We start from the raw sequence: 121,896 nt of genomic DNA on the forward strand, positions 1-121,896 counted from the left end.
GACCACCTCCTTGTTTCTATGCTCATTGTCCATTTTATCAGCTCCACTTACTATAAAAGTCCACTTTGTAGTTCTACACTTACAGACTGTAGTCTATCTGTTTCTCTGCATACTTTTTTAGCCCCCTTTTACCCTGTTCTTCAGTGGTCAGCTCATCTGCTGCTGCACAGTTTGTGTTGGTCATCCTCTAGTCCTTCATCAGTGGTCAGAGGATGCTGCAAACAGGACGCTGTTGGCTGGATATTTTTGGTTGGTGGACTATTCTCAGTCCAGCAGTGACACTGAGGTGTTTAAAAACTCCAGCAGCACTGCTGTGTCTGATCCACTCAGACCAGCGCAACACACACTAACACACCACCACCACATCAGTGTTACTGCAGTGCTGAGAATGATCCACCACCCAAATAGTACCTGCTCTGTTAGGGTCCATGGGGGTCCTGACCACTGATGAAATGGACAATGAGCATAGAAACAAGGTCATAATGTTATGCCTGATCTGTGTATTATTTGTAGTCATCACCAAGTTTCTGATTTGGCTCAGTTAGTGCTTCATAAACTGAATCACGTGCGCTGCTGATTAAATTTGGCAAATCTATGTGGCTGGTGGAGCTGAGGAAAAATCTGGAACCAAACTTGTGTTCTTCCTACCAACTCATAATACATCAGCTGGTAAAATGATAGAATTGTTGTTTGTTTGCATGTGTTATAATGTTACACTGTGTTTTTACGAGCAAAAACACAGTTGTTGTCCAGATACTGTTTTAAACAATTTGCTTCAGTGCTTCAGAGTTTTGTACAATGCTGTATATTTATAACACTATGATCATATTATTATTGCATATAGGTGCTTACATATGTATAATTTATGTAGGACATAATAATATTACACATGGGTACCATATATGATACATATTAATCATTTACATTTGACACCACATCCTGATATTGTATACAAACAAACCTGTGTGTGTGTGTGTGTGTGTGTGTGTGTGTGGTGGAGAGAGGTTGTGTGTGTGTGTTTGGAAGGTACAACATGGCTCTATCTATGCTGTGTCTTCATCTGCCTCATCTCCAGTATGTCTTAAAGAGAATTTTACAAGTATCATATAATGCTACAAAAACACTATAATAATTTGTCGCATTTTATTTAATACATTTAATCTACTTTAATCTGCTTTTTTAGTCTTGCCATTTAGCTAAATAAATAAGTGAAAAAAAACTTTCTGTAAAAACAGCATTGCTGCATGCATGTGCATCCCGGTGTGTGTGTGTGTGTGTGAGCTGTGGGTGACGTGGCCGTGTATTAACCGAAAGGCATCTCGTGTGTGTATGTGTGTGTGTGTGTGTGTGTGTGTGTGGCTGAGTGGCTCTGGCCTGGTCGAGCACAGAGAGTTGTTGCTTTTTTTCGCTGAAGCGTTCTCTGACATTTATCTCTCCTCACCTGCTCTGTGATGAAGATTCAGAGTGACATCTACTCTCTCTCTCTCTCTCTCTCTCTCTCTCTTTCTTTCTGTCTGCCTATCTCTCTGTCTCTCTGTTTCTCTCTCCCTCTCTCTCTCTCTCTCTCTCTGTCTGTCTGTCTGTCTGTCTGTCTGTCTCTCCAGCTTTTAACTTGGTGTGCCAAATAGGGCAGTGGCAATGTGTTTGTGGGTGTGTAAGTGTATGCTTGTGTGTGTATGTGTGTGTGCCCACATAGGGGGTTGTGTAGCAAACAGAAAGCGTGCACACACACACACACACACACCCACCCTCCTGTCTGCTCAGTGTGTAATAAGATAAATTAAACTAGAGTATATGAGTTGGGTTAAGGATCTTTAAAAAGGGAAAGCTGTCAGTCAGAGTGGCCCTGCACTGAGAGAAGCGTGGGGGGTGTATGGTATGTGCAGGATGTGGGATGGCTTTTCCTTCAGTAACTTAAATGAACAAGATGGGAGAGGCAACCTGCGCTGAAAAATTTCATTGTATTATGAAATCTCACATTTCACAACCATTCAACTTGATTACAATTCATTCAAAAAATATTCTATGCCACATAAAACTTCAGTTGACACCAAGATTCAAGTGCATTTGATTCTTTAGGAAATGATTCGATGAATCTTGAATTCTCAACTTTCACAGCAATTCAATTTGTTAATGATTCGTTAGACAATGATTCTAATCTCATATTTCGATTCATTTCATTTAGGTTCTGTAATGCATTATGAAATCTCAAATTACATCATGAACAATGCAGTGCATCCTGAAATCTCACATTACACATCAATTAAATTCATTACCATTCTTTAGAAAAGTGCAACATGAAATCTCAGACATCAGTGAGATTCAAGTTTATTTGACTTTTGGAAATGATTCAGTTCATCGTGATTTTTGAAATTCTTTTGGAAATAATTTAATGAATCATGAGATTTCACAATTATTCATTTTGTTTGATTGCAATAGGCATCAATTCAATACAGTCTGTTATCTCAATTTAACCATGACTTAAATTATTTAGGAAATGATGCAGTACATCCTGAAATCCCACAATGATTCAATTTGATGATGATTTGTTTGAATTCAATGCCACGTGAACCCTCAGATTTCACCATGATTCAGTTCCATTTAATTCTTTAGGAAATAATTCAATGCATAATGACATTTCAGCTTTCACTGTGATTCAATTAGATTTTGATTCTCTAGAAAGTGATTTAACAATCAATTTCACCATCATTTGCTTCATATGGTTTCTTTAGTTAACAATTTAATGCAATATGGAATCTCAAATTTCACCTTAATTTGATTCAGTTATTTAGGAAATGATGCAGTGCATCCTGAAACCTCACTTTTCACATCAGTTAGATTCATTAGCATTCCTTAGGAAATTACTCAGTGCAACATGAAATCTAAGATATCACCAAGGGGTAAGTGTATTTGATTCTTTAGAAATTGATTCAGTGCATCATGAAATTTAACCTCTTAACAGCAACTCAATTTGTGTACAATTCTCTTGATAATGATTCAGTGAATCATGAAATTTCACATTTCATCATTTCATTTTGATTTAGAAAACAATTTAAGGCATTAGAAGTTTCACCATGAAAATTATTTAATGCATCCTGAAATCTTGAATTTCACCATAGTTTAATCAATATCTCCACTTTTGGCACAATTTGGCAGAATTTTTTTTTAAATACAGTGAATGCAGTTCACTGAATGCAAAGACATGTAGTTAGGCCGCCTGGAGACGCTAAATTGCCCTGTGAGTGAGTGTGTGTGAATGTATATATCTGTGTGTCCCAGGTGTTTAATGCCTTCCACCCAGTGACTGCTAGGACAGGCTCCAGCACTCCCTGTGACCCAGTAGGATAAGTGCCTTAGAAAATGTGTGTGTGTAATTGATTCAAAGCTTCCTAATCTGACACAGTCGAATCACCACCTTCTGATTAATTAATTGATGCATTTTTACCCCCTTAATCGCACAGGGCTAATTGCTTTTATTCTGCGAAAAAGATTGTGGCTGTGTATTAGTAAGAGAGTTATAAGGCCAGACATTTAGAGCTCTCTTCCTGTCAATAGCACAAAACCGTCAACCGCCTCATATACCGCAGCACGTCTAAATCAATAGAGCTTCTCTCTCTGAGGAATACTTCTGCTGTGTATTCTCTCCACCATGCACTGTTTTCACAGCTCAACATCATTTATCAGCTAATACTGTAGCAAGCTCAAAAAAAGAAAAAAAAAACAGCAAGCTACAACAATTTATTTTGATTCTGTGTAAATGGAAAAGTGATGCTGAGCAGTAATGTTTCTCCTGTGTCTTTACACAGGCCAGTTTACAAAGAAGGTGGAGTAAGTTGTTTTTTTAGGGGAGTGAATAACCTTTATCCTTTTTCAGTTTATTCCCTTGGAGTCTCTTTCTTTTCACCTCATTCGCTCCCTTTGAACCTCCTTTTAGGTGAAACACCACAAAAACAAATTTTCAGCAATCTGCGCGAGCTTTAGACATCTAAAATTCCGCATCACGGTCCAAGGGGAATTTCACTCATTCACTTTGTACCTTCACTCACTCACTAATTCTTTCATTCCACACTTCTGAGTGAGGTTGGCATAATTGTAAAGCCTTGGCCTTCTCTATCAGTTCATTAACCCTGCATTAGCAGACCCCTCCCACTTTTCCCATGAGCCAACTCTACACCCAGCATAGCCGTTTCAAAGCCATTTTCATTTACCCCCTCTACATCACCCTGAGAAGTGACCAATTTCCTCCTCTGCCCCGCCTTCCTCATCAATCGCCTTCATAACTTTAAAAGCCTTTTTTTATGTTGTTGTTTTTCTCTCATATACTAAATGGAACCATAATTTAATATTTTAATGCATGTTAATGTGGTGTTTAACCTTCTCACAACAATCAGTCCCCCCTAAAAGGTTAAACCTTGAAAGCGAGCCAGCGCGGCCACTTCACAATGACACATCTCTCTTCAGAAAACATCTAGCCTAATGGATTGGTGCTTGATTACTCTCGCCCATCGTGGACTGGACACCGTATATATCGGACAGGCATTAAAACAAGGCGTTACGCAATTCCTCCCTCAAACATCCCTTCAGAGTCAGTGGGTCACCATGGGGATAAAGTGCTGAGTCAACTCACCCCCCCTAATATGTTTTTCAGACTCTGTTTATTGTTTTTTTACATGCACAAACAAAAGCAAATGTCGGGCCAAAGAATGTAAGACTAGGGCTGTCGAGGTTAACATGTTAAAGGTGCAATAAGCAATGTTTATGACCAAAAAAAAAACAAAATGCTATGTTTAAAAGTGATTTGTCATTATCTTTAAGTTTCTTTAGAGGAACTCCTTAGAGCAGGCCTAATGATTTCTAGGAACAACTTCAAGAAGAGATGTTCTAATGCTTAACTATCAGCATAATTACGAAGTGACAGAGGAATCAACCAATCATGTTTTGATTTCCAATGGGTGGGACCAATTTCATGAGAAAAAACATCACTCTAGGCCTTCTGAGTGATCTAGATACGACACTGACTTTGAATACGAATGGCAGTCTAATTAATGACTTGTTAGAAATATGAAACAGTGGTGGCAGCTCTGTATTACACCTCTCTACTGAAAGAGTCACTGTGAAACTGCTACAAGGTAAACTATATGTCAACATGTCTGCCACAATCTTCATGTAAAACATAGAATGTCTTTTATATACTTCAAATGTCTGTTAATCATGCACTGCCTTTTTGCAAATTGTCTGTCCTACTTTAAACACTGCAGCAGTTACACTTTGGTGCCTGAAAGTGCAGGAATGTAACTGCTGCACTGTTTAAGGTGGGATGGAAATTAGTGTAGGATGCTAACTTCAGCCTCTTCAGAAAGTGTTCATGCGAATCACTGTTAGCTTAGCATGAATAAATGACTAGAATCCAATAGAGATATTAGCAGACATTAGAATTATCTTTGAGATGGGTTTTTCTTTATTTTTTCCAAGATTTTACATTTATGGCCTACCTAATATAGCCGCGGTTAATCACTGCTGACAGTTGAGTTGCATGTTGCTATATGTTATTATTTTGAAGGATAATCGCTGCTCTTTACAAACAATAATGATGGGGAGTGACTAGCAAGTAAAGGCCATGTAAAAAAAAAAAACAAGGAAAGTAAGAGACCAACATCAGGCGAAGAACCAGGGTAAACATTGATATTGTGTTTTCCATATGGAAAGCCTTCATGATAGATGAAGAACTTCAGACTTTGCAGAAGTTGCTTGTTTTCTCCTGGAAGAGTATGATAAACAACTGAATGTACAATTTTGTTTTTCCTTATAGTCATATGAAGAGGTAAGTGCACTGTATGAAAAGTTTAGACTTTTTCAGCATATTTGGACATACAGATATCCAGTATACACTTTCATGTTGATAGGTGAGGTGATATAATTCAACAAGTAAAACCTAAAATTAACATTTTTGTCATCCTTTTTATAATTGAAATTTCCTTATGTGGAAAAAATAAGTGCACCCCTATAAATCACTTCTTCAAATGCTAATTGTTTAGAACATCATTAGTGAATGTCTTGGAGAAACCTATTTTATTTAAACCTCAGTTATTGCGTCTGGTTTGCTCTTTGTTATTGGAGTTAGGGGTATCATCATGCCTAGATGAAAAGAGCTCTCTGAGACCTTCAGAAAGAAGGTTGTAGATGCCTATGAAGTATTTTATATATAAGAAGTATTTTCCAAATATTAGAAATCAATCCTTCCAACTGTCAAGAATATCATCTACAAGTATAGAATATTTAAAACCACTGCCAACATGTCCTTAAAATGCTAGAAAAGTCTTTAAGAACCCCCAAATTTCATTACAGGATCTGTAAGTAGCTTTTGCCATTGTGGATGTCAAAGTGCATGCATCTATCATTAGAACAAGGAGGAAGCCTAGTCAAAGCCCATAGCTGAATCCCATTGAAATGATGTGGGGGGATTTAAAATGGGCTGTACATGCAAGAAGCCCCTCAAAACTTGCACAGTTGAAATAATTCTGCCTGAAGGAGTGGGCAAAAAGTTGTCCTTTTAACAGAGACAACTGTGTGTAGGTGTTTCCTGTCACTGGTAGACAGTTATAGGAAACACCTACATACAGTTATTTTTGTCAAAAGGGGCAGTACCAAGTTACTGAAGCCAGGAGTGTCCTTACATTTTCAGTAGAAAAAAGACATCTCAGTTCATTTGTTTTTAAATACATGAATGCAGAGTAAAATTGTTTTTGTTTTGTTTTTTTTTTGTTCTATTGTGTAACATTTATCTATTCATATTGTTTAACTGATGATCAAATACTGATATGCCCACAGATGTCAAAAAAAGCTTCATAGGGTGCACTTACTTCTTTACCTGACTGTATGTATCTTTGATGGGTTAAATACTTTTTTGTCAGGCATTATCAACATAACCAAATTATTTTAACAAGTAGAAATAGTATAATATAGAATGGTATAATGTATTTAGTGTTTGTAATAGTATAAGGAAGCATAGTGGTAGTTTGTCGATACTATTCCTGCTAACAGCATTTCTGCTACATACCAAGCAAACACTTCCATCGGTCTAAAAACTGAAGTCATCCATATGACTCTAGTTTTCATTCTGCAGCCTTTAGTATTGATGCAGTAGTGCTTCTATTCCTCATAAGGAAGAGTATCTTATGTTGTCTTTAGAAAAAAACAGTAAATAATTCGCTAAGCTGTGTTGCTGTCAGGTTGTCACTTTCTCAGGAACATCTGCTTTAACTGCAAATGAGAGCAAAGATAGGGAATGATTTACATTTGAAGTCAAATAGCTTGATAAATAAGCACTATGTAACACTGCTCTGTGCGTTAGTTGTCATGTGTTACTTGGACCAATAACTGTTACTGTCTAAACTCGTTATGGCAACAGCCATGTCAGTTATTGACTACACAGAATCCAAAAACAAACACATTTAGCTAGAACAAAATGCACAGTTATTTAAATGGAAAAATCTTCATGTCAAATTGTGATTAATTGAGATTAATTACACAAAATACGATGTTTAATTGCAATTTATTGTAAATTATGTAAAACATACTGCTTCATCAATATGTCTATCAGAAAAAGCTGATTCAAGTGCATAGTTTTTTAATATAATATTTTTATCATAAATGTTATAATTGATTACAATGGATTATAACATTATAATATAATACAGTTTTTGCTGAAATTAAATTCTCAGCAATTTTAAAAACCCAACAAAACTTTGTATATTTCTTATGGTCTCTGTTCTAGTAATCAGTTCTAATCAAACCATGATCAAGTCTGAGACATCTTCTAAAGAATCACAGTTGAATCAAATTATTGGGAGGTCAGTGATTTACACCCATAATGGTTGCTGCTTTTAAAGATACAACAGTTGTAAGGGTCGTCCTCTTGGCTCTGTTGATTACGACTGAGCTCAGCACCATATCATAAACACACTGAATATTTCATCAAAGCGTCCGTTGCCAGTTGCAGGCTGGAGGAAAATGAGTAGTTTTCTCAGTCTCTCCATATCAGCCATGACCAGCCAAGATAAACAGAGAATCGTTCTCTCTGTACTCTTCATGCTCCAGAGGGGCATTTATCACAAAATTGTTTTTGGTTCAGATGCTTTTTAAATCCCCACTTAGTGCTTTTGTGCAGGCTGTGTAGACCATTCAAGCATCTACAGCTAATAAGTTCAAGTCTGCACTTGTTTTTTAGGATGTTGTTTGAAAAGTACGAAGACATGGCAAAAATGTACAAAATCAGACTGCACAAAACATATCATCAAATTCAGATTATAAGAAAATACACTACATGTCTGAAGGTTTGCAGACATCTGCTCATCCATTACTGTGCGTGAATAGTGTTTCTGTAAGAGACATGTGAAGGTCAACAAGCTGTAGTGCACAGACCATCTAAGTGGTTGTACCACTTCCCTGATCATTCAACATATAATGGGGTTTCTTTGATCATTGCCAACCAAGAGTTAATTATCTCACTGGTCACTATTAGAAACAACTACTTCGTAGCTCTACCTTGCTGGTGCACAGTTAGAGAAGGTTCTTCTAGCCATTCATCTATCTTCTAGCCATTCATTAATAGTCAGTTTCTGAACACTAGGCCATTTTATGATTGGATATTTTTGGGTGGCGGACCACTTTCAACCTAGCAGATGGTATCCTTTGAAGAGTTGCAAGGCGAAAACCACTGCTGACCAAGGGGAAGACACCTTAATGACCCTTAAGCCTTTTAGAATAATGTTCAGTGAAGGAGCAGTAGAAGGCAAAGGTCCTGTTACATCTGGTGAAGCTAACCCAGCCTTCCACTAGAAACACATCAAATTAAGAGTCAGACATGGTGGTGGTAGTGTGATAGTGTGGGGATGCTTTGCTGCTTCAGGCTCTGCTTGACTCATAGTTGAAGAAACCATCAATTCTGCTCTCTACCAGAAAATCCTTCAGGAGAATGACTGGTCATCTGTAACCTGAAGATCAAGTGCAATTGAATTCAACAGCAAGACAACAATTTGAAGTTAAAGTGCAAGTCCACTTCTGAATGGCGCAAAAGAAACAAAATTTAGGTTTTGCAGTGGTCTAGTCCTGACTTGAACCCCATTGTGATCCTATGTCAGGAACGTAAATAGGCAGTACATGCTCAAAAGCCCTCCAATGCAGCTGAAATAAAGTAATTATTTCTACAAAGAAGAGTGGGCCAGAATCAATGTGAAAAGCTCATTTCTGGCTATAGGAAGCATTTGGTTTCAGTTGTTGCTACTAAAGGTGGCACAGTCAGTTAGTCACAGAATGTGTTTTTTTCAATAAATTACTTTTATATGAATTGTTATATTATTTTTCATTCATTTCAATCTGTGTTTTGTGTTTCCTTGTTACATTTTACATTTTGTGTGTAGAAACCATTTAGTGTGACAAATATGCAAAAATAGAGGAAATCAAGGAGGGAGCACTGTAAAAATATAAGCTGTATTCTATGGTCAGAAACTGATCAATTATAAATATTTTGGAGGGTGGCTAATAAGTTGCGCAGCAACAGATGGGCTACAGTCTATAATTGTACACCTATGTAGGTGACCTATAATGTATGTGAGTAAGACTCACGAAATGGACAGGAGTAGAAGTACAAGAGAGACAGTTAGTACATAAAGGCAGGGCGCTATGTGCATGAATGTAGATAGTGTTACATTTCATTCAGGTTGTGTTTTTCAATGTTTACAGTGTGCTATTCAGATAAGAACTGTCTCACCATTTCATCTGTACCCATGTGATGTGTATGCAGCTAAAAAGGTCTCTTTCATGAGTTTAAGAGGTCATAACAGGGTCAGTGGATCACAGCCAGGTTGTATTTCAGGAAGCATTTATAGTGAGGTGATGCATTGCTGCTTTTAACCCTTAGAAGTCGAGAGTTATTTTTGTTGTTCTACTTTACTATTTAAATGTAGATCCATAATTACATAATTTTACAGTTAAGATTTTGCATTCTGTATCAACAAACTTGATTCTGCACTTCTGACTTTTTTACATTTGTTTTGACATCAACAACTGCAGAAATGTTTATCTCTCTACAAAACCTGACTGTGTACACAATCAAATGCAAATCATAGAGGTGAAATTTCTAGAGCAGTATTAGTTTTCTAGAAGTGGAATTAACCAAGTCAAGTTTTAAATCAAGTTTTGATCTACAATGGGTGGGAAAATTTTTATGAGAAAACACAAGTGTTACTTTAGGCCTTCTGGCAGGCCTAGAAACGTCAACGTGACTGATGTGAAAACGAGCAGTAGCCTCACCAATGGGCTTCAGTTGGCTGGGCTCTTTATTGAAATAGTCTCTGTAAAAAATACAAAGCAAAATATATACTACTGTCTGTCACAAGCTTCAAATTGTCATATTGTCTTCTATAAACTTCAAATGTCCATAAAATGGCTGAAAAAGTGTTCATGTGCATAATAGTAGTATGTTAGCTCAAAGGAAATCCACTAAAGGTGCTAGCAGAAATTAGCCTTATTATAGAGGCATTATCAAGAGAGAGTTTTGACTTTTATGGCCTGAACTGAAGACCTAGCTCTAATAGTTGGTGGCACAACACCTCCAGAAGCGGAACAAAAAAATTAGTTTGGTCAATTTGAATGTAACCAGTCAGGTCAATTATACTTGGCCAATAATCAAAAATCAAAAGCATCTCTTTGTTATTTTTTATTGCATTGTTAACAGCAGCTTGTGCTTCAGGAATGAAGGTGTTTGTAAAGAGTGAAATGTTAAAACAGACAGATCATGCAGACAATACAGCACTGATATGCACTGGACTATCATAAAGATGCATTCCCACTAACAGTGAATTTATTTATTTTTTTTAATTTCTACCCCGATTTTTCTCCCCAATTTAGTCGTCTCCAATTCCACCCGCTAGTTAGGACTCCCCCAATCACACGATGCTATCAACGCTAGGAGGGTGAAGGCTAACACAGGCTTCCTCCGAGACCTGTGAACTGCCGCTCACGCAACGTCACCGGACAGCCGAACGCGCTCGGAGGAAAGCGCCAACCGCCAGATCTGTTACGTCAGCTAACAGACGTCTGCGCTGACTAGCATCGCGCTGAGTGATAGGGGGAGAAGGAGGGGCCATCCTACCCATCCAGAAAGAGCGAGGCCAATTGTGCTCTCTCGGACTCCCGGCTACGGATGGCTGTAGCATCACCAGGGATCGAACTCGCGATCTCCTGATGATAGGGCCAACGCTTAGACGGTTGCGCCACTCGGGAGCAACAGTAATTTTGGATTTTTGATGGATGGGTAAGTTCTTTGGTGTAGACCTGAATATGCATGTAGTGTTCACATGTCAAAACAGACTGAACTAAAGAAGTTTGATAGGTCCACACCAAATAAGGTTAGTGTGAAAGAGCCCTTAGTTTAGCAATATTTAAACAGAAAAATATTAAAACCGTTGACCCAGTACTCTGAAAAGTGGTGGGCTACATGCCTGCTCGCCCCCATGGTTCCAATGGCCCTGTTCTCCACTACTGTATACACAATAATAACTTTATCTAAAATTCAAATAATTTATTTGTCCACTTTTTCAATGATCTATCATTGAGAAATAATTAATGTAAAACTACAGCATGCTTTTGTTATCACCAATAGTAACTCTGACCTCTAAGGTTTAAAAGCCTGGAAATGTCTGTAAATATCTTTGTTTAAATCCTTGTGTTTTTCTTGCTGAAAAATCTGTCATGCTGCCCTAGTCTAGCTGCAGCAGAACAGTGACTCTCAGATCCAGCACTGGGGACCCCACACATTTCATATTTTTGTGCCTTCCCTGCTTTAACACACCTGATTTAACACACCAGATAATTATCAACCCCTTTAGGAGTGTGTTAGAGCAAAGAAAACACAGAAATGTGCAGCACATGTGGGTGGGGAAGAAGAAGCACATTAGAATTTTTCTTTTAGAAGCTATTCTTATCCAGGGAAGGGCCTTTCAGAAGACTTCTGTCTTTTTCACGGCTGGTGTGATTAATTTGAACAGTGGGATGGGAATAAGGGAGACGTGCTTCTGCACTGCTGAAGCAACATGGCTTTCTTAGTGGCACAACAGTCACGTTAGATCCTACAGCCATCCAGAAGAAGACCAGGAGCCAGATTCACAAAAATGTGTGAAGGATCTTACAACAAACACAGAAGGTCATAAGAATGTTCTTTACTGCCATTTTCTATTGTATTGTCGCCGTCCAAAAAAAATGTTTCTCCATATTTATTTTTATCTATCATTTGAATGCAGAAGATGAGCTTTATATTGTGTGAAACTTTCATGATAATGAACCAATAGAAATGAATAAAAATTTTTTACATTAACTTACTTTAGAAGTAAAGAATGTTTTTGCCTTTGTCTTGTAAAGTTACTATACTCCGACTGGCCACTTCATTAAGTATACCCTGCTTTGTATCTGCACTCATTGTCCATTTCATCGGCACCATATAGGTGCACTTTATAGATCAACAAGTACAGACTGCAGTCCATTTGTTTGTCTGCATACTTTGTTAGCCCTCTTTAACCCTGTTCTTCAATGGTCAGGACCACCACAGAGCAGGTATTATTTAGGTGGTGGATCATTCTCAGCATTACAGTGTCAATGACATGGTGTAGGTGTGTTAGTGTGTGTTGTGCTGGTACAAGTAAAGCAGAGACAGCAGTGCTGCTGGAGTTTTTAACTCAGTAGTAGCAGTAGCCTGACCAGTGGGTTTTAGTCAGTCGTTAGAAGTGGAAAACATATCTTACAGTCTGTCACAAGCTTAAAATAAAACATAGGAATTATCTTCAAATGTCCATAGAGCAACTAAAGAAGTGTTCATGTGTAGAGGTGTTTTTTATTTCTTATTTTTTGGCCCAAACTGAAGGCCTAGCTCTAAGACTCATGGTCCATCATTGCTGCACATACAATTTCCACAGCATTTCTTGTTTTAATGAGATACGAGAGAAATAATTAAACAAAATGTTTCAAGTAAAGTATTCACCATAGGGGATCTAGGAGGGTTAATTATGAAGTCAAATCAGTTGTGTTGGATCAGAGTAAACACCAAAGTGCTGTGGCCTTTTTGAATGAGCAGGATCTGCTGAATGTTGTTTTCCTGCTGTGGGCCTGGTGCGGGCCAAGGGAGAAGAAGAGGACGGATGGGGGGGGGTAGTGGAGAGAGAGAAGGAGAGGGAGGGCAGATGCCAAGCTAACATAATGAGGCTTGCAAATAAACAAGCGAGTGATTGATGTGACAGGAGGCTGGCGGAGCGCGGCTGGACTGTGATTACAGAAGGACAGAACAAACACGCTCCACACACAGTGGACCAGAACCACCTGAATGAGTCCGAGACGCATGAGCTCACTGGCGATAGCCAAACCTGCGGCCTTATGGCAGGGCTGCTGACGGGACGCTGCTGATAACTCTTGATCGATTAAAATACTGAATTGCAATTAATTACATTGTTTTGTGTAGATTATTGCAAGTAATCGCCTTTGTCTAATTTACTCAAGAAAGAAAGCAGTGTATTTCTGTTATAGCTATATGAGTAGACAAAATATGTTTCATCAGAATGTATTTATTACCACCAATGATTTCATTTTCAACAGGTTCACATGAACCTGAACATGAATATTTTTTGTCAGGTTAAATCAGTTTCCAAGTTTTAGAACCAACACTGGCTGCATGGATTTTATATAGGTTTACAAGTTTAAATTAACATTTTTTATGTGATTCTATTGGAAATATAAAAAAATTTCAAAGAGCGGAGGCACCTCGGACCCCCTGTCTATGATTGAGCTGAGGAATTTGTTGGAGCCAGTTATTTGCATTGTCGCTTTATTGCATCATACTTAATTTGCAAAAAGTTGAGAAAATCTCAACAATATATGTCATTTGGTACCCTGTTGCTATGACGCTTGTTGCTTGTTGCTACATGTTAGCTACAGATCACCTACTACCATAAGAAATGATTGGTGGCCTGTCGCTCTGACGCCTGCTAATGTGAACGCAGGTCAGGGGTCTATACAAGGGTCCAAATTTCAACTACACATTCTCATACAGAGCTTACAGATTAGTTTTATGTGTGACTGTGAAGAACTTTTTAAAGGAGCTTTATATTTGTACAGGACCTTTAAATTGTGTAGAGGTTTTAAAACACATTCACACATCTTTAGGGAACAAATAGTGGTTCTTCTATGTCATCGTTCAAAGAACTCTCTGTGGCACCATTATTCTCTCTATATTTCTTTCCATATCCTGATTTATACGTATGAATAATAAATGTTTGGCAAAGCAGTTAACATAAATATAAGTAGAGTCCCCCCCTCTCTCTGTCTCTTTATTTTCTCTCTCTGTCCTCTGCTTTCCTTTGTTTTCCACTTTTTCCAGTCTTTTACAATTCTTGGCTTACCAGCATTATTGACAGGGTCACGCTATGGACCAAATAGCTGGTGTATGGATGTGCAGTTTCTAACATGTATTTATATACATTTTTCTAGTATTTATTTTTGTTTTTAAATAATTAGATTGTATTAAGAAAATGGTCACTTTAATTTGTACATTTTAACAAAACAATAGTAGTATTAACAATAGTGTTTGTGTATCTGTGTGTATATGTGTGCACAAACTAAGCAGAAAAGAGCCCCACTCGTTGCCACCCGTGCACTATGGGAATGTGTTAATGAACAAGTCAAAATATTCAGCTGAAAATTAGCACTCAGCTTTCAGCACTGTGGAGAAAAGTACATTTTCAGTGCTAATTAAAAACACTGTGTTTTGATATGTGCATATATGTGTTCGTTTTTCTATATATTCAGGCCAATAGATGCCCAGACTTTAAAGGACAAAAAACATATTTCAGTACGTTTACTGAAAGGACAAGAGCTTTTTTATGTTATTAGATTTATTAGATTAGTTTTTAGATTAGATTGTAAGAACAGGGGTAGGTTTAGGTTATGGAAAAATTTGGGTGCCCCTAGTCATATTGCATGTTTTGTTGATTTGAAAATAGGTGAAAATAAGTAAACATCCTCTACAGAGCACACCTCTGCACATTTTAATGCAGAATTTCTGTTTACTTGCTGAATTTAATATATGGGGAAAAAATAAAACCTGAAATGTTGCCTGTGCAAAAGTAATAAATAAATTCAGCAAATACATAGAAGATTTTGCACTAAATCAGAAAAAAATTAAGTCATGGTCATATTTAATGTGTAAACCTATTTTCACTTAGAAAAGCAAAATAAAATAATGATTATATTAGCTGATTAGTTGCTTCTTTGCTAGCAAAAGTTAATAGCTCCCAACTGACGACAAACACAGTTCGAGCTCAAATACGAACATTACTTGCTATTGCCCTCTATAGTTAAAATTTTTGTTGTTGGGAGGAAATATGACATCCCAATAAATGTGGTTTATGGTTTCATTTGTTTACAGGTATTTCTTCTGTTGTCCTTCTATTTGTTGCAGTGTAAGCACATGTGAAGGCCAACAACTGTTGAAAACAACTGTGGTCAGATTAAATTAATGCTATTAGGCAATTATGTAATAATTGTGACCAGCCTAGTAACTACCTACTTCTAGTAATTATAGTTGTTCAAAAAAAAAACAGACAAAAAAAACTTAACTTAGAGCTGTAGTTCACATTGATTCTAGGAACATGCCTGAAGCAAAAGGCTGTGTGTGTGGAGCTTCTTCTTCAGAATGAGGGGTTTCTGTCTGCCGCAGCAGAAAATCAACTGATCCACTACTGCCTGCACTACTGTCAGCTCACATTCACTCACACAGGACTACAACAGACACACATACACACACAGTGCATTAGCGTGCACACACACTCACACACCACAGAGAGTGAGGTTTTAAGTGATTACAGTAAGCTTTTTCATAGATGAGAAATGTGATATACGATTTGGCATTAATTCACCTCTCTGTTTATACGCAGCTGCACAACTTTTCAATTCTATCTCCCGCAATATGTCAATAGGCGCTGTCACTGTTTTGCTGTTTTTGCAATACTAAAATAACAAAAATTATGATCCCTTGATGTTAAAAAAATATTTACAGCTTAAAAACCTTAGTTGAATTAATCATATATGTACTGAGAATTCATACATAAGAGAAATTGCATTTTATTAATACATCATGCATGTGAAATTAATGCTTTCAATCTTTTTATTTAAATCTAGATAACAATAGAACATGGAAAGGAGCATCAAGGAGTGTCATCAGAACATTGAGTGTTCTGTTCATTTTATGCAACAGAAACTGCAAGGCAGAAAGAGAAGAACCCATAGTGATTGCTTCAAATACACGTTTTAAATACTGGCAATTTGTTCCACTAAGAAAGTATTTTCCTGCAGCTTAGAGTAATGCCACTATTGATGTTACTTAGTACCCAGAGGTGAGTGAAATGATACAGGTATGGTGAAAAAACATGCTGATATAATTCCACAGGGCAAACTTACAATTCAGCTTAATAATCCTTGGGGCCCACGTGCTACGTGTTTCCTATATTTTATTTTTTTCACTGAGGTCCACTTATAAAGTTTGTGTGGATTTTTAGCAAAAAAAGTCAGCTTCTCTTTATTCCCTAGAATGTAACAGGCTGTTTTTGTTGCTGCACCTTTAAGACTGGTGTATTTAAAAAGCTCTGTTATAATTGACTGCCTAATTCAAAAGGCAAAAAAAGACCAGGCTGAACACTCCTTATGACTTCAGTGTGAATACAAAAACAATGAATTCAAAATGAGCTGATTTTGCAGCATATGTATGTGTTTACATATAAACATTTACATTGGAACATAGAACATAGAAAACCACCAATATTTAAATTCATCACTTTCACTATCAGAATCTTTGTGTACATCATGGGTATTGGCATCACATTTATATATAAGTAAGATTCACCTCTATGTTGCTGTCTGAATGAAAATATATATATATATATATATATATATATATATATATATATATATTTTCATTCAGACAGCAACATAGAGGTGAATCTTACTACCAGCAATTTAGTTGTTGCCAAACAACTGGACTGCTGGTTTGGGTACAGATAAACTATTAATTCAGAACCTTCAATCGGAGTAACAAACATTTCTGTATGTTCATGTAGCCACAGGTACAGCACTCAAAATACAATTGTGTTGTCGGAACTAACTGTTTTTTGATCATTACGGTAACACTTTAGCAAGAGGTAAGATTCGCTTCCATGTCGCTGACTGAATGCTGATCTATAGGGAAGCTGCTAGACGGAGGCAGTGTCTTCCTACACACTGGTGTTGCATTTGACAGGCCTATCCGAAATAACCATTGTTACTTTTAATAATTATCACAATAATACACTATAATACAATAATAACATCAAGATGGCAATATCAGGGCTTATTAAATACTCAAATGACCAAATAGCCTGCAGTGGACAGAGGTCACCAATCCAAAATTCAACAAATCAAGCAGTGCTACATAAAGTGAGTAATCTTCCTGTACGACTTATTGTGGATACTCACAGCTACAAGTTACAGCACTTTTGGAATGTTACAAATTTAAAATGTACCTAAACATTTTACAAATGTAATAAATGTTTAAGTGTTGAATTTTTACCTGCTGGTAATACATATCATGTTTCAAATGAAATGAATAATTGTAAGTAACTATAAGTAATTACAGGGATGCACTGATACCACTTTTCCTTTTAAAAACCTCAGATTGCAAGTTTGGACCGTGCCTTCAATACGTGGTGATAGTATGAGGGAAGACTTAGTGAGGGAGGGGAGAGAACTTTGAGAACTTAAGGTGGAGCTGTGAATGGCTTCTGTCTGTAACTAAAAGGCCAGACCCACCTTGTATTTCTCATAGGACTGAGGAACAGGGAGGAGATGGGGTGGTGGGGATTAAGATGGGATGGTGGTGGAGATTGCAAGAACTTCGTCATGGGAAGTGGAAGGTAAGGACATGAATTAATAGGGCATTAGACTGGATGGAGAAGGGGTTTTAGGCATGTTACTCCCCTCAAACTTCAGTTGTTCCACATCTCCACTATATATGTATATGTGCACAACCCCGTTTGCAAAAAAGTAGGGACACTGTGCAAAATGTAAATAAAAACAGAATGCAAAGACATGCAAATCGTTTAAACTCTATATTTAATTAAAAATAATACAAAGACCACATTTTTTTTAAATACTTGCCCATGTTTCAAAAAGGTTGTGAGAGGGGCATGTTTGCCACTGTGTTGCATCACCTCTTCTTTTAACAACACTCTGTAAGTATTAGGGAACTGAGGAGAACAGTTGCTGTACTTTTCTAAGTTGATTGCTTGATGTAGAATTTCAGCTGCTCAACAGTTTGGAGTCTTCTTTGTCGTATTTCTTATTTCATAACGCACCAAAAGTTTTCAAAGGCAGACCAGTTTAGTATATGAACTCTTTTACTGCAGAGCCATGCTGTTGTAATATGTGCAGAATGTGGTTTGGCATTGTCTTGCTGAAATGGTTCCCCTCCTCTTTAGCTTGGAGTATGAGGCGTTCGTGATTTCAAAAAAGAATTTCACATTTTGAATCATTTATATATGGTTTCTTCTTTGCATGGTAGAGTTTTAACTTGCATTTGTGGATGCAGAGACGAACTGTATTCACATACAGTGGTTTTCAGAAGTGTTCCTGGGCCCACGTAGTGATTTCTACTACAGAATCATGTCTGTTTTTAGTGCAGTGCTGTCCAAGGGCCCAAAGATCACAGTCCACTGATATTGGTTTTTGCCCTTGTCTCTTGCACACAGAGATTTCTTTGGATTCTCTGATCTTTTAATGATATTATGTACCGTAGATGATGAAATCCCCAAGTTCTTTACTATTCTTGTTTGCCTGTGCTGTGCTAAACCCCTCCCAATCTTTAATTCTATAAGCCTCTCTGAGATGCTCTTTTTATACCCAGTCATGTTACTGACCTATTGCCAATTAGTTTTGAGACGTTCCACCAGGTGTTTTTTTTACCATTACACAACTTTAACAGTCTTTTGTTGCCCTGTCTCAATTTTTTTAAATGTCTTGTTGGCAACAATTCAAATGGGGCATATATTTAAAAAAATAAATAAATAAATTTGCAAAGCAACAAGCCTTGATCCATTCTTGTATATAAAGAACTAGGCCTTTACTGGATATTTCCCTTTTTGTCCAAGCATGATTGCATCACCTGTTTATGATGAACATTTCACAAATTTCTAGTGTTGAAGTACCCTGTTGCAACTTTTAAAAATAAGAATATATTTACAAGAAACAATGAAGTTATACTGTTTCCATTTAAATACAGATCAAAGTGGATTTACAAATCATTGCTTTCTGTTTTTATTTACATTTTACCTACTGTCCCAACTTTTTGGAATTGTACCTACTACTGTCAAGTAGATCTACAATCAACATTTTTTAGTATTTGAGTACTTTGCATATTTGGCAGATGCTACTATCACTGAGAGATAGGAACAGCAGTTTTTCTGTTCACAAACTTTGTGAAGGCAGGGAATGAAACCCTATTGTGTGGGCAATAGTGTTATCCAGTATGCTAGCCAATAGCTGTATACTTTTTGTGCATGCTTCTACAGCAGCAGGTGACAAAAAAGAAAGCGAGGCTAAATCTCTGCCTCTGTTTGCCACACATGCCTGATATAAACGCTACATCTATTAATATACAAGGGTTTGGCTGCATCACTCCTTATTAGCTGCATTACAATACTGTAATGCTGTTGCTGTGGAAATTCCAAAAAAGGCAGACAATTGGTGATTTGCTGTAAATGTGGCTCTTGTGTTGGTTTTCACCTTAGATTTTTTCGCTTTTGTTGTTAGTGGTGTGTGGCAAGGTGCAAATATGATGTATTTGCATAGTGCATGCATTCTGTAGTGACAGAACAACAATGAACGAAAGAATGAAAACAATATAAAAAATACTGTACAATGCAAGAATTAGGGCTGGGAGTTGATCCCAAAAAGAATTGCTTTCCAGTCATTCAGGAATCGAGAGTCCAAAGCTTTGCAAATTCCACACAGACGTTCAAGTTTGCCCACACCTGCATGCACACAGAGTGTAGGATATTCTGCTGATGCTGTCTCCTACTGCTGTGTCTGATCCACTCAGACCAGCACAACACACACTAACACACCTCCACCACATCAGTGTTACTGTAGTGCTGAGAATGATCCACCACCCAAATAGTACCTGCTCTGTGAGGGTCCATGGGGGTCCTGACCACTGAAGAACAGGGTAAAAGGGGGCTAATAAAAAAAAAAGTATACAGAGAAACAGATGGACTACAGTCTGTAATTGTAGAACTACAAAGTGCACCTTTATAGTAAGTGGAGCTGATAAAATGGATAATGAGCATAGAAACAAGGAGGTGGTCATAATGTTATGCCTGATCAGTGTATATTTGCTCTGCAAATTATTGAATATAACGCTGATAAATGCCGTAGTGTCGTATCTTTACTATTAAAACAAAATGTTAAACATTTGAAACCATGTTGACAGGGGCTTAAGTAATTACATGGAAAGAGTATTCCTAAGTAATAGAAGAGAGGAATGGAAGCCTTGGTCTGCCAGCAGCTCCCGGCCATTTACAGGGTTAATCTATATCACAGTACTATCTCTGTCTTAGATCATTTGTGATGAACGTTGAAGAGTGTGTGGTTGCGTGTGTGGCTCTTCAGCTGAGTGACTGTATGTTGGCTGGAGCTGGACTGGGCAGATGTTTGGCCAGTGTGTGGATGTCTGCTGCTCCCTCAGGTATTCTCATTAGACCAACACTTAGCAGATGGCACAGCCGGTCCCACAAAGCTGTGGCTTTTCAGCAAACACACTGCTGCTACATACTGCCAGGTACAGACACACATTGCACTACCACAGTGGCAGGACAGTCTGCTCCAGGACATGACTACAGATACACCTCCGGTCAAAAGTCTAGAATCACTTTTGTTCAAGATAATTCTTTATTGTCTGTTTTCAGAGAAATGTATCTTGCACTGACCCGCTCAGTTATCAAAAGTACACAGAAGTTTCAAAAATACATCAATACATTAACAACAAACACACAACACTGGAAAACAGCTAGTCATACCCTTATTTGTCCACATAATAATATTGAATAAGGAATTAAAGAGATCTTATTCCTCTTGCAACTTGGAGCCCATTTAACCAGTCCACATTTAACCACAAATGTGTGAAATGATTTTAACATGAAGCTGAGACTCTTTAACTGACATAAACCTACATAAACATGTATAAAGGCTTATTCCAACAAGTGTCAGTTGTCATAAAAGCTGCTTTTATCAATTTCAATGTCAGTTTATGACAACTGACACTTGTTGGAATAAGCCTATGGGTAGATATGGGTAAAAATTGGAACCTCCTTTCCTTTCAAAAGATGTTCATCCATCTGCCCAAGTCTAAAACTAGACTATAGTCCAACTCTATGGTCTTTAACCCTTTAAGCTTCATTTGTATGTCCACATCTGAGAATTTTTCAGTAACTACATTGAAAACAAAATGATCATTATTAAATGAATACTGTAGCATTTTTTTTACCTATTCTATATCTGCTGCATTTGTAGCACACAGTCCATTACCACAGAAAAAAATTTGACTTGTTTCCCTGCACAAAAAAGAACAGCAAACTCACTGTCTACAAACACATTTACAATAGAAGTCAGTTTGAATGAATACAGAAAAAAGTGCAGCATTGAATTTACTTCAAATGTATACATCCTTTCCATTGATGAAATATACTACATCAATTATTGACAAAAGTGAGTAAAAAGAAAGACAAATATGTGTTGCTGTAATAAATGTTCATGTGGAAATGATGTACAATACCACCCTTTATTTAATTCCCTGCCAAAATGGCCATTAAGTCAGGCTGGGCAATATGACAATATTTATTGTTATGATGATAAATAGATTAGATATAAGATAATTGACTTGCATAGGGAAGAGGAAAGTGAAAGAAAAAAGTGAAGAACTGGAGTTTTCAAAAAATATATATATATAAAAGATACAGAGAAAATGGGACTCCTAACAACCGTGCAAGACTTGATTGACCGGCAAAACGGTCACCAACAGATAAACAGCAGCTTGAGAGACAGCAGAAAATCAAGCTCCACTCTTGCTTCAGATCTGAAAAATCCACAGGTATGTCTGTCCATCCTTCTAACTCAATGCTATTTAGAAGGATGCGTAGCTGTCAAGAAGGAAATAGACAAAAAGAAGAACAAAAAAGCTGCCCGTACCTCAAGATAACTGAATAAGTTGGGATTACATGGATAATTACCAAGACCGAACTTTTGGTGGTGTGGAAAAATACTCCAGATTTCTTTTAGAAAGTTGAAAGCAAGTCTCTCAAAAAACATGGAAACTCTTTATAAAGGCAAAGGGTGGAAACACTAAATCCTGAAACGTTAGATATTGTGTTTAGTTGTTGAGGCTTCTGTGTAATTTTCTGTTAAATATATGTTTTCTGCATTTTTTCCTGACACTGAAAAATGATTAAATTGTACTTAATGGCCATTTTAACTGGTTTCTGACTGTTGTGCAGTACTATATTCATTTAAATCAAGTAATTTCACTGCAGCACTTTTTAACACTGTGCTAAAGACCACAATTGCATCAAAGGCCAAGCTACTCAGCTCAACAAAATAGGCATATTTCAATCATGTAGGCTGACTTGAATGTGTGTGTGTACGCTTGTGTGTGTGTGTGTGTGTGTGTGTGTGCCTGCCCTCCCCTTCCCCCTCCTGTAGCCCCCTACGGCAGGAGCAGCGGAGTGGAGGAGTCTCTGGGCCTGAAGGGCACTTTTCAGCCTGGCCACACACACTCAGGCCCTGCTGCTTGGTTGCGCACCATGGGTCACCGGCTTACATTAGGACGACCCAGCCAAAGCCAGCCAAGCATGGCTCTCTGACATACCTGGAAAAAAAAAGAGAAAAAAAGCCAAGCCGCTGTATTGTGTGCCAGAATAAAACAACGATCTCACGCGCCATGTAGCAGAATTTATGGAAATGGGCTTGCGGAATTGTAGTGTCTGGAGATAGACTCTGAGCTTGAACATAAGGTTTGATGTCAGGAATTAAACAGAAGTTGGCCGAAATATAAGGGCGGCCTCCTCTTTTTCTGTTTTTCACTAATAAGACTGTGGCCTATTCTGTATATTGTTATAGTATAAATATTGTTTGAAATGCAATGCTGATAGCTGCTTACATATATTTATTCCTTTATTTACCTTCTTTTGTTTGCTTTTGTTTTTGTTGTGTGTTTTATTGCTGATGGCTAATTACATATATTCACTGTTTATATATCTTCCCCTTTTAGGAATTACTGGATTAGCTGTTAGTTGAAATTGACACATTAATAATATTGGCTGTTTTGTCTTTTCATCAGCCTGGGAGTTTTTTTTTTGTTAGGTAAAGCTCTTTAAAAGGGCCCCTCTCACACATTTGTTCTTGTATGTTATGTCTAAGAATACATAAAATACAAGAAATGCAAAGTCATATTGTAACGTTTGTGTTTATTTTTTAACATAAAAAACAATATTACATACTTGACAGTACAACAGTGTTTTTCAAACTCTCTTTCTCACAAAAAAACAGTTGGGCTGTTCTTGTATATTAGTTTCCATGTATGGATATGCACAGACTGGGGAGTGAGTGGTATGTTTTACAACTATAACAGTGTTTACAAACTACATCAAACTGTTTTATTAAAAAAAAAAAAGTTAGAAAAAATTGTTTTTCCATGATATGGACCCTTTAATTCACATTTTTACTTTTCAAGGCTATGCTTCTTTACTCATTTAGCATTAAGGTGCTTCCACTTGGGATGTATGCAAATGTTTTTTCACCTGTATCTGTCTTTTAAAAAGGAGTGTTTGTCTTGTTCATGTGCACAGGGCTTTGCAAAAAAGATTTAGCTGACTTTTGTAAGGTAATTCAATTCTTACTGTTTACTGATTCAGAGATTTGTAAAGGCAGCATCTTGACTCCAGCTGTGTATGTCCAAAGTTTCACTTTTTTAATTTTCCATTTAAAGTACCCTGGGTCCTTCTGTCCTTAATCCTGAAGTAAGCACATTCTTAAATGAATGTAAATGAACAAAGGATAAACTTGATTGTTTTGATAGGACTCTTGTGGAATAAATCTACTTCTTGGCACAGAGTTGGAAAATGAAATGGAGTCTTTGAGAGAAAATGGAGGGCTTCCCCTGGTCAGAGGGGAAACTGTAACAGACCTCACTTGTCAGACACCATTATTTATTTTGAGTTCAGCTTCGATCCATCAGCACTAGTTGCCACCACAGAAGTGTCGCTCTGCTTACAGCACCTATGAACATGGTCATTTATCCACAGAATTTGAGCCATTTTAACTCAGATTTCATATTAATGTCACTCAAACATCAGTCACTCAGACATTGCTGCCTCAGATTTAAGTCTGTATTCTTCAGACTTCTGTCACTGGGGATGTAGGTTTTGGCACTGGCTTCAAAAGGCCTACATTGGTTGTTACTCAAAGAAAACATTTTTAAAACAATGTAATAATGTGAAAAATTGATAAAACAATGTGAAATTCATGCTTCTAAAATAAGATATGGTGTAAAGCAATTCAGGATATATATGATTACATATGTTCTATTCTTCATCAGATCTTTCAACAAGATGGAAGTATGATTACATGTGGTAGCTGCATTAGTGGCAATTTTGTTGTCTTACTCTATGCCCTATGAAATTTTATAGGTGGTATTTTTTTGCATGTGGATGCATGCATTTCACAAACAAACATCAAAATTGTATTTTACTATTCCTCTTATTTGTAGACATTAAAGATAAAATCCGACTCCAAACTTGGGTAAATAAGATATCGATCTCCAAAGAACAAAACAGCTAATATGTAGGCACCTGATGGCAGAGTTAACTGTCCCATAAGAAAAAACCGAGCTTATATCTCGTTAAATCAGAATCAGATCTGACTTACTAGACTTACTTACTAGACTTAAAAAATTGTTTTGGCAGAAGCCATAGTAATAAGTAAATAAATAAAATATGGTGGACAGAATAGGAGAGAAAATAGTGTTGATGACAAAACCAAACAAAAAACTAAATAAAAAAAATTAAATTAAAAAGTTCATGCAGTGACAACTTACAAAGTCTTCTGAATTTTGTATAGCAGTCGTTGCTAATATTCCGTTAGCACCAATCACTTAAAGCGTGGGCGGGGTTTGCGCTTCGTAGCCCCTGTTGAAGCACCGGTATCACCTGTGAGGAGGGCCTAACTCAGCAACGGTCCAATCAGAAACTCCATGGGCGGGTCTTGCGCTTCGCAGTCGTTGCTAATGTGCCGTTAGCTGCTGCTAACAAAAGCTGGAGGATGGAGCGGGTGGGGAGAAGCTGCTGCTGCTGAAGGGACTCTAGACCCACAAGACACCGACTTACACTGCATTTCACCGGAGAACGACTCACCGAAAGAGTCAGGGGAGACAGAAATACACCTTCTGAGAGCTGAAGTGTTGCTGTGGTTAAACTCCCCCTTCGCCTGGCTAGAGGGGGTCAAGACAGTTTAAAAAATCAGCTCAGATTTTACATCGAGCTCCAGCTGGAAGAGAAGGAGAGAAAAGAGAAAATATTCGTGTTTTTATTCTTCCACTTCGGCCACGGTGAAGACAGAATAAACGAGTGAGACTGGTCGAGACCTAGGCGAACATTTTCTGTGCTTTTTTCAGGTTTTGGTTGTTGTCTTTGAGACGAAGCGGTGGTGCAGCACACATATACACACATTCAACTCGAATCGACCGGGAGGAGAATGGACGAGCAGCCGCGGTTGATGCACTCTCATGCGGGCGTGGGGATGGCAGGGCACCCCGGCCTGCCCCAGCACATGCAGGAGGGAACCGGGGGAACCGAGGGCGATGGAAGAAAACAGGACATTGGAGACATTTTACAACAAATTATGACCATTACGGACCAAAGTCTGGACGAAGCACAGGCCAGGTGAGGTTAAAGACTAACTTCAATGGAATCTGGTACCCCGTGTTTATATTCAGCCTAAATATATCTGTTGCATCTTCATTGCAAACTATTATGTACAATTAAACCATGAATGTGCTTGACCAATAAATTATGCATCATGCACCAAGTTAAACTGCTAGGAAGTAGCTAGGCGCTTTATTATATCCTTACTTCAACCAAGAAAAATATGGGTATAGCGGTGAACTATTATTCTTTTTTTACTCCCCTTTTAAATGTATGATTAACTTACTGAAGTGGTTTATGCAATGTAAACTATAGTTGTAAATGCTAAGCTGTTTTGAATAAATGAATGTTAGCTCTTGCTAGTGTATTTTATTTCCTCACTTTACACCAAAAATTACCTAAGTGATGTAGCTGTTACATAGGTGTGGACTGACATTTATGCATTTTACCTGAGTGTCACCTGAATGACTGATATGTAGAATTTCTAAATCATGTGAATTTAAGAATACTAACCAGATTTATATGTATGAAAGATAGCCTGTGGTAAGATCATTGTATTGCTATCAGGTGAAGTCTTGATTATCTGTGTGACAATTTATTGACAAGACATCCGACCACAAATTGACCTGTAACATAATTTCTCTTGTCCATGTTGTCAGGAAGGTTTACTGTGTGCAGCAATGGCAGGCGATAGACAACAGCGCTGTATATTCTGACATTTAATCCCCAACTCCACAGCGATAGAGACGAACAGTTCAGCCAAGACGTGATTTAACTGACAAGGCTGAAACTGAGCCACAAGCTCGCATCACCTCCTTTGCAGCCTAGTCTGGACTACAGTGTCCATAAGCGAAATATTGAGTTTTCCTGAGGAAACTATATCATTTAATCAAGCAAAATTGACGCCTTTTCACCACCGGATATAAGGATAAGGGTCTGTCCGTGGCTAGCTTGTTAGCTTACTATGGAAATGTTATTATTGTTATTATTATTTTTTTATTATTATTATTATTATTATTATTATTATTATCATTAATAGTATTAATAATGATCATAATCATAAAGACATCAGAAACAGCTGGTCTAAATTTGATTTAAGTTATTGGCTACTATGTTTTGATTAGCAAAGTAGACCATTTGCTCTTCCGTAATTAGCATAAGCAAGAATGACCACAAACAATGAACAAAAACAATTAAAAATATAAGGAGCAACTGGTCTATGTTTGTTGTTAGCTAGCTAACAACAAACATAGCTTACACACTGAGTAGCTAAAAAAAACCGGATAAGTGTTTTACTAACGTTTTTTAAAGGCAAGGAAAATTTCTAACCCCGCCCCTTTTCTTGTAGGAAGCACGCGCTGAACTGTCACAGGATGAAGCCCGCGCTTTTTAACGTTTTGTGTGAAATCAAGGAAAAAACAGGTCAGTTATGTTTTGTAATTTGTATAATTGATTTTTACTCAAATGATTTCACTTTTGCTTGTATTTAAAATCTGCAAGAGGTCACAATTAACATTTCTCGCAGCTTACAACACCAACGCTGAGGTAATTCACCATTATTACAGTATTAACATTATGAGGAAAAAAACAGGTCAAATATGTATCTGATACATTGTTTGATCAGGAATGTGTAGTGGGTTTTTTGATGGCTTTCCAGAAACTATAGCCTCAAATTATGCTTAATAACAGATATTTCATGTGTCTGTGATGAAGTGAGTACGGCTGTTAGTGAATGGCATATGAACAGATATAAGTCTACTTCAAAGTTGGTGCTAATGGATGTGAATTGGCAAAAATATGGAAAAAGTCTTGGTTCTACTGAGAGTTTTCAGACTTTCTTTTCATTCTTTCTTTATTTTGGTCTTTCTTAAGTCCAAGCATTCTAAACTCTTCCTCCTATAAAGTGGACCCTGAGGAAGATAGTGTATTACTTTCGGAAAATAGTTAAGTTGTGGTTCTATTAAGGGTTCTTTCCTTTTTTCTTTCTTTCTTTCTTTCGTTAAGTCTGCTCCAAGTTCAAGTCTGCTCCATCCTGTATTTACCACCTCGCCTACTTTTCAGTCTCTCAATGTCTGCTTATGCTTCAACATTCCTGACGTCTTTTGGTGTCATTCGCTTTTGTCAAACACTAGAGAGTGTTTACCTGGACAGGACGCTGTGGTCACTGGCTGCAGTGAAATTTCCCCACATGATATTAAGTGCTTGTTGAAATGAAGCACGGTGGGCTTGAATTACCAGGTGCAGTGTTTCCTCAGTGTGTATGCGCATGTGTTTAAACATTTTGGGGACTGTCACAGGGGGAGAAATTTCTGCGAGTTAATTTATGTTGTGACGTGTCATTTCCATATTACCAGACTAACTGAGTGGACAAGTAGCTGAAATATTAAAAAAAAGGTGTGATCTTGTAGGAGTCTTCTTCTTCTTTTTTCTTATTCTTGTTTCTTCCCGTATTCCCAGATAAGCTTCACAGTTGTTTTGACTCGCTAGCAATATATTTCTCCTTCTGTTTTAACCTCTTGGAGCATTGAGGAAAGGAAACTGCACTGAATTTCACGACTGTGAGATATTGAGATGCTATCTCCCAACAGTTTGATGTGAAAACGGTTCTGGTGTGTTTCACAGTCATTAGTGCATGAAATAAAACGGAATAGATGAAGGATAAAGGAGATATCTTTTTTTTCTTTTTTTTCTCAAAATCTCCAGAGTCTCTCTGACTGCTCTCTTTCCAGCTGTGAAGCTGTGGGTGGCTCTCGCTCCTCCATTTGTTCTTTCTCTCTCCTCCGCTGCCACGCCACCCTGGCAGGATGTTTTTATTGAATTCGGACCCCCTCTGCAGCCCCCTGTCCACATGGTGCTGAAACGGCCGCAGTGTGCAGGGGGGCTTTTGTTGCCTGTTGACTTTCTCACTCCTCTCTTTTCGTCTGGCGTAAGGGTGCCGGGGGTAGGAGGACGCAGTTATGCGTGGAGCTTTTACTCTCTGACGTTTCTTCAGGTTCATTCAAAGTTCAAGCTCACGCAGAGCACACAGTGACATGGACCTGTTCCAGACCGCTCTACTTTAAGCTTACCTTTCTTTCTCCGCGATCTCAACAAGGCCAATGGCTACGCTGAAAACACAACATATTGAATTTATTTGATTCAGTTGTGTGCATCATTTCTACATGAAGAAATATTACATCAAAAGAAATGTATCTTTCAGCTTGTTTACATTTGGAATAATCGTGTTGATGAATGTATTTTCGTGTGGAAATGATGTGAAGTCAGTGCATTAGTTCTTTCAGAGTAGGGTGGAGTATCGTACATGGAGTCGTTTTAGAGAAGAATTCTTGTTGCTTCTTTGGTTCCATCTCATTGGCATATTTGCTGTGCCTGACTAGTTACACAGCAAACACTTTAAGCTCAATGATTTCCCTAGCTAGTGAGCTAATTTTGTTTTTTGTTGTTTAGCTAAAAAGTAATTCAAAACTATGTGTAATAAAACCAATTTCTAACATACAGTTTTATGTTAAAAGCTACTTTTGTCATTTTGTACCAGATTACTTAGCACATTCTTATTCCGTCTCATAAGCATGGCACACTTGACTAGTGACATTGCAGCCACGCTAAGCCCTGTGATTTAGCTGGGTATCTAAAAACATAGTTTTGTTCTTAGTTAAATAAATATAATATCTGATTAATAAAATATGAAAGTTTTAATTTAATTACATGATTTGTCTTTCTCTGCTTTTTTATTTATTTATTTATTTTATTTAATTTTTTTTTTGCATGAAGTATTGGTCTCAATCATTTAGGAATTATCACTGGTATCAGAGTGAGTCAGTTTCGAATGACACCCGACCTGACCCGACCCATAGGTAAACACTAGACCCCCTGTTACCCCCATATACACATGAAGACAATGCAGGTACACACTCTGAGTGATGGTGTGGGGTTTTAAGAAGGTTTAGATTTTAAGGTGTGTTTGTTTTGCTCTCTCCGTGGAGAGTGAAGTGTGTTTAGTTTGGCTGCTTCATGTATAACTGGATGAAAAATCCTTCAGGGAAATCCCGCTGCCCCTGCTCCTCTATGAAGCTTAGGCTGGCTAAAATATTTGATTAATACCTTGTCTAGTTTTGACTTTGTCAGGGAGACTGTTGAGGAGGGGGGAAAAAAAAAAGTATCTGTGTTTTGTCTGCATGGTTTTCCTCCAGCTTGTTTGAGTGTCCAGCTGTTTTAGATTTGTTTATTAATAATTGTAGATTTGGAATACTTGTCTTTGAGATATATGAGGAGCAAGAACTACCGAGCAGGAATTTTAGAAGTGTGCCACAAACTTAACCAAATTGTCAGTTTTTTGGTCTTATTTTGCACTGATCACTTTCAAACTACTGAAAAAATTGGATGTTTAAAGGTTTTTTGCTTGATTTTTGATCTTCAGTAAAAATAAGTACTGAAGTGAGTCTTGTGAAGGCTGTGTATTCCGGTCACTGCACTACAGCCAGCGTAAGGACAGAATACATTAAAGCAGATTATCACAGGATTATGTTAAAGCTTATTTTCTGCTTTTTGGTATCAAGACAAGAATGACACAAGTCAGATGGTAGTATTGTTGACAATATATGTAATGTTATCAGTGTTACCACAATGTATCGAACTGTATATACATTGTCTTACAATGACAATTTTTATTTTTTAGCGAAGTAAAGCCTTCAGCATGTGGTATTTTATCTACATGCAAATATAAAAAGGATGAACACAACTATTAGTTCAATTTTCAGAGGTTTAACACACAAGAATGTAGAATCAGTTATAATGAAAGCATCTCCATAAAATAGAAAAGTAGAAAGTGGAAAAAAAAGGCAGCACAGCAGCATGTTTTATAACATGCCTGTCCCTGTCTGCCTTTCATTCTTATACTAGTGTAGAAGGACGCTTACCTTGCGATGATCAAAAGTGGTACGTTCTTTGTTAAGCTGTCTCTCCTTTTTTCTGTGTACATAAGTATATGTAAATGATGAGGAAGGTTGACTGGTAGCTGTGTTCACGTCAGTGTCGCTTAGCATGCTGCTGTGTTAGCACTTAGAGCAAGTACATAGACTATAATACAAATGGCAGTCTGTAGTGTTCTGTGTTTATTTTTTTTCTATTTGAGTTTGTCTATTTAACTGGGCTGCTGTAATAAACCATCATATTACAAGTCAAAACAAAATTCTGTCAACTATTTGCTTGAAATTGCTTTGTGTATGTATAAGCTACAGGTGTTAAAACTTTAGCTACTGATATAAAACAAAATATTTGCATTCTTTACAGTAAAGCTATGAATGCTGTTCTATCTAGGTGTTTACACATTTTCATTATAAACTTAAAACGGCCTAGTTTGCAGTAGTCCAAAAGATTATATAGCATTAACATCATAATTAAGCTATTGGAACTATCAGGACTGAAGGTACTTGTATATATTTCTGTATTTGTGAAATTGTTTTTACATGTTTGCAGCCAAGAAATCTTTTAGGCTTTACTGGCTGTGCAGTAAATGTTTTCACATGGTATTCTGTTAGGAATACATACGTTACATATATACAAAGGCTCAATCTATATAAATGTGTGTGTGTGTGTGTGTGTGTGTGTGTGTGTGTGTGTGTGTATATGTGTTTGTGTATGTATGTATATGTATATGAAATTGAGCCTTTGTAATTTGGTCCAGTTGGTTTTTCCAGCCAGTGTTGGGGCCGTTTGAGGGGTGTGTGTGTGTGTGTGTGTGTGTGTGTGTGTGTGTTTTCACAACTAGCATCCCAGGGTGACGGTCAACACCTGCAGGGGAGTACGTGGTGGTGGGGCATGACCTGACCTTGTGACCTGTACTTTGTTTTTCTTCTTCTTCATTTGTTCTTTCTTTTTTTTAACCATAAGTATGTAAGCAGTGATATGGATAGAAGGAAGAAGGAACACTTTTTTTTTTTAGTCTGGTGGTGCATTTATTTTTTTCCCCCCTCACTTGGACACTCCTGCTTTTTTTTCTTCTTTTTTTTTCTTCTTTTTTGTCTCTTTCTTCACTGCTAGCTTTCATTCCTTGCATATTTTCACTCTCATCCCAATGAAGAGTGTTATTTAAAAAAAGTGTTTGCTCTCTCACTCGTGCTCTCTCTTTTTCTGTGTGTGTGTTTGTGTATGTGTGTGTGTGTGTGTGTGTTGGATACTATTCGTTACAGTTTAATGCAAAATTACAAATGATTAATCATTTGTAATTGTCCTCAAATATTTCAAGTAGTGGAAAGAAGTATGATAATGCAGTCTTTTTTTCTTTGTACCAATGCAGTGTATATTGCAAATGTTACTTTTATTTTCTGGTACGAACAAAGTTCTCCACAAGCATAATGTGCTTGGTCATATCCATTAACTTGCAAGTCTGTTAGAGAAGTACAGAAGTGTAGTCCTTATTATATTAGCCTTGTTTGAACCTTGTATTGAATGCCATCTTCTTGTGGCGCACTGTGGGAACAGTGTTATGAAGGGGAAGAGAAAGGTCAGCTGGTAAAAACTCTGCGGTGAAAACAATGGCCGTGTCTTGTCAGAGTGTTTCTAATCCCTGGAGCGTGCAGCTCCAAGTGGAGCTAGTGAGGAGCTGGCCCAGCAAGACTTTCCAAAAATACACTGACAATTCCACCCCTGTGCACGCATTCACACACACACATGCTTGCTTTCATACAATCTTAGGGTGAGGGGTCATACGTATTTCCCATATGTGCTGTATATATGTAAGTAGCTATATGTAATAGTATATTCCATTTGTATTAAGTGTCTATGTGCAATGTTGATATGTTGCTTATATTATGTACATGTAAGTGCCTATATGTAATAATAATTATTATTATCATCTTAAACTTAATTCTAAGTTGAACCGCATTGATGTTGCCCTACTTATCCATAAAAACTGAAACGTGAAGCTTTTGTAAAAAGCCCTTTACAAAGTCAACACTATTTCGTTTGTCCTGTAGGTTAGCTCAGTTTTTCCTCCTTTTTCTACAAAATTAGGACATTTATGTACAAACGCACGCACGCGCACACACACACACACACAGACTCACAAACTCTCACAACTGGCACAACTTTCATTACCCTGCACAAGACAAGGAAATGACATAACCCAAGCTGGTACTTGAAAGGAGAAAGTGCAAATGTGTTTTTTTTTTTTTCCTGGTGTGTGTGCGCCGCTGGTTTCGTCTCAGCTTTTGACACTTGGAAGCTAGTCTCAAAGAGATGAACGCTTGGATCTCCAGGCACTTAGGAATGGTGTCATGGCATCCAATTGCCTAATGTCACCAGCTGTTCTCTGACACTACCTTGAACCTATGAAGCTGTGAAAGGAAAAAAAAACAACAAAACTGTATAACTGCTATAGTTTTTTCAGCGTCTGCTTCCGAAGTACTGTAGAGGGTAAATGCAATACAAATACACTCTTCAGGGGTGTTTAGTAATGCCAATGGTTATATAAAGAACCAAAGAACAAGGTTCTTTTTTGCATGCCATTGTAATTATGCTGCAGTTGCCTCCACAATATTATGATCAGTTAATGTTATTGTGTAGATATTATTATTATTATTATTATTATTATTATTAGTAGTAGTAGTAGTAGTAGTAGTAGCAGCAGCAGCAGCAGTGTGTATAAAGAACCTGTTGTGTATAGAGTTCTTTAAAGAGTCTTTCAAAAATGGCACCAAAAAGGGTTCTGTTATTAGAAATCATGGAACATTGGAACCGTGTGGAACTCTTTTAGAGTGCAGTTTTCTTTAAAAACATGGTTTTCACTTCAGAGGTTTTTTAAATTCTTTTTTTTCTTTCCTAAATGAAGCCATTACAGAATCTGTTAACATACTTACTAGCCTGTTCCTTTTTGCATTTGCATGTTTTTTTCCATTTAACCTCCATAGGCAGACATTTGAAGATGAATTGCGTACTAAATCAGTTCTTTGTTTCCTCCCAAACATGGTTTCTTGTGGATTTTTTTTTTTTTTAATAATAAACAAAGTCTTGTTTTTGGATCCCAACAGTGGAAAGTATACCAACGTCAAAATCGAGATATTGAAAATGAAAAGGAGCTGATTTGATCACCGCCAACATCTTACAATCTTAATTAATCTAAATATTATAAACCCATGTCCAACTCCACCAGTCCTCTGGTGTTTTGCTTATCTCGCACTAAAGCAGACACATTGACTTGATTTTTTTTTTTCTTTCCTCGTTTAACAAAGGACCACTTTTCTTGCAGCGTGTGTTTGACTAGCGTACGGTTTCACGCCTAGGGGGGACGACCAATTTATAAAAGTTGAGTTGTGGGGTGATGTAATGTTATTTTTTGAAGGGTGAGAATGGGGTGAGGAGAGGGCAGGCGAGGAATATTTGACAAGAGTGAAACGAGCCAGAGATATGATTACTGTGTGTGTGTGTGTGTGTGTGTGTGTGTGTGTGTGTGTGTGTGTGTGTGGTTGTGGTAGTCCACTGGGATCCCTGTCCTGCTCCCTTTCGCTAAACACAGCAGCAGTCACAGTATACAGTTACTGCTCTATAGCTCATTACGGCTGGAGTAAATCATTTTAGCCAGCCCCTCTCAGTCAGCACCGGCACAAAGCCGCTTCGTTTCACCTTCAGGACGAACTGATGGTAACAAGGACAAGCAGGAATGCTCGAAGAAATGAAATACGCTGCATGATTTCATCACAGTGGGCTTGGAACTGTGGCCGTCAGCCTGAGCTTGACGCTGAAAGTAAAGTTCGATCCTTTTGGATGGGCCTCCAGAATCCACAGGATTATTTGAAAACTATAACTACGAATCAGCTGTTATGCTAGTGATTAGGTGTTAATATACATTTACATGTCCTGCACTTCAGCAGATGCCCTTAACTGGAGCAGCGTACAAAAGTGCTATCTTTTTGAGCTAGTGCAGATACTCTTACCATGAAAATAATATGCAAGTTATTTAGTTATTGATAATAAGGACAAGGTGCAATACATGCTTGATGTGAAGTTGAAAGTAAAGTATTTTAATAAAGTAGCTTTTCTTCTCCAAATCCAAAAGATTTTGGAAATTACCAAATTTCACTTTATGTTAAGTTTTCCTTAAGTTCCACTGATTTCATGGCATGTAAGTAACTCCTTAAACTGTACACTTATTATTTAGTTATTAACTTAGTAACTTCTATTATTTGGAAAATGCTGTGAAACTAATATGAAAGACATATGTAGTTGTTGGTAACAGAGACAAGCAGTAATGCACAGTGAAATGCGTCATGCCTCAAAATTTGTGTGAGCTTGATGCCGTGAAGTACGGTCCTACCCGTAAGGAACTGTCAATAGGATTATTTGACTGATAAATGTGGACCAAGATGTTAAATTGTGAAGAAGTGTTAGTACACATTTAGTAAATCTAACTTCAACTGTATTTTATTTTTCAGTGATTCCACAACATGTGATTGTCCCTTAAACTTCAAGTTTTTTATTCAGTAACTACTATACTACTACTATAAACTGTATATTTTTTTTCTGTGCCTTTTGAAAACATCACCGGCTCTTTATATTGTGTTAGCAGTTGTTTGCACCAACAAAATTTATTCGAAATATCTTGGAACAGAATTGCATTACATAAACACACATTATACCTTTTTTAATTCTCCTATAGACTTTGCATTTTATAGCTACATTATTTTGTTAAACAGTGACTGTATGTCAGTTATGAGAAGGAGGAACTGAAGTTTGGGTCCACATACATTTAGATGTGGGCAAAATGACTATTGTAAAAACATCTTTGAAGAGATATATTTTTGGGAAAAGTAACCTTTATGGGTTTTTTTTCAAATTCACCCATGCAATGGAGTAAAAGAGTAGGCCCAGTACTGTTGCGTTCTGACCTGCCCTCTTACGTAAACTCCCTGCTGTCAGTTCAGGTGTTTGATTTCTGTGGGTTCGGAGCCACAGCGCTGTAAACTGGTGGCCCGAAACCGTTTATTTTACATTCTGTCAATACTGAGCGTGTTTGTGTCTGGTCAGAAACGCCGTCATTGCCTGGCTTTGACACACACACAGCTGGGCCAGGGCCAGTGCTAATGCTAGTGTGGGCCACTTTTGTCTGTCTTCTCTTCATTCTCCACCATGCTGATGCAGCAAGGCCTCCGAGGAAAGAAAGAAAAAGAGAGAGAGCTGGGCATCACAGCTGTTTCCTCAGTTGTACTGGCTAATTATCCTCCAAGCGGAAACACTAAAGCCTAATTCTGCATATAATAGACCAACACACACACACACACACACACACACACACACACATATATATATATATATATATATATATATATATATATATATATATATATATATATATATATATATATATATATATAACACACAACACATACCACATACACACACACACACACACACACACACACATATATATATATATATATATATATATATATATATATATATATATGTATATATATATATATATATATATGTGTATATATATATATATATATATATATATATGTGTATGTATATATATGTATATGTATATGTACATGTATGCGCCATTGTAACAATACATGCCATTGTCACAAGTGTGCATTTTAAAAAATGGCTTGGGCAAGTATTTTTTTTTTCTTTGTTTATAAAAAATGGGATTAGCAATCACAGACATAGATGTCAGGAGAGACGGAGAGCATTTAGCGTATTGTTATCTCCGAGCGTACACCAGAGCACAATCACATTACCTTATGAATTATGCAAATTGTCAGTGGCCTAATTGAGACATGTTAATCATATTAAGAAGCTTAATTGCTGAAATTTAACTGTGATGCTATTTGGTAATTAACTATGACATCAAGTTTTCAGTGCGATAGATCGAGCTGTACAGGCTGCACATGGATGAAGCTGTTGGAGTGTGTGTTGCTGTACGAGAGGGGCCATGACACGCAGTGTTTGGCAGGAAGGAACGTTGATAGACATATTTCCTTTCCACTGCTAAGAATCATATACACATTTGCATCCTGTCGTGGTGTGAGGTGTTTTTCTTTTTTTTTCTTTTTTTTTCTGAAAGTTGACATCAGTCAAAAAATTCTTCATTTGAGTTTCTGTTAGTTGAGCAGTTGCATTTGTTTATTTTCTTGTATGTACTTACTGGTTTGCTTACTTTTTTCAGGTAAATTATACTTACAAATGTAGATATTTGTGCAAAAGAATGTTTGGTCCATGTATGTATTGACTTTCTGTATGAGTTACAAATGTAATTTATTTTTCTGCACGTATTGCATATCTGCATCAGTTGCGAACCCACTAGGTGTGGCATGTGCAGTGAGGGGGGAAAAAAGAAAATGTAGAGAAATTTGTAAAGATGATTTTAAGAAATGCTCTGCTTTAATCACTGTACAACTGTAATTGTAAGTGTGTAAGATGTTATGGTACTACATTATTGCCAGCCATATTTAAAATGTGTAATATAAACATTCTCAATAACGTAGTGGAATAAAAGCTTCCATTTAAGCTGCAAACTAGTTTTGGTTGTATAGTCTAGCTTTGTCCTGTATGTTATTAAATTATTAGCTTTTTCTCTGGTGATTAGTCATTTTGAGTTAGAAATTACATCTTAGGGATGCACTGGTATGGGACTTGTGGGACAACGCAATGTCTTTTATTTTTCATATACCTACAGTCATTTGTGAAAGTTTGAACACCAAACCTAAATATGCCATATTTGTACAAATTCTAATGCTAATAATTTCTGTGTACTTGCTTAATTAAACATAGATTGAGACAAAAAAAATTGTATATATAAATTAGGACCATCTTTCTGTAAAATCACAGTGGGGTTAGGGCTGGGCGATAAAACGATAACGATAAGTATCGCGATATAACTTTTCCTCGATAGAGCGATAAGACAGTTTCGATAAATGTTCGATATAATACACCACTCTCACACCTCCACGTTTTAGCGAAAGCCCTGGTGGCGTTTTCTACTGCAAGGAAAGCGACACTACTCTGCTGTCGCCAGGAGAGGGCGCACTTCCGATTTTTTCGACTTGATTAGAGAGGGAGGGGGCCACGAGTAAAAAAAAAGGGTCGCCAAATATACTTTAGCAACGGCTGAAACGCGGAGTTATACAGTTCCTGTTTGAGTGGATTTTATCGGCAATCTGTTCTCCTGTGACCGAGTGTGAGTGACGAGGTCAGTGGTGTACCTGTACTGTCCTACGGTGAACTCACCTCTTTCCATTCATCCTAACAACATTAGCGGTGTTAAATCACGTCTACAGCGCCGTGTTACAGCGCCAAACCGTCATATTTTAGTATTCTCGAGCAACGAAAGTGAAAGAAAGAAGTGGGTTCATGTTCGAAAGTAAACTGAGGAAGCTGTGAAGCATTGGAGAGCGGGAGAGCGCTATCTCTCCAGGCTAGCTGTTTTTAGCTGCTGGCTAACTTGAAGCAGCGCTCCGGCAAAACACGGTGACTTGATGATACGGTAGATCAAAGAAGACACAAAATCACCGCTTTCAGTTTAAACATACCTAAAAGGAGGACTCTGTGTCTGGTGTGAGAGATTCACACTGCAGATAATGCTTTTACACAGCAAACGTCAGATATACTGCCGTTCATCCCTTAAACTACTGCGATAGCAGAGAGAAACCCAGTCGTCGCTAGCTGGTGTCTGAATACTGTGATATGCTCTGACATGGAAGTGGTAGGAGTGACAGCAGTGACCTACCGAACCGAGTTGACGTTGTTGAGAAACTAAAGAGTTTAGCACTGTTGTTGGCCACTTGTTTAGCATTTGTAACGGGGTAGCCAAGTGCTCGTCACCAGACAGCTAAAAATAATCTGTTTTCTTTCTTAAATCATTACAAAAATTGCAGCTGTGCTTTTCAAGCTGATAAAAACAGCTCAGAAACTTTCTCCCACTCTTCCATGACAGATTAGTGAAATGTTCCACTTTTTGCCGAGTGTTTGTCATGATCGGACCATAAGTGTTAGTTTAAAACCACAATTAACCCCCCAGGAACAAAATCAGCCTTCAAACGTGAAAGAAATCATGATTTGACATTTATCGCGATATGTATCGATATAGAACGATATGAATTTTGTTTATCGTGATAACGTTTTTGGCCATATCGCCCAGCTCTAAGTGGGGTGCAGTAAAAATAATGAAATGTTGAGTACAATAAAAGTGTAATCAAATAGTTCAAAGCACTGGTCAAATCTAAACATCTGTGCGATGATGATCATTTTAAACAATTATCCGCCGATACTGATATGATTCTGGTATCATCTGTGCTGTTTGTTTGACCTGCTGTGGACTGTATATTATAAACCCATTCTGCATGCCCTCTGCTCCTTTTTCACATAGATTATAATAAAAGCCATTCTTGTACAGTGACCTGCCACACATATAAAGCTGTGTGTGATTGGCTGTGGACCAGTGGCAGGTTGGGTTTCTTATCAGCTTTGCCGCTGCTGCTGCTGCCTCCATATTAGCAAGACACAATGTTCAGCACATCAGACATAGACACACTGGAGATGTTATCATTCTGCTTGCTTTTGCTTTCTGCTCCTTTTTCATAAACCTCCACCAGCAGCTCTTTTCTTTTTTTTTTTCCCCTGTAAGAAGCACGCTTTTTAACCCCCGCATCCTTAATGCGCTACGACTTTAATCAAATCTGCAAATTTGTAACGTGCGTTTAAAAAAAACAAACGTTTGCTGTTTGCTCTCTTGCAAATGTGAGAATACAGTTGCCATACCAACCCCCTTAGGAGTTCATTTTCTTTAATGCAAGGTTTTGGAATCTCATTTCCTCTCTTATCCCCCACTGCTATGAGCACACTCCACCAACAGGCATGCAGAAGCCCTCACACAGAGAGTGATAAAGAGAGATTGAAGAAGAGAGGGAAGAAAAGAGACTTAGAGAGAGAGACTGGAAGAAAAGAGAGGGAGAAAGAGGAGAGACAGATCTTGAGAGAGAAAGTGTGAGTAATGAAGAGAATGGGAAAGAAACAGAAAATGAGAGAATGGAAAAGAGAAAACAAGAGTGAAAGAGAATGGGAAAGAAAAGAGGGAGAGACGAAGGGAAGAGGAAAAGATTGAGGGAGAGAGAATGGAAAATAGGGAAAGAGAGAGAGAGAGAATGGGAAAGAAAGAAAGACAAGAGAAAAAGTGAAAAACAAGATTGAGGAAGAAGGGGCCGGGAAAGCGAGACAGACAGAATAAAAGAAAGAGGGAAAGAGAGACGATAAGAGAATATGAAGAGCAAAAGAAAGATAGACAATAGGAGAGAGAAAAAGAAAAAGAGGGTGAAAAAGAAAATAAGGCAGAGAGAAAGAAGAGAGACAGATCTTGAGAGAGAAAGTGTGAGTAATGGAGAGAATGGGAAAGACACGGAAAATGAGAGAATGGGAAAGAAAAGAGGGAGAGATAATGGGAAGAGGAAAAGAAAGAGGGAGGGAGAATGGGAAAGAAAAGAGGGAGAGATAATGGGAAGAGGAAAAGAAAGGGAGGGAGAATGGGAAAGAAAGAAAGACGAGAGAAAAAGTGAAAAGATTGAGGAAGAGAGATCAGGAAAGCGAGACAGGCAGAGGGAGAGAGAGAGACGATGAGAGAGAATATAAAAAGCAACAGAAAGATAGACAATAGGAGAGAGAAAAAGAAAAGGAGGGTGAAAAAGAGAAAATAAGGCAGAGAGAAAGAAAGAGACATGACATAGAGAGAATAGGAAAGAGAAAAAGAAAGAGAGGGAGACATAGGGAAAGAGAGGAAGAAAGAGCCAGAGACTCACACGGTGGGGGGTGGAGAGAGAGGGGTAGTGGAAATGACACAAATTAATATACACAACTTAAACCAGACCAAGATTAATGGCTGCCTTTCGCTGCAGCTTAGTCGCACTGTCAGTTGCCGGGTGCTCGTTGGACAAAATCAACACTAATCAACATTTATTCCACTTTTGCCCTGGGCTTTTAGGAGTCTGGCAGGACCCCCCCTACTTCTCCCTCCACCTCCTTTCTTTCCTCTCCTCCCTCTATCCCTCCCTCCCTCCGCCTCGCTACGCTTTTCACCTCTCATTCACCTCCTCCATACATCACTGTACTCCCTCTCTCCCCTCATTCCTAACCGTGCGCCCCTCTCCCTTCAGGCCACATTACAGCTATGATAGATTTTCTCTTTTCATTTGCATCTGATATTTAACACTATAAAATGCTCCCTCTGACACGTCTCTCTCTCTCTCCCTCTCTCTCTCTCTCCCTCTCTCTCTCTCCCTCTCTCTCTCTCTCTCTCTCTCTCACTCTCACGCTCTCTCTCTCTCTCTCTTTCTCTCTCCCTCTCTCTCTCTCTTTCTCTCTCTCACCTTTCTCTTCATCCATCTCTCTCTTCACATGTGCTAGTAAGCTTTCTCCAACCTGGAATGCATCAGGATCACGTCTATATTACATTCCCATGTTATGTTAATGTTATAGGCAGTATGCTGTGGTAAGCAGTGTGTATAAATGTTGGCCTTCTAAGCTAAGATTATTTGTTCTTGCTGTAGCTGTATGAGTGGGAGTGTAGCCGTGAAACTATAACAAATGGGCTGTACCATGAAACGCACATGGCAGAAGGCAGTATGCTGCTGCTACTACTACTGCTATAAAAATATTGCTATTTTTTTCATTTGTTATAGTGGCACTATTTAGTAACAAGCACCCACACACAATTTATCCAAAGCTGTTGTTCTTTTCCCTGAGGTTCCCTGAGGTCCACTTGGAAAGTTTGTGTGGTTTTATGTGCTGAAAACAATAGTAATTTATTTTTAGATAAACATCTTTGAGCCACGATCCTTTAAAATGAAGCAGGTTGTTTCTGTTACTGTGCCTTTATGACTGATAAGCAAATGAGCTCTTTTCCAATTGACTGCCCTGTTTGTTGTAGGACCTCTTTTAAACAGTTTTGAAACTTTAACAGTGTTTAGTCACAAAAATGAGTGTTCAAAGAACCATGCATTGAAAGGTTCTTCGGGGAACACAGAATAGTTCTTCTACTGCATTCCTCCAAAGAACACTTTTTCGTTTTTAAGAGTGTACCTAAAACGTAGAAAATAAAATCAAAGCCACTTTGCACCAGATTTAACAATAACCTCTCATTATTGTCATAAACACGCGTACACAGTTTTCTCCAAAGCCGTCGTTCTTTTAAAGCTGATTGAAACTGGGAAAACGCTCACTGCAGGACCAGATGTTTGGAGTATATCAAATCCAGATGTGATGTCTGCCCTCCTAAATGTGTGTCACCAGGCAGCTTCGGATAATGTTTGCATTTTATAAGGTGCACTGACAGTGTGAAATCTGAACCATGCGGATTATTTTATCTTTGTTATATGGTGCAGTATCATGCGGGATAAATTGCTAAACCATCACTGAGGTTCTTCTTTCTTTCTATTTCTTTCCTTGTTATTTTCACCTTTTTCTCTTGCTTGTTCACTTCCCTTATTTCTCTGTCACTTTTCTATTTCTCTTTCAGTTTATCATTCTTTTTTCCTCTCTTTCAGCATAACTCTTCCTCCCTCACTCTGCTTTTTTCTTTGTTTCTTTGTTTCTTTCTTGCTTGCTTTTTTTTCACAAGCAGTCTTTCATTCTTCACATCCCTTACTTCTCTCTTTGTCTGTATATCTGTCTGTCTGTCTGCCTTTCTTTTTCACTTACAGCCTCTTTCACCCCTCTCGCATTCCTACCCTTGTTCTCTTGCTGTCTCACTCCACTTATTTCTTTCTCTCTCCTTTTCTCTCCCTTAAGAATTGCCTGTCTATGCAAATCGCTCATAATTAGACATGCTAATATATGGCGGTAATAAGCCACTGTCTCTCATTATATCTGCCTGTCTCCCTGTTGTGTTGAGGGGAAAATGTTCATGAGGAATAACGTTTACTAGAGCAATCAGTCATCTCCATACACACTCTGTCCACAGCACACACGAACACTGCTAAATGGGTTTGGGTTGATGACTGGCTTGTTGATACAGTGGCTACCTGCAAGGCTCAACACTGACTTTTCAAAGTGGTTACCAGGCTTAGTTTTTAGTTGCTAAAAATGACCATATTAAAACCCAAGCAGGTTTATTTAGAGGAAAACAAAATTGGGAATAAAGCCAAAGACCACACCATTTATCCCCTTGTGATGTCAGCACTCATCAGTACTCAAATCTTTCAGATGTTTAAAGCACCTTTGTTCCAAAAGAGTTTCAGTATGTAGTTTTTAGTAATGGTTTAGAAAAGAAAACTGTCAAATCATTATTTAGGAAAAACCTGTTCTTCAAATCAAAGAACACTCTTTGATGAACATGAAGCAGAGCACTGATATACCCAAAAAATTTGCAAGTAACCACTAACAAAACATTGAAGGTATTTTTTCCTTACTTAACTGGAAAATAACAGTGAGAAAATTCTAATTTCACTAGATAGCAAGGTGTCCCAAACTTGTAACTGACAGTGTAACAGTGTTAAAATACTACCTGTGCTTAAAAAAAAGCCATAGCATAGTACTCACTGGTTTGTGATTTTTCTGCCATGACAAGTTTCTACCAAAACTGACACCAATTAACAGGCTGCTTGGCTCTGAAAGTGTCCAATCTCAGGTGTCTGTGTGGGGATCTTAAAATAGCCCCTCAGCACGCAGCGCTGGTGGCAGCGGAACATTTTTTTCAAGGAAGCGCATGGAGCCTCACACCCCCCAAAAGGAAACAAATGTTCGGGAGCAGAAGAGCGCAGCATTTTTGGCCGCAGTCCCGGCGCACACACATGCACAAGTGCCTCAGGAGCAGCAGAGCTAAAGGAACAGTAGCCTGATTCTCAAAAAATTTAAGACACAATGCAACAGTAAAACATCAGCCCCGAATTAGTATAAAATAAATAGGATAATGCTGTAATGGGCTAAAATTTAATCATCTCTTTGTTATAACTGTTTTAATTTGACAGTGTGACACCACTGGTTGTTGTTTACAGGCTCTGGATAATTGGTCTAAAAAATTGCACTATCCGTCTTCCATTTATGGACGTTTTCTTTTGTAGCAACTTTTGCGAGGCTGTACAACCTTAAGGGAGCAGTATGTAAGATGACGCAACCTGTCAAATTCATACTCCACACAGTCCCTCCTCCTCCCTCTTCACTCCTTCCTCTGTTTACTTACAAGTCTAGAAGAAACATTACAAGTTCAGCATCAAACTTCATCCCTTTACTCGCCAAGAGCTGTCTCCAGTGGTGGAAAGCAACACCAATATTAACTCGTTTTGCTTATGTTACTTGTTTTCTTTGTGATTTCTTGCTGAGAGGTGGTGTGCTACTTCTTTATCCTCTCATCCTCTTATCCTTTGTCTGATGGCAGACTCGACGCTACAGTGACTCCCTATTGTCTCTTGAGGTACAAAGTGGTATTACAAGGCAGGATAGGCTGGGGCTAGCTGGTTAGCATGCTAACTTCAGTAGATATCTCTGCAACACAAAACGTAGATGTCTGACATAATTTCAAAACTATTATTTCCTCACATTCTGTTAATCATTTTAGTTAATTTTGGAACGTTTTAAAACAAAAATCTTACAGATTGCTTCTCTAACAGAACGCTGACAAAAATATCAATATTGATATTCAATATAATGAATTTAGGTTGGAGTTTAGTGTCTCTACACAGTGTTTAGTTTCCAATTTATACACAGTGTTTAGTTTCAAATTTAAACACTGTGCTTCTGAGTTTTAGCTAATTGAAACTAGACTGGAAACTAGAATGGAAAAGATCAACAGTTGTGCCATCATGGAATCATTCGATAAAGCTAGCTCAACCTTGCAGGAGTAGCTACAAAAGAACACATTTGTGGGTGTAGATTAGATATGTCACTTGGCTTAAGACTTAATTTTTAGAAGAATATTTAGAGCCCTTTAAGTTACTAGTCTTATTATCAGGTTTACTGTTTTTTAATTGCATAGAAAATAATGCTAATTGTTTGAGTTATTAAATTGTTTAATGGCCATCCAAACTGGCACTCCTTGTAACTGTAATGTGAGTAGGCAGGACTGCACTGCTAAATAGGTGGATATATGTAAATGTGTTGGTTTTTGGGACATCATGAAAATCAATACATTTTAAAATGATCCTTTTTTTTTGCAGCTGAGTTTCCATATATGTAAAAAATGTATTTTAAAGTTTTGTCTTGAATTGCTAGCACTATTGGCTTACATTGGCCCAAATTACTATTGCATTTGGCTTGTTTCCAGACTCCTTGAGTGCTGTTATATATTTGATACTGAATGGTTTGTAGGCTCCATCACCATAAATACTGCATGAGGTGCTACTTTTTCTTCCAGAATGTTCATAAAGAGCCTGGGCCAGCAATAGTTATGCTCAGTTAAGTCTTGGTAGTTTTCTCTAAATGGTGGCCATCTTCTCTGTAGTGCCGACTCAGCACTTCAGCAGTGATTGTCCTGCTGAATGGACCTGTACTGGCGGGTTATGGGAGTGGGAACAGGTGCTTTTTGTTTGGAAGGTCACTCCAGGACTCCACTGTGGAAAAGGTTACGCATGCCAGCCAGGTTTTTTATTATTTTGAAAAAGTAAAAATATTTCTTATTTTCATTGTTTTTTTTTGTTTTTTGTTTTGTTTTTTTGTTTTTGGGGCGGGTTTAATTTCAGTTTAGTTTCAGCTAATTTTACAAGTGCATTAGTTAGTTTTATATACTTTTGGTTTTTTAGTATTGTGCTGTTGATTGTCAGGAACATACTCCAAGAACTTGTACTCCAAAGTTGATTCATGCTGTTTTAGCAGTGCTAAATTAGCACAGAACAGTAGATCATGCCAAGATAAGTTTCAAGCTTTACTCTAAGACTTCACCTTCTTCTGGCTAGGTTTTATATAGAAGAAATCCAGAAATCTTGGCCTGTCATAATTACTACATAATATCCTAATGACAGTTATTTCATAGCTGTTTAAGATTCTGGCAATCAGCACAAGCAAAACATGTAAATTGGGTGTGTTGGGTACAAATACAAATAATAAAAGAAAACAGTAAGTGCTTTCAGTAAATCACATGGTGAGTCATAAGAAAACATAAAACGGTGTAACATCTAACTTGTGCTATAACACATTTAAAAAGCAGTGCAAGTAATGTTTGTTTATTTGTGAGCTGTGTTGCTAATTCTGTCATTCTCTGCATGTATGCTAACAGAACTAGCGTATTTTACTGATATTTTCACATTTAAGGAAAAAAATCTAACTTTTCTTGACTCTTCACATTTGTATGTAACTATAGACATTTATGTAAGTGTATGTGTACACACAACAGTGTAGTGTATAATTCTATGTTAGTACAACCTCACACCACTACTACAACCTACAACTAGCTTTGTTAGCTGCTACGTAAACATAGCTAGGAAGCATGATAGCTAATCAGCCAGTTTGGGTACTTTAGAATTGTCTGTAATATTTGCATACAATGAACAAGAAAAGACTTGAAGATAAATTGTTAATTGCAATTATATACATTGTAATATACACTCACTGGGCACTTTACTAGTTACGCCTGTCTTGTATCTACATTTGTTGTCCATTTTATTGGCTCCACTTGCCATATAGGTGCACTTTGTAGTTTTACAGACTGTAGTCCATTTGTCCCTTTGCATACTTTGTTAGACCCCTTTCACCCTGCTCTTTAATGGTCAGGACCCCATAGAGCAGTTATTATGTGGGTGTTGGGTGGTCATTTTCAGCACTGCAGTGAAACTAACGTGGTGGTGATGTGTTAGTATGTGTTGCACTGGTACCAGTGGATCAGATACAGCAGAGCTGCTGGAGTTTTTGACCACCCCAGTGTCACTGCTGGACTGAGAATAGTTCGCCAACCATGTCCTGTGGGCAGCATCTTTGACCTCTCATGAAGGTCTAGAGGATGACTAGCACAAACTGCAGCACCAGATGAGCTATCAACTTTACATCTCCAAAGTTAAGCAACAAGGTAGGTGTGTCAAATAGAGTGGACAATAAGTGGACACAGTATTTAAAAACTCCAGCAGCAATGCTGTGTCTGATCCACTCATACCAGCACAACACACACTAACACACCATCAACCAGTTGGACCACCATGGAGCTTCCTGCAGTACAACACTGTGCAAACCTCACCTGCATGCCACTGATCCTCCTGATGATACCACTGCATGCACAGACTCAAACTACTTAATCATAGCCATTGCTACAGCTGCTTTTCCCATTTTCTGTACTTTAAAATTTTATACTAATGGTAAAACCTTATTCTCTGCTCATATTGCTCCTGTGTTATTGTTTTGCTATCCGGTGTTGACCAGAGGAGGATGGCTTCCCCTTTTGAGTCTTGGTTCTTCTCATGGTTTCTTCCTCTTGCTCTTTTAGGGAGTTTTTCCTTGCCACTGTCACCATTTGGCTTGCTCATGGGGTTTTGGACCCAGCTTTTTCTGTAAAGCTGCTTTGTGAAAATGCCTGTTAGAAAAAAAGGGCTATATAAATAAACTTTGACTTGACTTGACAACACGCTAGTGTTACTGCAGTGCTGACAATGATCCACCATCCAAATAATACCTGCTCTGTGGTGGTCCTGACCATTGAAGAACAGGGGCTAACAGAGTATGCAGAGAAACAGATGGACTACAGTCTGTAATTGTAGAACTACAAAGTGCTCCTATATGGTAAGTAATAAAATGGACAGTGAGTGTAGATACAAGGTGTACATAACAAAGTGCTCAGTGAGTGTAAATATGGCAATTAATCGTCCACTAAAATTTCATGATCATGACAGGCCTATGTCATGCACTGAAAACTTTAGCTTTTGTGTTTTTGATTTCTTCATAATGCTATTTAATTCTTGTTTGTTGCGGTGAACAGTTTGCTATTTTGATTGTTGATTTTTTTTACAGTTTGAATGCTGACATCAAAGAGCTATGGAACAGCCCCGTCAACTTTTAATGGCATGTAGTGTTGGTCAAATTGAACTTGAATATCGTCAAGGCTTTTTCTTCCCATTTAACATTTTAATAGTGTCATTTTTCAAATTTTATATTGGTTTCTCTCTCTGTGGAGACACAAAGCTTTTCTTTTTCTGTTTTGGTATTGTCTGTTTTATCATTCTTTCTCTTTTTCCTTATACCTTTCTTTCTTCTCCTCTGCTTTCTCCTTGCCTGCTTTAACTCTCTTTATTTTTCATTCATTCTTTATCCCTCTTGCAGTCTCTTTCTCTGTCTCTCTCTGGTAAAGTCTGCCATTTTTATGACCGGTGGCCTGAAATACAGGCATGAGTCATGTGCAGCACGAGCAGGGTCGGAGAACACACACACTCACACACTTCCCACTGTACACGCTGATGCTCACACTTACACTCAGTGCCCACCAAACACACTAGCTATGGGCTTTTGAGTAAAATTTGGTATTCGAAAGACATTATTTAAAAAATATTTGTATAATACCCCCAAAAAAGTATATGACTCTATTTAGGCTATATAGATAGATAGGCTCTATATAGGCTACTCATTTTAGTATTCACATGCTGAAACGCAGACTCAGAGAACAAATCCGTAGTAGGTGATGTAGCTTGAAATTTACACAGAGAAAAGAGTCAGTCTGAAGTCTTACACAGACATATACTGATTGTATGTTTTCACCTCAGATAACATTACTAGCCTAGCTACGTATTTAGTATATTTTAGCTGGAAAGACAGTTTGTGAAGAGTTAGTTAGCTGACACTCAATTTGATAAATTCACTAAGTCATGTTGAAAGTTTTATTCCATCAAACTTTTACAAATGGAGCGTAAAAAGCTTGAGCTTGATGTTTATCGGCACTTTTCTGCAAAGCTTACTATGTGCTACAGCTGTTTTTTGAAGAATCTGCTGCACGTTGAGGCACTTCTTATCTTGTGTGCCTTTAGACGGCTGCAGTACTCTTTCTGTGTTCCTTTCTTTGGACTAAACAGATTAGAACCTCTGATCAGAACGTAAGTTGCAGACTCTGCACTGTTCTCTGGGGGAGCAGAGACATCTCATAGTTCTATATAACATAAGGACATATAACACTAGAGAAAAGCTATTTCAAAGAATTTAAATTTACAGTTTTTTCATGGATTTTTGATTATTTTTAAAATTCTGACTCATTCCTAATGTATGTAGACTCTCTCTTTCTCACACACATACACAGATTGTGCGCCCTAGCATATGTGCTCTCACCTGCTGTGTAGAAATGCCAGTGTTGGGACATTTGGGGAACAGTAGTAGATTTAGTGTTCAGCATAATTTTATTCTTTCATGTGGTGTCTGTTTTCCATTGCATTTATTATGACAATAGCAAATGAAAGCTGAAAGCTAATTGTGGCTAGCCTTGTTGTGCAACTTGTATTTGTAATGAAAATGAAAACCCCATTCAACAGCGTCATCATCATCCTGCCTTCACGATTTCATCAGACAACCGCTGTGTTTTCTAATTGTTTTCTTTTTTTGTGGCTCTATACTTGGAGTAGATCATGGGATAACTTCATATTCTGACAGCAGGAGAGAGATAAAGAGAGGTTAAGAGTTTGGAGGATAACGTAACCTTGATAAAATGCTCATATCAATGACGCTGATCTTTTCCATCCATCTTCAGCCATCATGGAGTATGCAAATGAGGTGTCGGGGAAGCGCTACAATACCGCCGCAGTTAAATGGGCCATTTCAAGTGCTTTTGTGCATCACACTGACTACCAAATTTTCCCTACATCTTCCAAGTACACTGCTTTTTCTGCCATTTCTCCATTTTTATTTCCATCTTTCTTCTTCCCTTCTTTTTCATCCCACTCCATCTTTCAGCTTTTCCTCTGCTTTTTGCTTTTTGCTTTTTCTGCCTTTTTCCCTCAGCCTGCTATGCTCAAATTAGAGATATACAGCCTAGTGTCAGAGCGGCTGCTCATAAAATATTAACAGCATGTAGAGAATTTTACATCGGTTCCATTCCTCTTCATTTTTAACTATGTCAGCACAAGCCGTGGCACAGTTATTTGTGTATGCTCATCTGTTTTAATACTGGTTGTATGAGGCCATTTTCTTCAGCTATCTGTTTTTTCTTTCTGGCTTGGCGCCTATAAAATTTCTTAAACTGTGTTTTTAGATGTAGAGGTTCTTTCCACAAACCTTCTTCATCTGCTGGGTAAATGTTCCCTAATGGCATCTTTTACTAGTTTGAGAGCTAAAAATAACTGCTATATGTAGCCAATGCTATACTTTATTCCATTTCTGTACTTTTATTGTCACAAGTATTTATCTATTTGTGGTCAGCACGTATGACTGTTTTTATTGATGGTACATATTTGTTTCTGTTCATGTTAGTGGTAGTGTATTTGATTTATTCTAGTCTAATGATGATGCTGTCTGACCAGATATTATATATAATGATGTCTGTAGTGAAATCTGTATATACAGGAAGGGTGTGTGAGAGGCGTCAGATTGGTTAAATTTATTCTAAGTGATTGACTTTACTTCTTTTATCTGCCTGCTTCACGTTGCTTTTCAAAGCATGTTTGCCCCTGTGATTGGAGCTGATCTGTGCACTTCCCTTTTGTAGGATGATGCAAATAAAGAGAATGCTGCCAATCACGCATGCTAACATTAGCGTACATCCTTCTCCAAATGTCCTTCAGTTTCTCCAAATGATCTTCACCCTCTCCAAACACCCACTCATCAACTATAGTAGGGGTGTAATAATGCACAATATGTTGTGCAGTTTTAAAAAAAAAATGCCAACATGTATTTTACTTTTTATTTGTTTTGGTTAATTTGCCAGATCAAGCTCTATTCCCTTTGAAAACAAAAAAACAACAGCAATTGCCGTACATTTTTATAAATAAAGGTTACTAAACAACACTTGGCTTGAATGTGTGGAATATATGGTGAAATTTAAACTTTATATGTTGCAAAGATTCTTCACAATTGGTCCTTTAAAGAAACATCCATTGAAAGGTTCTTCAGTAATCTAAAGTGATTAAACTATGGCGTCGCTTAATAAAACCCTTTATTAAAACCATATACTTTTTTAGATTTTAAAAGAAAAATTTGAACACATGCAATACATATGGTTATGAAAGCTGAGGGATTTAGCCTTTTTGTGAATAACTTTTAAGAATATTGTGGACTTGTTTATGGGGTTTCGGACACTGTGCAACATACTGTTACCTATAACAAAGACAAAAGAATAAACATATTTCAGGCTTCAAGATGCCGTTACTACTGTTTGTGGCTACTTTTGTCGTTTAGGTAAGGGGAAAATTGGGGAAAATTGTAAATTAGTTTTTTTGCTTTAACTATTCCTTTAAGATTGACTAGAGTGCTGACAGTACGTTTATTAATCAGCTCTGACACTTTTCATTGTTATTCATGTCCACTGACATGTCCCATTGTTTTGATTGTTCCTGCGTCGCCTGTATAGTGACAGACGGCAGAAATTGAAACGGCATCGAGTAGCTGACTTGCGTATGACTGTTTATGATCTATGGTTGAAAATACACAAGTAGCACATTTTGTATAGCTAAATGCAGACAGCGGTGTTTGATTGACACCAAACAGACGCTGACTCTCCCTGTGATCAATCACGGCTTGTCTGTGAACTGGCAAGAACAGTAAATCATATGAATGCTCTCTTTTTGTCTCCAACTGATCTCGCACTTTCAGGTCTGGAAAAAAGTTGGTATGTGATTCTGTGCTATAGAAATTAATTGGTCCTGTTTTCTTGGTTTAGAAACAAAAACAAAAGAGTAATTTACCTTCATCTCCCCAAGAAAAAAAATGTGCACAATTACAAAGGTTTGTGCATAATATCGTCCGTTGTTGAGTAAAAGCACAGTAAACAGTGGTGGATGAGTTAATGAACTGAATCCTCCCAGCTCATCCCTCCTCTCCTGTGTCCTAATGATGTAGCCAGGCTCAGGTAGCTGTCAGGATGCTGTGATTAATTAAAGCCAAAACTAGGCCAATTTGTCAGATTCCTGCATGTGGTCAGAAAGAGGGGGGCTTAGTGGCATAGCCAGTTGTCATTTTTCCACCTCGCTCTTTAGTTTCCTCCCTTTCAAGTCACCCTGTGCCCCGTCTCAGCGTCTGCAACTCGCTCTCCTCTTTTTAATCGCTCTGTTTTAGATGCAGAAGCGAATCCTAAATGCTGTCAAAACAGGTGCAGTCATTAAAGCTGTCAAATGGATCTCGGAGTGAGGGTGAGGGCAGGCACGTGTGGTGCGGTTTCTCAGTGTCTTAGCTGGCAAATCTGTGGTTCTTAATTTACGTGCTATAGCTGATCTTCATGTCATTAAAAAGGATCATTTTTTGTATATTTATCTAGTCATAATTCTATAAAATGAGGTGTTGTATTTAGACACTTGTTAAACAAATGCAATATTTACCTGTGATTCAACTTACTGTAGTCGATCACTGCATCTGGAGGATGGTGTGATCTATTGAGTAAGGACAGGTAGCATAGCAATCAGAAGGTTAGCAAAGTATAAACAGGTTTTATGTTTAACCACTTAACACAACAACAAAAAAAAACAGAGTAAATAAAAACATTTTTTTTGTATATTAAACCTAATTGGAAATGAAAAGCTTTTAGTACTGTTTGGTGGTTAAAACACATAACAAAAAGAACTTCATAGTTTAAAAACAAGTTGGACCATGGCTGCCCTGCAGGTTATGGTGTTTTGAAAAATACAAGAAGATCATACTTATGGAAGATATCAAGATGCACTGCTGACTTAGGCACAGCTTTTGTGTTAAAGTTGATCTTTATCTTGCAAGCCAGACCTCAGCCCATTGTCAGAGTGTGGTTCATTTTGTCTCTTAACATGGCCAAGAGCTGCCTACTTTGAGAGGAAAGTTTGTTTTAGCTTGGCATGTTTGGGTGATTTTCAAAATGGGGCTGCAACCAAAACAAACCTGCTGGAAACAGATTGGTATACACGTGCAAACGTGAGGAGGTCTCGGTTAAAAGCTACTAAATGCTTCAAAAACACTTGAATGATTTTTAAAGAATGTTATGCCATAAATCTCACAAACTCTTTTCTCAATCAAGCAACTATATCTTGCTCCAAAAAAGCTCAGTTACTGTTCGTACAGACATTCAGGTAGCTGATCACAATGCATCAGTGGCCAACGTAACCTACTATAAAGATATTTTTATGTGTGGGCAGAGTTGGAGCTGATCCTAGAGCTGATATGATCACTGTAAAACCACAGTAGTAAAATGTTGAACAAGCGGGTGGACACATCTAATGAAAAATTATAGGCATATTCCTATTTACATTTATGACATACGGCAGGTGCTTTGGCAGAACAATTTACAACTTGATCATGTTACAGATGTAGGCGAAAGTAGCGTTAGGAGTCTTACCCATAGACTCTTATTGGTATAGCATAGTATGCTTGTGTGGGTTCCTTGTCTGCCATGTGGAGTTTTTAGTGTTAATGTATTACACAAATGCCTACTTCCAGGAGTGGTACTGCATATAGCTGTGGTGAGGCGTGGCATTGTTGAAAATTGGTCACCACAACAGCCCTGTCTAGATCAGCATTCTTTACTTTATTTGTTTATTTAACATTGACAATACACACTAATCAATATCATTATTTTACAATGTAAATGTGCCAGATTTAGCCAAGTGACTAATTTTTATCTACAGTCACTGGGCAGGTTGGCGTTCATGTTGATGTTAAAAATATGAATAACCCTCTTTGCTTGAGCCATTTGATAAGTGTGAGTCCTTAACCCTAATTCTCAGTGAAGTTGCTACAGTCCAGTCCTGAAAATACATACTCCACATAATTTATTTGTCTTGGCCTGATGGAAAGAGGTATACCACTTCTGCTGCACTAAGCGCTGTTTAGTCGTCCAGCCGGATACCTGTCACCACTGCTGCTCCACGTTTGAGGTTGAGACATTTGGAAAGAAGGGTCGTCTCCTCTGTCGGCATGTCAGGGACACTAGAGATTTCTCCCTGCAGTCCATCGCTGGTGGCACACCGTCTTGTAGTGAGAGACGATTTGTTGACAGAGGAAATCCAGTACAGAGGTGCTTCTTCCTGCGGAGGCACAATGTGGACGCAAAACATTGTTTCAGTTACATTTGTATACATATTGATTCACGATTTTTTCAGCTGTTGCAATTTGCCTTGCAGTGCAGTTAAATCGTATTGTTTTACATATTTTGAAAATCACACTTGGCCTTTGTATTAGGACTGAAGATTGTTTTCATATCAAAATCACAAACTGCAAGAGCTGCACATTTTATTATGGCCTATATTTTTAACAGTGTTATGTTAACCAGTTTTAGGTTTGGTTAACCTACCAACCTACCAACACAGAGCTTGCAGATGACATCACAACCACAGCTAACCAGTCTGGTGCAGTATGTCCAGCGTTGAAGCCTCAGGCCAGAAATATGCTGGTCAGTATGCTAATTTGGACAGAAAACAGACCTGCAGCTTAATTTATAGGAAAAAATCACAGTTCAGTTATTGGTCAGAAAAATTGCAATTGAATTGTTCAACCCTACTTTTATTGTGTGATCACAAGGAATGGGCCAATAGAAAAAGTTTGGAATAAAATTGCATTACAATAATGTTCATTAAAATTAAGAACTTATTTTTTCTTTCTTATTTAGTTGTTCGCAGTGTACAATATAAAAAGTGATTTTGTTAGATGCTCATTTACATTTTCTTGGTTTCTACCATATTAATGTTAACCGATGATGTATTGTGCGACCCTCTATTATGTTCCTCGCAAGCCCTGTTTTTAGATTTAGCCTTCCTCGTTGAGTCCAAGGGGCTAATTTCTAGAATTGATCCTTAATGGCTTGCTGAATAGTTTTGAACAGTACACAGGATCCTTGTAGATGTTTTTTTGCATTATGAATAAGGGTTGCGAAAAAAATAAAAAATGTCTAGTCCATCTTGTCAATGTACAGGCAATTTCCGTCTCTACTTTCCTGCTGCTCTACCTGCCAGTACATGACGCTTTTTACACTACGAGGTGACATGAAATAGTGGGAGCCAAATGACTAATGCAGACCGCTGTCTCCATCTCACCTCTCTCTCCATGGCCCGCACACACTTTTTCCATTTTACCCCCTTGCACATTCTTTTAGTTGACGTTTCAATTGATCCACGGTGATCCAGAGAGGGATGGCTGTATATTTAATGTCTTTCAGCAGGACATTAACGCTGCCGTTTCAACAGAAGTGATTTGACGTTAATAATTTAATTGCAAATTGTGTATCTGAATGTCACTGAAAAGCATTGGAATGGATGCTTGCATGTTTTTTTTCTTTCTTTTTTGGTTTCTTAAATGACGAGTGACATGCACACATTTGCATGAGGGCTACACAATATAGCATTGGTAATCATTATCAAGATATGATATGTGCAGATGAACCAGTGTTTGTACTGTCTGCTATGAGCGTTCTGACCAATCACAGTTGAGTGTTTCTGTGGGTGTTTTGATGAGTCACGGCATTCATGAAAACAAAAGTGGTTAAAATTAAACAGGCCAACTAACTTATCTTTAACCATGTTGTGTTATTGATTCATCAGAGCGGTCTAACATATCGCAAGCACAATTCATAGCAATATAACCGCAACACTCTTATTTTATCCATATCGTTCAGCCCTAACTCACGCGCACACAGGCTCATTTTGCTTTCATCAACCAGCAATAACATGCAGCTGAGAAACATGCTGTGGGTCCTGGAGGCGTCCGGTGTGATCTTTCGGGGTCTGGAGGTCCTCGGGCCGAACCTTTCTGTCCCTTCAGCCCGAGCCGTCAGAGCTGACAGTCCTCATGTTTATTTCATCCCATGTCTGGGGCTGTCTCGTTTCCCTCCAGCCTCCGATGTCATTAACGCTGGGAGAGTAGGACCCTGCAGTGGCGCGCCTAATGAATTCCACTGCGGCTTCTCTCTCCCCACCTCGTTACCCCGGCTCAGGGTGTCAAATTAAAATGGCTAGAGAAAAAGAGAGGGAAGAGGAGGAGGGTGTGTGCAAGGTGGGGAGAGAGAGAGAGAGAGTGTGTGTGTGTGTGTGTGTGTGTGTGTGTGTGTGTGTGTGTAATGGTTGCAAAGGTCCAATGTTGTGGTCAATAACAAAATCTTTTCAGTTGCTAAGACTAATTTTGTGTAAATATAGACTAAAAAACTTTTAATAATTATCTCCTATTAATTGTTAATGATTGTCTCCTGTTCAACTATTCAGCTATTCACCAGTTAGCCTACTTCTTATGTAAATTACTATTAGCATCCAGTATGTAAGTTGCTGTTAGTATCCCCACCTCATTACCCCAGCTCGGGGTGTCAAATTAAAATGGCTGAAGCAAAACATAAGGAGAGAATGAAGAGCGTGTGTGCATGTGGGAATTTGGTTCTTCGAGAATGCATTATGGTTGTTAGCCTCCAACATTGTGGTCCATGATAAAACCTTTTGCTGAGACGGCTTTTGTATGAATAGAGAAAAGAAATGTTAAGTTACTATCTTTCAACTATTCAGCTATTCACCAGTTTCTCTATATGCAAGCTTCTATTAGTATCCAGTGTGCATGCAGTCACTTCGGTTATTAGATTTTTATTGTGGCTTTGCAAAAAAAGGTTGCCAGAGATGTTCCGTTGTTTTTTTATTTTATTTTATTTTTTTTTTTACTTCTGTCTCACTTCAGCTTTCTTTCACTCTTTTTCATGTTTATTTTAATGATTAGGTTGAAGCTTTGCTGTATAATGCTCTTTAAGCTTTATCTCACCACTTCTCCATAACTATCTTCTTTGTGCCACCTTCGCAGAGTCGGCAAGTGTTTAGCGTGCCCTGCTAATTGCTGTTTGCAGTGATTTAGTTGTCACTGAAGAAAGCGTGACGAGGGTGGACGTGTTATTGAGCTGTGCGCAGAAGAGAGCTTCACTGCGGTGTGTAGTTGAAGAGGGAGGAAAAAAGGAAAACTAGAAAAAAAGCAGCATTGCAAATACACCCAGTAACGTTTGGGTGTATTTGTATTTGGCTAGCAGCTACTGCCACCAAGCCTCATTGCAGCAATAGCCTACTAGTTTCTGCTGCTTAGCTAATGTTTATTATGAACAGTCTAAGTTGTTCTAATTTTAGGGAGTGGTTGTTGGTATGATTTAGGCCCGCAGTTAAATGCATATAAGAAATGTTTTTTTAATAAGCACTGTCGCTGTTACAGTGAACTTGCCTGGTATGTATAGCACATATGAGGCTGGAACTCCAGCATGTGAATGTGTGTGTCCCTGTAGACCCGATGCTGAAATGGCCTGTGTATCTCTTTCTCATTTTCTCTCTCTCTTTCTCTGACAGCGCTGGCAGATGGAAAATGGTGTCAATCAATTCGTCTGAGCTATGTGTCTCCTTAGGGAAGTGAGAGAGAGAGAGACAGAGAGAGAGAGACAGAGAGAGAGAGAGAGAGAGAGAGAGAGATGGGGGAGGTGCTGATAAGGGCTCTAGTGAAAGGTTCAGGCTTTGTGGTGATTGAGACCACCACGAAATCCATACACACACTTGTTATGAATCAGTTTTCTCCAGCCTTGTACTCCCCTTCCCTACAAATTTGGCCTATACCCTACAGTAAGATCATGGTTAAAGCGATAGTTTGGCCAGAAAATGAATCAATATTCTTTGCTCCTTTTGTTATTTACTGGAGCTGTGAAACTTATGTGAATAAATAAGTAATGGAGGCTTATACCCTACCAGTTAGCATTATACAAGCTAAATAAGTATCATAATACTTATCATAGATAAATAATAATAATAGATTTCAAGAAGTTGAAAAAAAGTTGCTTTAACTAAAGCTAATTGTTATGATTTTTTTCCAATCATTTATGGAAAACATTTACATTTAAAAAACGTTCGATAATGCTTTGTTCATATGATCCACACGGTCATTCCAACAAAACTGTAATACACTTTAGGGAGTATGGAAGGTGGAACACCTATTTTTTATTTTTTTTAAAAAAGTGCTCTAAAATGCTCTGTAATATTCATAAGATCCATATGGGCATTCTGACATTGATTGTAATGCATGATAAAGAGTGTGGAATGTAACACAGCTTCTATTAATTCATTTAAAAGGCACTTATAATGGGCTGTAATGTTCATATGATCCACACGGCCATTATCGCAGGTTGTAATGCACTACAGGAAGTGTAGGGGGCGATTTGCAATATTATTTCACTGAACCATGAAATGAAGAAACTTGTAACACAGGTTGAACTGTGAACTACGTCAGCGGCAAAGAGAGAGGAACCAAAAAAAGGCAAGATAGATTAGTAGATTAATCAAATAATAGTCAATAGCTTAATAGATTATAGACATAATTTCCACTTGTCTGTTCAGACAAACGTGGTCTGTTCGCAGGCCGGAGGTTAGCGTGCTCCTGTTTTTTTTTTTTTGTTTCCCCTCCTGTACGCAGTGATGTGTGCTGCTGTGAATCACCTCGGCACTTTCTGCCCACGGCTTGTTAGTCTAAAAGAATGTCATGCGTTAATTAACGATATGTAAATATCCTTGAATGGGCCACATTTGCATATTAAGAGAGATTTGTGGGATTGGAGGCATGATATATTTTAATTAAGGATTAATTGAAAAATAATGGGGATTTGATTTTGCTTGGCACGCCGGGTTTTGGATCCGGTGCTGGCGTCTGCCGTGAAAATCATCAGCAGAATATTTTGAGAGAGAGAGAGAGAGAGAGAGAGAGAGAGAGTAGTGAAGGAGAGGAAGACTGAGAGGGTCCTCTCAAGGTCTTCTAAAAACAACCCCCACCTCATACACACACAAACACACACAGCTCCAGCGGCAGGAGTGGCTCTTGTTAGGCTTAATTAAATCCCCTCTCTCTCTTTTTCTTTCTCTCTCTCTCTCTCTTTCTCTCTCTCTATCTCTCTCTCTCTCTCAGGCAGCTGAGGAGTATAAGACACGGAACACTAGTTGTGCTGGCAATTATGTTAATGGGATGCTATTAGGCCATGATTCCGTATGAGCGATCGGGGAGAGGGAGCAACTCGGCGGCGGAAACGATAACGCAGCGTGCTGCTCGTTGATACTGCTCCAGCTACATCATTAGCATAACAAACCCTCCCCACTAACGAGGGGTGTGGCCACACAGCACTGTCTGTTCCAGAGAGGGAATGCAGTGAGGGACTTGACTGCTACAGAAAGCAGTTGTTTTACTTTCAATAGAATTGTGTAGAATGGGCAAAAAAGGAAGAAAAAGAAATGCGCATTGTATAATGCGCGTCCTGTCGGCTAAGTTCAGCTCAGTAAGCTTTAGTGGAGTGATCATCTTTAGTTCCAGTGTCGCTAAAGCATCACTGAACAGCGGAGATTGAGATTTAGAAAGTTTGCTTTGACTCTCAATTGCAACAAAATTATTCAAAATCATGCACAAAAAGTAGAAATGGCATTTTCATATTGATGGATAACAGTAGCAGGACGATATCAGTAAAAAATGGTGACTTGTTATCTGTTTCTCCCTGGAGGCTAGTAGAGTGTTTGAGTAGTTTGAGCATGATAACCTACTTTTAGGTATGTCCAATCTTATCTGCGGAAGGCCAGTATGGCTGCAGGTTTTCATTCCAAATAAGCAGTAGTACACCTGATTCCTCTTGTTTCTTTAATATGGCCCCAGAGTAACGTTTTATTGCTTGAATTTTGCTGTTGGATGGCTCGGGAGACTTAGTGGTGATTATCCTAAAAGTAGAAACAGCAATGGGCAAAAAGGAGACATGAGAGACACGAGAGACGACAATGTAGTTACTGAGGAAGTGTGTTATTATCTTGGCAAATCTGAGCACAACGTTTGACTTTGTGATCTTTACTAAAACTTAAGAGCCTCTGCTGGGCTCTTTTTCTCAGGAGAAATATCTGAGCAGAAGGAGACTTAAGCAAAGGTCTCATTTGTCTTGCCATCTGATCTCATTGTTGTCTAGCTGAAACTAAAGAGATAGTAAGCAAATTTGTTTTGTATTGTTCTTTCCTGCAGGATAACCCAACCATATTGTAAAGACAGTTTAATGATCATCGTTCTGTAGGTGAACTGATAGTGTGTTAAATCACACTTGCCTAAAACATGAATGTAATTCGCTAAATAATTAGACAGTCTAAGAGCTAAAATGATCAAAATGCCCATCTCTAGTAGTTGGTGCCATAGTAGAATGTTTGAATGTGGGTTGAATGGGATTTTACTGGTTGTCTCTGTGTATGTCTCTGTCCTAGACGGATTTAGCCATGTATTGTTATACTTCCTCCTCTCTCTGCATAGTTTTAGTGATTTTGCCTCAGTGCTGCATAACAAAACACAACTAAATCCAACACACAGCCTATTTATCTGTGTGTGAGGATGAATCAGAGTGGACCGAAGACTCTTTATTGTATTTATACTCTGAGCCCAAGTGTTGATATTATTGATCTCAACCTTCACTGTTCATTACTAATCTGGCAGAGAGCGGCACAGCTTTATTTATGCACATCTCTCTCTCTCTCTCTCTCTCTCTCTCTCTCTCTCTCTCTCTCTCTCTCTCTCTCTCTCTCTCACCATGTGTATGTCTGTGTGTCTGTCTGTCTTAGTTTTTGGTTTTTGTCCTGCCTCAGTGTCTGGATCTATTATTTGTACAACCGCTGTTAGCCTGACTGTGTGTGCGTGTGTGTGTGTTTCTGTGGTAAGGCCTGTCATCTCCACACCCAGTCAGCGGATGTGATCAGAACGATATGAATCCTCAGGGGGTGATATTAAACACCCCGAAAATCCCCCCTCTCCCTCCTTTTTCTCCTTCTTTCCCTCCTTTTTCTCCTTCTCTTTCTTTGCTCTCTCCTTCTCATAATGTCTCTCCCTCTCCCCCTTCTCTCTCCATTTTCTCATTCTCTTTTTTCTCTTGCTTTCTCCTTCTCCCCCCCTTTCTGTCTCTCTCTCTCTCTCTCTCTCTCTCTCTCTCTCTCTCTCTTTGTCCTTCTCTCCCTTTTTCATCTCATTCTCTTTCTCCTCCTTCTCTCTCCTACCCCCTTTTTTTTCCTTTCTGTCCCCTCTCTATTTCTCTACATTTCTCCTGTCCCTCTCTCTTTTTCCAATCTGTCCCCTGTTCTCTCTCTTTCTCCTCTCTCTCCCCTTTCTCTCTCTCTGTCCCCTCTCTCCCTCTCTTTTATCTCTCTTTTTCTTTGAATTTTTCCTGGTCTTTCTTTCTCCTCTCTCCTCACTCTTTTTCTCTCTCTGTCCCCCTTCTCTCCCTCTGTCTCCTCTCTCCCTCTTTGTCTCTTCTTCTCTTTGTATCTTTCTTTGTCTTTCTTTTTCTTTTCTCTCCTCTCGCTTTCTCTCCCCCACCCCCCTTTATTCTCCCTTAATGAGAATCCTCCTAATTATTTCAGTGGCTGTAGCAGTGGGACTGAGCAGAGCTAGTTGTGGCTCAGGGACGTGACTGCTATGCTGATGAAGGCCCAGGATCAATAATTTAGGCCTGAGCAGTAATGGCAGGGCCGGGAGAAAGAGCAATACATCTGAGTCAGAGATTGCACTTTAAAGGCAGAGCCAGAAACAGTCTACCCATGCTGCATGGCGCCTCAACGCGTAGCGGCTCGTGGTGGGAACATGTACCTCAGGGGTGTCAAACTTCCCAGTTAGGGGTGGGTAATATTTACACAGTAGGAGTACAGTATTTTATTGGATTGTTATATATTATGCTTTTCTGAGTATATTGTAGTATATTGTACAGAACACTGAACTCTTGATTAGATGATTAGAGCTGTTTCACTGTATTTAGTTCACATATATGCACATATGTAGTGTATATTTTTTAAACTAGTGCTAGTGGTGCATTCTGTCTTTTTCAACTTATCAAACCTCAGAAAAATGAAATATTGTAATACATACCACAAATCATGAAGTTGTCTTTCAGTCTTTGTCATGATATATAGTATAGCCTTGCCCTCCTTCTCATACTATTTTGATGTTTTTATTGTCTATATTAGCACTTATCTATTCTTCACAATGTATTCTTTGTCCATCATTATTGTGCTGTTGGTCTTGACGTCACAGAAGGCTGCAATATGCAAATAAACCTTTAAAACTCGCAAATAGCAAATCAGTGTCATATTTGAGATTTCGTCATCCGTTTAATCCTTTCCTAAAAAAATAAATGAAATCATTCTTTTTAGCTCAGTGCGTCTCAAACTGGTTTTGGAGTTTATTTTCATTTTCTTCCTTTGTTCTTCACTCAGAATTGTTTCAGTAAAGCATCAGCCTTGGTTGAAAGACGATCCTTCCCTGGGCTGCTTTAGTTAAAGTAGTGTTTCTGGGTTATTCTGTGCTGAAGTAGCCACACAGCAAAGTCCCTCCTGAGGCACCTGCATGCATCTTTTACAGCTATTCCTCTCCACACAGGACTGGGCTGCAGCCTGAGTTTCAATTATTAAAGCTTCTCTCTCTCTCTCTTTTCTCTCTCTCTCTCTCTCTCTCTCTCTCTCTCTCTCTTTTCTCTCTCTCTCTCTCTCTCTCGCACTTACTTTCTTTCACTCTCCATTCCTCCCTTTATCCTTCTCTCAGCGTCTGATTCTCCTACTCTCTTTAACGTTTTTCCTCTCTCCGTTACTCTCCTGCCTTATTTCTTTCTCCTCTCTCTCCCTCCTCTTTGTTTCTTTTTCTTTCTCTCTGTCTCTGTTTCTTCTTTCTCTCTCTCCCTCTCACTCCATCCATCACACTGTTGAGCTCACACCAAAGGAGCAAAGAAATTCAGCTATGAATTAAGACTATATTAAATCTATTCTAAATCTGTTCTAAATTGCTAGATTTGTTTTGTAATGGGCAATAAAGCTAAAACAGTGGAGCTAGTTTTCCACAGTTATCTGATTGCTTTAGCATATGTTAATAATTGTAGTAAACTCGAGTCATGTCTTTTGGAAAGTTGGACAGGCTGGAATACGATGCACATGATGTATTTGGTATTGCTGCTGCAGTCCAAAATGATGCCTCGTGGACTGAGCTACAGTTTTCCATCACACTGTGTGTGTGTTTGTGTGTGTGGTCAAAATACATGAGAAATCGGATTGTATGCTAACAATTATACAGGGGACACATTTGTGCTTGATGTAGACTTTGAATGATGTGTGGGTTTCTGTGGTTTTACTCGAACTCAGCCCAAATGCTTTTGACTGCAACATTTTGCTATTGGCTTGGCTTAATAAACACCAACAGACGCACTTCAAACAGGCTTGTCATTTTTATTTTTACATTTCAGGGCCCTGCGAATGGATGGGAAGCCTCATAAACGGAATGTGATGCGTCCTAAATGATTCCCATCATAATCTGTAATGAGAGAGGACGCGGTTATGAGTTTGCCTGGTTTGAGCCTCTTGGAAAAAGCACTCTTGGCCTGCTCTTAATATGACTTTAGTCTTTCATTAAAATTGCTGTGACACTAGTCCTGCTAATTCTCCTCAGATGTGTTTTTGACTCAGGGCAGTGAAGCCCATTCGGGACATGCTCTTTCAGAAGTTAAGTTCCCCCCCTATACCATATCAAGCCGTTCCCAGACATTACCGCAGTCAGTGAAGCATCGAAGTGGGACAAAAATTGAACCTGTCCTGTGGTGTGTGGTGTGGTGTGGTGATGGGCATTTCAAGTAAATGTGTGGTTGAGTACTGTAACTAGTACAGCTTGTTAAAACAGAATGTAAAAAAAAAGTGTAATCGCTCAAAAATGAAAAATAATAACAAAAATAGCCCACTATCCACACATTATGCAAACCTGTTATTAGTCGGTTATTGACCCTTCGTGTCAAACTAGGCAGTTCTTTGCCATATTGTGGCGCAACTATTACGGCAGAATATTTTATTGCAATTTTTGCTGAGCAATATTGTGATTTAAATTGCAGTTATTTTCTGGAAATTGAGATCTAGACCTTTTTTTTCTAAACATAGCACGCCAGACTTCCACTTAGTTGTGGTATTCTGATCTATACAGTGTAGAATGTCCGAAGTTCACATTGTTGCCATTTTTTGGGGGGGGTGGGCACAGCTAGTGCTCTGAAAAACAGAGATGCTGTTACTCTTTATTTGTGGTGTGATCCAGTGATTTATTCTGACAGACTCAAGTGTTTAAATGTTGAATTGAAATGGATGCTCTCATGTTTCCAGACATGCTGCCAATGTTATATTGCTGGGACTGCAAATCATTGTCTTTATTGAAGGACAAAGATGTATAGAAGTTGTTACATTTGCTAGTGGACGTACACAGATGTGGAATCAGCTGCGGATGACTGATGCTCAGGCAGACGAAATGGACAAAATCGGCAGCTGCTCTTAATCAGTTCACTGCGACCTCATGAAATGCTCTTTGTCATCTGAGAGGAATATACGTGTCTTTCTGATTGCTCAATTCGCTGGACTCCCATCCAGAAGTCTGTAGTTGTTTTTCCATGTCAGTTTGACATCAGCAGGCACAAATCTCTTTCTAAGAAATAAGGAAACATGGATATGGACTTCTATTTGTTGCATTCACTGGGAGCCTTAGTTGTCACACTGCCTTAGCCTGGCTGTTTATACGCTTCAAAATGATGCTATGATACAGGCACCAAAAGAGTGATTAAAATAATCTAGGTGTGAACTTTGTAACTTCCACATATAACTCAGTATTTAAAAACACTTACGAGGAAAAAGTTACTTTTTGGTACAAAAACTTCAGGGTGAATCTGGAGAAATATCTGTCTGATTGCTGTCAAAATTCACAGATGATGTTGCTATAGGAATACGAGAAGATGATGTAAAGCATGTTCTACTTGGATCTGTTTAACTACATAAAAATGATGTTTCATTTTATCCCATGTTTTTGGCCTCCTCTCCCCTGTGTGAAGGCAGTCCTACTTTTCAGTTGTGTTGTGCCTACTGTGGTGACTGCTGGGTGTCATTAGAGCCCTGTCTATCCTAGTGTAAAAAGCTGAGTGAGTGAGATGCTGGTCTGCTTTTGCTGAGTTTGTTGGCATAAAATGGACAAAATACTAGAATTACGATTATACTGCTGCATATTGCAATATGCTCTGGACTGTATTAAAAATGCATTGTTGCATCAGTAGTGTGACATGGATAAATATTGACGTTCATTATTTTGACCAAAATAATTTATGTCTCTTGGCTTACATGACTGGATTACATATTTAGCAGAACACCCAATAAATACTGATCTGGAACTTTGAATGGACAGAATGAACTGTGATTGTTTAGGGGGCATATTGTCATATTATACTCTTCTCTCTATTTGCAAAAGCCAGTATCGTGATAACCATCATAAACATATTCTGCAGCACTAGTCACAACACATACGTCTCGGACAGTAATTCTGACTCAAGGCTAGGACAACAAACTACACTCCACAATGATTACATATTTATTTTTTCCAAAGTTTGTTTAGTTTCCAAGGTGTGAACTGAAATTCGGTTAATTTTCTGAGCTGAAACAGACCGAGGCCTGGGTCTTGACCGAGTTTTGCCTGGAGCTAAGAGGCTAATGTAACAAACAAGCAATGGAAGCTTTTTTCCCCACCAATTAGCATTGTGCAAACTGCATGCCTCAATCATGACACACTTGCCTCAAACAGTGTTGAGTGCTTAAGTAATCTCAAATAGCCTTGTTTATGTGGTTTCTGACTCTGAATGACATACTGTTATCTATAAAGTGGACAAAAGTACTGAGGAATGTTTCACTGACATAGTTGTTCAGTACAGCGTTATATGCAGTCAGAATTATGGTAAGTGTTGGTTCACAACCTAAAAGTTGCCCTTGAACATCTCTTCCAGTCATAATTACAAGTCCAAACTTCTGAAATGTCATGATAATAGAGTTTTTAACTTTTGCTTTACTGTTACATTTTCATCATGGAGGAGGAAAGCACAGTTTCAGCAGTCAGTGATAATTATAGTTTTAACTGCATCTTACCCTTAGTTGTCACTGATTTGGCCATAGGTATCAGCTTACCTTACTATAATGGTTTATGGCATTATGCCCATATTTATTATTGAGGAATACGTTAGGATACCAAAGTAGATTCTTCTAGATAACTAGCCTTCTATGTTTCCACTTGCAGATGGAGACTTCACAAATCCAATGAGAATATCATTCACCTTTTTTTGCTTAGGCTTGACTTTTGGCTTAACTTATCTGGCTAACTGAGAAATCACACTTTGTGAAATACCCTTCTTAGGAGGTATATGCGATACGCATATTTTTGTTTGAGAATATTTTTGTCCCAGATAAATAAAGTAGATAAAGTTCTTAGCCCTTTAATAAATTAAACATCGAATATTTAATCACCTTGAACTTACAAGTGATTTCAGAAAATAAGTAAAAAGAAAAAAAAAAAGATGCACAGTAATATCGGTTTCATATCAGTATTCACAGACATTTGCTTAAAACAAAAAGCGTTAAATGAATGTTTAGATATGGTAGATTTTTTAAAGTGATATTTTATTAGTTATTGTGCTCTGATAGAGCAGAATGTTTGGGAGACGTTGGGTACTGTGCTAAAAAACTGCAGTTTATTTCATTTACTGCATTTGTTATTCATACATTATATAGGGAGATTCACCCGAAAGAGGCCCCGAATATTCTGCTGTTACTCCTGTTAAGATGAAGCAATCTGAACCAAAAAAATACGCTACATAGCGTGATGTATGTGTAATCGATTGCATAACATGCGATGCTGTTTTCCATTTCTAACAAACCACTGATTAGGCTGCTACTCATCTTCAGTCAGTGACATATCTAGAACTTCCAGAAGGCCTAGAGTGACATTTGGTTCCGCCTGTTGGAAATCAAAACATGATTGATTATGCTGGTAGTTAATCTACCAAGTTTTGCCTTCTCTTCAGCTTTTGAAGTTCTAACTAATATGAGAACTCGCTTAGTGATATTGGAGCAAAACAGGGAGAAAAAAGATTATGATTGGATAATTTTCCACTGGTTGTTTCAAGAATTTAAGTCTTGTTTCCATCCAAAACTTAACCATGCAATACATGTTTAAATACAAGCATGATTCTATTGAATTAAAAAATGAAGGCCTTCTTGGAGGTCTCATTTGAGTGTAGGCGCATGCGTACAGTAGGTCCTAGCCCCTCCTTGCACACTTTTGCTCTGATAGAATGCACCACATGGGTCACTGATGGTGCTTTTTACTCTAGAGAGATCACATCAAAGGGGCTTAGAAGACAATGAGGATTGTATCAGTGATAGTTTTAAATTTCCCCACACTGTTTCAATCATTTCGATACTATTTTAAAAAGTGTTATACTGTTAATCCCTCAGTTTTTTTTACCTCTTATTTTCTGATTGTGTTTTTTAATTTTACGGCACAACCATATGTAGAAACTTGTACAGATCCAACACCCCATGAGCTCAGATCAAGTCCTGTTATATTTTCAAATTGCTTGTGTGCCAAATGATTAATTATCCCTATTAAGTAATTAGTAGCTGGTTTTTACCATGAAAACCGAGATTATGGAAGAAGATGCAGAGCTGAATGGAAATCATTCTCTGGTTGACAAAAGGAAGGAAGAGAGCGAGGGAGCGTCAAGGAAGCAAAAAGAGAGAGAGCAGGATAGATTGAGAGCGAAAGAGAGAGAGAGACATAAAAGAGCAAGAGCCACCGCATTGTCCGTAATGTGAAGGTGACAGACTTGGGCCAGATTGGCGACAGCAGAGCAGCCTTTTGGGACAGATAATGATAACAATAAAGCTGCCAATTACTCCCAGGATGACAGTTCACAAAGCTTTTTATAGTAGATTCAAAGATATAAAAGTTTATTGGTTAAGTGGAAAAGCGACGTGGTGTTCCATGGTCTCCATGTTACAGCCCCTGTGTGACATTTTAAAGTTTTATAGAACAAGACCCTCAAATCTTAGGGAAGTGAGGAATTTATGAGCTTGTGGATGCGTTATGGAGCCAGAAATTCATTTTCTGAAGGACCACACCCTTGAATCTTTTTCTGTATGCTTATGTTTTGAGAATTATTTATTAATGAATGCAGTATGCCCAGATTTTCATGATGCCAGTAAACCATACTGGATTTTATCACCTTTTGACATCATAGATTTTGCACTGCACTTTAATATGACAATGGTTTTCTTATTGATACCTTTTCAGGACATACTTGTAAAAAAGAGGCTTACTATGAACGTCTGGAAATGGCAGCTGACAGTCTACGAAATGTTTTTCTAATTCATGGACATTGTATATGTGCATATGCACAATTTGTAGGTATATCTTGTGCTACTCCACTATAGTCCCAGTCCTGATTCATTATTGAAAAGATCTAGCGGGTAGATATCGCAACAGCTGAATTGATGAGAAAATTAAGCAACAAAATAGAGCAGCAGCTAAAAATTAAACCAAAGATGTCTACAATTGCTTAACGTATTGAATATTACACAATGAATCAAGGCATTGTTTTCTTCTGCTCCTCTTTTTTTACAGCTACACTCATTTTATGCTCTGTCTGTGGGGCAAGTAAATTCTGCTTTTGTAGTGCAACAAAGTGATAGAATCAACTGGATAGAATATGATAAAACTGCTTCATGCCACAACAGCAAAGAACTTACTTTCTAGCACAGCACTGTTACAACAGACTTTTGTAGTAATCCCAAGAGTTATTTAACAAAAATCTTGGAAAAACAGAAATCTTCCCAGGTTAATAACTTTCATGACTTTTGTGGGTAATTCTTGCCATATAATTTTGAACATACACCAGCCACACATTTCATTTCATTATTTAATGATAAAGCACTCTGTGGCCACTAGCATAAGTGCTCCTTAACTAGCTTATGTCACTATAAGCTCTCTACAAAGTAATAATTCTAAGATTAGCAGTCAATGTATCATCGTAGTTTATATTCTGTTATTGATCATGTAATAGTGCTTGGCAGCTTCATCTTCGTCTGGAAGCTAAATTGTCAATTGTCAAAGCAGCTCTGCCTGCTTCTGAAAGCTGGAAAAATTAAATTAAATTAAGTTAAATTCTTTTCTTACAATTAACATTACAGGCTAAAACACTAAAATTGTCTGTTATTGCCTATGTTTTGTTTGTCCTGTATTTATTTACTGTAAATTGTACTATAAAATGAGCTGCTTTCACGGTGACTTGATGCAAGGTATTCTCTCAGAAGGACAGCCAACCTTTGTGTTCACAAGCGTTCTGATTTGGTCTGTACTGCATCCTACACTTCCTGTAGGGTATTACAATCTGTTGAAATGAGTGCATGTATTATAAAAACATTGTCAAATCTGATACGGTGCCTTTTATTTATTTATTTATTTTTAAGGATGCCACGCAATGTCATGGATCTAGCTTGTAGCTTACTCACTCAAGTTTAGCAGACTGAGGATTTCCCATGATGAGGTGCTGTTGTGCTTCATAAGAGTGGTGCTTCGAACCAGTGACAGTGTGTACCTGGTAAAATAAACAATAATGATGATAAAAACTACAAAATTCCAAATCATAATTTAATCAGCTTCCCCCTTAGACTAAACCTACTCACTCAGCCAACATGAGCCATCAGCTGCAAGCTCAATGTAATAGAAATCAATGGCTTAGACTTCTATTACGTTTTAGCTGCATAGCTGCAGGACAAATATAAAAAAGAAAACTTTGGATATCAAACATATCTTGACTGATTGACTATATTTGGTGTGTAGTGAAAGAAAATTTAGTTAAACCATTCTTTTAATCCGGGTTAGGAAAGTTTTTTGTTATTTAGAATTTTGCTTAGCTTTATAAAAATCCTTTTTACTCTTAGTTTCGGCTTAATCTGGCCCTGGGTTTTGTTATATGGAGTTTTGTTTAGCTTTATAATGATGCATGGACATATTGCCTCAACAGATGAAATAAAAACATGATGATACCACTTCTCGCACTTCTTTTCCTCCTCGTTAAGCGGGTTGTGTTGTTTTGCGCGGAGGCCGGGGAGTCTCTGTGCGAGCGGAATGCGAAAACAGCCTGGGTGGGAGAGACACTGCAGGGGAAACTGAACGAGGAAGTCAATAAAGCCTGAATGTTTTATGAAGGCAGAGATATTCTGATCACAGCAGCAGCTGACAGAACGAGGGGCCGCTCTTATATAAGGAGACACAACAGAGGAGAGCACCAGCTCCAATATCTCTCCAATAGGCTGTTTTTTTTTCCTTTCTGTACACTCCACTCATTAACGCTGTGCCGAGGTTTCTGCACAACCTCAGTCTGTACTCATCTATCAGAACATTCTTCCATTCACATTCTCTTAGAAATGCTAACAAACAAACTGTGCGCTGCCTCTGCTTTCAGGCTGGATTTGAGCCGGATGAAATTTTCATTGTGATAATCACATTTAAGAGCTACTGAGGCACCTCACTGTCAGTCTGTTGTGGCCTATTAATTTATCCACTCATAAATGCTGAGTTTTGAGGTTCTTTTGTGTTAATGTCTTAATTTTACAAAGGTCCAATTATACACTTCCTAGGCTGGTTTGGTTCCAATAAATAAAAATGATCAAATAGAACTTTCTGAATGCCTGCTGCAACACCTGTTAACAAACCCCAAAAATCACAACTACTAGAATTTCTAAGCAAAAAAATTGTCGGACCATGTCATACGTCTTAACATATTAACGTCACCCACAGGCTCAAAAAGGTATGGATCGGTGGTAAGTTCTCAAATGCGAAATCAACCTTACTGATACTGATTATAATAGTATTGATATGGTGTCAATAGGAGATCAGTTACTTACATCCTCAGTAGACATATTCTTGACCAAGTTTCGACTGGGTTCTCTTTAAATTCTCCTTCAACATGCTTGCAGACATCAAATTAATCAGCTCAAGCACAACCCACGTTACAAAATGTTCTTCCACACGCAGTTACACACCAGTGAGGTCTCCAAATCCCCGAATTTTACATAGTAGTACATTAAAGTAAGTTAATTTTAAAATAAACAAATCCATTTGAAGTATAAGAAACTATGCTGTGAGTTACTTTAAAATGCTAAAGTAAAATCGATACATTTTTTAAATTTGTATAATTTGCCATTCTGAACTCTGAAATGTCTCCAGTGATCCTGGTAATTATTAGATTAGTAGATAGAAACTTCCCACTAATATTCAAATAGGAGCGAGTTCCTCAAGGTGTGTGTCTATGTGTGAGAGAGAGACACTCATAGTGTCTGTTTCTGTCCTTAGCACCAAGAGTGTGTTTCCCCTCTTGTGTCATTAATCTGGAGGGAGATGCTATTTTTTCCACATAGCTATTGAAGCTCAGAGTGCAGCACAGGACAGAAATCTAGTGCATTAGAGCCTCGGTCACCTCAAAGACATCCGGCTTCAGAGTTTTCTAAAGTCACACCTAAGAGTAGACTATATGGCAAAAATGACTTGAAGATATTTTGACGATACATGATACGTATCACCATATTTCTTTTTTTGTTTTTTTGTTTTGGTAACATGTATCAGCAAAGTAGTAGTGTCAAAGCAATCAGTAAAAGCAGAAAATGGCATAATGGTCAGATAGCTGGTCAGCTTTTATGCAGTTAATGTAAGCTAGGGCCTGAACACTGCTACTGTCATTATGTTGCGCTAAAAGTTCTGATAACTGATAATATCAGCCAGTATAATTTTAATATGGTCACAAATGAATCTCAGTCTCAGCAAGAGAGTTGTTTTAACAAGAAATAAGCAACATCAAAGCAATGTTTGTTTATAGCCAGGATTTCATTGAATCTTTGGCCAACCAGTGTATCAGTTAGGCCCTAATATACATTGGCAAGCTGTCTATAATTAGTCTAAATCTGTCTTGTTTTATGATCAGTGCAGTGCATACTGTGATGTCTAATACCTATCACACACACTCTTTCTCTCACACACTCCCTCCTACCACTGAGGGTCTGCAGGGCTTGAATGCTTACAAACACTAATACACACTGATGTTGAAAACACTGCAATATTATAGTAGCAGACATTTTATTAAACCTCTCATATTTCGTTATAACACCAAATAATTAACTACAGTTTAGACAAATATGAAATCACCAACACTGCTAGTGTTTGTACTGTTTGTAACTGTATAAGGATATGTTGTCTTGGTGTGTATGTTATGGGGAGACTGTAGCACTGGTTATTTATTTTGGCTAGTGCATTTTAAACATTTGCAAATCCTTGGGGCTTTCAAGTGGTATGGATGTCCAAATAATGTTATTGGGCTCTCTCTGTGTGTGAGTGGGTAGGATAGCCCCCTCATCACCTTCGTCTGAAGGTAAACAAATTTTTGTTTTTGAAGCTAAATGTTAATGAGTCACTAGCTGCATGCATTAGCGATGCATCTAAAAAGAGATACTCTGCATCACCAACAGCAACAACAACAATAAAAAAACAATGATGTTTATTATTATGTTTATTAATAATGTTTATTCAATCATTAAAGTGAAACACTTTGTATTATTCTTATTAATCTTGAATTATATATATTATTTGAACTGGCAACCATTCCATGCCTAGTCAAAACTCCCCTTCTGTCTCTCTATCTCTATCTCCATGACTTGCTATCTGTCTATCTCTCTGTCTTTCACCCACTCTTTCACTCACACTTCATCTCACCACTGAGGTACTGCGAGACTGAATCCCTCCGTGCTGCTGTTTTTGTTTTTGTTGCCTCTGTTGTCTGTGAATACCGAAGTTGATTTTGTTTACACTGAGCGAAGCTCACTCTGCAGTGTGTGCATGTGTGCATGTGTGCGTGTGTGCATGTGTGCGTGTGTGCGTGTGTGTATGTGTGTGTGTGTGTGTGTGTGTGTGTGCAGATGTTTCAGTTGTTATTGATTAGCTAGTCTGTGAGTGTCACCGAATTGCGTGGCTTTTTTTTCTTTTTCTTTTTTTTTTTACGTCTGGCAGCAGCGTCTTTCTCTCTCTCCGCTCCCAGCTGACAGTTCCTCCTTTTCATTAAATTCATTTTCTGCACCATGGTGGTGAATTCATCTAATTTGCCATGCAGATCAACGCAAGCAGTGAAGAAAAGGCAGGAGAACGAGGGAGAAGCAGAGGGAGAGCGAGTGAATAAAAGACAAGTGAATAGACAGTGGGCTTTCAGCCTGCTCTCAGCTCCAGCTCTCCAGGCCAGCAGCAGCAGGTGCACACACACTGAAAGGTCAAGGTGTGTGTGTGTGTGTGTGTGTGTGTGTGTGTGTGTGTGTGATCTTTTGCTTTTGTACATCAAGCACACAAAGACACTGTTTCACTTTGCTGTGTGTGTATGTGTGAAAAAGAGAGAATGTGTATGTACCACATTTTCGATATTTCTGCTTTAAAAACTACCACACTGTTTTTATTGAATTGAAGATGAGCATCTAAAAGTATCATGCTCAGACTGTTTAAACAGGCTTTTGCCTCACAGGAAGAAATACACAAACACACTCATATACATACATACATACATACATACATACATACATAAATACATGATTCTCCCCCCTCACCCCCATATGTATGTATGTATGTATGTATGTATACATACATACATATGGGGGTGAGGGGGGAGAATCAGTCTGGTATAACATGAAATACTGAAACAGCAAATACTCACATTGTGTGATGTGATGTTGTTAGGTGTGATTTTCTTTCTGTGGGTAAGTGTTTGAGTAGTTAGATCATGATAGCCTATGATAACTTTCCCTTGATCATCTTAACTGAAGTGCTTCAATTAAAATAAAACTAATTTAAAAAAAAAAAAAATTGATCAGTATCAGGTAGAATAAGAACACATGGCTTTGTGCCATCCCTGATATGTGTATGTGCATGTGCTTGTGTGTAAGGTTGTGTGTTCTGTAACTCTATGATTTCCATCTGGTGGTGTGTTTGTGTGTGTGTGTGTGTGTGTGTGTGTGTATGTGTGTGTGTGTGTGGCCCATATGTTTGGGTGCTGATAGTGTGTATGTCTGTGTGTGTCTGTGTGTTTGGGTGGTAGATAAGGTTCTGTTTATAACCTTGGCCGAGTGTGGGCTCTAATCTGGCAGCAGCATATTTCCCTTCAGCACCTGATAAAGCCTCCACCAGCCTTATCTCTCTCTCTCACTCACACACACACACACACACACACACACACTCTCTCACACACACACACACACACACACAGAGCAACGAATCAGACTGGGACACACGCAGACGCATACAAAGATACACACTCATACACACAGACACATTCATATACGAACACACTCACATGCACATGCACCCAGAAAATATGCACTCACATAGGGGACATACTTTCAGAGACATAGGGGCACATGCATGGACACACACTCACAGCCCCCAGATACACACACGGAGACACACACATAGACATACACACTCCCTCATACTCACACACGTATACACAGTACGCACTTCTGTGTGTTTTATTTTTAGAAACCAGGTCCTCCCCCCTCCTCTCTCCACAGAAAGAGTAATCAATTTGTACATCTGACTTTTCAGTGCGGAACAGACCTCAGAGTGTCATTCACTCCCTTGTTCCATTGAAACCACTGAATACTCTCACTCTATTGACACACATTTACCCTTTTTGTCTTCATTCATGAATTTACTGTCAGTGCTCTTAAGAATTTCTGTCTGCTCAGGTCTGTGTCTATCATCAGTCATAGCAAAACCTTGTTTCTTTGAAAATGCAACTATATAAAAGTATTCTTAACTTTAATGTGTGGCTAATATTCAGATGTCCCTGAAGACCTTCATTACATGGATTAGTTTTTAGATTAAGGTTGGAGCTAAACTCTACAAGGTGGTGGTTCCCCCTGAAAACATGGTTCTTTAAGGAACCAACAGTGGTTTCTCTATGGTAATACTCAAAGAACCGTTTGGCACCTTTTATTTTTAAGATTGAAAAAAAAACATGGTATTAAAAGAGTAGATCAGAAGTCAAAAGAAATTAGTGACACTCTCTCTGTTTCTCTCCCTCTCTTTTTATTCTCTTTGTTTCTCTCCTTTTTCTCTCTCCTCTCTCTTTATCTCACCTTATTTTCTCTGTCTCGCTTTGTCTCACTGTTTCTCTTCTCTCTGTTACTGTTACTCTCTCCTTTCTTTCTCTTTTCCTCCTTCTTTCTTTCTCCTCTTCCTAGCTCTCTTTCTTTTTCCCCCTCTCCCCCTTGCTCTGTCTTTTCTCTTTCTCTTCCTTTCTTTTTTTCTGTCTCACTGTCTCTCTCTTTCTCACTTTCTCGTCTTTTCTCGCTATCCCTTTCTTTCTCTGTCTGTCTCTTAGATAATGGCCCCTCCTCTTCTCACAATTATAAAACTGTCTCTTATGCACGTCACAGGGAAAGGAGGAATTGTCCTCCGAGCTACAAATTGCTTCTACTTTTCGCTCAGCTTAAAGACGATTGCACTAACACACTCGCAGAGATTTCTTTCTGACTTTCTTTCACTCGCTCACTCACTAACTCACTCACTCACTCACTCACTCATTCCCTTCTCCTTCTCTTTCCTTCAGAAAAATCTCCCCCTGCAATCATCAGAGTGCTTTGGTGCACTTAGAGGTAAATATAGCTGGCCTGAAGCATTAGCGTGCAATTATTCAGTTGACTGTCAGTCCGTGTAGTGTTAGCACGAGTGTGTTGCTCAGGATGGTGTTTGTGAGTGTGATCAACATGTACGCACACAGTATGAGCCACAGGCTTCAGCTAACATTTTCTGAGCATGTTACATCGATCAGAGCTGTTTTCACTGTTGCAGATGCTTAATTTGTGAAATAATTTGCCAAAAAATCAGAAATTTTCTTTCTTAACCCTCAGTCAGCCAAAGCATGTGTAAAGAATTGCTGATAGAATGGCTGATATCAACCTTTTTTGCTATGCACTAGATTTTTGTCAATGTTTATAGACGTAAGAAACCACATAAGCAAGTCAATTTAAAATTACCTAAAAACTCAACACGGTTTTTGAAGCAATTATGTGATAATTTATACGTGCAGTTTGCACAATGCAAATTGTTGGGATTTTACCTACCATTATTTGTTAGCTACATTAGCCTCATAGCTAGAGTGCAGAACTAAAAAAGTAAACTTTAGACACCAAGTGTGTTTTGGCTGATCAACATAGTTATTGGAGGATGTAAGGGTTATATATGTTTTATATGTGTACAAAACCAATTTTATACATGTGTATGAATTCTTTCTGCGGAGAGAGAAAGACAGAGATGGAAAAACAGACATAGGGAATGAGAGCAAGAAAAAAGGGAGAGAAAAACAAAAAGTAAGAAACTGAGGGGAGAAAGAGAGAGAGAGAGAGGAGAAAGAGAGGTAGGAGAGAGGGAATCTGAGCAAGATTCCAGCAGCAGTCTCAGGAGGTCTACAGCATCTAGGTCAGAGTCATTTTATCATTCAGCCAGTAGCTCCACAGCACCGCAGTCAAACCTACTGAGACTGCATTGGGTTCTGTACTCGAGAACGTGCTGAAAGTTTCCTCTGAATAAAAAAACATTACCATCCCGGAATGAATTATTTCCAGCTTTTGGATCCATCTTGAGTTCACTAAGCTCCCTCTCTCTCTCTCTCTCTCTCTCTCTCTTTCTTTCTTTCTTTCTTTCTCACTCTTCATCTTTCACTTTTCTCTGTCTCTCTCCTTCTCCCTTCCTTCTTCTTTAGCTCCTCCTCCTTCTCTGTCTCCCTTTTCTCTCTTTCTCTCTCTTGTTTTTCCTTCCTTCTCTCTCTCATCTCTCTCACCCCCTTTTACTCTCTCTGTATCTTTCTTCTCTGTCTTGCTCGCTCATTTTTCTCTGTCTCTATCCCTGCATCTTTTGCTCGTTTCTCTGTCTCTCCTGCTCCCTTCCTTCTTCCATAGCTCCTTTCTCTTGCTCCCTTCATCTCACAATTCTCTTTCTCTCTGTCTATGTCTCTCTTGTTTCTCCTTCTCTTTCTCTTTTCTCTCACCCGCTTTTACTCTCTCTGTATCTTCTCTCTCTTGCTCGCTCATTTCTCTCTCTCTCTCTTTACTGTTACCCCCTTTTACTCTATTTTCTCTTCTCCTTCTCGCATTCACTCATTTCTCTCTCTTTCTAACTTATTTTTCTTTTCTATCATGCTTTCTCTCTTCCCCTTTTATACCTCCCCATCCTCTCTCTTTCTCCCTTTTTTTGATCTCCCTCTTTCTCCCTTCATCTCTCAAATTTTCCTCTCTGTCTCTTGCTCTGGCTTTTGCATAAAGAGACTGCTCTTGAAAGGACGAAAGGTTAGACTTCCTTTGTTGACTTTTGAAAATCTATTTTCATTAAATCTAACCTTGACAAAATCAGGTCTCTTGGGGCCGGAGATGAACCTGTAGTTCAAACTCACTAAATTAAAGAAAGTCATTAATGACCTTCATTCAGAGAATTCAATTTAGAGAGATACCCCATTGTCTCTTGCTCTCTTTCTTCTCTTTCTACTTCATTCCCTTTCTCTTCCTTTCTCTCTCTGTTCTCTGTTATTGTGTCTCTCATTCGCTCTCTCATTCGCTCTCTCATTCGCTCTCTCTTCCTCTCTCTCTCTCTTTCTCTCTCTCTCTCTCTCTCTCTCTCTCTCTCTCTGTCTCTCTCTCTCTCTCTCTCTCTGTCTCTCTCTCTCTCTGTCTCTGTCTCTCTCTCTCTCTGTCTCTCTCTCTCTAAGCCTCTTGACCCTCTCTCACCCTGCATATGGTATTAATATTCTTTTCATCCCTTTGCTGATGGGCTATGATGTACTCCACCAGGCATGAGCTCTCCCTTCTTTTTCCTGCTCACCCCACTCCTCCCTTTTTCTTTTTTGTTTTTTGATTGACATCAGGGGTTCCTCCTGACCCATATTTGCATCTGCTCCATGACCCAGATAGGGCTTGTGTAATGACTGACTCGTCCAGTCTCACAATTCTCCTTCACTTGCTTTCATACCCTTTACAAGGGGGGTCCTTCAGAGTCGCTGATAGAGTGTGTGTCCCCAGGGCCAGCCTGTCTGGGACATTCATTCCCAGTGGGGATGGACATTTTAATCATTTTTATGATACATACATCTTAAATATCTTAAATCCCTTGAATCCTAGACTTGTTCTCCGGTAACTACTATGAATTATGATGCAACTGCTGTATATTATTAGGTAACCTGCTATAAATTGTTCAGTAACGTATCAAAATTATTTACTATCTGCTGTGAAACTAATGTGCAAGTTCTGTGGTTATGAGAGTGAGGAATTAAAGTATGGACTTCATATGGATCCTTGTATCTTAAGAGGCCCCTTAACTATGTTACTTATATAGTTGTATGCTAAGGTTTGGGTGGCCTTGGTCAAATGACTATGTTTTGTTGATTTTTGAAAATATGGTAACTCATCCTCTACAGATACCAAACTTCTGTAAATTTTAATGCATTGCATTTGCTGAAATTAACACATTGGAAAAAAGCAAGCATAAAATTTGACCTGTGCAGAATCTATGCCTCATTTTATACTGTATGTATTATTTTTTCCAAAATGTTATGTTTCCATTTTGTCCTGTTCCCTGTAGAGAGTGTGTTAACTTATTTTCATTTAAAAAAACAACAAAACGTAATTCGACATGACTGCATTTGCTTCATAGTAGTTACTGAAGGATAAGTCTTAAGATTAATAACCGACTAATTAGTGTTTAATAGGTATTCCAGTAAAGCACATGTAATTTGGTAATAACAAAATGAAATAATAATGTATCATCTTATTTTAAGCCACAGGGCAGCTGATATTGCGTAGAGTTATCATTGTGTAGATGAACAAAAAGTGTATTAAAACATGCACATCAAACCATGTTTCAGTTTGCAGAAAACTTTGTCTCTGTAAGCACAGAGAAATGTGATTTAAGGCTACTGTTGGGGATGCATCGATAACATTACTAATTGGGGGATCAGCCCATTTACTTGTACTTGATCTCATTTACTTGTACTTGACCTCATAAAATTGCAACGATACCAGCATGAAATACCAGCTGATACCACGTGTGGTAAACCACGTGTAAACAGTGCTGCTGTTCTATGAACAAACAACTCAATCTGACAATGAACAAGTGTTACTGACTCCGTGGCAGTTGGACACAAAGTCACTGGGCACTTTCCACATTACGCCTTGACATATTCCCACCATGCATACACTGTGTGAATTTAACTCATTTGAAACACACTCAAATACAGTCACAACCACTTCTCCAATATGGGTGGAGACACGTAGGCTAGCAAAACGAAAGTGAAAAATAGTTGACATTTGTGGTACAAAAGTTCATATATGCTGACATCATTCTGTTTGACTGAACAAAACTGTGAGTTATAAACATTAATATGTTAATATTTTTAATTGTGTTTGTAAAATAGGCTGTAGGGAGACCGTATTGTCCTACCATGTACATCACTGCCTTGTTTAGAAAAAACTTTATTAAAAATTGTTCATAGACAGAGATGTCTGTGGGGGTTGCGTTTCATTTACGTTAACAGCTACTTTAATTGTAGATTACGTAGGATAGTATTGTAATCAGTATCGGCAAGTACTAAAATCGTACTCATATTTGGTCTGAAAAAAATGGTGGCAATGCATCCCTACTTACTGTGATTTTAGATCTTTGCACTTAAAATAGTTTGAGAATTTTACTTGGGCCAAAAAAAGAGCGCATACACTAAAAAAGTGGCTCGTCAGATCGACTAAAAAAAAAAATTGCTTCATGTGGTAACAAGTAAATTAACTAGTTGTATTCAACCTAAATAAATACTTTGATTCTTTCTTTCGTTAGCACGTGAAGTAATTTTTTTTTATGTAGATCAGACGAGCCACTTTTTACAGTGTACCACATAAAAAACAAATCCTAATACATCCTAATGTCTGTATCTCATCCAAGCCAGGCAGCATGTAGTATTTTATGGAAGGGGAAACACTTTCACCATTTGAAAATGCCAGATTTTATGATGAACGGATCAAATAGAAATAGTTCGGAAATTATTTGGAATTTAAAAAATTTACATTAACGCACAGTAAAGAAAGTTAAGAATGTATTTTTACTTCTCCTGTAAAGTTACAAGTTTGGACGTACAAGATATTGCTATGACAGTGACAATATATTCTTATTTGTATGTGAAAAATATATCTGGTAATTTTTTTAAGTCTTGCCTGCTGCTGCTTGTGCTGGGAGCTTGTGCAGTAATGGAATCTGACATGTTTTGATGCGTTTCATTTTATTCCTCAGAATAGCAGGAAGATAGTCAGCGCATGCAGTGTCTCGTACACAAAATATCCCAAATGGTGGATACCCCTGGGAGTTTCTACTCTCGCTCTCTCGCGCTCTCTCTCGCTCTCTCTCTCGCGCTCTCTCTTGCTCTCTCTCGCGCTCTCTCTTTCTCTCCCTTGGGCTGTGAAACACTTCCGTGAGTGTATATCATACAGACGGCCCTGGTATCTGTGGGAAAAGATATTAACCCCATCTTTCCTAACATACAGTGGGTGATCCATTCAGAGTCTTTGCCTTTGTCTCCTTAAACTTCCACCAGATCAGCTAGGTTCTGTGCATGACCACAGTTGTCATACTTAAATGGATCAGTGTGTGGAATTGGAGCTTTCTGTTTGCTACTGTGTGACCTATCACTGTATAAAAGAATCTCTATGCTGCCTTTATTGTTGGATGCACTGTGATAGCTTCCAAGTGAAAGTATGCACACAGTTCAGATCACTATAGAAACACTAGTTATTGATTTGTTTCATAATAGCAAAGTAACAATAAAAGGAGACTGATGTATATTTCTATTCATATATTCACATGATTGCTCAAAATAGTTGTTTTGATGCAAACAAAATAGTCTTAAAAGATTTTCTACTTTGTTAGATCATGTTTGTTACATGTTCACAAAGTGAAAGTTCACGTTAATGAAGAAAAAGTAGCTGCTCAAGATTGAAAGGTTAATAAAGCTCTAATAAAGTCTTAACCAAGTTACTTGACTACAAGAATTCAGTGCACAAAACTATCTGATATCTTTTTGTGATGTTAAATGATTTTATTTCTGTAAAATGTTCTATCAGGTATGAGTGCTTTAAAATCCTACTCTTATTTGAAGTGCCAAATGAAAGTGCACAGCATGATATGCGCATTGAAGTGTAGTGATGTCGCTTGTGTGTGTGTCAGACGAACGGGTAAATGCAAGCTCAAAGATGTTTACTTGGCTTGTGATGAATCAGAAAGTCATCAAAATACATTTCTTCAGGTTTCAGGTCACAGAAGTAACGTTAGCTGCAGTTTTCAGTAGTTTAACTGTCACATCAGTGCTGAGTGATATTGTTAAATTTCAGTAGCATAGTATTTTCCAAATATGTCACAGTATCACGATGTAAACCCTTGGATGGTGTTAAGTTTACGTTAATCAAGTTAATGATTTCTTAGTTATGTGTTGAAGTGTTCTTCAAAAACTGTATGGTATTTAAACCAGTGATTCTCAACCAGGGAGTTACGAATTGCAGGATGGTCATAAAAAGGTACATAGGCCTGTTCTGTTTCCTCATGAGAGACACAATGACTGAGAGAACAGAGAGAGAAAGGGAATGAAGAACTGGAAAGGTTATCCATAAAATCCCCACGCCGTTGATATCACATTGTTTTAAAGCTAAAGAGTGTGACTGTGCTGAAAGCACAATCACGCCAACTGTAGTGAAAGTGAAAGTCTGTAACTGGGGCGAGTAGCTGCGGTAGCTGGTGAGCAGCTTAGCCACAGCTAAACCAGCAGCTCACTTCACTACCTTTAGAAATATTACTTGATTATTAGCTTACTGCACTATGAAGCATCCATATATAGAGCATTGGTTTGTTAGAAAAAATCTGGAATCTGATCCAGAACATAGATTACCTTAAACAAGAACCTACTTCTGCCTGTTAATGTTATTCAGCTTATGAAGTAAACATATTGCCTCGTTCATCAAATTCTAATTAAATTTAAAATAAATTCTTGTTGTTCTTTTTTCATTGGATTTAACAAATATTCAAATGTCAAATTTGATTTTGACAGCCCTAATGTGAGTCATCCCTCTTTCTCATCACTCTTTCCCACCCTAATGTGAGTATTTTAAAGCCATTTAGTCAAGAACTATTTAGAAACCTTTTTCTTTTAAGTAGTGTAGTAATGTAGCAGAAATATTCATATCCATTGAAGCTCTCTGCTTTAGCTACTAGTTTTAAAAGTACGAAAAAGTCCCTCAATATCATAGTGACTGTGATGTGATTTCAGTTCTTTATCTTATCTTTTCTCTGCCTGCCTATTTTACCTGCACCCTCGCATATGGAACGCTCCATCTCATGAATATCCACAGCAGAGTGTCGTCTCTGAGCTCTAGGGACCAAATCAGTCTCTACTGACAACAGAACTGCTGCTGGTGGTTAAGAGGAATTAGCAATGACCCTTTTTTCTTGTGCATCTTTTTAAGTGCACTTCAAAGACATATTTAAGAACATTTTTAGATTTTATTTAAAGACACATTAGCCTCATAACTTTTTATGGGCTTTGCTGTCATTCATCACACCATCTTGGAACTTCTGTGGTTTTGAAGAGTGGGACAGGCCTCCCTTTGGACCTTCTGCTTCTACCCCTTGGGGTTGGGCCAATCATTGCATCAATTCATGAGAGATCGTCTGTTTCCTGATGTTTTTTTTTTCTTTAACGTTTTTGGGCACTCTTCGTACAGCTCTGCTTCTGCACTGTTTTATGTTGAGACTGAAAGCCCGAAAGTCATGTGACTGCTGTGACTAAGCAGTGAGCGGTCCCTCAGGCTTTTGTGTGATGTTTTAATGAGAGTTGGAAGCTTGTGCCTAGCGCTCCGCTGCATTTCCTTAAACTGCCAAGTAAGGGGCCCATTAATAATGCAGCTCATTAATGTGTGTAATTAATCGGGAGCGGTGTAACGGGGTGTGTGTGGGGGGGGTTGTAGCTCTGGGAGCCCGGCTGAACCCCGCTGAGAGAAAGAGAGCGAGAGGGAGAGACTGCATCGTGCCACACGCCGTCGACTAATGCATTATTTATCTATCCGCAAGAGGAGAGGAACCCGACGAAAATGAAAATAGAGAGAGAGAAAGACACTCTTATAGGCCAAGTCACTGCTGGCATGCTCCGAGACTTCTGCAGGCAACGCAGCCAATCAGGAATGCAGCAGAAGCACAGTGGGTGAAGTGTGTGTGTGTCTGTGTGTGTGTGTGTGTGTGTGTGTGTGTGTGTGTGTGTGTGTGTGTGTGTTCAATAATAAATGTTGGACACTGTTCCATTGTGCCTTCTCACTGTTGGTTTGCAAAGGTCAGTGTCTTGGCTGGCAAATCCATGCTCTTGTTCTTGGATTTACAAAACCCAACTGGAGAATTTGGTACTAAAAGACAACACGTACTTCTGGCTCGCAGTCTTGTGTGGGCCAAATGCAAAAGCTTGCGCTTCTCTTGCAGTTATTTAGTTCACTTCAGAAGTGGCAGAAGCTGTATGCACACTTGAGGGAGCTTAAGAGGACTGTAGTGCTGAAGCAATCAGTCGACAAAGTCAATTACATCAATTATAAGAAAGTGTGGGTTTTTACATTGTCAATGTGTTTATTTAAAAACTCTATAAATTGTTCATTTGTGCCTTAGTTCTGGCAGTTTTCAGTACCCTTGGTATGCATGGGGCAGTATGGTTTCTGTTGTCTTGTTGCATCATAAGTAGAAGTTGTTTGTGGAAGACAAACAAAAGTCACAGTGTTGAATGCACAATAAGCAAAAGCAGAGGTAGCATTTCACAGCAGCACGACAGGCACAAACGAAAGCACTCATCTTGTTTTTGATTCAGCAGGTGGCCTATTTCTATCTGATGTTTGTCATTTTTGGGATTCCATAATGTGTTAGTACAAGAATTTTAAATAACAGATCATTTTTAGACATATTTAATCAGTTTAATATTTGAGTTTCTCGTGACATTATTTACATAGATTTTTCACTGAAACAGGAACATGACCATTAACAAGTTTTTTTTGTATATTGTTACATTTCACAATATCTTCCAGTCTCCTGACAAGATCAGTATAATGATATACAAAAAAAGATGACAGATAATAATGATTGTTCACACTCAGGTAGGATGGAGCTGTTTAAGTTTCTCTGTTTTTGTGGGCATACCACAGTATATATGCTATAGTAAAATCCGTATTGTGGTAGAATGACATGTTCACTTCTTTTATGATATACCTCTCAAAGCTGTATGCAAATTATGATTACTTCTGTAATTGATGAATCTATTGACTATTATTTGATTAATCGAATAAAATCTTTTTGCAGGTTCCTCTCACATGACAACACCTCACTGGCACTATTAAATGTCATGATACTTATAAGGTACTTATAAGTAAATGATGATTCAGCTTGTTTCAAAATCAAGTCGACCCTTTTTTCTTTGTCGACTATTTATTGCAGGCCTAAAGAGAGCTGAAATACATTTGTGGTTCATAATTATGTCTAATTATGTTATTCACATATTCACTTGAATTCAGTGGTGGACCTAATAGCAACACCATAATTTTACTCTTAAAAATCCTGTTTAGGCCTAGGCTTAAGCTGAGTGTAGGAAACTGGCCAATAGTGGTTATCCATGGGTAAACTCAGACATTATAATACATAGGGGACATATTATTACATGTAGGTGCTTACATATATAATGCATATGGGACCTACAGAGGACTCCTCATTCTAAGATTGTATAAAACGTGTGTGGAAGGGTGGGTGAGGGTGTGTGTGACATGCAGCACATGGCTTACTGAAGTGCCGACAGAGAGATGTGTGGATACTTGAGGTTGCACGGTCAGAGAACTTGGTTATGGCTCAGAGATCGCAGGTCTGATCCCGGACGATGGCTGCTAACAGTGTATCCTTAAGCAAAACACCGTTGTCCAAGTGGTTCCAGGTGAACTGTCCCTGTAGTTGGCTAAAGTACAAAAACTTTATGTTAACAGATTTTACTGTGCTTGTGCTGAACAGTATATGGTCTATATTGGCAACTGTAATGTATGTCATTTTCTGGGTGCTAAAGATTGTTTTGTGAGTTTGGACCACACCCAAAACTGAGCTGGGGACAGAAGAGGGAACTCTGAGAAACTTGGGCAGTTGTTCTGGGGCGGCTTGCTGAGATCAAGGAAACCCGACCCCCTAGTCCCTTAGCAAGAAAGAACGGTCATGGAAGCGTGGGAGGAGATGGGGTGATACTCAGAGTCAGAGTCTCAATACTCAGAGTTCATTAACTTTTTAAATTCTTATTGTTAGTAATGAACCAGTGGTACAACAAAATGATAAATGTATGTTGAAAAAAGTGCTGTTATCAGATAAAACAATATGAGTAGAACACCTGGTTCGATTGTGAGGTTAGAACAAACAGCTGTACAAAATGTAATCATCACTATCTGTGCTATTTAGGCCGTCTGTAGCACAAGTTTTGTGCAGTTAATGAAAAATGCAGCAGATTTGTGTACAGCGCTCGCTGCCCTGCTGCCACTCTCTACTCCTCTGCTGTTCCAGATGTGCTGTAATTTACTGCGACTTGGCTAATCAGAGTAATTAAGGATTAATTACTGTTAATCACTTTTACATAAACTTGTTGGCAGTGAGAGAGTGACGCTCTATGAAAATGTGCCACACAAGCACACACAGATGGAAAGGCTGAAAGCAAGAGAGGGAGGGAGGAAGGAACAGAGACAGAAGAAGAGAAGGAGAGGGAGGAGAAGAGGAGAGAAAGAAATCTGGCATCTCTTTCCCTCCTCCATTAAAATTTCCAAGAGCTCTGTGTGCGCTTGTTTTTTCCTCTTGGTTTCTGTAACACTAAAGCTGCTTTACATCTTCCACTGCAACTCCACAAATACTGTTAATTACATGCTAACACACTCTTTATTATGCCCTAATACACTCTGCACATCAGTCAACAACTGCATCATCTCTTCAGTCTCTCTACCTCCCTTGACTGCCTCACATACACATGCTGTGTTCATAATAGGGCTGCCACTAACCCTTATTTCTATAATCTCTATACTCTGAACCTGTTAACTCAATTAATTAACTAATCTATCTATTCACACATGCTGTAATCGTGACAATTCCTTCTGCCAAAAAAACAGTAGTAACATTTTGCTGCATAAAAACGGATAGAGCCATAAAACTGTCCCAATATCAGGGTCAGCTCAACATTTACAATATTTGCCATATTAACCAGAAAATAATTTTGTACCACTCAATCTGTAAAGCATTTCACAGCCCATCTTGTTTGCCCAATTGTATTCTGTTCATTATTGGTTAATTTAAGTTTGTTTAGTTGTGCCGTCAAAGCTGCTGGCTGAAAAGCTTGCTGAGGCGCAACGACAGGTTTAGGATATGATATAGTTGTCCTGTCTTCATAATCTGACTAAACGGGCTGCAGGTCAAGTTTTGCCTTAAAGAAATGATCTAATTTATGATTTTTTTTGTTTTAGGGTGTGCTAAAATAGAAAGTTAATGACAGTTAGCTGCAGTGTAAAGTGAGTTGTTACTTAGTAGACAGTGCTCAGTGATATGATTTTATTGTGAAAAAATACTGTTGGATATTTATCACTTTTTGCCAGATTGGTGCTGGGCTAGACTGCTTAATCCTGCTTCTACATACAGAAATTCCAAAAACTGTTCCAAAAATTGTGAAATTCCAACTACAGGGACTGTCAACTTCTTACATCACAATACAGTGTCAGACCTAACTGTTGTAACTTAACTAACTTTTTTTTTTTTACTTTTGACTTAGTAGAAAATCTTGGGGATGATGCTTAGACATGCGAGTCCTACGGTTTGTTGTTTTACTGGATTATTTTACGCTCCATTTGTTGCAGATATAATGACTTTCTTTTTTAAATAAACAATCCCGAATATAATGTGTATGTATATAATATACATTTCCTATGTAAAGTTAGATTTAAAAGAATCTACACTAATGATCTCAACAATAGTTTATCTAGGATATGTGTTGATATTTTGAACACAGCCCTAAAAACTACTGAATACTAAGAGACCACTGCAGCCCCCCTAACCTCTCTACCCTAGTCCCATGTGTGGGGGTGTGGTATGTTTGGTGACCCCTGCTGTGTGTCCTGCTTTGGGACTGACACGCTCACTACCCCTCCTGAAGGAATGGCCTTAACAAAGAGCCAGAGGGGAGTTTTTAATGACCCGACCGACACAGCTATTCATGGCCTGGGGGGAGGTAGTGGACGCTGGCACCAGAGAGACAGGCACAGTACTCTTAACACAGATACATTTCACATTACGCTCTGCAGCATTGCCTGTTTGTTACATAAATTAATATAAAGTTTCCACTGATTTATCAGTATCGGTAACGTGAAAAATGTCTTTTAATGTGTCTTTTTATGAGAGACTGTTCTGTTCACCTGTTTTAAGGTTAAGTTAAATGGATATTTATACATGATTTGTTGCGTTTTTGGTATTTAAGACCTTGTGTGTCCTGTTTTGTAAATGATAACTGACAGTCATGAAGCACTGTTTAATTTTTGACCATGCACAGATATATCAGACAATATTATCAATTATTAGCTCTTAGCTCCTTAAAAGGTGACAAAGGTTTGTCAATCAGGCCTACACACACATACAGTGGCCTGAGAATATGTGGACGTTTTAGCCATTAGTAAACTTTAAGTTTCTTTAGGTTACTTCAGAAAGTGTTTAACCGATTGATATTTGTTTCAGAGAAAAACAAACTGATAGTAGACTCTTTTTGTAGAGAAAGCCTAAAGAAGAGTTTCATCCAGACAGTATTAAGGCTACTGTAAAACATAGAGGTGGAAACATCAAAGTCGAGTGCTGTTTTACTTACAGTAGCGTCAGTGAGCTTGTGTTCATTGATGGAATCATGAACTCAGATGTGGACAAAAGCATCCTGGATGGAAACCCGCAGAAGTCTGCAAAGACACTGCTCGAATGATAACAGTCTTAAACCAGCTGCCGTTTGAACGAATACTTTGACAAAAAGAAAATGACATGATCTGTTTAAAAAAGGCTACTTGGTTTGACATTTTGTTTCAAAACATGCACTGAATGCATTTTGGAGTCCAAATACTTTGTTCACAGATTGGCGGTACAATGTTATAACACATCAACATATTTCTGCAGAAGATGCCCGGTGGTCAGATTTTGGCAATATTTAGCTTTTACTCCTAAAACTGCAGCCTTATTAATTCAAGTATTAATGTACGATCTGTAAGTTAGAAAATCAATATATAACCTAAAAGTTTCAATGTATAAAAATCTTTTATTTAGCGAAGTACTTAGGATTCCTTATTTGGAAACCCTGACTGTTCAGCACAAGTGTGCGTTAAGGAGCCTCCAGGCTTATTCAGCAGCATTATTAGTCATACATGTGGAACACAAGTCCTGATTAGCTGGAGCACAGATAGATCACATAATATTTAAGCCTGCGGTTGAAACAGAGAGACAGGAGATTTTGCTGGCCCGAGGCCGCATATATTGTCCTTTTTGAAATGAGGAGCACTATTTTCTTAATGAATAGCTTTTACTCTGGGACATCTCTCTCACTCTCTCTCACTCTCGCTTTCTTTCTCTCCATCCTCCAGCCAGGTCTATGTCATTACCAGCTGCCCTCGGGCCTGGCTGGCCTCTAATGATTGTAATTAGCATTATTAGAGCCGGCTCTAGACGAGATGGGGCGGTTAGAGTGGTCTAACGAAGAAAAGCCTGCTTGTGCTGGTCCATTGCTCTGGGAGCTGCTGGTTCTGCACTGAAGGGACAAGCATGTTCGGGATGGAAAGCTACACACACACACACACACACACACACACACACACACACACACACACACACACACTCACATGGACACGGAGTGCTAATGCAGTGCTGTCATCTCTGCTCTAGCTACTTGTCACACCTTTCACACAAACTGGGGCTTATTCTTTTAATTAAATGTTTAATTTGTGATTTTGTCCTATTTTCATTGATTATTACCCTCACTGCTACTATTTAATATATAAATATGTCTTTTTAATGCACCATTGTTCCTATTGAATGACCACTTTTGTTCCTGTTCATTGGTTATTTGGACTGGCCACAAATAAACACATGGCCATTATTTATTTGAGATTTATATGAGGGTAATAATGTGTAAACACACTGTTTATTTACTAATGGGACTGTTTTTTTTACATCAAGTCCTCCTTTAACAATCCTGTCCAGCAGTATTTTTGTAAATTTTTTTCCACTTAAAATCAGTGCTGCACGATGTGGACAAAATACTGGAATTGCGATTATGTTCCTGTGTATTGTGATTGTAATACAATTTCATTTCAATTTTCAGTGTATTGAAAATGCATCACTATCTAAATAATGATTCATTATTATGATATACATGGTTATGTTAGTGAAGTCTGATGATATCAGAATCAAATCTGTATCGGCAGATGTTTGCTTAAAAAAATATATCGGCATTGGGCATATATTTATATTTGACCGATATTTCAAATGGATATTTGATGACGTATTTATTTGTACTTTGGAAGAGCAGAATGTTTAAGCAAAGCTGGGTTGCGGTGCTAAAATGTCTGTATTTCATTGCATTTGCAATATGACTGCATAATTTGCGGAAAATATCTAATTAAGCTTTTCTAACTAGTAGTGGAATTGCATTAAATACGATCATTTTCTCTGAGTTAAGCTCTTTTTTTTTTCCAAGAAGACCAACGTGTCAGTTTTTTTGTGCCTGAGGCTTGACTGCTGACTACAGGGTACCAGACTGCCAGTTCACAAGTTCTGTGTTATTAGATTAAAATTCTCAATTTAAACCTAAAACAGAAAATGTAGAACATAATGCCAATTGCAGAGCTTGCAAACTGAAACTTGCTCTTCCTAAAATTGCGATTTTAATATAAAACGAGTAATCGTTCAGCCCTAATTTGTAAACCTATAGAAATAAATGTTATATTTGTCTGGAATGCTATTCCAAGGTGAACCAGTCGCTATTTGTACATTTAGAAATATTGATAACGCTATTGATATTCGCATTAGCAGATATGTACATGCATTCGGATATTTGCAGTGGCCCACCATTTCCATATTGGTGCATCACTAGTTTATATATGTTAGGTATTTTTATATTTTTATTTATTTTTATTAACATTAATATATTGATTTACCAAAAGACCCTCAGAAACAAGGACTGTGATTTGTCATGCATTGTAATTAGTCATTTGCATATTGCTTTCTGCAATATCAGTATTGCAAAGCCAATGTCATGATAAAACTATATATATATCGTGCACCCCTAGTAAAAATGTATGTATTTCAGACTGATTTTTTTCTGGTTTAAACTGTTTTGATCACTCCTTGTCTGCCCTAAGCATGCATCACAGCAGGGAAGCATCAGCAGCTTAGTAGCGCGAGGTGGCCTGGATTTAACAGTTAGAAGCCTGTCGTTCTCCTCTCGGTCTGCGTTGGTTCCTTTTCCGTTCCACTACACCCGTGACTGTATAATGAATTATGCTGCTGTTGAATTAGCATGTAGCTGTCGCTTCAACTCTGGCGCCTGAGTCCTGACAGGACCACCACCACACACACACACATACACACACATACACACACACGCACACATACGCACATACACACCACCGTGCCCGACCCTTCCTGATTTATCAACTGCTGAAGCCACACTAAAGTGTGCCTACTGAATCAGCAATGCAAACAAACAGGGCCGAAGCTGTTGGGCTAAATCAAAGTGGACAGCTCAACTCTGGGCCAACCAGAAAGGGTTAATTATGCAAATGGAGCGCAACTCCGGCCTGATTTCTGTTGTTTATCAATGCTATGAAAAAAATGTACTGGAGTCAGCTTTGTGTTTTTTTTATTATTATTATTATTTGTTGTTTTTTTTTTATTTTGTTTTGCATTTTTACAGAAGAGAATGTGGTCTGAAGTCCAGTTTAATTTTGTTTACTATATAAAATGTGTAGTATAGATATATAGACACATGAAACATTTATTCTGTATATTTTCAAAATATATTTGCAGGTCCATATGACTATGAAATGCTAAATATAATTGCTCTATATGTGTATGTGGACAATGCAGCCCAACATTTGTCCATTAAAACTACCATATATTTTAGCTTTTCTTCATTTTAATAATTTATTTTGGCTTGTTTAATGATATTAATTTGCACACTTAAATGTTGCATAGCAGTTGGGTCTTAAATTGTTGGAGCTGCTTCTTCAGCTTACTGGTGAAATCAGTGTTGGATATTGGGTTCTATTTTGAAAAAAATGCACTGAGCAGTATAGAAGCTGACATTGGAGGAAATATTGTCATAAATAAAAGACAGCCACTTATTTCTAGTAACTTACTGTCTTTTGGTAGTCAACACATTTAGGCCTTAATGCTGTGACACTGATGGTATTTCTTGCTTGCTTGCAATGTATGCCTCCATTAAAAATAGGCATATTCAAATAGCAGCTTATAGATAACTGGTCTATCCTAATGAAGTAAAGAATCTATGACACGATGGAAGCCATCTGTCTAGTCCTGTTTTTTCCTCTTTTTTCCAAAACACCATTGAGAAGCAGTGCATGAAATGTATTTCACATCTAACAGTATTTATTTACCTGGGTTTCCAAAGTGCAATGAACAAGAAACCTCAACTTGATCCAGTACTTCAGAATGTGGCTCCTTTAAACATCACCATTTCCCCACTGATACATTGCCATGACGACTCGCCATGCCAACCGTCCTTGTCAACGCGAGCAGGGAGATTCGGAAGGGATTACATGTTGTTACGGCTTTTGACAGACTTGTGCTATCCAGCACTAATCTAATAGGATAAGATACGTGCACTGGTGAACATTTTACACGCAGTGTATGATGTGGAGACTAGCGCTGGGCGATGTTAATAAAATTCTAAATCATTATATTTTCTGAATGTATCATGAAGTCAGATAATATTTAAGTTTGGGTCTATAAAGTTGATAAACTCATGCATAATGCTAAAAATCTTACAAATTTGACACAGCTTGTTTTCTTTGGACAGTATTTTATCTTTAAAATTCCACCAAAGGTGTATTTCTGTCCTTGTGGCAATAGCTACATTGCTGTTTTATAAAATAAAATGTTATGTTGGATATAACCTTTATTATCTCATTAACTGACATTCAGTTTGTTTGTGACACCAGTACTGGTCATATGTCATATGTCTCATCATAAGTTTGATGCTTATACAAACCCAGTTTCAAAAACGTTGGGACAGTAAGTAAAATGCAAATAAAAACAGAAAGCATTAATTTATAAACTGTCTTTTACTGGTATTAAATTGATAACAGCACAAAGAAGAGACATTTAATATTTTACCTAATCAACTTTTTTGATTTTTGTAAATATACGTTAATTCCAACTTTGATGCCTGCAACAAATTTGGACATTTTGGAACTTTCCATAAATAAACAAGTGAGTAGGTAATGGGTGATGCTGTTACGATAATAGGATAGGGTATAAAAGGAACATTCATGAAAATCTGTTTTTGAAAATAATGAATCCCATGTTCTCTGGGTCAGAGAGGAAAGGGACCATCTTTATTGTTACCAACGCAAAGTTCAAAAACCAGCGCCTGTCATGGTGTGGGGTGTGTTAGTGCCAGTGGCATGGATAATTTGCAGACCTGTGAAAGCACAATTAGGGTGTGTTCAGACTTGGCAGGTTTTGTTACATTAAAACAAACACTGGTGCGATTGCTCTGTTAGAGCAACTGAGAAAGCTTTCATCCAAAATCTGGTGTGAACCATATAAGCGGAACAAAATCCTCTGAGCAGGTCGGTCTCGGGTTGTTTCAAAATGAGCTCCAGTGTAGTTCATTTGAAATAGGAACACAATATAGAACAAAGAAGGCTAAACACAACAATCACAGAATGAACCGTTGTCTCCTCTTTGTATAATTTCTTTAGTGTGAGGAAAACACCAGTTTCTGATGTTTTGTTACGTGCATGTGTTTTTTAAAGCAAGACATAAATAAAACCGACGAGCCAAGATAAAACAGAGAACAGCATAATTCAGAAAATTTGGTGTACATTATCACCGTGATTGTACATCATAAAATCTGCCCAGTCAGTTTTATGACTGTTTTTACCTGTACGACTTTTGTTTATGTTTTTTGGTCCGATGTTACATATGTCGATGACCCAGAACTAAAACGCATCGGTGTATCTTTTTCTGCTTTGGCCCGGACCAAGAGATACCGAACAACAAGTGTAAACGTACCCTTAATGCTGAGGAGTACATACGCATTGTGGAGTAACATGCTGCCATCTAGACTACATCTTTTTCAGGACAGGAAAGAATGAGGACTGACAACTGGTTTCCTCGGTTCCCAAATGAATACTGAACTTTGTTAAAAGAAATGATGATGTAACAGTGGTAAACATGCCTCTGTCTCTAGTTTTTTTGGATCATGTTGCAGGCGTCAAATTTAGAATAAACATATATGTACATATGTATGTTTATATGTCAGAATGTATGTATGTGTGTGTGTGTGTGTGTGTGTGTGTGTGTGTGTATATATGTATATGTAAATATATATATATAATGTACACACGTTTATTCTAAATAAAGTTTGGAAAAAGAACGATCAAAAAATAGACAAAAAGACTTTGGAGTCAGGATAAGCTTCTAATGCCTTTTCACGCTTGCTCACTAAAACCTACAGAGGAAAGTAGCTGTGTTCATGGCCATTTGCTGAATTGCTGCCTTTTTTCTGGCACTTTCCTATTCTTGCCTGATAACTCGGCTGTGTTCTTGCTGCGTCTGTCGCTGGCACTTTGAAGCGAATGCTAATATTTGCTCAGTGCGAAATCTTTAACACAGTGGTAATACTGATTAAGCTTTACGAGGCTACTCACTGTGAGTGTTATGAGACTACAGTGAGTGCAGCAGTGTGAATGTGGTTGATTTTGAAGCTGTGTGTGTGTGTACATTTGGCTTCCCTTTCCTCCTCTTGGACACGGTTCAGTCACAAAGAGACACTAGTGGCATTTGCTTCTTGTGCTTGTTCAATTAAAGCTGGCCGCAAAAGGAATGTTAAGCTGTAGTGATGGCCGGCTCCGTTTATAGCACTTCAATTAATATTTCAGGATCTAGGGGAAGCCTGCCATGAGACTGGCAGCCATGTTGAATGTTTAGTTAATGGAAAATGCAGAAGGCTCTGAGCGCTGCACATTCAACCATGCACACTACCACAAGGGGTTTGGAGTGGGGGCGGGGGTGGGGGTGGGGGTGGGGGTGGTACCGAGGATTTTGGAACGTAGTCATCATCTCAGGAAAAAAATTCATAAATCCTGCATGTGCCCTCCATTCCGCGCATGTTCCTCAGAAGCTTCCGGAGCCGTTTCTCGGAAATTAAATGAATAGCCTCCGATAAACGAGTAGACGGCGAAAAAATCCATCGTCCGCTAAGCCTGTGGCCCCGGGTTTTTATTAAATATTGATTTGATTTGTAAAAGGCCAGATGCTCGGAGGTTGAACAAATGTCACAGACTCCCTTTTGTTTTGGTTTGGTTCTTTTAGAATTCTGTCCAATGGATCGTCAGCTCAAAAGTATATTTAAAAAAAATAAATAAATAAAAATGCAGCTCCAGCTTCTTGGATGTGAGTCTGGCATAGTAACTGTAAATACAGTGACTTCTCAAATTGCAGTGTTATGTTGATAAATATGGTACAGTGGAAAAATGGTAAATAATGAACAAAAATGATTGCAAAGACTCTTCTGATAAAGTATGTGTTATTATATATACATTCAGTTTTGGGGAAGTAGTGAGCTCAGTGTACTAATTAACAGTGGAGTTATCTAGTGGTCATTTGCAGTGTGTAAGTGGGCAAAATACTCTTGGTCTTTGTCTCATATGCCCTTGTTAGGCCCGGTATTACAGTAACCCTTAGCTAGATTAATGACCAGCTAATCAGCCGCCGGTGGATTCCAGTAGCAGTTTGCTCTGAGTTACAGCTGCGTGATGTGAATGAAATTTCATATTGCGATTATGCTGCTACGTATTTTAATTATAGTGTAACTAAAATTCTGTCCAGAGAGTGGTTGTTGTGATGTGGTTAACCACTTTCTGCAGGCCTTTTATTGGCCATTCCACCGCCAATCGGAAATCGACTTAAATGTTTTTTAATATAATCAAAAAGTATTTACCAAATTTCCTTTTTAATTAAGGAAATTAAAAATCAAAGGCGAACCCAGGGGCTGCTGAAATGGGCTGAGATTACATTTTATGGCGACTATGAAAAGGGGGTTACATATTTCCATGCATTGTTTTTCACCAATATAATTTTAAAATTTGTACAGTAGTTTTTATATATATATATATATATATATATATATATATATATATATATATATATATATATATATATAATCACAGCACATAATAAAACACTTTGTGATTGTGTGATGGTTCTCCTCTTAGTGCTCATTAGCATATTACAGTCTTCTGTGATATTGCGAAGGACAACATTTTCGATATTTTCTACAGTTACGTACCAGAACCATGATGCCAGAAGTGAGAAGGGGAGGAGAAATGAATGGATTAACATCATAACCTCCTCTGTGTTGTGTCAGAGAGAAAATGTGGAAGCCAGGCTGGATAACATTAGGAGGAATCAATTAGCCTGCCATTACGGAGTAAAGTGGCCCTCACTGAATCGTGTAATTATGACCTTCAGCAAAAGCCAGTTTTATAGATGCAGAATACCCCCCCCCACCCTCTTTCTCTCTCTTTCTCTCTCTTTCTCTCTCTCTCCCCCTCTCTCGCTTTCTTGCTCTCTCTCTCACTCGCTTGCTCATTCTTTCTCTCCCCCTCATTTGTGCTTAATTGTATTTATTTAAGATAATCCATTCTGTGGTTTTAATTATGTGCGTTAGGTTAAGAGAGAGATAAATAAATCATCATTTGTCTTGGTTAGACATGGTTGGGAGGTCACACGTACAAGCATGTACAGCATATGATCCTCTGTTTGGTTTCTTAAGCTAGTACTACAGTGAAGAAAATACTGGACTTCCTTAATGTTATCTTAAAAAAAAGACAAATGTATGTTGCATAGCTAAAGCAGTAGTAGCAGTCATATTGTAGCCTGATTTTTTTGTAGAAAACCGTTTGTTAATACAGTATCAGAAACCAGATAAGGAAGTCTATTACTTACCAACACGGCTTGAAGCAGACATATGATGATTTAGGCATGCCTAAATCTAATTATTTCTATAAGATACATTTTAGCCTCATCACTGCGCTTCATAATCTTAGTACATCAGTTGCAGCAAAGGGCAGAATTGGCACTGTTTTGTAATTGTGAAGTTGGGGGAGATATTAAACCCATTCACACTGTGGCCTGAATGAATATGACTTTGCATGCTCAGTTGAAATGTGAAATGAAGGCTGGTGGATAAATGGAGCTCTGGCAGCACCTGTGCTCTTACTGTTCAGCCTAACGACAGTGCTGTGTTCCAATCAGCTGTCAATGAGGGATGACGGCAGAGCTCGAATGGCCTGCTCTCTGACGTTTTGTTGGTGGCTGACAGATGCTGTCCAGCAGCTCCACTCCAGTACAAGCCCTGCACCAGCTTTTTGACTGCACTTTCATATTAGACTACTTGTAATATACTCACTGGCTAACCTGCCTTAGTCATGTAATGTAGTCTTTACAGATAGATATTTTAAGGATTTTTGCTATTCAAATAGCAAATTAATTTCTGAATGAACAGTATTTAAATTCCATCTAGAATATATTTTATAGTTATTAAAGGTGCAGCATTATACTCAATTGATTCACAGTATTTGTATCGTCAAGATTTGAACTCTCCTGAGAATAGGACGATGCTTTAGATACCTGCATAGGGGTGGGCGGTAAATTTTGATAGTGTATTTTTTGTAAATGTTTTGCTACTTTGTCTGATCCAGCTTATCAGATGGAAAAAAATGGACACTTTGTATATTGTGAAAACTTCTTAAAGTATTGTGATAGCACGTTCTTGCCATATCATGCACCCCTACCTGAACGCCACTTGGAACAGCCTTCTAAATCTCTTTTGTGCATATCTCTTACTAATGAGACCCACACAGTGATGTGAAAAGCATATTCTAATATATTTTGTTGTGATAATGCTATTATATTGTCGTATTGCCCACCCCTACCTTACATTATTTCGTGCAGCTGGAATAAGTTGAGTTGAGTCAGGTATAAACAACTGAGCTGCTTAGAGAGGTATTCTCACTGGTAGAGGCAGATACAGCCGTGTGGAGTGATATTAAACCTGACTGAGTTCAGTTCAGTCACCCAGCCAGTTCTTCGCAAGCTGGATTTAGTTTTAAAAGAACAGACCTCTTGTAAATCTAAGAAGTGTTTTTATGATGCCAGAAACACGGCTGCATATGACCTCATAAATTCTCTACCTCTCTGAGACAATTCACCGTACATCAGCGAGCATCAAGTCTTTGATTTGTTCTTTTGATCCAGTCCTCTATTTTGCTTTTTTTTTTCTTTTTTTTAAAAAAACCGAGTGTATTGGGTTGCACTTTGTGTTCTTCTGGCCCGCACTGGCCAAACAGCTTTTCTTTTTTAAGAGGCTGATGGTGGAGGGGGATTCCAGCCAAGTAAAATAAACACGGCCGAACTCTGAGTGGAGCGGAGACTTGGCAGATGTGGATTGAATCGTTGCGTGAACGGGGGAATTTTTATGTTCCATTTTCACTTGACAGTCTAGACGTTTTATAAGGTTGGGAAGAATTCTATCAGCCTTAGGTTTCTATTGAAGGCCTCATGCTCGCAACCTTCTTTTCTGCTTCATCTAACATGACGTAAAGCGTGAGATACGTACTCTGTAGGTGTTTGCCTCAAACACTTGTTTTGGTTTCTATTTTGAGGCTTCTTAATATTTAGTGGAACGGATAGCAGAAGCTTTTTCTTGTTAAATAGGAGCTATTTTATTAAGGCTGCTACATATTACATTTGTGAAAGCCTTGCAAAATACTAAATACATTGGTGAGTCAGTAATGGGGCATGGTTAAAGGTTGGCCTGCATTATTTTGACAATCATTGGACTAGATTAACATCTTGATTCATTAAAACACTCACAATGTAACTTTGATTGGTCAGGAAGCTCACAGTATACAGTAAAACAAAATTGTCATTGGGCAGAGATTTGCATATTGCAGCCTTCTACAGTATCAGTATTGCAAAGGTCAGTATCGCTATAGCCATTAACAAGTGCTTGCTATATCGTGCAGCCCTAATTTTTATAAAGTGTAGGTCTACCTGATTGCCAGCAATGCTATATTATTACTCACATTTAGAATTGTGTCTCTGTTGTGTTTTTTTTCTATTGTTGTTCTGGTTTGTTTTGGATTGGCTCATGCTTTCACACAGTGTGGTATTTATGAGGTGTTAACCACAGACACACTGTTTCATGTCCTGCTCATGTCTCTGTACTCACAAGCTGGATCAATTCGTACGCTTAGGGGTTCTTTAAAAAGGTTATGAGGGCCTTTGTAACGTTTGTGAAGTTAACTTTATGCTTTTTATTTCATTTTTACCCATAGAAGCCATTGGCGATTTATTTTTTTTTCTACTTATAGCTCACTGAAACACACAGAGAAATATATATATATAATATATTGAGATGCCAAAGGTTATCATTGAAAATCCTTTCTAGACCAGGCTTATAGACCTATCCTTCTAGGCCAATCTTGGGTCTGGATAACTGCCACTTAAGTGAACTAAATCTATGGCAAAACATTGATAATAATTCTAGAATTCATAACACATTTTTTTACAGTGAAGAAAGAAGTGTAGCCCCACCCCCTGCCCCAGTTACCTTAACAGGTTGGAAGTTCTGTGTTTATAGAAAAAGGATGTGTATGCAGCTCATCTCTCCTGTGAGGCTCAGACCCCACGCTGGGCCCGAAGTGTGACCTTATGGCCTCTCCCACTCGCCAGCAGTCTCTGCATTTGCATAAAGGACCCCCAAGGCCTGCTGGCTGTACAGCAGGACTTTTTCTCACCAAACTGACCCCACGCCGTGGCGTCCGAAACCCCGGCCCGTAGTCTGGGTTTAATGCACCAAGCACTCGTCTTTGTCTCTGTATTAATGAAGTGCTCTCCCTTTTCAGTGCCAGACAATGGCACGCATAATGAGTGTTAATGCCCGAGACTGCTCAAGCTCTGTCGATTCGCTTAGTGCTCCAGTGTCTCAAAGTCATATTTTTGCCAAAGTGTCAAAACTTGTGGGGGTAAATGATTGTCAACCTTTTGACTTGCAGTAGATTGATTTTGTAAGGGATGAGAATGGAGGCAGCTAACTAAAATGGATGGAGATACTGTAGCTTAGATGAAAGGGACAAGCCTCTGAGTGAGTGACTGAGTGCATGTGTGTGTGTACTGAAGATGGCAGTCCACCTCAGCCATTGTATATAAAAGAGAGAGAGAAAGTGATGAGAGACCTCTAATGGTGCAGTGTAAAACTACAGCAAAGCTTTTTACTGCAGATTTACAGTTACAGGGCATCACTGTTCAAAGGACAGTTCATGAAACGTACGCAGTGGAGCTGTATCATCGTCATAAAACCTGACAAAGTTGACTATGGCTGTAGCCTTTTTTCCAGCACAGGAACAATTCATCAAATATGGAGAGATTGATCATGAACCAATAAAGTTAGAGCCACGATGTCAGCTAGAGTCCGTTCTGAGTACATGGTTTTCATTGTTTTCTGGTATTTATTTATCAAGACCTTTCTGTTAATTGTTTTTTTGGTCAAGCTAAATGTTGCAACTTGTTGGCTAACTCCATATTCACTACACATTTTGATAAATATTGTGTAAATGCCTTCAAGTATCATAAAGTTATATTTTAGTTTATATCATTCACCCTTACCATCTCCTCCTTTGCATTTATTTCAGTGCTAAGTATTCGTGGTGCACAAGAGGAGGAGCCTCCCGATCCCCAGCTGATGCGACTGGACAACATGCTGCTGGCAGAGGGTGTGTCTGGACCGGAGAAAGGTGGTGGGTCGGCGGCGGCGGCAGCTGCGGCTGCAGCTTCAGGTGGAGCTGGGGCCGATAACTCTGCTGAACACTCTGATTACAGAGCTAAACTCTCTCAGATCCGCCAGATCTATCACACTGAGCTGGAGAAATACGAACAGGTGAGTAATGAAAGTCAGCCATTCGAGCAACTCTGGCACACTGACATTAGTTCTATATTTGGACATGTATTCATTGTTCTCTTAATTAAGGTATCACACAAAAATAGATGCCCAAGTGTAAAGTAAAGCATGGGATATTAGTAATTTCATAAAGTTTGTGTTTTTGTCATAAAATCATAAACATGCACCTATAAAGCAGTATTTAGTGTATAAACATTTACTTTATAAGGTGCTTTTTTTATAACACTGCTATGCTATTTTTAATTTTTCTTAGCACTTAGATTTTTTGTGTTATAATGCTGCTGTACCTTGACTTTCCCAGACTGGTTTTAACACTAGTTATAGCAGTCCTGGCCTGTTGTAGCATATAACAGACATACAGGCAACATGTTTAAGATGTGAATCACTATAATGTACCTGGCTTGTAATTAACACATTCACTCACTCACTTTTTCACATTTAGCAGCTTGAAGATTCTTCACCATTAGCACTCAAATCCTTCACACTTTATCCTAAATTATTAAACTTACAGCCTAACTTTGAATATTATTGGATTAGCCCGTTAGCCTCTTAGTAGTTTGCCAGTTTGGTTGTCAAACCAAGCTGTGTTCTTACAGAGGGGTATGTTTACTACAATGTTGGGCCTTTTATGTTATATATATACACAAAAAATGTAAGGTATTCTCTGCGTAGGGGAAACACAGAGAAATTTAAATGACTTTTTGTGGATTGATTAATCATCTTTCTTGAGAAAATCGTGATGCAATTGATTATTTTTCCCATTGCTAGTCAGAACTGTGGTATAACAGGGAAGCTGAATAGTAGACTCTTTCACTTTCTTAGTACAGCAACTCCAAAGTGATGAACGGGACAGTCAAGGAATTTCTGGCATGCTGAAGTGCATGCTGGGAAGGGGCCAGGTGTCCTCTGTGTCTGCTCAGAGGAAGGAATTCATACCTGTCACACACAGGGACAGCAGACAGTCCTGCTCAACACATACACAAACACTATACTTCAAACACTGGCCATCCTGCACCGCTGTCCCAAATCGTCCTTCCTCTCTTGACAACGTCAATAATTTGTCATTTGTTTTGCTCTCTGCACACTGTGTGAACAAGCAAAGCTCTTGTGCCAATAAAGCCATTTTTAAATTGACCTTGCAACAGCGCAAGTGGATTAACTACTCAAGTCACTCCATATAGTTAAGCCTAATGGGTTCATGGAAAGCAACCTGCAGAAATAAGCCGATACAGTATCTAAAGGAGATCTCTGAAGGACGATTCTGGCCTTCTCTAATAATGCACCGAAATATAAAAATCCTAGACAAATCTGAAAATGTAATTCAGGACACCAAAAACCTAACGCTAACAATAAATGTAAATAGTTTACGTAAAATCAAACATGCTATAATTATTACAGTATGTAGGCTACAGTATGTGCCATGAAATGCACGGCCCCATCCAAAGCATAAAATTTTATTATTTTAGTTATATTTAGCCATGAATTTTTTTTGTCATATGAAAAACTGTGGCTACAGGTGGCATTGATGTGCTCGCAGGGAGGTTACGTTTTACTTTGCTGTATTCTACATATTGAGCTGGATGCCATGTTTTCAAGTGGTATCAAATATAGCAGAGCTGTATCCTCTCTTGACAGTCAACATAAAGAATAACTTAATGAAATTGTTACACATGGCCAACTCTGCTGCTGCCCAGATTATTTAAATGAGACCGGCACAGGAGAGTTAAAATTGTTTTAATTACCATTTCTCATTTTCATTACCAATAAAATTATTTGTAAAGTCTTAGATTTTTACACTTGTTGTAGGCCTGTTTAGTCTTTATTTTTAGGAATATATAAGGAATCAGCCAATCATGTTTTGATTTCGAATGGGTTTGACCAATTTTGTGAGGGAAAAAAGTCACCATAAGCCTACCGACGTCCTTGACACATCACTGACCGTGCATACGAGCTGCAGCCTAATCAGTGGGGTTGTTAGAAACGGAAAACCGCATCGGCAGCTCTAAACCAGAGCGTTCTACAGAAAGAGTCACTGTGAAACTGCTACTAGGTAAAATATATGCACAGAACATGGAAAAACATGGAACACAGAATGTATTTTAGAAGCTACAGATTAATCTAGAACTGCCTTTTTTGAAATTTTTATCCCAGATTAAATAGTGCAGCAGTTAAATTCTGTTACCAACATATTTTCAATCCCCCGTTAAACAGTGTAGCACTTACAGTCTGGTGACTGTGTGCCCGAATGTAACTGCTGCACTGATTAAGATTGAATGTAAAATTTGAGTAAGAAGCTAACCTAAGCCTCATTATAAAGTGTTCTTGCCAATCACTTTAGCGTAGCACTAACAAACTACTAAAATCCTATAGCAGACGTTTTACTCATTTTTTTGCCAGAGTGTTGACATTTATGGCCCAAATTGAAGACCTAGCTTCGGTAGTCATGATTTGCCACTGCTAGCTACAGACACACATTCAAGTATTTAAAATAAAAAAAGCATGGAATTTTTTGTGTAAGATAGGCTGTGGCACATACTGTAGTACATACTGAAGTAAAAACAGCTGTGAAAAGTGAATTACTCTTTACAGCCCATGACCCAAGGTTTCTTTCTAGACCTGTAACTTGTTCACCTTCTGTGTTGTCAAACCGTGCCCAGATTTGCTCTGTTAAAATGTACAAACACACATACACAGAAAAAAATTTCAAATTTACAGTACCATTTAGAGGTTTGTCCAGACTTTGGCACTGCTTTCAAGTTTCAGCTCTGGAAAATGCATTAGTTATTTTTTAATGATGACATGAAGGAATACCTACAGATGTGTTATTTAGTTTGCTGCACTAAATCTGACATACCGATATATCCCACATAACTGTCAGACATAAAATCTCTTTCAGACAGATTCTCTTACACTGGCCATCTCACTCCTCAAGATGAGTATACTCAAAACAGTCTGATCAAACCCAGGAGTTACACAATCATGTGAAGGCCTTCAGAGATCAAACAGTACAACACAGTGGGTAACAATCCAGGATTGCCCTTCAACCATAATAAATGAAATCACTTATTAAATTTGTTAAGGTAGAATACAGTTCTTGTGCACTGTGATGGTGAACACACACTAACCTAAATGTGCTTGCAGTACAAACACACAAACCCAGAGCTCCACCCACACATGCACATTTGTTCAGAAGTGAAATTCAAATGCAACAAATAAAACTCCATTTGACTATCAGCTATCACACCCATACAAACACAAGCATTAGAAATGCTTACATCTCCCTACCTTTGCACAAATAGAACTATGGGAGAGAAACAAACAAGCTCTTGCAGAAGAACCTCAACTCATGCACGCCTTTATTTTTCTTTGAATTGCAACATTTATGCCCTATTGGAGAATTTAATCTTTCACACAAATTATAGCAGGGCTAGAAGTGGATTCACTTCTTAATGCATAAATCACGGAATAATTAATATAATTAATCAAGTAATTTAGTAACTTCAGATTTTATTATTATATAAAGCAGCTTGAGTCTCTTTGGGGCAGCTAAGCTCCCTCTGGCTTTCCCTGTAATTCAGACACAACTATATTGTCTCCATTGGCTTTTGACTAATGCACAAACTAGTCTTCAGATGGTCCACAGTTTTTCTCCAACCCAACTTGCAACACCTAGGATGATGGACAAACGTGGACTGTCTGTGGACCGTTCTGCACAATCTAATGATTGTGAATTGTACTTACTTTTTTGACTTTTTATTCTCTTTTCTTTTTTTTTTTCCCGTAGGCCTGTAATGAGTTCACTACTCACGTGATGAACCTGCTGCGGGAACAGTCCCGCACGCGGCCCATTTCACCCAAAGAGATCGAACGCATGGTCAGTATCATCCACCGCAAGTTCAGTTCCATCCAGATGCAGCTCAAACAGAGCACCTGTGAGGCCGTCATGATCCTCCGCTCTCGCTTCCTTGACGCCAGGTCTGTGTGTGTTTTTGTGTGTGTGTGTGTGTGTGTGTGTGCGCGCACAATGACTTTCCACACTTGCTAGACTTGACAGTCATATTGTGCTGCAACCAACAGAATGTGAAGTTGCATTCGTTGAGACACATTATGAAACTAATGAATTTTCTTGGCATTGTAACATGTTAAGAGGACAACGCAAGTAATTTTTGTTTTATGTTAGCTATGTAGCTAATTCAGATGTTTTTACATGTACGGAATGTGTCGCTGTTGTTGGAACAAAACCTTGACATGATAACCAGACATTCTTCCAAGTAATTTTGGGCCATTTCTTTTGGTCCATTCATCATAAAATTTACACACAATGTAAAGGACAAGCATTTTCAAATTATGTCAAAAACTGAAAAACAAAAATGGAGATTTGAGGCTTTGTCCCAACAGTAGCGGTATGTTTTTTGTTTACATTTTCACTCGCAAGAACAAACGTAGCTTTGCTTGATTACACATGATGGTGTGAAACTGTAGATGTTTGAGTAAATATATCTAGGAATGAAGATTGGTTAGTGATTAGTTCATTTGATCACTTTTGGCTTGTTTTTTAGTAGTTGCATGCAATGAACAAAAAAAAGGCAAATAATTATTAATCTGAGTAATTTATATGACAATCGTCATATATATGTACCTCTCTAATAGAGGTACTTACTATATTAGTAATGTAAGATAATAAATAAGTAATATAAATATTATATAAGTAAAAAATGCACTTTCAAATATAGAAAGCTACCTCTGCTGTGGCTCCAGACTAGTTATGAACATTGTCACACACACAAAAAAAAAACAAACGAAGGCAAGAACATGCACTGCTGATCATAAACAAACAAAATTATGTTTTTGGGATTTAATTAGAATTTAGAATTTTACATACTGGGGATACTTGCAAACCATTGACAGGTTTTTAGAAGTCATTCTGATCGAAGTAATATGTTTTCTTTATAAACAGAATAATGCTAATGAGCAGAAACACGTTCCATGTGAGGTAACCAGAAATCAGCTTCAGATTGCAGATTTTTCTGACAAGCCAACTCTCTGAATGTGGACACTTTGCGTAGTAAGCTAATAATCACGTAATGTTTATTAGGCAGTAAAGCTGCGTAGATAAGCTGCTGCACAGCTAATGCAGCTGCCTTCGCTAGTTACAGACTTTTACTTTCACTACAGTTACTGTTCAGCTTTCAGCACAGCTGCTCTCTTAGCTTATAATATCAGTGGGATATGACTGATGTGGAGGTTTTATAGAAAAGTCCTTCTCAAAGATGCATCAGAATATGCCTATGTATCTTTTTGACGACCATCTCACAACGATCTTATGACCTCCAGGCTAAGAATCACTGGTTTAAATGCGTGGATTTGGGGTCGCTTGATGATTTACGCTGAGCGCTTCCTGGACGATTTAGGAGAAATAACATTGACTTTGAAAAAGTGTTTATTGCAGTTGTGTATCTTCTTACTCATTTTCTTACATATATATATATATATATATATATATGAATGACCCCATGTCCTGACAAGGTATGAAAACAAACCTGTGTATGCATCTGTCTTTATATACTGTATATGTGTGTCTGAACGTTTTCAATGCGCGTAGGTGTTCCTGTCTGTATCTGCTTACAAAGATAACATGTAGCAATTGTTCCGATTCTTTTGTTTCGTTAGTGTGTGCGAGCTCAGATCCATGCACGCCCTGCTCCCACATTTTTATCTCATTGTGTCCTCTCTCCTCATTCGCTGCATTGCTTTAAGCCTGTGACAGGGACGTCCATGTAAAACTTAACACTCATGCAATTTAATTGTGCAGATTTGCGTCCCCTGACACAGCGTAGCGTTACTGATCTCTGTCGATTTTTATTTATTTATTTTTTTTCTCAGCCAGCAGTTCAGTCCTGAAGCCACACGGACCCAGGCCACCTCTCTGCATTTCCGTTAGACCACATACAAGCCTCCGCACACTGCGGAGTGTGGAGCGCTTCCCTTCTTTAATGTAATCGCTTGTTCCCTTTGATACATGCCTGGGATTTGCATACATTTCTTTGAGGATAAATCATGCTGGAAGCCTTGAGTTGGAGGCATAACATTTAAATGAGCCTCTCGCTCCCTTTCACCACGCACTATCCATTCTGCTGCAAATGATGGTGGAAAGAGTCAGTCTCTCTCTCTCTCTCTCTCTCTCTCTCTCTCTCTCTCTCTCTCTCTCTCTCTTCATTTCTTCTCGCTCTCATTCTCTGTCTTTCCTCACTTTTTCTGTTTCTTTCCCTTTCTCTTTCCCTCTGTCCGTCTCTCTTTCCATGTTTTCATGTGCCCTCTCTCTCGTTCCTTGCTGTCCTTCTGTCTCTCTTTCTCTCTCTCGTGCTCTCTTTTTTTTTAGTCTTTCCTCTCTCCATCTCACTCTCTTCTCTTGTGCTCTCTCTCTTTCTCTTTTTTGCCCTTCTCAGCCTCTTTCTCTGTCTTGCTCTCTCTCTCCTTTCCTCTCCTTTCCTCCTCTCTGTCTTTCTCTCTCCTGCTCAGCGCTCTTCAGATTAATTCTTTCGCAGCCTGAAACCATGCTGTGCTCATTTGCATATGGTGAAGAGGGGCTTTGTGGGTAGGAAATCGTCTGGCTCTGTGTTCCAGGGAGGATCTCCCAGGGTTCAGTGCTGCATATGCAAAGCCCCTGCATTTTGCCCCCCTGAGACATGCCACATTCACACACTCTTAACCCAAAAGATGAGTAATGCTGAGAGTGGGGCGAATTCACTGGCACCCAGCCCTGCTTTCCTCTCTTTTAAAGCTTTTAAACCTTCTCCAGCACATATGTGTACATGTGTGCGTGTGTGGCCTGCTGTATGCTTCCCCATGAATACAACACGTGCATTCAGACTCTTTAACACAGCATTAGCGCTAGGTGATGTATCAAAGTGCATAGTGGATAACACCACCGCTTCACACAAGAGACTGGGGTTTAATTCCCCGATCAGGCAGGAGTGGCACAACTATGGACTAGGGCTTGCTGAATTAGCATTTTACATGCTTCAAATATGCATGGGTGTTTTCAAGCAATACTCATTTTCAATACCGCCCTAATAATAAATGTAAATAATAATATTTACATTTCATAATTGACCTTTCTTTTAGTATGTCCCGTCATTTGTTCTATAAAGTTAATTTTTTAATCAAATGATTCCATATTTTGATTTGTAGAAAACTGTTTTACACATTTACACATCCCTTTTTACAGTAGATGTACCACAGATGCCGAGAGACAGCACATATATGTCTCTCATAAATGTGCTTTTATGTTGTCAGAGAAGACAGATGAGTCTAACTGGATTTTTGCTTACCTAGATAGCATCAGTAGCAGCACAGAAACAAGTTCATATGTCTTTTTAAGTCTTTGTTCAGCAATATGTTGCTATAATCAGTTTAGCTAGTTTACTTAATGGATAGGTAAGTTCAAATTCCTTTGCAAGGGTAAGAACTGTAGAGTAACATAAATATTGTTATTTTAATGTTTTATACTAAATTTGTATCGATTTACAGCCATTCAAAACTTATAGTAATTAGCTAAACCGATTAGCTAGCCTGCTATCTCTGTTTGTCTCCATATCTCAGCTGTGGGGTCGCTGTGGGGTCGCTGTGGGGTCGCTGTGGGGCTCTCTGTGGCTAAACGAGTGACTGAGTACAAGCTCAGGTTTACCTTAATGTCATTTAATATTTAAAGCTATGGCCAAACAAATTAATGTTTCCTTTCCTGTAAACATGGTTTCCATTTTAATATCTTTTATGTTCAAAGAAAAGTGATGACTTGCAAAGTCTTAGAGGGGAGTGTGAAGTCCACAAGAGTGGTCTAGAATTCTGGTATACTAAATAAGAAAACAAATACCAACATAACAAACACCATTTATTTGCACCAGCCCAACTATAGCCTATTGTTACATTTACCTACCTCTTATCTACCACTGTATTTTCTGTACTGTAAGTATACAGAGAGGGAAAAATTTTATACTAAAATATCCTCTTTTAGTACCTCAAACAGCATCACTTGTAGTGTTAGGTACTGGTATGACAGACATGTGACCCCTTCTTGATTCTCAGGAAAAAACATTACAATACTCTTAGCTGTATTTTAGTTCTTATTATCTCATTAGATGGCATTTATTTTCAATATGTAGTTGCAATACTCATTTAAAAGTCTTTTAAACCTTCTAATGAATTGGAACGTAACGTCTTTCTCCCTGTTGTCTCTCCATAGGAGGAAAAGACGAAACTTCAACAAGCAGGCCACAGAGATCCTGAATGAATATTTTTATTCTCACCTCAGTAACCCGTACCCCAGCGAGGAAGCCAAGGAGGAGCTGGCCAAGAAATGCTCCATCACCGTTGCCCAGGTAATTCCCTCTTTCGCTTTGTTATAGAGCTGCAACTAATGATTATTTTTGTAACCCATCAACCTATGTACTGTTTATTCGACAAACTTTTAGAAGTCAACAGTTATTACTTTTATTTAGCTTTCCTACTCAAATGTAATGACATAATTACATGCAATAAAACATAGAAAACATATAATAAAACATTTCATCAAATGTAATGAAATGTGTCCTCTTTTACTTATGACTTGCGACACAGTAGAAACAACAGAAGCCATAACACCCCCTACACTTCCTGGAGTGTACTGCAATCTGTCAGAATGATCATATTTATATAGAGAATTATATATATGTTATGCATAATAAAAATAAATTAACAAATAAGTCCACACTGATATTACTTAAAAGTTCACATTAATCATGGCAGCCATTTCAATCCATTTCCATCCCTCTTTATATCATTTACATGTCAAGTTATGGATTATGCCATATATACTTTACACATATCAGTACAACACTTTTATATTTTATGGATGTTTATTGATATATGGATGTATAATCAGTTCCCCATGGTGACTTACCTCTAGCGTGTTAACCCAAATGTAATTTGATATTCAATTATGAACACCTGTGTTACTGTATAGGAGTAGTCCACACCTGCTTTTGCTAAATGGATGATACACTTAAAAGCGCTTAATGAATCTGGGGTGACATAATTTGACGATGCATCTGGGTGCCGTCCTCAGATTGACTCTGGAGCAGAATGATTGGTTGTGTGTGTCTGGCGCCATTTTGTAATAAAGAAACACGTTTAGCTGCTGCCTGGGAGGGGAAAGTGTTGCCGCAGGATTGATTTGGTTTTCATTTTAATGTTGTTTATCATTAGTGCGAGCCTTTATCCGCGCAGCTTCATCTGGGAGTGTATTAGCGGTAATGGGTGTTAGTGTGTGTGAGGACGAATCCGTACCATCGTACCGCTCGATGATAGCTAGCTGCAGACGGAGTGACTTAATGAGATTGTTATTGGCAATCTTTTTATTCTGACAGTAATGTGGAGTTTGCTCTGTTAGCATGTGTATCCTTCACCTCACATAGGCAGGCCTTTGCCCATGGAGGAATCACTTGTATCTGCCTGTAGCCTTCTTTGTTAGGCTTATAGACCGCTTAGAGAAAGTTTGGTTAAAAAAAAAAAAAAAAAAATCAAATTTGCAGTTTACCTCTTGCTTCTTTTGGTTCGCACTGAAGATATGAGTCTACTGTAGCTAACAAATGGATGTTTAAACCCCACTAATTAGCATTAATGCCAACTGCAAGCCTATATCATCACACACGTGCATCAAACCATGCCGAGTAGTTGAATCATCTCGAATATACTTGCTTATTTGGTTTCTGACACTGTATGTCATGCTACTGTCTAGAAAAATGGACAAAGGTATGGACAAAATTTAGGCTTTAAAATTACTGCTACTACTTTTTTAGTAGTACGATGTTTTCAGACCACAAAAACAGGTGCATATTTTAACATGGAGTGTTAAGTTTTAATTATGTTTAACATTTGACTCCTCCCCCTGGACAAACTATAAAGTCACCCAACCAAAATTCATTACCGTATAGTCTAGTGCACCAAGGAATCACTTATATAGCAGATACAGTGCAAAATGCAGCTACATAGATAAATAACAAATTCAAGTTAATTTTACAGTACTTTTATACAGATATAATAATACTAACAATCTCTTGACAAACCTTTTTAAGTTGATGATGCAAGGCAAAAATAAAGGCGATCAACTATGTTTTTTTTTTCCTCTCATTCTGTTGTTAAATTAACGCAGTAATGACAATGTGCTGAGTGGCACATTCAGTGTTTGGCAGCCTTAAGTGTAAAATAAGTTTAATAATAAGTTCAAAGACTTCTGCCCAGTAATATTAAAAACAACTACAGGGATAAACTACAGGGATAAAAAAATTACTGTGAAAATGAGATCTACATCAATTTTTAGGTCACCTCATAGTCAGACCTGGAATAGTGTACATTCAGCTTTTTAGCAAATGATCACTTTGAAATTGCCCAACAGTGTTTGGTACCTCTTTGCTTAGAAATGGTACTTCTAATGATTTGTCCCTGATATTTTGCACAGTCACACGTACATTACTGATTCTATAATTCTGACACAAGTTCTGTTTCTTTTTGACCATGTTAAGTTGTTGTTGACGTTAAGGACGAAAAAATGTGTCACGTCAATAAACACTTTAATTTGTTTTCTTGAGCAGGTCTCCAACTGGTTCGGAAACAAACGGATCCGATATAAGAAGAACATCGGAAAGTTCCAGGAAGAAGCCAACATGTATGCTGCCAGAACTGCTGTCAGCGCGACCAACGCCTCGGCCCATGGCAGCCAGGCCAATTCCCCCTCCACCCCCAATTCAGCAGGTGGGCAAATAAACCTCTTCGATGGACCATTGCACAACTTCTCAGCTGCATACCCTAAATCACATTCATTTTCCAAACCACACTAACAAAATATTACATTATTTAATTAAATATCTCACTGTACTTTCATACCAAGTTTTATTGTTACAGCTGCAGAAGTGATTTTGTATGCTCCAAAATCAAAGAGTATAAGGTCATCTGTAGTGGCAGAAGTGGTTGTTTTGGGGCCCTGTAGACCACAGATGCTTCCTTCTGTGTCAGTAAAAATGATTTTTATGTATGTGTATGCTAGATTTTTAGCATTAGTTTAGTTCATTTTGCCCTAAACTTTTGTAACTTGCCCAAGTACTTCAGTCTTTTACAACTCCATACAAATCCAGTTTTGTGTGCTATATAGTTTCTTGTCTGTTTGCTGACCCTACAATCTTCAAAAGTATCTGGGGAAGTTACAATTAGCCAGTTCATTTTAGAGAATTTTGCTGCCTAAAACAATGCTCAGACTGGGAGCTGCATGGCAAAAAAAATATTTATGTCCATAATACTGGCAAATGATAAGTTTAACATTTCAGAAAATTAGATATTCTCAAGGTCAGTGTTCATTGACCAGCTGCAGATTTATTGTTTCACTTCACAGTGATTAGCAGAGTACTCCACGACTGATCATAGTCGCCTGCGTTTTAAATTATGAATGTCACAAATGACACATTTCATATGATTCTTAAAATCCTGGAAAGATAAAGAAATAAAAATGATTTAATATAGAAAATTATTACACTTTTAAAGATGTTGTGTGGATCATTCAAGCTCAAGTTTAAATTTTATAAATTGTATTTCAAAGTGCAAATTCTTATGGGCATTTAGGTTTTATGTTACATTTACATAAAAACAGTCTTCTTAAAAGGCCCCTTTTAGCAAGATTCAAATATAATCAATTTTAGTGTGTCTATAAGGCTGTCCACTGTTCTGCGCCTGCTTTGTTTTGTGTTTGATTGTGTGCATAGGGCACATGTATTCCTCCGTTAGCCAGCTAACACTACAGATTACCTGAGTAAAGCCTGCTCTTGCTTTAAGTCTTTCCTACAGTATTACCTGTTGCTTGACTTCAGTATGCTACTCTCTATGAGCTGTACATTCTGTCTGCTCTGTTCTGCTTATCTAACAATTTCTGCATGTGCTTTTCTTCTCTTTCTGCTTCTCTTTCTCCCTCTCTCTGCTTCTCTCTCTCCCTCTCTCTGCTCTTTGTGCCTGTTCTTTTTGCCCTCTCTTCCCTCTCCTCTCTCAGGTTCTGCTGGTTCTTTTAACATGTCGAATTCTGGAGACTTGTTTATGAGTGTGCAGTCTATGAATGGGGATTCATACCAGGGGGCTCAGGTGGGAGCAAACGTTCAGTCACAGGTATGAAACACAACAGGTCTGTTACTTCAGCCTGGACTCCACAAATCATCTTAATTACTTACTTCATTCATTTTTCTTAAAATTTGTTTAGTGTATTTTATCTTTTCTCTAATGAAGAAGGCTTATCACAGTACAAGGTGTGCAATAATGGATTCTCCTGGCCAAATGACGTTTTGTTGATTTTTCTAAGTCAGAATAAGTACACTTCCTCTATAGGGAACAGACAGAAAGTTTGACATATTGGAAAATAAAACATACAATATAAAATGTCCCATATCTTTTGCACAGGCCACATTTTATGTCTGTTTTTTCAAATGTGTTAAATACAGCAAATATACAGTAACAATTTTGCATTGAATTGTACAGAAGTATGGTCTCTGCAGAGGATGTGTTTAACTTATTTTCAAGAAAATCAACAAAACGTGTACTTTGAACAGACATTTGCATTCGACTGTAGCTGAAATGATAAACCTATGAATTGTAATGCAATTATTACAGTTATTATATACATCATAAATATTTTTGATACTTTTATTTGGAAGGTTTAGCAGTTTTGGAGCATATGGATAAAATGACTTATTTTTGTAATTAGATTCCATTTATTTTTTTAAATATTTTACTATACAGAATGTGATGTGTAAACTAATTTTAGTTTACTGTCATTTTAGATGTAGAAAATATTTTGTGCATTACCATTGCATTATTTATATTGTATTACAGTATTTACATTGTACTTTGCTTACATTTATTTCAGGTGGTTATCCACACTGTTTGTCTTTGGCCACCTCTTGTGACGTTTGTGCTTTTCTTGCTTTATATCATCTTAGTTTGTGTGCATTGTACTTGTTTGCTTTGTTTGACCTTGCTTTGTTTGTTTGTGTGTGTTTACTGTGACCTTGCTGCATTGTGTGTTTCAGGTGGATACCCTTCGCCATGTTATCAGCCAGACAGGAGGATACAGTGATGGCCTCACAGCCAGCCAGATGTACAGTCCGCAGGGCATCAATGTAAGGAGGGAGAGGGGAAAAAAATTTTGTTGTTTTTTTTTCCCTTGACGTTTTGTCCTCTACCAATTATTTCAAAGCCATAGGGCTCAGAACGCCACTTAGAGTGACTTGTCTGCATTGCGTTGGTCACCTAGTTGATTGCCTGTGTGTTGCTAATGCCAACGGGCTCAGTGCTGCCCAGCGAGTCTCGGACACATGGCCGGCCGCCTCACACACCAAGCGTCCGTCTGAGCCCGTCACATCCAATCACATCTTCCAGGGCACCTGCAGCCTCACATCCTGTGCTAAAGGGAGTGGAGGGGGAATGTGGTGGAGGGGCATTAGTTGGGGAGTGGAGGACAGGTGACATGGGACACGAGTTACCTAAATTCACTTCATCTTTATAACGGGCTGTAGGCCAATAAAAAAAAACAAACAAAAAAAACAAAACCTCTTTTAGAGCTAAATACTAAAAATACAACTATAAGCCTGTGGCTGAAACATTGTAAAAAAAAAAATAATACAGATTGTGTTTTTGATCTGTAATAATAATAATAATAATAATAATAACAATACAAATATGTTCCCTCTTCTTTATTATTTATTTATTGTTTTTGTTGTTGTTGTTGTTATTATTATTATTATTATTATTATTATTATTATTATTATTATTATTATTACACAGACAATAAAAAAGAATGTTCATAAGAGTACATTGATCAAAACAATTTATTGAACGATCATCATTATTATTATACACATATACATATAATGACTATAAAAAATATTCATAAAACTTTAAAAAAAAACTATTTTATGTATTTATTTTTTATTCCCCCCCTTTTCCTTTCGGGAGGGGTCTGAGTGAGCGGAGGGGAGGGACTGGCTGCTGGCGACTCGGCACGGTAGGAAAATTCACAGCGACAAGCCGTGTGGTAAAGAGGAAAATCGATCAGACAGACAGGAGGGGAGCGGAGTGTGGACTTGGGACAGCAATCCAAGCACATTGCTCAGATCACGCTCCTGCCGAGCTAATGGCCCTGACAGCAAGCCAGGGAGACGGAGGGAGAGAACGAGAGAGAGGTAGAGAGAGCAAGGGAGATAGAGGGACAAATGGAGAGAAAAGAAGGAGGATGAGGAGGATGAAGGTCAGCGGCTATGCTGCTATTTCTCGGCCCGCTGCTGTATGCTAATGGGATCAGACATGTTCCGTTAGAAAGAACACGGGATATATTCAAATCCCATCCAATCCCTTCTTTTCCCTCTCTTCCCTTCATGCTGTTCCAGAGGGATCAGAAGGGGATACAGGCTTGGATGTGATTTGAGGAAGGGGGTGAATCTTTAGGTGCATTGAAAAGTAGTGCATTGGATTTACTTGATCCAAATGTGTGAATCAGTTCTAAATAAATTAAAATATGACATCAACATGTTATTTGGCACCAGCGCAGGACTGATCATTATGTATAATTCAAAGAATTAAACAAATGAATTTGAATGATCTCCAGATGTTTTCTGTTCAGTAATTTAAAAGCCTTTACAGTTTATGTTGAATATGCAAGTTTTGGCATAATGCAAGAGGAATATTATATAAAATAAAACTTACAATAAAAATACATATATACATTTACATACTGTCATTGTCATACAGTTGTATGCAGAAGTTTTGGTGCCTTTGGTCAATTTATGCTTTTTGTTGATTTTCTAAGTGAAAGTTAATACATCCTTTACAGAGAACTGCACATTTCAAAGGATTATTACTGTTTATTTGAAGAATTTAATATATTGGAAGAAAAGATAAAATAGCAAGATAAAAAGCAAATAAATAGAAATTGTGCTAAAATTCGCACAAGTTCCCTGTACAGGATGTGTACCTATTTTCACTTTAACAAAACATATCATTTTACCAGTGGTGTTCAAACTTTTGCATACAACTGCCTTAAAACTTTTTTTCAGTTTTCATGCAGCGTTGTCGTTTGCAAATTTGTAAACAGCAGTGGCCTTTTCGTTTCCTAGCAAAGGGACAAATAGTAATGGCGGAAATTTACTTTGAATGAAATCTTGTCATTAACATAGTTTATTTACGTTAATATAACCTTGTGTCATTTGTTTGTGGGTCAAAATACCTTTAAGTTAAGAACATTCTTTCCTTCTCAGTTAAAACTACGATTTAGATTTTGTATTTAACATTTTTAACTTAATTTATATGAACTTGTGCATTTGTGAGTGAAATAGTGTTTGTATTTCATGTAGAACTGCAGTGACTTTGTGGTAAAAAGGCGATGACACTGTTCAGAAGTGGAATCTTTTTTCACTGTAGCGATCTCCTTCCTTGTTCAGTGTGTTGATAATGACTCATGAAGCGTTTTATGGCAGACTCGAGAGTAATTATGCCTTTGAAAGAGAATAGAAAAGTGTCGCCGAAGCTGAATACACTTTTAAGATCTTTTTCTCCTCTCCTCCATTTTGTTTGATTACAGACTGCCTCAGCTCTAAATAACAGGCTTGGAGCTGAGTGGCTGCCGACCACCATTTCCAGCCTTTTCTGATGGCATGAAATTTGCTATTAATATCCCCAAATGCTCTTTAGCAGGCCTGTCTGGGAGATTAGAAATGGCTTCTGCGTCTCTTATTGTATTTTCATTTCAATCTCCCAACGTCATAATTTTCTTCCACTGATTCTCTCTTTGTTTCTTGAATCTCAGGCCACTTCATCTCCTCTCAGTATTATTGTGTGTGTCAGTGAAAGCGACAGGCATTTAACTCTGTCCTGTATTACACGTCTGCAGTGCTCCTTGTCTTTTCACAGCTAAAGCAAACACAGAATGTTCTCAGAATTAAGGATTTGTGGAATTGGGTTTCTGAGTTAGCACTGAATGAAGAACTGTGTATATGAAAATACTTTTTTTACTATAGACTGCCAGTCACAAGTTTAGAGACACTGTGCTTTTCAAAATTATTTTCATTTGAATTTTTTCTGTTGGTTTGCAATGAGTTATCATATTAAAGACTAAGCTGGTTTATTTATAGGAAACAGTATCAGACGTGTAAATGTTTGTGACAGTCTAAAAATGATTAATCTATTCATTCATCCAACTCCTGTAGCCTCTACAACTGCTGCACAACCTATAGAGACAGTTAAGAATGTCAAAAAGAAGTGATGAATGAAAAACTGTGGAGCAGTTTTTTGCTTTATTTATTTATTTATTTACCTGTGTTGCCCAGTAAACTGCAAACCAACAATGAAAATATGCTTATATGTAATGAAAATTTAGCTTTAAACGCTAAGTGGCCACAAACTTTGGGCAGGCACTGTATAAATGTATGAATGTATGCATATATGTATGTATAAACACTGCTGGTCACTGCTGTTTTTTTTATTATTATTTTGACTATTTTTCACATTTTAGAATAATAGCAAAACTGTGAAATAACAAGTATTAAATTATGTAGTGACCAAAAAAAGGTGTTAAAGAAATCCAGTCTTATGTTTTACATTATTTTGGAATAAGGCCTTTGTGTTAAACGCAATATGACATTTTTCAGCAAATTTTGGTTCACAATTAATTTTTTTGGCCTGTATTTAGTTTTATCTGTTTCTATTTATTGACATATATATGTAACATAACTTTTGTTTTGGAAATAATTTCATACATAGGCATCAACTCCACTGTTTGTATTGGTCTTAGAAACAAATTCCATAATTTGTTGCTTAAAGTAAGTAACCTGGCTGCCTTAAAACTGTGAGATAACTGAACTTCTAATAGTAAGTTAACACAATAATCTGTTAACTTACTATTTTGAAGTTTGAAGCCGCCTGGTTATTTGCTTTAGGCTAAAACATAACATCTTTTTTACATTGTATTCAGTTATTAATCTTATGACCTATTATTCAATAATGTAGTAACTACTATGAAACTGTGTTTCATAGGAGACCCTTAGAGATTGATATGGTTAAACAGATTATATATATTAGAGATGAGGTTGATATTCCACTTTTCACTTCTTTAATGTTTGTTCTTTTTTTAAGGCCAACGGTGGCTGGCAGGATGCTACTACCCCTTCCTCAGTGACCTCACCCACAGAAGGACCTGGGAGTGTCCACTCCGACACCTCTAACTGATCCCGCCATCATCCCCGTTACCTCACTACTGCACAAGATGGACTCTTTCCTTTTCTCCTTCTCTTTGCCCTCGTTCGTCTCTCCATTTAGAAACAGCGCTCGCACTAAAAAAAACACTCCCACACTGAAAAAAACATGCTGCACTGAATTTGCTTGATTCTAAGGTGCATATCTTGATATTTCCACATGAATAAAACACAATTCTGAACTTCAGTGTACTTACTTTTCTTACTGGCAGTAATTGTGTTGATGTAATGTATTTTACATCAATGTGGAAATGTTGTAGACATCTTAGTCAGGCCAATTCAGTGTCTCATTGTTTTCAGGTTTTGGAATGAATCAGAGTTTACTGACCATGGATTGACTTACAAACTTAAAGTTGAAACAGAGACACACACACAACTATATACATACAGATACACACACCAAAGTCAGCATTACTAGAGTGTGTGCGGATCCGCATCTACCTAAATTCTCATATCCTGAGCGTAACAAATGTGAAAAACAGAAATGTGTAGTTGGCCCGCATCTTGGATTAGTATGTTTGTACAATATGTGCGCTACCTCTTAAGAAAATAACAAAGTACAACAAAACAGAACAAAAATAAAAATAGGCATCTCTGAAAACATTTTAATTTCTAAAATATAATGCATACTTCCATATCGCACCATTTCCCATAAATGAACCTTTCATTTTTCTTTATCATGATGATAAACCACGACCCCTTTTGTCCTTAAAACATTCTTCTGTCCATAGTGCCAAAGTATTTTTCTACATTTTAACAATCTTTTGATTTACATGTTCATTTTACATGATTACACATTTTCATACTCTTCGTGTTGTAATATAGGGACATACTGTAATATAAAGACTTATTTTATATCTCCCTCTCTGAGTCATGCTTTGGGGTACTTGAAGATGGTTTTTAGTTAGGCTTTGCAAAATAGCTTTGCTTTCAATCCTAACACAAAAACGTCTTTATTATGATCATTTGCAGCTAATTTTTTGTTATTCTTTCCCTGTATGATTTTCACTGGTGGCAATGCAGTATAGGCCAAAATAAAGAAGATAGTGTGTTACGTTTATGCTGATAATCTGGTGACAATTTAAAATTGAACGACTGGTGTCAACAGCATCAGTGTTACTGAATAGCCAAAAGCTGCTTTTAACCAAAATCACTTATGTAATAAGTGCAAACATCTGAAATGTACATTTTAAAATTGCTCACTTCCACAAGCGTTTAAACTCAGTGTGACCGTGCACACATTTTGCACCCATTTCCAAAGTTGTATTATTTGGTGCTATAATGTTTTACACATGAAATATTTTCAGTTTGTCTCTGAGTAACACATGGAGAGCTGTGAAAACAGAGGCATGCAGTGCTGGATGCATAAAAGCTGCAGTTCGTTTGGTGTTTTTTGATGTTCACAGTATGGATTTAAGAAGCTTTCACTCATCACACATTTCTTTTGATTTTTCTTTTCATTTCTTTATCCATCAGATGGGATGAATCCAAAATGTGAGAATCTGATTTTAGTTCATAGTTTTCTTGGTGAGTTTTTTTTTCAGCTATTATGAATTAAAATCAGCCCAATTATTATTTGATATCAAAAAACAGCAGACGTGTTTCCGTTTTGTTCATCGCTACCACTTAACAAATGTCCATGTTGTAAATGATGTATTATCTTGTGTATCCGGGAGCATTTTTTAGCGAGCATCCTGGTACATTGTACTCAAAACCAAAAATGCAGTCAGACTTCAGTAGTATTTGTTGAAAGAAAAAATGGCACACATAAATGCAGAAAATGTTTGGATATATTTTTACGTCTTCATGTTGTGAATAACCTGAAACTGCATTTCCTCTCCATCTTTGGCTTGGTTACAGGGCAAGTTCTGTTTTCATTTTTTCTCGCTGGCATAATGTGAATTTGCCCAAGAATGCGCTATATACATAGATGTGCACCTTTTTTTGTTCTTATTTTGCTCTTTTTAATGGCGGAATCTATTTTGAAGTGATGATAATGGCTTGTGCTTTACATAAGCATGGACCGATCCTCGACACATTTGCGCATTTATAGTGATAGTATACAAAGAAATCAAGGGTTTGGTTACTAAGATAAGTGACAGGGCCAGCTGTAGGCAACTGGAGCAGCACATGTGGACAATATGGACAGGCTTTTTCCTTTCATTAGTAGCCTAAATGACCTTATCCCACCAAATCGAATTTTGTACATCACACCTAGATGAATTATTCTGTTCCTTGTAGCTAATCAAGAAAACGTTAGCCTGTTTGGTTAGATGCACGATGAGTCACTCAGTTATGTTATGACATTTCACAGTGAGCACCCATGAAGAAAGTGCTTGTGTTTGATCATTGTCCAGCGTCTTTTGTCCTAAATTAGGGGAGACTCAGCTGGGGTTCTGGACGTGTTGTTTGGTGACTTAACGTCTTTGCTGTCAGTACAAAACCTCTCTAAAATGGTGAAATTTTACAGGGGAAGAGAAAAAGTAACAAGATTTTATTTCAAGTTATTTTGGACCATTTCCATTTTTTCAGCGCTGTAAAGTATGTAAAGAGCAGCTGGTGTTTTACAGTTATTAAAATGAAAAATCAGGTTTTGACCTGCTGTTGATGGTATCTTAATATATATGCTTTGATACACAAATTTCCTTGCTAAAGCTTGTTAACTGACGAGTTGATTCACATGTTTGAGCTCAGAAATCACTAAATTCAGGCAGCACAATATATTGTTTGTTAATCATTAGCATGATATAGGCTTTCGACATACTGATATAAAAGGTTGCAATCTGCAATTGAGCCATCTAACCTATCACAGTGTTTTTACTGGGTGCCATTTCCTTGATCTGGTAAACAGAAAACATTTTGGTCAAAATAATGTAAACCAATCTTTAACCCTGTCCCATTCACCAATGTGTTTTTAATATGCGACGGCATATATCAATATGTAGCAATATAATTATAGTATAGTATTTTTGTCCTGCAGCCCTATACAAAGTTCCAGCCGTCCAGGACTTCAGTTGGACTCCCCACCAACTTCAGTAGAGGGAGGAATGTGATCTGTTAATTTTTTCACTCATGCAAACCCCTCTCTCATTGCCTGTCCAGTTTCATTGTATTGCTGTTGGAAGCTTCATGTAATGATGCTTTTAGTTTTTTTGCATTTAAAGCAATTTGTAAAACATCAAATGTTTACTTTGTTGCATGTCTTTTGTTCTTTAAAAATCCTGCAGTGTTTTTGAATGTTTCTTCTTTTTTATATATAAAAAGTGCAGAGACTTTCTCTTGCCAAGTTTTAACTTTTAAGATCTCTGCATATGTATAAAAGGAATAAAATGGAACAGCAAATTATTGTCTTTTTGATTCCAACTTGTTTTTGTGGAGAAAAAAAAATAACAAGGTGTAGGTTTTCTGGTCTCTTAATTTGTACTGGTAATGCATATTCCAAATAAATAGTTTCTTTTGTTGCAAGATTGGTATGCTGTCATTTTCTGTGCTGCGCAATTACAATGAGTTTAGTGAATGTTCTTTCAAATCTACAGGTTTATTAGAACGACTCTAAGATTACATACAAAAATGGGTTGGATATTGTTACAAGAATGCTCTTAAAAGGTGCCAAAAAGGTTTTTTGGTTTTTTTTTTGTATGATTGCACTGAACTTTTCAGTGGAGGGTCTTTGAGAGAACCATTTTTGTAAATGAGATGTGTACGTGTGAAGAAGCTTTTTAAAGTTTAAATAACTTCCACATGATCTAAAGGTTCTAAGAAGAACTCTCTAACTGCTTTACATTCTCTGAAGGTTCTTTAAACCTTTGAAAAGATTTGTCACACTCAAAAATCTTTTCAAACGTGTTTTTTTTGGGGAACCAAAGGTGGTTCTTCTATGGCATCACTCAAAGGAACCCATTGTCACCCCTCCTTTTTTTTTAAGAGTGAAATTTTATGTTTCATCATGATAATTTTAAGTTGCAGTTATAACACCACTAACTAGCTAAAAGATCCTGTAAGCTCAGTATATGTAGCACAACTAGTTATGTTAAAAAACAGTACAGTTCTTGTTTGTCCGTGCACTGCATAGCCTTGAGAGTATCATGTGGTATTTTAATGGTGCGAAATGACTACATATTGATGTTTTAGGGAGGACCTCATAACATTTCCACTACAAGCTATTGCTTTACCTTAAAAACGTAAGCAAACTGCCTGAGTTAAAACTGATTTTATGAAGGTTAACAGAATGTAAACCACTGACTATTTTTTCTCTTAACCTCCTATTTTACTTCATTAT

At 38.0% G+C, this 121,896-nt stretch overlaps 1 protein-coding gene across 4 annotated transcripts; it reads left to right on the forward strand.

Annotated features, from left to right (window-relative positions):
• Positions 1–25,412: 25,412 nt before the first annotated feature.
• On the forward strand, positions 25,413–121,084 carry pbx1b (pre-B-cell leukemia homeobox 1b). Of its 4 annotated transcripts, none has more exons than XM_036571443.1 (9): positions 25,413–26,060; positions 27,391–27,464; positions 100,037–100,281; positions 104,087–104,277; positions 108,545–108,680; positions 110,928–111,090; positions 112,373–112,485; positions 113,403–113,492; positions 117,499–121,084. In XM_036571443.1, exons 1-9 carry the CDS (start codon positions 25,873–25,875, stop codon positions 117,589–117,591), a joined length of 1,293 nt encoding a protein of 430 aa, XP_036427336.1. In that variant the 5' UTR covers positions 25,413–25,872; the 3' UTR covers positions 117,592–121,084. The 4 variants fall into 4 exon arrangements, with proteins under 4 accessions (XP_036427336.1, XP_036427337.1, XP_036427338.1 ...); XM_036571444.1 differs by having other exon boundaries at positions 110,931–111,090; XM_036571445.1 differs by lacking the exon at positions 112,373–112,485.
• Positions 121,085–121,896: the final 812 nt, after the last annotated feature.

Source organism: Colossoma macropomum, unplaced genomic scaffold (genome assembly GCF_904425465.1).
Source record: "Colossoma macropomum unplaced genomic scaffold, Colossoma_macropomum, whole genome shotgun sequence".
In the NCBI taxonomy this organism is placed as follows: Eukaryota; Metazoa; Chordata; class Actinopteri; order Characiformes; family Serrasalmidae; genus Colossoma; species Colossoma macropomum.

Coding starts and splice junctions, on each gene's coding strand:
- pbx1b (XM_036571443.1), top strand. CDS start 25,873: ATGGACGAGCAGCCGCGGTTGATGCACTCTCATGCGGGCGTGGGGATG. Junction 111,091..112,372: donor CTCCACCCCCAATTCAGCAG/GTGGGCAAATAA, acceptor CTCCTCTCTCAG/GTTCTGCTGGTTCTTTTAAC. Junction 112,486..113,402: donor GAGCAAACGTTCAGTCACAG/GTATGAAACACA, acceptor TGTGTGTTTCAG/GTGGATACCCTTCGCCATGT.